General features: G+C 37.8%; 4 protein-coding genes and 1 long non-coding RNA gene across 6 annotated transcripts; 3 read left to right on the top strand and 2 right to left on the bottom strand.

Annotated features, from left to right (window-relative positions):
• The first annotated feature begins 26,693 nt into the window (after positions 1-26,693).
• On the top strand, positions 26,694-28,531 carry LOC145245631 (uncharacterized). Its single transcript, XM_080107197.1, has 2 exons — positions 26,694-26,759; positions 28,274-28,531. Exons 1-2 carry the CDS (start codon positions 26,694-26,696, stop codon positions 28,529-28,531), a joined length of 324 nt encoding a protein of 107 aa, XP_079963323.1.
• A 12-nt stretch (positions 28,532-28,543) lies between these two features.
• On the top strand, positions 28,544-29,212 carry LOC145245630 (uncharacterized). Its single transcript, XM_080107196.1, has one exon. It carries the CDS (start codon positions 28,544-28,546, stop codon positions 29,210-29,212), a length of 669 nt encoding a protein of 222 aa, XP_079963322.1.
• A 476-nt stretch (positions 29,213-29,688) lies between these two features.
• On the top strand, positions 29,689-30,396 carry LOC145245629 (uncharacterized). The gene has a single exon (XM_080107195.1). It carries the CDS (start codon positions 29,689-29,691, stop codon positions 30,394-30,396), a length of 708 nt encoding a protein of 235 aa, XP_079963321.1.
• Positions 30,397-40,110: 9,714 nt separating this feature from the next.
• LOC145245993 (uncharacterized) lies at positions 40,111-119,338 on the bottom strand. Of its 2 annotated transcripts, none has more exons than XR_013863061.1 (4): positions 119,159-119,338; positions 46,451-46,551; positions 45,224-45,300; positions 40,111-42,157 (listed from the first exon to the last, which is right to left on the bottom strand). It is a non-coding gene; the product is annotated as an uncharacterized LOC145245993 (long non-coding RNA). The 2 variants fall into 2 exon arrangements; XR_013863062.1 differs by lacking the exon at positions 119,159-119,338 and adding an exon at positions 117,245-117,398.
• On the bottom strand, positions 52,048-52,503 carry LOC145245628 (ARL14 effector protein-like). The gene has a single exon (XM_080107194.1). It carries the CDS (start codon positions 52,501-52,503, stop codon positions 52,048-52,050), a length of 456 nt encoding a protein of 151 aa, XP_079963320.1.
• Positions 119,339-144,179: the final 24,841 nt, after the last annotated feature.

Genomic DNA, 144,179 nt, shown 5'->3' with positions numbered 1-144,179 from the left:
GAAAGTACACTGGCCAAAACGAAAACTGGCAGGAAAGTACACTGGCCAAAACGAAAACTGGCAGGAAAGTACACTGGCCAAAACGAAAACTGGCAGGAAAGTACACTGGCCAAAACGAAAACTGGCAGGAAAGTACACTGGCCAAAACGAAAACTGGCAGGAAAGTACACTGGCCAAAACGAAAACTGGCAGGAAAGTACACTGGCCAAAACGAAAACTGGCAGGAAAGTACACTGGCCAAAACGAAAACTGCCAGGAAAGTACACTGGCCAAAACGAAAACTGGCAGGAAAGTACACTGGCCAAAACGAAAACTGGCAGGAAAGTACACTGGCCAAAACGAAAACTGGCAGGAAAGTACACTGGCCAAAACGAAAACTGCCAGGAAAGTACACTGGCCAAAACGAAAACTGGCAGGAAAGTACACTGGCCAAAACGAAAACTGCCAGGAAAGTACACTGGCCAAAACGAAAACTGGCAGGAAAGTACACTGGCCAAAACGAAAACTGGCAGGAAAGTACACTGGCCAAAACGAAAACTGGCAGGAAAGTACACTGGCCAAAACAAAAACTGGCAGGAAAGTACACTGGCCAAAACAAAAACTGGCAGGAAAGTACACTGGCCAAAACAAAAACTGGCAGGAAAGTACACTGGCCAAAACGAAAACTGGCAGGAAAGTACACTGGCCAAAAGGAAAACTGGCAGGAAAGTACACTGGCCAAAACGAAAACTGGCAGGAAAGTACACTGGCCAAAACGAAAACTGGCAGGAAAGTACACTGGCCAAAACGAAAACTGGCAGGAAAGTACACTGGCCAAAACGAAAACTGCCAGGAAAGTACACTGGCCAAAACGAAAACTGGCAGGAAAGTACACTGGCCAAAACGAAAACTGGCAGGAAAGTACACTGGCCAAAACAAAAACTGGCAGGAAAGTACACTGGCCAAAACAAAAACTGGCAGGAAAGTACACTGGCCAAAACAAAAACTGGCAGGAAAGTACACTGGCCAAAACAAAAACTGGCAGGAAAGTACACTGGCCAAAACAAAAACTGGCAGGAAAGTACACTGGCCAAAACAAAAACTGGCAGGAAAGTACACTGGCCAAAACAAAAACTGGCAGGAAAGTACACTGGCCAAAACAAAAACTGGCAGGAAAGTACACTGGCCAAAACAAAAACTGGCAGGAAAGTACACTGGCCAAAACAAAAACTGGCAGGAAAGTACACTGGCCAAAACAAAAACTGGCAGGAAAGTACACTGGCCAAAACAAAAACTGGCAGGAAAGTACACTGGCCAAAACAAAAACTGGCAGGAAAGTACACTGGCCAAAACAAAAACTGGCAGGAAAGTACACTGGCCAAAACAAAAACTGGCAGGAAAGTACACTGGCCAAAACAAAAACTGGCAGGAAAGTACACTGGCCAAAACAAAAACTGGCAGGAAAGTACACTGGCCAAAACAAAAACTGGCAGGAAAGTACACTGGCCAAAACAAAAACTGGCAGGAAAGTACACTGGCCAAAACAAAAACTGGCAGGAAAGTACACTGGCCAAAACAAAAACTGGCAGGAAAGTACACTGGCCAAAACAAAAACTGGCAGGAAAGTACACTGGCCAAAACAAAAACTGGCAGGAAAGTACACTGGCCAAAACAAAAACTGGCAGGAAAGTACACTGGCCAAAACAAAAACTGGCAGGAAAGTACACTGGCCAAAACAAAAACTGGCAGGAAAGTACACTGGCCAAAACAAAAACTGGCAGGAAAGTACACTGGCCAAAACAAAAACTGGCAGGAAAGTACACTGGCCAAAACAAAAACTGGCAGGAAAGTACACTGGCCAAAACAAAAACTGGCAGGAAAGTACACTGGCCAAAACAAAAACTGGCAGGAAAGTACACTGGCCAAAACAAAAACTGGCAGGAAAGTACACTGGCCAAAACAAAAACTGGCAGGAAAGTACACTGGCCAAAACAAAAACTGGCAGGAAAGTACACTGGCCAAAACAAAAACTGGCAGGAAAGTACACTGGCCAAAACAAAAACTGGCAGGAAAGTACACTGGCCAAAACAAAAACTGGCAGGAAAGTACACTGGCCAAAACGAAAACTGGCAGGAAAGTACACTGGCCAAAACGAAAACTGGCAGGAAAGTACACTGGCCAAAACGAAAACTGGCAGGAAAGTACACTGGCCAAAACGAAAACTGGCAGGAAAGTACACTGGCCAAAACGAAAACTGGCAGGAAAGTACACTGGCCAAAACGAAAACTGGCAGGAAAGTACACTGGCCAAAACGAAAACTGGCAGGAAAGTACACTGGCCAAAACGAAAACTGGCAGGAAAGTACACTGGCCAAAACGAAAACTGGCAGGAAAGTACACTGGCCAAAACGAAAACTGGCAGGAAAGTACACTGGCCAAAACGAAAACTGGCAGGAAAGTACACTGGCCAAAACGAAAACTGGCAGGAAAGTACACTGGCCAAAACGAAAACTGGCAGGAAAGTACACTGGCCAAAACGAAAACTGGCAGGAAAGTACACTGGCCAAAACGAAAACTGGCAGGAAAGTACACTGGCCAAAACGAAAACTGGCAGGAAAGTACACTGGCCAAAACGAAAACTGGCAGGAAAGTACACTGGCCAAAACGAAAACTGGCAGGAAAGTACACTGGCCAAAACGAAAACTGGCAGGAAAGTACACTGGCCAAAACGAAAACTGGCAGGAAAGTACACTGGCCAAAACGAAAACTGCCAGGAAAGTACACTGGCCAAAACGAAAACTGGCAGGAAAGTACACTGGCCAAAACGAAAACTGGCAGGAAAGTACACTGGCCAAAACGAAAACTGGCAGGAAAGTACACTGGCCAAAACGAAAACTGCCAGGAAAGTACACTGGCCAAAACGAAAACTGGCAGGAAAGTACACTGGCCAAAACGAAAACTGCCAGGAAAGTACACTGGCCAAAACGAAAACTGGCAGGAAAGTACACTGGCCAAAACGAAAACTGGCAGGAAAGTACACTGGCCAAAACGAAAACTGGCAGGAAAGTACACTGGCCAAAACAAAAACTGGCAGGAAAGTACACTGGCCAAAACAAAAACTGGCAGGAAAGTACACTGGCCAAAACAAAAACTGGCAGGAAAGTACACTGGCCAAAACGAAAACTGGCAGGAAAGTACACTGGCCAAAAGGAAAACTGGCAGGAAAGTACACTGGCCAAAACGAAAACTGGCAGGAAAGTACACTGGCCAAAACGAAAACTGGCAGGAAAGTACACTGGCCAAAACGAAAACTGGCAGGAAAGTACACTGGCCAAAACGAAAACTGCCAGGAAAGTACACTGGCCAAAACGAAAACTGGCAGGAAAGTACACTGGCCAAAACGAAAACTGGCAGGAAAGTACACTGGCCAAAACAAAAACTGGCAGGAAAGTACACTGGCCAAAACAAAAACTGGCAGGAAAGTACACTGGCCAAAACAAAAACTGGCAGGAAAGTACACTGGCCAAAACAAAAACTGGCAGGAAAGTACACTGGCCAAAACAAAAACTGGCAGGAAAGTACACTGGCCAAAACAAAAACTGGCAGGAAAGTACACTGGCCAAAACAAAAACTGGCAGGAAAGTACACTGGCCAAAACAAAAACTGGCAGGAAAGTACACTGGCCAAAACAAAAACTGGCAGGAAAGTACACTGGCCAAAACAAAAACTGGCAGGAAAGTACACTGGCCAAAACAAAAACTGGCAGGAAAGTACACTGGCCAAAACAAAAACTGGCAGGAAAGTACACTGGCCAAAACAAAAACTGGCAGGAAAGTACACTGGCCAAAACAAAAACTGGCAGGAAAGTACACTGGCCAAAACAAAAACTGGCAGGAAAGTACACTGGCCAAAACAAAAACTGGCAGGAAAGTACACTGGCCAAAACAAAAACTGGCAGGAAAGTACACTGGCCAAAACAAAAACTGGCAGGAAAGTACACTGGCCAAAACAAAAACTGGCAGGAAAGTACACTGGCCAAAACAAAAACTGGCAGGAAAGTACACTGGCCAAAACAAAAACTGGCAGGAAAGTACACTGGCCAAAACAAAAACTGGCAGGAAAGTACACTGGCCAAAACAAAAACTGGCAGGAAAGTACACTGGCCAAAACAAAAACTGGCAGGAAAGTACACTGGCCAAAACAAAAACTGGCAGGAAAGTACACTGGCCAAAACAAAAACTGGCAGGAAAGTACACTGGCCAAAACAAAAACTGGCAGGAAAGTACACTGGCCAAAACAAAAACTGGCAGGAAAGTACACTGGCCAAAACAAAAACTGGCAGGAAAGTACACTGGCCAAAACAAAAACTGGCAGGAAAGTACACTGGCCAAAACAAAAACTGGCAGGAAAGTACACTGGCCAAAACAAAAACTGGCAGGAAAGTACACTGGCCAAAACAAAAACTGGCAGGAAAGTACACTGGCCAAAACAAAAACTGGCAGGAAAGTACACTGGCCAAAACAAAAACTGGCAGGAAAGTACACTGGCCAAAACAAAAACTGGCAGGAAAGTACACTGGCCAAAACAAAAACTGGCAGGAAAGTACACTGGCCAAAACAAAAACTGGCAGGAAAGTACACTGGCCAAAACAAAAACTGGCAGGAAAGTACACTGGCCAAAACAAAAACTGGCAGGAAAGTACACTGGCCAAAACAAAAACTGGCAGGAAAGTACACTGGCCAAAACAAAAACTGGCAGGAAAGTACACTGGCCAAAACAAAAACTGGCAGGAAAGTACACTGGCCAAAACAAAAACTGGCAGGAAAGTACACTGGCCAAAACAAAAACTGGCAGGAAAGTACACTGGCCAAAACAAAAACTGGCAGGAAAGTACACTGGCCAAAACAAAAACTGGCAGGAAAGTACACTGGCCAAAACAAAAACTGGCAGGAAAGTACACTGGCCAAAACAAAAACTGGCAGGAAAGTACACTGGCCAAAACAAAAACTGGCAGGAAAGTACACTGGCCAAAACAAAAACTGGCAGGAAAGTACACTGGCCAAAACAAAAACTGGCAGGAAAGTACACTGGCCAAAACAAAAACTGGCAGGAAAGTACACTGGCCAAAACAAAAACTGGCAGGAAAGTACACTGGCCAAAACAAAAACTGGCAGGAAAGTACACTGGCCAAAACAAAAACTGGCAGGAAAGTACACTGGCCAAAACAAAAACTGGCAGGAAAGTACACTGGCCAAAACAAAAACTGGCAGGAAAGTACACTGGCCAAAACAAAAACTGGCAGGAAAGTACACTGGCCAAAACAAAAACTGGCAGGAAAGTACACTGGCCAAAACAAAAACTGGCAGGAAAGTACACTGGCCAAAACAAAAACTGGCAGGAAAGTACACTGGCCAAAACAAAAACTGGCAGGAAAGTACACTGGCCAAAACAAAAACTGGCAGGAAAGTACACTGGCCAAAACAAAAACTGGCAGGAAAGTACACTGGCCAAAACAAAAACTGGCAGGAAAGTACACTGGCCAAAACAAAAACTGGCAGGAAAGTACACTGGCCAAAACAAAAACTGGCAGGAAAGTACACTGGCCAAAACAAAAACTGGCAGGAAAGTACACTGGCCAAAACAAAAACTGGCAGGAAAGTACACTGGCCAAAACAAAAACTGGCAGGAAAGTACACTGGCCAAAACAAAAACTGGCAGGAAAGTACACTGGCCAAAACAAAAACTGGCAGGAAAGTACACTGGCCAAAACAAAAACTGGCAGGAAAGTACACTGGCCAAAACAAAAACTGGCAGGAAAGTACACTGGCCAAAACAAAAACTGGCAGGAAAGTACACTGGCCAAAACAAAAACTGGCAGGAAAGTACACTGGCCAAAACAAAAACTGGCAGGAAAGTACACTGGCCAAAACAAAAACTGGCAGGAAAGTACACTGGCCAAAACAAAAACTGGCAGGAAAGTACACTGGCCAAAACAAAAACTGGCAGGAAAGTACACTGGCCAAAACAAAAACTGGCAGGAAAGTACACTGGCCAAAACAAAAACTGGCAGGAAAGTACACTGGCCAAAACAAAAACTGGCAGGAAAGTACACTGGCCAAAACAAAAACTGGCAGGAAAGTACACTGGCCAAAACAAAAACTGGCAGGAAAGTACACTGGCCAAAACAAAAACTGGCAGGAAAGTACACTGGCCAAAACAAAAACTGGCAGGAAAGTACACTGGCCAAAACAAAAACTGGCAGGAAAGTACACTGGCCAAAACAAAAACTGGCAGGAAAGTACACTGGCCAAAACAAAAACTGCCAGGAAAGTACACTGGCCAAAACAAAAACTGCCAGGAAAGTACACTGGCCAAAACAAAAACTGGCAGGAAAGTACACTGGCCAAAACAAAAACTGGCAGGAAAGTACACTGGCCAAAACAAAAACTGGCAGGAAAGTACACTGGCCAAAACAAAAACTGGCCAAAACGTTTTAAGGAGCATGTTACATATTGAAAAAACAGAGAAAAACAGTTTTATATTTTTTTTTCAATCTGGGAGGAGTATTTGTGCATTCACTCTCACACACACACACACGCTCGTGCACAAATAAACAAAGCTTTATTCATTTCAATTTTTCCCACGCATTTTGCATAAAAAATAGGTTTTGTCAGCAACGGCACAATTTCAAATACGCCCACACACTTTTCTCAAAGCAGCAAAAGTAAAATGAACATATTTCTGGCAGATGTAGTTGAAGACAGCATCATGTGACACAAGTAACCAATGAAAAAATTAAGAAGATTCTCTTTTTAACGCTTTTCCAAAAGCCAAAATATCAGCAGGAGCAATCGTGTTCTAGAGCCGGCCAAAAATGTATAAAACGCATCAAACAGTCTTCTACGGGGAAAGTTCAGTTTTGTTTCCTTTCTTCTCACTGACATCACAACGAGAACATGCGTGTCGTGTTCACAACATCGTCGCTAAGAACACCGCCAACACCATGATACACATGCCACATGGACACTCAAAAATCACTTATGCACACACGCATTCATTCCGCACATTTTCTAAATTAATAACAACAAATCACTTTCCTCTCAAATTACTTTCCTCGTGAAACTTTTTAACTAAGGCAAACTTCGCCAGATAAACCCAAACTTTAAAATAATCTCATTATTTTCACACGGGACTTTAACCTTCTAAACTCATTAATTCCACAAAGAACTTTCACCTAACATTTTAATCATAATAACTTCGAAAGAACTTTCACCAATTGGAATTTTATTTATTCACATTATTGTGTTTGTTAAAAAATCAATGTGATGCATTTAAATCAGAAGGAGTTGTTGTTTTGTTTCATTCTTTTTTTTTTATTATTTGTTTGGGGCAAAGAAATTTAATTTTACTTAAACTTCTGTACCCCTACAAAGGTATTTGTTGATTTTTGTTATTGTTTACAATTTATCGACTGTTAACTAATCTACACTTTAACGAATGACTGTGTTGTTCCTACTACTTGCCTCCACAAAAGCTAACATTCATGATTTTACTTATTTTTACTAATTTTTTCAATGTTTATTATTACATTTAATTATGAGCATGAACCACCTTTTCTTAGATGCAGCATATGTTAACACGTCAGCAAAGCTTATTGCATTTATTTTTACGCTAACACTAAAAGCAGAAAGTTTTCCACATGTGAAAAAATATATATTTACTTGCCTTCCTATGATGGCAAAATTAGACACAAGGTTGGTTTTTAATGTAGTGGAAACCTCACAACTATTAAAAAGAGGCACTCTGGATTGGGACAACCTTTTTTTAATCCTCAACCTTATGGATTTCTCCTTTGTTGACCAAGAACAGAAAAGATAAAGTATAGTATCAGAATAGATACTATACTTTATACATTAATTTTGTTTGGAAAAATAAAAAAAATATTACAAATAAACCGAAAATAAAAAGATTGTAAAATTGGCAAATATTTAAATCCTAAATTTTTTGTTCATTTTTTAAATATTCAGAGCAGATGAAAATATATTCAATTGTGAATGGTGGTAGACATGAAAAGTGCTGCCCAATTAAGGTAATATAACACCTTTATTTCCAGGGCTTTCAACAGTTTAGAACTCAAGACTGTTAAGCATTTTCTTTTCTTTTTTTTTTTTTTTGCTGTGGGAAATAAATTCTGCATGTTTTACGTTTTAAAGTGATTTCATGTTGTTTTACGACATTGTGAGTAAGACTTACGGTCAGACAGATATTAATATATTGGTCAAAAAAGTTAGAATGTCCTAGAAATGAGGAATCATTTTAATAAGAATTTATATGAAAACTTGACCCCCACTTTAAATTCTAAAATATTTTTTTCAGAATATTCACACCTAATCGTCTAAAAAAGCGGAATCTTATTCTTTGGAGGGGATAGCTAAGGGTCCTCATCTGCTTTTAAATATGTTTAAATGTGTTTCCGCTAGTCTTTTACGCATGTGTGGATTTCCTTTGAAAGGGGAAGTGACGTTGTCCTTGTGTGCGTACGTGTGAGTACATGTGTGTACGTTAGCATGTGTGTATATACACGTGAATGTGAGTGTATGTACGCGAACGTGATTATATGTATGTGTGTGGACGTGGGCGCGTATGTTTGTGTGCGCATATGTATATGACAAGTAATATAGCTTTAAATGTGAACGCATGTTTTTGTGTGAGACTAGAAAAGGCTCGTGCAAGTTGAAGACAGCATCATGTGAAACAAGTAACCAATGAAAAAATTAAGAAGATTCTCTTTTTAACGCTTTTCCAAAAGCCAAAATATCAGCAGGAGCAATCGTGTTCTAGAGCCGGCCAGAAATGTATAAAACGCATCAAACAGGAGAGAGTTCAGCTTTTTTCCTTTCTTCTCGCTTCGACGACACAACGAGAACATGCCTCTCGTGTTCACAACATCGTCGCTGCCAACACCGCCAACACCATGATATACACGCCACGCGGACACTCCAAAATCACTTATGCACACATGCATTCATTTCGCAGATTTTCTAAATTAAAAACAACAAATCACTTTACTCTAAGGCTAATTACACAACATTTCGTGTGGCTGAATATGAACACAGATATTAGAAATTGGAGTAAGATGTGCATACCTTGTCAAAAGAACAAGATTCACAGACACACGAAATCACCACTGGGTTCTTTTAGCACACTAGATTCACCAACATCCATATCGATTTAGTAGGACCATTACCCACTTAAAAGAGACACACCCACATCCTGACTATCGTTGATAGATTCAGCAGATAGCCTACCGCCATAGCTGTTAAGGATACTTCAGCTGAAACAATAGTCAGAGCAATACTTCAGGATTGGATAGGCATTTTTACGACAGACAGAGGTTTGCAGTTCCAATCGACACTTTTGCAGAATTTAATCACATCAAGACTACGGCATATCACCCCTTCTCGAATGGGTTGATCACAGGCAGTTAAAAACCTCCTTCCCTCCTATCCTAACAAACAACTTAAGTCAAACTAACTAAATAAAATTAAACACATAAATAAAAACCAAAATAAAATAAAACAAATTATTAAATTATCTATATAAAGGCAACAGAAAAAAGCCTCTTTAAAAAGAAAAAAAATTACTCCTGACAACAATCATTAATGAAAAGCCTCTGTCCCATGGTGCAGTGGATAGATGCATTGAGTGTCTACAGTTCCAGGTGAGCTTTGTCTGAAGATAGCAGTTTCAAATTTACCAGACCAGAGGATTAGTTGGCCAAAACATGGCAAGACAACAACAACTATGGAAGGCAGTAATTACTGGGGATACATTTACAAGACTCAACATTCTTATCCCATCGTGGTTAACCATCTGAAGAAGGCCAGAGGAATAGTTGACCAAAGCATGATGAGGCAATAACAACTAGAAAAATGAGGATAACAGTCCACAAAAAATTCATACACAAATTATGAAGCCTCCTCTCAAAGAATTGCCAAAAATAAAGTACGATATTCCTTTAATAATTACAACCTTCTCAACCACTGATAGCCATGGCTAATGATACACTACCTGAGAACTCTCCATTCAAACTCCTTGGCTCAATGTTCACAAGAAATTGAAATATATTGAGGGAATTGCCAAGGTTGCTGTGAAGAAGGTGAACTCTCTTTACCGTGCTAGAAAGTTACTTATGCCTGAGAGTATCTTGTGCCTCTACAAGGCCACCATTAACCCATGCATGGAATTTGTTGCCACATTTGGGCTGGTTCAACGGCTACTAGTCAATCACTCTTAGATAGGGTTCAAAAAAGAGTGGGCAACCTAATAGGTCGTGCACTGTCAACCAAACACCAACCTCTGTCCCATCAACGAAATGTTGCATCTCTGTGCCTATTTCACAAGTATTTTAATGAAAGGTGCTCAAACAAAATCCAAGCCCTTGTACTCTCTTGACGTAAATACTTGTAGCAGAAACAAATAGAACTCTGACTGTGCGATATGGCACATACTGACCAATCAGAGGCATAGCGCAGGGATCTTCCTTACCCCCTTAAGGAACTATAACTGCTTCTGTCCCGGACAAGAAAAACTCTTTCCTTTTCCAGCAAGACGTCAAAGAGAGTGGACCTGTTTCCTCACTCTCTCTCTCTCTCTGCCTACATCGGTATCGACGGTCCCCACTTGGGAATAACTACCGGGCAAAGGCAGACGAGCTCTATCCCAGCTATATCTAAATGGCATCTTGCCTTACTTCAATAAACCTTTTCCTTGCAAGTTTTACGAAGTCATTTGTTTGTTTATTCAGTAGCTTGTGTTGAAATATTTATTTTATTAGGGAGTGCCCGAAAAGCATTAACTCAACTCCCTAAAATCGTGACCTGACGTGTACACAAATTTACTGAATGGCGAGCCGGACTTCTACCCCGTCTAAGCAAGGAAAGGGACGACGAGCAGAAATTCCTGAAATACTTTCCTCAAGAAAAGTAATACTACGGATAAACTTCACACCCCTGAGAAGGATATATATAAAAAAAAAAAACAATTCCTCACGGGAACATTTTTTTCTTTGTCACCGTATAAAAAAAACGAAAAAAGAAGACATTATTTCCTGCACCAGACTCTTTTGGTCCGCGTGGTGGATTCCTAGGAAAAAGAACGCGAGAGACATGGATAGCAGTTCGTTGTAAATGACTTGAAAACCAAAGTGACTAAAAGTTTTTCTTTCACCGCCTCCTGGGGAAAACGACGCTAGAACGCACACACATGCGAACAGGAGACAAGTAATATTTTTCTTATTTTTGCCTCCGTTTAAATATTTCCCCTTTTTCCCCCACGTTGTCCTATCTATATTTTGGATAGTTAATTTTTTTGGTCTGTTGTCGTTTTCTTTATACGAGTATATAAAATAGTTGCCGCGAGCCTTCGCAATGATGTCACAACCTAACAACATCGTAGATATGGCTATTTTAAAAGCCATTGAGATACTCACTCACGAGGTAAAAAAATTTAGCAAGCTGAAGCCGCAGTTGCGCAAGCACCATCTGCAGACTAACTCCTTACATACAGGCCACTACCGTCGGCACCGCCGCCACTCAAACAAGCCGAAACTGTGCTTTTATCACAGTCGTTTTGGTACGGAGGTGCGGAAATGCAAAAACCCCTGTTCATACATGAACCAGGGAAACTAAGGTCTGGGGAGCTGAGCATGGCAGGCTCTCCATGGGATATTCACAACAACCGTGCCTATTTCTTTATGGACTCTCGATCCCAAGCACGTTGTTTGGTAGATACAGGGCAGCTTGTAGTAATTGGCTACTTAAACTTCTCACAGAGAAGCCTCCAGTGTCGTCCATCACACTGCAAGCGGTAAATCATTCTCCCATTCCCACGTACGGTCAAATTTCTCGTGCTCTGGACTTGGAATTACAGAAAGACTTTACCTGGGTCTTCACTATAGAAGATTTACCCTACCCCATACTAGGCGCAGACTTTCTGCACCACTTCAACCTGATAGTGGATATGCGCAGACGCCGGCTGATAGACACAAATACTGAACTTTCTGTCCCTGGTGTAAAAACAAACACCCCCTCTATCAGCCCAGTATTCTTCATTGCCGCTTCAGATAGCCGTATCAGACCGCCTTAGAATCCTACCCGGAGTTAACCAACTTAAATTTCGTGGTGAGCAAACCCACGCACACAAAACATTACATTGAGACCACAGGTGCTCCTGTTTTCTCACGCCCTCGCCACCTCCCTGCAGATAAACTTAAGGCAGCGAAGGCAGAATTTAACCATATGCTGCAGCTAGGATAATATGCCCCTCGTCCAGTCCATGGGCTTCCCCTTTGCATATGGTCCCGAAACGAGATGGAGGTTGGCGTCCGACTGGGGACTACCGACGACTCAATGCCATGATGGTACCTGATCATTACCCAATCCCACATATACAAGACTTTGCTTCCTCTCTGCATGGTTGTAAGACCTTCTCCAAACTAGACCTAGTTAAGGCTTACCATCAGATTCCAGTGAATCCAGCCGACATACCTAAGACTACGGTAACAACTCCATTTGGAGCGTTTGAATTCTTAACTCTGCTCTTTGGTTTATGAAATGCGGTTAGCACATTTCAGCGCTTCAGTGACGAAGTAGTGCGTGACTTGGACTTCATCTATAACTACATAGACAACATCCTCGTGGCAAGTGCCTCACCTGAGGAACATGCCACTCACCTCTGCCTACTATTCGAACGGTTTCAGCAATACCAGGTGAGGATTAACCCTGGTAAATGCGTTTTCAGTGTTTCGTCACTAGTTTTCCTGGGCCACATTATCAGCCCAGACGGTATATCTCCGTTACCGGAAAAGGTGAAGGCTTCAACCACCCACTTCACTTCACCAACTAAGGCACTTCCTCGGTCTGTTGAACTACTACAGACGCTTTATCCCACACTGTGCGAATCTTCTAGCTCCTCTTTCCGACCTGTTACGTAACAGGAAGAAGAAAAATGAACAAATCTCACTTAATGAGGCCCAGCTAAAAGCTTTCAATGAAGTGAAAACAAAACTAGCGACAACATCTCTACTTGCACATCCTGTACCCGATGCCCAGTTTTCACTGGTCGTTGACACATCAGGCACAACTGTAGGTGCAGTGTTGCAACAGCAGCACCAACAACAGTTACAACCTCTCACATACTTTTCACGACAGTTGAAACCGGCAGAACAACGTTACAGCACGTTTGGCTGTGAACTCCTGGCAATGTACCTCGCACTAAAACATTTCCAACATTCACTCGAGGGCCATCAATTTGTGATCTACACTGATCACCGTCCGCTTACATATGCACTTCGTTCTAAGCCGGACAAATATTCTCCTCGTGAAACACGCCACTTGGATTTTGTTTCGCAATTTACCAGCGATATCCGACATATCTCAGGTGAGCAGAATGCTGCGGCAGATGCTTTGTCCCGCCTTCCCATTAATTCTCTGTCCTCACCATCGGATATCGACTTACAGCAGATGGCCTTAGACCAGCCAAGTCTGGACAGATTATTTGTGACACCTCAACGGATTCACCTCGACCATTCATTCCATTGATTCATCGTAGAGTTGTTTTTGACACCCTACACAATTTGGCACACCCCGGATGCAGAGCCACAGTGAAGCTGATTACAGCTAGATTTTTCTGGCCAAATATGAGGCGTGATATCACTGTCTGGACATGTTCCTGTGTATCCTGCCAAAAGTCAAAGGTGCACAAGCATATCCGTGCACCCCTTGGAACATTCACCACCCCAGACGCTCGGTTTAGCCATGTGCACATGACATGCAGACGTTCAAATGCTCAACTCCCTACATAGTATTCTTACAAATTTTCCCTCAAATAGTAGCCTCTTACATCGAAATAGCACTGTGTCTTGTTTGGGATGAAAAAGCAATAAAAAAAAAATTGTCATATTTAACTAAAACAACAACCTTCAGAGAATCATCAAACTCCAAAGAAATTCGACTGGAGAATTCTGCCATTAAATATGCTGTACAGCAACGTATGCTTGATGCAATCAGCAACAAAGGACATTTCATAAGAGTGAGGATGTTGAAGAGAAATTAAAGTTTATTGATACAAATTACTGGAGCATTATTAGGCATATTCATGTTGACACACCAGTTCCCGTTAGATCGCTGAAGTTAAGCAACATTGAGCCAGTATTAAAATAGGTGATTATTTGAGAATTTCAGGTGCTATATGTGTTCTCTGCTTATCTCAGCATTGTTTGCAGCCATCTAGCACTTCTCCTTGTCACTGGACTCAAATAGTGCCGATTTAGGAGAGGTGTGGTGAGAAACTGCGCAATCATTGCCATGCAATTACATGTGCAGCTACCCTTACAGGGGGTATCCATTGTCTCTTGAGACTGGATGGAGGTGTCATCTATTATTAGGCAGCAAGATACACTTATTATGTACCATATCAAATCTCCATGTCCAAAACTCAGTCCGTCTCTTGCAATTGAATCTGATTTATCAGTCCATGTATTCTGAAGTGATGTGAAAATGAAAACTATAGAGGAGTATAGGATTCCTAATCATGTAGCTGATGAAAATGTTCTACATATTTTTATTTTTAAAATTATTTATTGTTTCTTTTCACCTTTAAAATTGTTCATCGTTTATGGTTAATTTGTTTCTTTAACAATTTGTTTCTTTAACAATTTGTTTCTTTAACAATTTGTTTCTTTAACAATTTGTTTCTTTAACAGTTTGTTTCTTTAACAGTTTGTTTCTTTAACAATTTGTTTCTTTAACAATTTGTTTCTTTAACAATTTGTTTCTTTAACAGTTTGTTTCTTTAACAATTTGTTTCTTTAACAGTTTGTTTCTTTAACAATTTGTTTCTTTAACAATTTGTTTCTTTAACAATTTGTTTCTTTAACAATTTGTTTCTTTAACAATTTGTTTCTTTAACAATTTGTTTCTTTAACAATTTGTTTCTTTAACAGTTTGTTTCTTTAACAATTTGTTTCTTTAACAATTTGTTTCTTTAACAATTTGTTTCTTTAACAGTTTGTTTCTTTAACAATTTGTTTCTTTAACAGTTTGTTTCTTTAACAATTTGTTTCTTTAACAGTTTGTTTCTTTAACAATTTGTTTCTTTAACAATTTGTTTCTTTAACAATTTGTTTCTTTAACAATTTGTTTCTTTAACAATTTGTTTCTTTAACAATTTGTTTCTTTAACAATTTGTTTCTTTAACAGTTTGTTTCTTTAACAATTTGTTTCTTTAACAGTTTGTTTCTTTAACAATTTGTTTCTTTAACAGTTTGTTTCTTTAACAATTTGTTTCTTTAACAGTTTGTTTCTTTAACAATTTGTTTCTTTAACAATTTGTTTCTTTAACAATTTGTTTCTTTAACAGTTTGTTTCTTCCCTAAATTCATAGTTCAGTTTTATCAGTTGTATCCTGCTTTAAAATTATGTAATTTTACATAGATAATTTTTATATTTTATTTTTAACGAGCGGGTGTGGAGATATGGTGTGGTAAGGAACCCCAGTAGGTAGCCCAGGTGGAGAAAGATGTGGAAAAAAAGTGGTAGTAGCGGGGGGGGGGGCGTCAAAACTTCTGTTGGCAGCTCAGATGGAGAGAGGTGTTAAAAGAAAGTGGTAGTAGGTAGGCAGGCTTGAACCCATAATGCGAAAGAGGAAAAGAAGGTGAAAAAAAAACTAACGTCTAAGCTGATGCGGCCATTGTGAAACTGGAAGTCGTAAACATTGGAATTAAGGGTAGTCATCAAAAAAGGACGATGACTTGCGAAAATGTCGGCGAAAACAGCATGAAAAACGGTCGAGTGGAGGGTTAAGGAATTAATGTTTTTGGCCAATTTTTTGATATTTGTCATTCGAGAGGCAGAGTTTCAAAATGATACCAATTTTGTCACGTTCCGATGCGTCTGTCAGAAGTTTTTGCGAGACATACAAACACACACAAACACATTTTGCATTTTATATATTAGACTAGTGGGGGGTACCCAGCATTGCCCAGGTGTTTGGAGATGTGTGTGCTCGGGTGGGGGTGGGGGGTGTTAGTCAAAATAAGCTAAGTAAAAAAAACTAACATAAGGCAAACGAACGATAAAGAAAACACGAAACAGAAAAACGAACGTGAAAAAAGAAAAAGACAACGTGAAAAATGGCTTAAATAAGCCTGTTTCGATATTAAAATTTAAAAAATCGGTGGGTACCCGGGTGTTTTTGGGTGTGTGGTCGGGGGTGGATAAGCGAAGTAAAAAAAAACAGAAAAATGAATGTTATGTGAAAAATGGCTTAAATAACACTGGTTCAATATTTAAATTAAAAAAATTGAAAAAAAAAAAAAGAAGACATCTCACACCACGATTCGAACCCAAAACATTTAGATAATGGACCAACGCATTAACAAACTGACCTAAAGCGACGTACATGAAATTTGTTCAGTTTTTCAACTATTTAAAGTAAATCAGGTCATGACGTCATCTGACGCATGCGTAGAACCGGTCGTCGTCGCAAGAGGACCGTTTTTGTTGATTCCCCCATCAAAAATTGTCGATTTTGGGGTGAAAAAATGAACGTTTTTGGCCAATTTTTCGATATTTGGAGGTTGGAGCTTCGATATGATACAGAGTTTGTGAATTTTCGCCGTGTCTGTCGAAAGTTTTTAGCGGACACACAAACACACATACATACACACATTTTCGCTTTTATATTTATAGATAGAAGATAAAATCCAGTTTTAGTATTAATCGAATTGTGTGCCTTTCTTTTCTTTTTTAAATGTTCTAATGCTCTTTTTTAAAAAAACTCTGATTCATTATTGAGCATCTGATTGTTTGACAGATATTGCCTACAATGCATGATGTCATTTTTCAGTTAATAGGCTATGTCTTTCAGTAGCGTTGGTCATGCACATATGCAGCCACATTGATGGCCTTAGTAATGTGGATTTTAAATCTATTTCCTCAAAGTATTCTATGTATACATTGACCAGTAATGAGGACAATGGTATTTCCATAGCTAGATACTGTGAAACTCATCACTTGTATTTTGTTTTGGTATCGGACATATCTTCACTCAACAGAATGCAGTTGCAGACACCTTGTCACCAACTCAGTTCATAATAATGGCTTATATATCCAATGGTAAGGCATAATACAACAGTTAAAAAAAAATCATAAAGTACAAAATTACAAAGTAATTCATTTTTATTAACAACTTATGACAATAAAAGAAAAGAATTTGTAGAAGACAAAAGTTCAGATACTCTCAAATACGTTGTGATGAAAGAAAAGCTTTTTTGTCTGCAAGGATAAACTGAATTCACATTTTTATTTTGGCTGGTGCAATGTGCTTTTACATGGGTGTAAATAGGAATGGCATGAATATGTGTACCTGTTTTGCTAGTGAAAAGGTGTATATATGAACTGTGTATATGTTTTGGTGAGCAGCACATGTGCTTGTTGGATGTACAATAGTTCATGAATGTTTCTTGTTGTACTTGTTGGAAGCTGTTGACTAGGAATTGAGGTTAGTTTTTAGGGATGTGTACACATGCGTTGTCTGTGGAAGAAAAATATCTGTAAAAAGAAAAAAAGTGCTATGTTTCAGTTTTTATAGTATGCGTAAGATATGGGGATGGAATATTTCTTGTGCTGTGATTGGTTGAAAGACATTGATGATTTCAGCTTTTGTATAGTCAAGAGTTGATATGTAAAAACTACATTATCTGCTGCTGCTACTTTGAACAATACAACCCAAATTGATTCAATGGTCAATAAATTTACATTATAAGTGATTAAAAGAAATAAAAAAAAATATTTTATTATGTTAAAATTAATCTTGATCCTCTAAATCATTACATTAAAAAGGTGTATCTATAGACAGAAATTTTCTGTTGCAATATTTTTGAGTTATAATGGGAGTATGGTCCCTCACAGTTGGAAGATTCTATTTATAAACGATGCTGCTAGGAACTGACGAATCAGATTTATTCATGTTCTGCTACCAACCAATCAGAAACCAGAATTGCTCCATAAAAATTAAATCTTTTTCTTTCGCAACTTCATATGTTTTCTTCGTGTCAACACGGGAAGAATCTTTTGCTCTGTGGCTTCCAACTCAAGAACTGTCTACTGAGAACCGGTCACCTCCAGGACTTGTATAGAACAACTAACCATCGGAAACTATTCTGTCTACTAAGAACCAGTCACCTCCAGGACTTGTATAGAACAACTAACCATTGGAAACTGTTCAGTCCACTGAAACTAAACATGGCTTTCAACTCAAGATTTTCCTTAAGAATGAAAATCTTGTCCATCGAGACAAAAATTTGAGTCTTTAGAAATCAACATCATATTTGTATCTGAGATAAAATATATTTTACTTATTGTCTACCGATATTACATTTTTAGATTGTCACATGACTTAAATTAACCAATCAAATAATGACATGAAAAGGAAACATTTGATAAAGAATTATAAAACATCTGCTTTTGAATATTGTAAGAGTGTTTTTGTTTTTAATTAAAATCTGTTAAAAATTCAAAGATGCAATGTTGTTTAAAGTTAGCAGAAGGAAAGAAGAAAAAGAAAGGGAAAAACAGATCAAACAAACAGGCCTTACCGCATGTGTGTTGGGCGAGGCTGGGCGAAAGAGAGAGAGAAATCAAGATGGCGCCCATAGTTTTAAAAGATATGCTCTGATAGAAGTCATGCAAAATCACGTAAAATCATGCGGGGGACATGTATAAAAGGAGTTGACAGGTTAGGTCGGTGAGAGGCAAACAGACGAAGGTTGGTGTCAGTGGTGATCTCAAACCCGGCGGTTGTTCGCTTGCAAAGACGAATTCTTTATTTTTTTTTTATTTCTTTAATTTTCTTGTCCTTGGAACACTTCAAGCTATTTTGGCGATGGCTACCAGCCTGAAAAATATGATAAAGCCATTCAGTGGCGAAGGCGATGTGGTGACTTGGTTAAAGAAAGTCGACCTAGTGGCAAAGCTCCAAAAGATAGGTAATGTTGCCACAGTGATACTGTTGTTCCTGGAGGGTAACGTGTTGGCCCTGTATTTGGAGCTGAGCTCCCGTGACACTGAGACGATCATAGCCAGATTGATCCAGGCATTTGCGGAAGGGCTATTTGAGGCATAAAACAAATTAAAAGAGAAAAGGTGGATGAGAGAATCCATCGATGTGTATGCAAATGAAGTCAAAAGATTGGTGGAACTAGCAGAAATTCGGAGACAGGTCACGAATCACGTAGCAAAGATGTCATTCGCTACCGGGTTCCCAGAGGAGATTTCCAAGAGGCTACAGCAGGTCCCAGGTATCGAGATTCTGGAGGTAAGTGATCTGCTCCAACTGCAAGAATATTAGTAAGCACCTAACCCTCTGCGGCCGTAAGAACGGTGGCAACAGTACGGAAGGAAGAGAGCAAAAGCCACCTGAGACCGCAAGGCACATGTTTTGAATGTGGGGGCCCGCACCTGTGGAGAGACTGCAGGAAGTTCTTGGAAAGTACTGTGTGCTACAGGTGTAATCAGGTCACATGGCAGTTAACTGCAAGAGTCTGGGAAACTGTCAAGGGGGAGCCAAAGCACCAGCAGTTGCCCCGACTTGGGAATAATGGCGCGCTCGCAGCAGATGCCCAAGCGTGAAATTGTGGCGGAAGGACAAGAAGCCGTGGCCCTGATCGATACTGACTGTAACACTACCATGGTGCACACTAGCCTTGTCAGAGGATGGAAAGGGAAGGGTGAAGTAGAGGCATTCGACGGGTCACGAGTGAAATGTCAAGGGAGGAGGAATGTCACAATTGAAATCGAGGATCACTGGATGAGAGTCCATACAGTTGTCACTGATCATCTGGTGCTTGGCATCCAAGTGATTGTCGGAATGGATGCAATATGACGATTGGAGGTATCACAGTCAGCAGCAATGGCGTGAGGTTCAGACCAGCTGGATGCGTGGTAACAGAGCAGATCAATGAATGAATTAAACAGGTTGGAGAAAAGAAATGAATATCAATCAGTGATCCGGATTTTAGAGCAGAATTCAATGGGAATCAGTGGACAGTGGAGTGGGCATGGAAGGATGACATAACTACGTTAACAAACAGAGTGGCATATTACGATAACTCACTCAAAGGAAGAGCAAAGAAGGCTTTTAAATGAGAAGTGGATAGATGGATCGAGGAGGGAATACTGTTGCCATGGACAAATGTTTGTTTGTTTGTTTGTTTGTTCTGTTTTACGGCATATCAACCACTTTGGGGTCATTTAATGCCGAAAGGTTCGTTATGTTGTGTTAAATATTGGTTTGTTCTTAAGGTTTTTTTTGGGGGGGGGGTCTTTCCTTATATTTTTGAGTATATTTTAGTCTCTTTCAGAAAATTAATAATTTTTTGGGGATCAATCTTGTTTAATATTGTTTTCAGATTTTTTTCTTGGTAATACTTTGTTCGGATTTGTTCAAGGTCAATGCAGTTTGTCAGTATATGGTGTATTGTGTAGGGTTCTTGACACGTTATACAGTTTGGTGTCTCCTCCCCTTTTAGTAGATGTGAGTGAGTGATGTGAGTGTGACCTATTCGCAGTCTGGTCATTACTACCTCTTCCTTTCTTGTTAACTTTTTGGTGTCTCTCGTTCCAATATTTGGTGTTATTTGGAATAATTTGTTTTTGGTGCATGAGCTCCAGTTTTCTTGCCATTTTCTCTTCATATATATGTTTATTTTAGTCTTTAGGTCTGTATAGGGGATTTTTCCACTTATGTGGTTTTGTTGCAGAGTTTCCTTTGCTGCCTTATCTGCTTGTTCATTCATGTAGATGCCGATATGGCTTGGTATCCAGCAAAAGATAATGTTTTTTTCCATGGTTATGGCATCTATTTTGTTTAGCAATTTTGTAATAAGTGGGTTTGTCATTTTTTTTTCTTTTAGAGATACGAGTATTGAAAGTGAGTCAGTAAATATGATATATTTTTGATGGTCATCATTGGTTATTATATTTAGTGCCAAATCTATGGCTGTTGCTTCTGCGCTGAAAATAGAAGATTCGTTTGGGAGCCTTTTCTTTAGTTTTATTTTTTTGTGGATGGCTGCGCATCCTACTTTATCTCCATCTTTTGATCCGTCAGTGTAAATTTGTGTATATTCTTTGTATGTATTCTGGATGATAAGTAGTTCTTCATGGAAGGTTGATGGGTGGGTTTTCGTTTTGGGATATTTATTTAATTTTAATATTATGTGTGGTTGTTTGATCATCCAGGGTGGAGTTTTTGATTTGTTATATTTATGTATTTTTGTAATGTCCATTTGGGCTTCTGTGAGAAGGTTTTTTATCCGGAGGCTGTAGGGCTTGATGATATTTTCTTTCTTGTTGAAGAGATGTGTGTATTGTGGGTGGAGGGTACATTGGTATGCAGGATTTGTTGGACATGATACCAGCTTTAGGTAATATTGTAGCGCTAACTTCTGTCGTCTCAGAATCAGTGGAGGCTCATGGGCCTCTATATAGAGGCTTTCTACTGGAGAGGTTCTAAATGCTCCCAAGGCTAATCTTAATCCTTGATGATGGATTGTATTTAGTTCTTTTATGTAGGACTTCCTTGCTGCTCCATAGATGAAGCATCCATAGTCCATTTTAGATCTGATTAGAGTTTGGTATAATTTCAATAATGTGACTTTGTCTGCACCCCAATCGGTGTGTGCTAGGACTTTGATCAATTGCATTGTCTTTTGGCATTTTGCTTTTAAATATTTTATATGTGGTATGAAGTTCAATTTTTTATCGAATATAATACCTAAATATTTATGTTGGTCGGTGAGTGGGATGTTCTTGTTATCCAGTTTCAGGTTGGGGTCGTGGTGAAATTTTCGTAATTTGCAAAAGTGGATGCATTTAGTTTTTTCCTCTGAGAATGTAAATCCATTTTCTATGGCCCATTTGTTTATTTTATTCAGACAAAGTTGTAGTTTGCGTTCGGCTGTTTGTATGTATTTAGATTGGTAGTATATAAGTAGGTCGTCCACGTATAGGGCGTTTTCAATTCCTGGGTCTATGGTTTTTATGATATTGTTTATTTTAATGTTGAAGAGGGTGACAGACAGGATACTGCCTTGGGGGACCCCCATTTCTTGATCTTTTTGGACTGAATAAGTGTTGTCCATCCGTACTTGGAAGTTTCTATTTGTTAAGAAATTTCTGATAATTTCTGGCATTCTACCCCTAAGTCCTAGTTCATACAGGTCTTTTTGGATTCCATATTTCCAAGCGGTGTCATACGCCTTTTGCATGTCAAAAAAAATTGCTATTAGATGTTCTTTTTTTGCAAATGCTTCTCTTATGCGTGTTTCCAGTTTTATTAAGTGATCGGTGGGGCTTCTATTTTTCCTGAAACCCGACTGGCTTTCTGTAATTAGATTTTTGCTTTCCAAGTACCAATTTAACCTTTCGTTAATCATTCTTTCAAAAGTTTTGCACAAACAACTAGTTAGTGCAATGGGTCGGTAGTTTGTTGGGTTTGTATGATCTTTTTTTGGTTTGGGTATTGGGATTACTGTTGCCTGCTTCCAGTTTTTTGGAATGTTGTTAGTTATCCATATCTCATTGTAAATTTGTAATAAGTAGTCTAGTGATGGTTTTGGTAGTTTTTTGAGGAATTGATAATGAATCTCGTCGGGGCCGACTGCTGTATCGGGAGATTTGTTTATTGCCTCCTCTAGTTCTGCACTGTTGAATAATTGATTGTAGTTTTCTTCATTTTTTGATTTAAAGTTTATTTTTATTTTTTCTTCATTTTTCTTTATAGTTTGGAATTTTTTATTTTGGTTTTTTGATGATGAGTTCATTGAGAATTGTTCTGCTAATTTATTTGCGATATTTTGTTTGTCGGTAATCTTCGTGTTGTCGCATATAAGGTGTTTAATAGGGTTCTTTGTATTTTTTCCTGCTATTTTTCTGACCATCTCCCATACTTTTTTGGGTTTTGTGTTTTGATTAATTTTTGTTACATAGTCTTTCCACGTATTCCGTTTTGATTCTTTGATAGTTTTCCGTGCTTTGGCTTTGCTGTTTTTATAGGTGTCCAAATTTTCTTTCGTTGGACTGTTTTTGAATTTCCTTAGGTTTGCACGTCTGGCTCTTATAGCTTCTTTGCATTCTTTATTGTACCAGGGTTTGTTATATTTTGTAGTAGTGGAACTTTTTGGTACGTTCTCCTCGGCTATTGTGAGTAGGGTGTTGCTGAAATATGTGATGTGTTCTAAGTTAGGATTCGCTTCAGGTATTAATCTGTGTTGACATGTATTTTGGAAATTTTCCCAATTTGCCTTTTGTAAATTCCAGCGGGGTGTTTTGTCTTCTAGCTTGGGATTCTCGTTTTCTATTATGATTGGGAAGTGGTCACTTCCGCATGTATCCTTATGTGTTCTCCAGCTATAATCCATGTATATAGTTGGGTCACATAGTGTTATATCGATTGCTGATAGTGTTCCCGTTGGTGGGTGCATATATGTATTCTCTTTGTTGTTGAGTAGGCATAGATCATTTTGGTTAATTATTTTTTCTATGGTTTGGCCTCTTTTGTTGTTTTTTTTACTGCCCCACCATATATTGTGACTATTGAAGTCTCCCAAGAGTAGAAAAGGTTTAGGTAGTTGTTTGATTATATTGTTTAATTCTGTTTCGTTTATTGTTTCGTTTGGTGGTATATAGAGTGAACACAGGGTTACTGTTTTGTGTAGTGTTGCAGTTATTGCAACAGCTTGCATATTTGTTTTTAAGTTCACTGTGCTGTGTGGAATGTTTTCGTTTATCAGTATTGATGATCCACCGGTGGCTTTGCATGATAATTTGTTTATGTGGTTGTATATTGAGTAGTGTTTTATGTTGATTTTGTCATTTTCTTTTAAGTGTGTTTCCTGTAGGCAAATTATTGCAGGACATAAGGATTTGATAAGTATTTGTATTTCTTCGATATTAATTTTTAATCCTCTTATGTTCCACTGTAGGATTTTGTTAGTCATGGTTTATATTTTCTTTCTTTTGTTTTGGGTTGTTGGATTCCTCAATCTCCATGACTTCATGGCTTTCGAGGGTTTTTTCTTTTTTTTGTTTGGATCTGGATGTTGATCTGGGTCTTGCTTGGGATGTTGCTGTTTTGGGTTCTTGCTCATTTTTTCCCTCTTGATTGCTTGTGTTTGGTTTCTTTTTTTTTTCCAGGGTGTTTTCGGTTTCCATTTTTCCTAGAATTTGGAATCTATTTTGAATGTCTACTGTTTGGTTTTCTTCTTTTCTGGTTCCTTTGCGGAGGGTACTAGGCGAGTGTTCTTTTGATTTTGGGATGTTTTCGGTTTGTGTGGGTTTTTTGTTAGAGGATTGTGTTTGGTTTTTTGGATCTGGTGAGATTTTACTCTCAATTGTTTGATAGTTATTTCCATGTACAGCTGGAGTTGACGGCAGTTGCCGTAAGGTGGCCCTCAATGTCTCAACTAGTTCACAAAGTGATTTTATGAGGGTAGAGATTTCCTTTAGTTCAGTGTTTTCTATTGTTTTTAATTGATTTTTGGTTGCACCTGTGTATGATCTAGTTGGTTCTGTTGTGGTGGTCGTTTCAATAATTTTCCTGGCTTCAGGAAAACTTATGTTTTTGGTATATTTGAGTTCATTTATTTTTTTTTCTTTGATCCAGTTTTGGCAGAGCGATGAGTATGCTGGATGGTTCTCTCCACAGTTTGGGCATTTTATATTTCCTTGGCATTCTGTTTCCTGGTGTTCGTTACTGCTACACTTTGGACATACTGCTTTCCTGGTGCAGTATTCTTTGAAGTGGCCAAATTTTTGGCAGTTTAGGCAGCGAAGTGGTCTGGGGATATATGTTTCTACTTTAATGTTAATATATCCAATCTTGAGTTCAGTTGGTGGAGTAGGAGTATTAAAAGTTAATATGTATGTGTTGGTATTAATTGTTTGTCCGTTTCTTTTTATTGTAATTCTTTTAGTATCTATAACTTTTTGATTTTTTAGGTTTGTTTTTATTTCATCTAGAGAGCAGGTGTTTAGTTCTGGACATCTGATGACTCCCTTTGAGGTGTTAAGGGTTTTGTGAGGGTAGGCATTGATGTTTATATCATGGAACTTTGTCCATGTTAAAATTTCTTCGGCACTACTTTTAGTAGTTACTTGTATAAGTAAAGTTCCATTTTTTTATTTTTTTATTTGTTTTGTGTTCAGATTTTTGTTGATAATTCTTTCGATTTTGAATGGGGACATTTTTGTTATTTGTGTGTTATCTTGCGATTCCAAGATTATATACTCCGGAAAGTGTGTGTTTTCATCTTCATCGCTTTCTGGATGGGGCCTTTTAATTTTTTTGGAAGCCATAGAATATTTTTTGTTTTTTCATCATCCTTGCTCCCCACCCTCCTCGGAGCCCTAAATTGGGAGATGGTTGGGGGGAAACCCATTCGCCCAAGCATCTCAGGGATACAATGATGATATACTCAAACAGTGAGTATAGCTGCTTATGACGATTTTTTTTCATTTCCTTGGACCCAGCAAGGTGTAGAAAGAGGTAGTTGTCAATAGCATCAGTTTCCACCATCTGATTGGCCCTTGCCATCGCCTTCTAATGATAGTATGTGTGTGTGTTTTTTTTTTTTTTATATGAGTATGTGTTTGTGTTTCTCTTTATGGGGGTTTACTATTATTAGGGACTGTCATGACTAGCCGGTTGGTCGGGTCGAGCCTGCCCGACCGCCCGTCTAGCCGAAGTAAGGGCCAAAGTGGAGTGTTGCTAAATCACGGCCATTTGGTTCCAAGGTCGTGAGTTGCTCAGCCACCAGGATCCCGTTCTAAGGCATTACGGGTCGCCACCTACGGCCAACAGGTGGCCCCATTGAGGGACTTTTACTCTCTGCAGGGGGGCAGTCGGTGTATTCTGATACTCCACCAACAGGGTCTGGGAGGGGGGGGGGGAGATAAAAAAAGGGGGGGAAGGGAGGGGGGCTGTTGTTTTTGTTTTTGGTTTTGCAGAACAAAATTAAGTTTTACAAAAAAGGTCAGAAAACAAAAAAACATCAATGTAGGTGCATTTCGTCTCAGGAAGCCAAAAGACAGCCTGATCTGGTAGCACCAGGCCATGGACAAATGATGTTGAATCGGGCATTTTGCCATTAATGGCCATTCTGCAACCAACAAAAGGAAAGGTCAGACCAGTACTAGATTTCCGAGAATTGAACCAACACATACTGGGGGTGATGCCATAGAAAAAATGGGGAAGGGAGATGGCACCGTGATCTCATATATCAACAACATCCTTGTGAATGAAACTCTTGTGACTGTAGGGAGGTCATAGTTCACTTAAAGAAGTTTGGGTTGGTTGCCAAGGTACTGAAAGAATTGGATGGGGGAGCTGCTTTGGGACTAAAGTTGAAACGAAATGCATCAAATGGCCTGGAATTTCGAAGGGAAAACGAGATCCTCCAAATGAAAGAAGAGCTCAACAAGCAAGAGCTTTTTTCGATATGCGGCAGGCTGATTGAGACCAGCATGCGGCTACATCAAGAGACATGCCGAAGGTAGAGGATGGGATGATAGAGTGGGAGGAAGAACGACCGCCTTGATTGAAGAGGTCCTGAAAGAAGTGGAAAAGCAAGACCCAGTTCGGGGAACGTAGAACATGCCACGAACACTGGATGGAGTCGTGTGGTGTGATGCAAGCAGTATTGCAGGGGTTGTCTTGGAAGTGAGTGAAAACAGATCAAATGAACAGGTCTTACTGCATGTGTGTCGGGCGAGGTTGGGCGAAAGAGAGAGAGAGAGAGAAATCAAGATGGCGCCCATAGTTTTAAAAAGTGTGCTCTGGTGGAAGTCACCCAAAAGCATGTGAAATCACGCGGGAGACATGTATAAAAGGAGTTGACAGGTTAGGTTGGTGAGAGGCAGACAGAAGAAGGCTGGTGTCAGTGGTGATCTCAAACCCGGCGGTTGTTGGCTTGCAAAGACGAATTATTTATTTTTTTATTTCTTTAATTTTCTTGTCCTAAACTAGGAACACTTCATGCAATCATCTTTTTACTGAACATTTTTTAATGCAATATGGCCATAAAAAAAACTAACTGTTAAGTATTGTCTTCAAGAAAATCACGATTTTGATACAAAATAGAATGTTTATATTAATAGCCATTTCATTGTAATTAAATAATGACTTATATTTGGAATGGTGTCTTGTCACATAAACTTGTAGGTCATCAGCTCAATCAGTTTTAACGTCTTTCTCTTCTTCTGACAGTCATTATCAGTTATACTGAAGTTATAGCTACAGAAGTTTTTCTCTCTTTCTCTTTCTTTAGTTTGTAATAGGGTAGCAATAAAAAAAAACTCTTGCCTTATGCCATCATGATATGGTATTGTTTTATTTAATTTTACAGCACTGTAGTTTCTCTTCACCCTGAGTAATGGAAGATAGAGCTTCAGAAAAGATATCCCCTCAGCCAAATGGAAAGATTTTTTTCTATTTTCTTTAGTCAGTGTAACTTTGAACTTCCTATTCATGGTATCATATCCTGACACATATCTCTAATTCTAATTTTAACTTCTAATGAAATTTTCCACTTTTATGCTTGCATTAACTTTATGTGGAAAATTCCATTTTTAATACAGTCACAACCAAATATAGTTACATAAATTTTGAACATTAAAATATCTTGGATTTGCATAAAATTTGATTAGACAAAATTAAGTAAGTTTCTCCAAATGCCAAGTTCAAAAACTTCTGGAATACACAAAAGAGAGACGAGGGACCGTAATCTATAAAATGTTAACACACTCCCACACCTTTAAAATTCACATATTTCGCATTTGCGTGGTTATAAACTATAGATATTTAATACCAATTAATGTATCTCTTAGTTTTGTCCCTTAAACAGTTATCTCCCTTGCCCGGACATTTTTCTTATAGAGTTTCCCCTGACTTGACACCAGCAGTTTGACCGGCGTTTTGTTCCCTAATTTTAGCTACCTTTCTAGCCCCACATGGATCGTTTTTTTATCTTCTATTATCCTTCACCGTTTTAAGCCATCTCCAGTAAGAAACATTATTTATCCCCTTCTTAAAGACACTTTTTAATACCTTAATGTTATCTTTTTATATTATTTCATTTTAACTTCAAACTTTGTTTATTTTCTTTATTCACGTGTCCAGCCTCCTTATTTCTAGCTGTGATGTTGATTTCCTTAAACATACGACTCCCCATTCAGCCCTTTTATAACTTGAGAGAGCTGACCAATGAAAACAGCGACTGGGACTCCCATCTTCCTCAAGAAATGCACAGAACCTGGGCTTCATGGAGAGACTCATTGGAGGCATTAAATGAAATCCAAATCCCCAGAGTCTTCACAACCAGACCACCCTCAAAAGCAGTATGTAAAGAGTTGCACATCTTTTCCGATGCAACAACCAAGGCTATCATCATAGTGGCCTACCTCAAGGTCACCGACAATGACAGAAGTTACTAAGTTGGCTTTGTCATGGGAAAGGTTAAACTTGTCCCACAACCCGAACATTCAGTTCCCAGACTAGAACTCTGTGCCGCCCTCCTGGCAATCAAACAGAGTGAGCTAATTTTGTCAGAGATAGACCTGCAGCTCCAATCCACCACCTTTTACACGGACAGCAAGGTAGTCCTAGGTTACATTCACAATGAAACCAGGCATTTTTACGTGTATGTTAGCAATCGTGTGTTACGTATACGTAGATCCTCTCACCCTAATCAGTGGAGATACATACACACTGATCAGAATCCAGCTGATCTCGGCACCCGCTCCATACCTGCATCTCACCTCCAGAGAACCACTTGGCTTAATGGGCCCGATTTTCCTCTATCTGGATGGGAGAACAACCCAGAAAAAGTCAACTATGATTTAATTAACCCTGGCACAGACACAGAGATCCGTCCACAATTGCTCACCCTAACCATATCTTCTGCAAACATGGGGCTGGGATCCCTATGCTTCGAGAGATTTTCTACTTGGTCGTCAATAACCAGGGTCCTAGCCAATCTCATACACATCGCCCACACCTTTTGCAAAGCCCGAGTCACTGCTAACAGTGATTGTAGAGGATGGCACCACTGTCCAAATGCACGGATTATGTCGAAGAACTCACACATGCGAAAAACGTCATCATTTAAATCATAAAAGAAGAAACCTATACCAAAGAACTCTTGCAAATAGCGAAATAGAGAAAGGCTCCCCAAAAGGCAGTCCACTCAAGGGCCTCAACCCATTCATAGACAGTGATGGCTTACTGAGATTGAAACCGAAGAAAAATATCCAATTATGATCCCCAGCAAACACCACATTGGGTCATTGCTTGTGGGCCACTACCACTACCACTACAAACCAGGCATTAGGGATGCCTATTCACCAAAGGAACTGTCCGTGCCTCAGGATTTTGGATAGTCGGTGGGAAGAGGTGTGTGAGCCGATACATCTATCATTGCGTCACCAGTCAACAACTCCGTAGTCCCACATAGACACAAAAAATAGCTGACCTCCCTACCGACTACCTCATCACCAGTCCTCCTTTCACCAACATTGGCCCAGACATATTTGGTCCTTGGCTCATCTCCTTATGTCGAACAAGAGGCGGTCTTGCCAAGTGGTGAGCGGTAATGTTCACGTACATGAGCACCAAAGGTATCCACATCGAAGTAATTGAATCAATGAACACCTCCAGTTTTATTAACGCACCCAAGCATTTCTTTGCCATTCGCGGCCAGGCTAAACATATACGTTCCGATCGTGGGATCAATTTTGTGGGCGCCTGCAAGAAGTTGTGCATTGAATCCAATACAGGTACGAACTCTATCACTAAGTATTTAACAAAGCAAGACTGTACCTGGTCATTCAACCCTTCCCATGCCCCTCATATGGGAGAAACTTGGGAAAGAATGATTGCCATGACCAAAAAGATATTGGACGCTATGTTCCTGCAGTATAAACAGAGGTTGACCCATGAGATACTTACCAACTTCTTGGCAGAGGTCACCTCCATAATCAATGCTTGGTCTCTTGTCCCGGTATCAACAGACCCAGATGAACCCGGCATACTTACACCTGCTACCCTCCTCACTCAGAAAGTGAGCATATCCTTCACACACGAACACAATTATGGACCCAAAGATATCCCCAAAAGTCAATGGAAATTCATCCAACATCTGAAACTTTCTGGAACAGATGGAGAAGAGAATACTTGTCTTCGATCCAAACACGCACAAAGAGGAGATCAGATAAACACAACTTTCAACCAGGGAACATGGTGTTGCTCAAAGACAACCAGGCTGCAAGAAACGAGTGATCACACGCGTGTTCCCCAGTGAAGACAACCTACTGAGGAAAGTGGAAGTCAAGCTCTTCCTACGACCCATTACCGAGACTGTCCTTCTTTGTACCGAGAACTAGAAAACTTAGGACATCTAAGACGACAGGCGAGGAATATTATGTCTCTTAGTTTTGTCTCTTAAACAGTTATCTCTCTTGGCCGGACATTTTTCTTATAGAGTTTCCCCTGACTTGACAGGTTGACCGGCGTTTTGTTCCCTAATTTTAGCTGCCTTTCTAGCCCCACAGGGATCATATTTTTATCTTCTATTATCCTTCATCGTATTAAGCCATCTCCAGAAAGAAACATTATTTATCCCCTTCTTAAAAACACTTAATGTTATTATTTTATATTATTTCATTTTAACTTCAAACTTTGTTTATTTTCTTTATTCACGTGTCCGGCCTCCTTATTTCTAGCTGTGATGTTGATTTCCTTAAACATATGACTCCTCATTCAGCCCTTTTATAACTTTTCCTTTCTGGACTTTTTTCTCTTTGTATTCTGAACAATGCTTTTTTGTTTCTTTCAGTTTTTTACCGTATCTACCTTCAATAAACCTGTTTGTAGGATTTCCTGTCTTCAGAGTTTTGATTGTTAGTACGCGTTTAATGCTAACTGTTCAAGGATCGTATGTTTCTAATCAAACACATCCTGGAAACATTAAATATTTTCAAGATTTCTGAGTATTTCAAATGGTTATTAGAACATGAAAGGACCCCTCACCCCATTTGAATATTCAAATATTTTTGACATGTATTAAATTTGGAGCAAAAGCATTAGTTACCAATTAATAAAATTTTAGTTTTTTTTAAGTATTTTAAAGAGTAATGAGTTACAGTTATTAACATGTAGTCATAACCAAGGAATTTCTGGGCATTTTTTGTGTTAACTTTTTAACTTTAAATTCAAATATTACTGCAAATTTAGAAAAAATTTTTTTAATTTAAACAATTGAATATTTATCATTTTACTAAAGCCATTTTTGTAAATTATTGTTGGCAGAAATTTAAAAAAATTTGAATGTTAAAGGGGGGAGAAGAGTTAAATTAAGTGTTAAGCTCCCCTCCCCCCCCCACACACAGTCCAAATCTCTTAAAATTTTAATAAATTGGAATTTTGAGAATCAATAAATTGTTGTTCAAATGGGAAATTGAAAGTATAAAATTTTCAAATATGTTCATGTTATGTCTCTAAAACCTCTTTAAAAAATTTCAATAAAACTGAAATTTTTGGTAATATTGATTAAATGGTGGTTACATTTTCATGAAAATCAGAAATTTTTGAATTTTAAAAGGTGAGTGTATATTAAAATCTAGGGATTAGTGCTTGATTCCTGTTTTTGAAAATCATCCCTCACCCCAATCAAATTCTGAGAATCTTGATAAATTATTTGAAAATCAGAAATATTTATTTTCATTTTAAAGGTAACAGTTTTATACATAAAACCGTCACCTTTAAAATTAAAAAGAAATTCCTTGTTTATGACTACATGTTAATTTTTCAGGACCAATAAACGGACAACATTAGCTAATATTGGTTGATGCTTACAGTAAGTGATAAACCATACTAACTCAAAGGAAACTGTAAAGAAATTTTCAGCAAGTTGGGCATCCTTGATATCTTAGCAGAATTTTCCAACATCTGTAAACAAAATCGTATTCAGCACCTCAGACCTCCACCCTTTCATCCACAATCAAGCAAACAAGCTGAATGTTTTGTCAACACATTTAAGAGAGCACTCGTGAAGTTAAAAGGGGGAAGGAACTGTATAAGAGATCATGGAGATATTTCTATGTTGCTGCAGAGCAAACCCAAATACAAGTTGCCTAAATGGAAAATCCCCTGCTGAAGTACGGACAAACAGAAAAATATATTTGCCAACAGATGTTATTTGTCCATTATCAAATAATCTTCACAAGAGAAATAGAATGCTGAAAAGCCCGTTCAATTGCCATCATGGAGTAAGGTCACATCAATTCCTACTTTGACAACCTATATTGGCAAAAGACTACCGCAATAATAAAGAAAAATGGACACAAGGTTACATTGTTCTGGTAATGTAATCGCTAATGTGAATGTATAATCAGCTATTTGGATCAGATATGCAAATCAGCTTCGTCACTCATACCTTCTGAAGAGACAATCAAATGACAATCATTTTCTTAAAGTGTTTAAGTAAACAAAGTCCCATAAGAAAGTTCAACCAAAAAGTGCAAACCAACTTCAACACCACAAGTAAATCCACATCAAACATCCTACAAGTATGATATTTCAAAGGAGGCATAAGAAAAAACAAAGGGAAATAACTCTAAAAAAAATGTAGATTATCTCCTCAGGCAAAGATCAACAACAAAGCAAGATGGCAGACTGACCTTAAAAATAATATCATTTCTTGTAAAATTATCATTTTTTCTATCGTTAATAAATAGTTTTCATGCATATACAAAGCGTTCTTGCAAATTCTTATAACCAGCACCAAATGATATCATTCTCACAAACAAATGCCTTCGTGAGAAGCGATTATTTTCTTTTCTTCCTGTTAGTGTCCATTGTGGGATTGGCAGGGACGTTTGCTTTTTCCCCACATGCTGCTGGATTCTTGCTTGTTGTTCTTGACTGCTTCGTCTTTCTCCCTTTTTTGCATATTTAATCTCCCAAGAACCCTTTTTTCCATAGCAAAAAGCTTTCTGCGATTTGATTGTCTTGAGTGATCTGATTTCATGAAATGTCAGTATCTTTGCTAGGTGATTTTTCAAATAAAATGTCATCTGTTTTTTGATAGAGCATTTTTAAAAAGTCCATGTCTGTTGAGAATGTTGATCTGCCTGGATGACTGTCCTCTTTTAATGGATTATGTCTGCTTCTGATGGCTCACTCCAGTTTATATCCTGTTATCTGCTCTGGGTGGTAGAGTATCATAATGCAGGTGGACCAGTTATGGGCTTGATGCACAGTTCCCGATTTCGGTGTCATCCTGTTTCGACTTCATGTCAAACATCCCAATTCAAAGTAAATGAGAATTATGTGCTATTGTAGACTTTGTCCAATGTAACAAAATTTTATTGTTAGCCTGAAGTTTTTTGGGTTTTTTAACATGGGAGTCACCACTTATCAATCGATTCAAGAATAAGGGTTGATAAGAGTACGGCAGACACTGAGATAACATAGTGGTGGAAATAGATTATTTAAGGGGGCAGCTCAACAAAAACTTGTTTACATTGAACTTGAAGACAACCATATTGCAATCAGTTGGAAAGCAGGCAGGCAGAACAGAGTTCCACAGATGGGGAATTCTAGAAAAGAAGCATTATTTATGGAATCTGTGTTTAGATTTAGGCACAAATAGAGAATGGAGGAAACTGTTGATGGATGCTGTAGCTAGGCAAGTGTTTTTGTAAAAGTTTCGCAGGGTGGGGGAACCACAGATTGAAGCTCAGTTGAGCACTTGTTATGAAAATAATGATAGAGCAGAGACAGGTTCTCAACATCACTTTTGTGGGAGATGTAAGTCTATTTCATGTGAGGAGTATAGATCACACCCAGAAGTTTGCTGGAACAGGGAGTCTCTTTTAGACGAGAGCCATTCATATCAATTGAGGTCAAGTGGCGATCAGAGTATTTATGGTGAAAAGATAAAAGCTTGGTTTTGGATGCATTAAAATTAACCACATTGCACCACATTCTCAAGGTCTGCGAAGAGAGACTCAGAGATCTTGGTCATTGTTGGCCTTTGAAGGATTGCGATAGATCATATTATTATCTTCATATATGTCGACGAATGAACTTAGAATGTGATTTGGGAGATTATTGATAAAAATAAGGAAGAAAGTTGGGCTCAGAATGGATCCCTGAGGCACGCCAGCATTGATACTTTGAGCTTTAGACTTTTGCCCATTGATGACTACTTGCATAAACCTATTGGAGAGAAAAGATTTGATCATTGAAAAGATATTTCCAGATATTTCATAGCTGGAGATTATGTGAAGTAGAACTTTATGCCAAACTCTATCAAACGCCTTTGATATGTCCAGCACTATTGCTTGAGAGGAAACCCCTGTCGATAGATTCACTGATCCTATGTAAAATTACAGTCAGCACATCAGCTGTAGATCTCACTAGACAGAAACCACGTTGTTTGTTACTGAGTAGGCTGTTTTCACTGAGGTGGTTGACAATTTCTCTAACATGGAGTCAAGCAACTTACACACAGAAAACTAATTGGTTTGTAATGAGATGCAGAAGACCAATCTCCAGTATTTTTAAATGTTAGGAAAACTAATGAGATTTTCCAAGGTGTTGGGGAGCATTTCTCCTTTATACATTGATTGAGCAGCTTCACAAGAATGCTAGTTCCGGTTGTAGCTTTGAGTGCTATAACTTGAATATTGTCAGGACCAGTTGTTTTGCTGGCATAAAGGTTCTTGATGAGCGTTGCAACATCATGAACAGATATGTGGATATTACTCAGATTATTTTCAGTTTTGGGGAGAAAATTCAGGAGGTAGGAGACCCTGATCACTTTGACTTTGCTGCAAAGTTCTTGGCAATAAGCTTGGCTTTGTCAGATGCTGAAAAAATCACCTCAGGTTCATTGTTGATGGTCGGAATAGAGGACATGCATCTATTTCGGGCCTTATTTGTTATTTGCCAAAACTCATGGGAACTAAGCCCATTTTTCTACTTTGGACTTAACATATGGTTCATTGAAATGCGAATGATTTAGATAATTGTCACATTCGTGGTCAGCCTCATTACTTTACACTATCACTATTGTGTACTTATCTTAATAAGGCATTTACCTGCATTCCATAGGCCTTGAGGGTATCCCCGGTAATGTCTCTGTTTATTTATAGAATACCCATGTTTAGGTGTCTGCCTTAGATGATATGTGAAGAGCCTCCTATTGCACTGTAGAGCATTGCATTCCTTGAGTATATGACTGGTTCTCACATAACATGAGTAAGCATTCTTGAGGGTGTGATGCAGTGTACTTCCTGCTTGATTGAAATCAATTCACAGAATAATTTCTATGTTTCATGTGTCAGACAATATAATACTAGGAATCTCTGTATTGAAGGAAAAAGTTATATAAACCTCTTGCCACATTTAGTGCATGGTGTTGCTATTTAGTGGAAAATGAAGCTGTCTAGTATTATTTATGGTGTGCTTCCTTTATATGACAGCATTTGCACAATGTCTGTGAACATCATTTCAAAACACCTTACGTTCCTTTTACAGTTGTCAAGAGGAGTGTGATTCTGACGCTTCGTGCAGGTCATGTATGATTCAATCTATGCCTATATATTCCTGTTCTTGAACTCTTACAGAACACTTAAATGATCATGCATGTGCAATATTCCTGAAAAGTCATCATAGTCAGCAGTTGTCATAGCATTCTTTAATATATCAACCAGATATCAAGGAACACTAAATATCAATTTCTGTTTTTCCTTTTTCTTTCAACCACTTCCTAAAATCAACTGACACTGGACATTTGACTATTTGTCTCATAATCGAACATGTAAAAATTCATCCACTTTTCACTAAAATTCATTAAGATAATACACTTATTCAATTTTGACCCATTTTGACCCCTTAAAAACTATTTTAACTGGTTAAAGACTCAAAAGAACTGTCCATAAAAAATCCAATCATTTGAGGCCCCTAGCGCCACTTTGTGACTTTTAGTTTCAGAGGAGAGAGTTTGAAAATATGGAAACATAACTTTTTATATATTCGATAAATAAATTACCCAAACTAAATAAAATAACCATTAAAGCATATAACAACATAGGTAAATGTCTTATTTCAATATTACATATAAAAGCTTAAAATATTGTAACAACTAAACTCAACAATGTTCATACACAACAGATCATCATATTTGGTTTAATGTCTATTTCACATGTTGGCATGTGTTTGAAAATCTGTAAAAATTAACTTATAAACTCTAACAAATCTTTAAATGTCCCTCTTTCTTTGAAATACACCCTCATCACTTCACATGTTTCTCTTAACCTTCCCCTGTGAACTGACCCTGTTATCTGAAATGTTCTATGTTTACTAACAAAAGAACCCTCATCCATTTTTCTTTAATGTGGCCATAACATCAAAGTATCCTATTCTGCACGCACGCACACACACACATCTTATATGGTCCAGATTTAATTTTCCTCTAAGGTCATCATATTTAAGTTTATCTTTAAGACTCACATTACACCTCCATCCTATCATTCTCTCCATGCAATGCATGTCCTCAATCATTACAGGCAAGCTTTCACTTCCTTACATCAAACTTTATACACATAACTGACAGACTGTTAAAAGAAGTTTTTGATGCACACTTTAAGTAACAATGATAGAAGCAATCCAATAATCCTTTACTGCTTGTTTTTGATATTGAAATTGGAAGAAATTTTGTTAAAAAAGTTTTTGATTCATGACTTGATAAAGTAGTAATTTGAGGATTTTAATGCCCCTGTTCAGTCTCAAGGGTAAGGGTAGCTGTGCGAGTAATTGTGAGGCAAGGGTTGCACAATCTCCAACCACAACTCTCCTGAATTCGCACTGCTTGGGTCCAGTGGCCAGAAGTCCAGGATAACTATAACCAATGCCAAGATAAGCAGAGAGCACATCCAACACAAATGGTTACTCATTTTAGTACTGACCAGGCTCAATGTTGCTTAACTTTGGTGATCTAACACGAACTGTTGTGTCTATGAGATTATGTCGTACATAGTGACTTATTAGTGATTTCAGGCCGTTCAAAATTTATATATAAATGCTTCAGCTAACTACTTGTCTATACAGATCACAATCCACTAATCTATAAATAAAACAGATATATTTCACCAATAAACACTTAAACTACTGGTCACATAACATTGACAGGAAATAGTAATCATATACCAAGTATGGTTTATAACAAGTAAAATTTTTGTTTGGATGAATAATGTGTACAGAAATATGTTGGCAAGTTGAAATGCAAAATGTTCATTTCAACTTGCTGCTAATTCATTCAGAGCTTGGAGCGGCTTAATTTTAAACCTTTCTTATCTGTTTGTCAGGTTAACTCAAACGGTAGTTGCTGGCACGATAAATGAGGACATACGGCTGGCGTGGTAAATGCTTTAGTTTCAATTCTAGCTGATGGCACCCAAATAATTTTTTTTTTTACTTTTTAAATCGGTGTTGTTATATATTTTTAGTTCTACCGATCGACCCACGGGAGCGGGGCCCGTAAATAATCTTGCTAAATGTCTATTTAAACAAACATCCGTCCACCACTTGTACAGTGCTCTAGCCACTTTGTTTATGTCTATATATATATATATATATATATATATATCTATATATCTATAAAAGTGAACGTGTCTGTCTGTCTGTGTGTCTGTCTGTCTGTGTACATTTCCCTACGCAATAACTCTGTCAATTTTTAGTCTATAGACTCGAAATTTGAAATACCGGGTACTGAGATTTGGGAAAATCGATGTGACGGGTGTCAGCCAGAAATTTGGCTGTTAAGGGGTCAAATTTCAACGATTTGACCTTTAAGAACTCTACCAAACTCCTCCGACAATTTTGGGTCTAGACACTTGAAATTTTAGATATAGGTTCCTTGAACCTGGATCTAACTTAATAAAGTGATTTGAGCCCGAAACTATAAATTTTAAGGGGTCATAATAGGGGTCAAAGTTTTAAAAAATTAACCATTTTTTTTTGTTTTTTTGCACAGCATACACCTCCAAACACCCGAGCAACGCCGGGCACCCCTGCTAGTATATATATATATATATATATATATATATATAATATTCAATAGAGAATTGGATCTGTAATAATAAATATGAACTCTGCATAAATTAAAATATATTTAAGTGTATTTTACGAATAGCAAGGCCGGGCGACCCCCGTCTAGTGGAAAATAAGATAAACAATTGCTATTTTGGATTTGCTCCAATAGGACTTTAATTTGAACATCAATAATGTTGTGAGCATCTCAGGACATTGTGTGAGTATAGGTAATGCAACCATCAAATGAATCCTGAACATGAACAGAGGAAAGAGAAGTAAATCTATACATATTGCAGCCGGCATCTTGTTTTTCTTCTTTCTCTGACTAGCTGAACACAAAAACACATGTAGTAGCAACAAAAACTCAGGGTAAGTTAAAAAGATGCAGACCTAGAAATATCTTGAAGCCAATGGATAAGATTAAAAAAAAAAGTCAATATTTAAGTGTATTTAGTTAGAGAGAGATTACTTGAGCGATGAACTCGCATTTCTTACCTAAAATATTACAGCAGAATGTATATCAGATACTATCGACTTGGTATATGATTACTATTTCCTGTTTATGAACCTTGGATTATGTGAACACTTTAATGTATCATGAGATTGTGAGGAAACACTAATTCATTAAAAAGGTTTATTATTAAGAAGAGAACAGATGGAGTTACTGAAATGAGATTACCTAGAATACATATTCCATAATTTATAAGTTCAATAGTTTAAGATTTTACCAAGTCCATACATATTGATACTATGGGTGTGAACCAATCCTTGTAAAAATGTATTACTTATTATAAATTAAAATTTAATGTAGAGCAATTCTTTTCTCTTATTTTTTTGTATCTGATTTATAAGTTTTGTGGACAAGTGTGAGTTCGAGTAGAACTTTTATCGGATATTAATTACAATGAAAATATAACAACCTACCATGAGTTTCATGAATAATTTTCTTTTTTTTTTTTAAATCGAAGCATATTTGGGTTTTTTTTTTTTTTTAAAGAAAAATGTGTTTTTGTAAGTTTTTACAGTTTATTGTTAAGAAAACTTGAATTTTTTTTGTTCCCCCCCCCCCCCAGAAAAGTAAGAATTTTTAGGAAAACTGTTGACATTTTTTTATGGTAAGGGTAGGGCTAGGGTTTGATTAAATTTGTGATTAAAAACTAAATTTATCTTCCAATTTACTAAAAATCGTTTGTTTCGTTTTTTCTTAGCTAAGCGCATTTGTTATCACTTTTTCATTGGCTGATCAACTTGATCAGCAGTTTACATTAGCTGCCTAACATTTAAGGAAATCTTGGTTGTCATATGCAAAAGCACCAAAGAGTCTATACCTTATAAAATTCAAAAATTTGTTTTTACTATAAAAATATCTTGGGTGTAATTTTGGCAGTCTCGTAACTCTTGCTTCCTTTATTTTGTGTCCTTTTGTCCTCACACTCAATGAGCGATGTTTCTGACAAACAAGAAAGAATTGCTGTTTCCTGGATCGGAATTTCTATTTCATACTTACCATTCGTTGTTTTTTGACCTTGAAGTAATAAATTTTTTTAGCTTCTTACATCAAGTGGTGTCATGCCTTCTCTGGAGCAATTTTGGTAAAAAAGGGCATTTCTACCCAATGATAAACTAAACTTGTTTTAACTTTTAAAACATTTCTATTCTTTGTTGCAATTGCTGTTTAATGCTCATAACTGAAATACTGATATTTGTTTTTCCAGTTCAGTTGAGAAATTTTAGCTTCCACTTTCTAGCAGTATGACTATGAACGTTAATGCTAAAATGAACAAAATATTGACAGTATTTGTAGGAATAGCAAAAATGGAAATAGAAAATGACAATGGTATTAATATGCAGAGCAATTTTCAGCAGCAAACAAAAAACAAAAATACATTTTTTGAAATAATAATAATTGCAAATGTTTTGATTTAATTCTTTTATTTTTTGTGACAATAAAAATATAATTTGTCCAACAAAAGTGAAGTATGGTTAAATTTTTAACTGGGGAGAGTACATTAAATAACTTCCAGAAATAACCCAATATAATTTTGGTTAATTCCTTCATGATAAAAGTTCTCCAACTTCAGTTACAAATCCAAAAATACCTTTTCTCTTGCAATGATCATCTGTCTCTTTAAGAAGAAAAAATAAATTAAAAATCTTTTTTTCAGAAGAAAAATTATTATAAAATCTCATTTTTTTTCAAAATATCAAGGAAAGTTTGTTTTTTTTTTTTTTTTAAATACTATTAAAGCTAATTTTTGATTAATAATTCTGTTGAAAATTTTACAAATCTGCAAATAGAGTTGAAAGAAATCAAATTACTTAAGTATTTTCATAATTGGATAATATTTATAGATACTACTAGATATATTTATTGAAGCATTAATATAAAAGTGGGTGTTCCAAGTCTCCAGTTTTGAATTGAATTTTTTGTGAGTTACTTCCCCTTTTCTGTAAGCAAATAAACATTTTAGTAACTTTACTATAATTTTGTATTCTTATCAGATTACAATCTCAGTCTAAATTAAACAAGGTGCATTGTGAAATCTAAAATTATCCTAATTAAAGCAAAAATTAAATTTAAAAAAAAAAAAGAAAAAAAAGTTAATTCATTTTTGATCAAAAAGGCTAAATTTTTATAAATGAAAAATTACAAAAGATGTATTGTTTTAAAATTAATTTTTCCTAATGCAATTTTGGGGAAAACTTTTCCTCTCAAACTGCACTGGAAAAGATTTATTTTAAAAACATAGTTTCATTGTGGCTTTAAAATTTATAGGAAATAAATAGAGAAAATATGTCATGCTAGCATTTGTAGTCATATTGTCAATCAAGATACCAAAAAGTTGTAAACATTCTAAGATCATCCACATCTCTGAACAGTATATTATAAGATTTGTTAATTGTTAGAAATTAGCAGTTTCATACATACAATGTTGACATTTCTAAATGATTTTTAAATTGTTTGAAAAACATATTCAGTCTAAAGAATGGAGTTTATTCATTAAAAAGGTTAAGATGTACAAATTAATACAAGTAAAAGAAATTTAAATATTAACTCTTTCATGGCTTATAGAAATAAGTAGAAGTGCCTAACTAGATGGATTTCATTACAATATTAAATATATATCAATTTGTTTTAAATTGACTATATTGCATCCCAATTAAAATAATTGGTCCTTGTCCAGAATTCCTACTATATTAAAAAACAAAAATAAAAGTCTGTATGTTATAAGTACTTGTGACAAAATGAAAATATATTCCAAAAATCACAAATTCATTGCGTAATTTTATTTTTGTAAAAATCACTTTTACGGGAATTCATAGGCATTATAATATAAATCTTGCAAGTTTGAATTATTGTCGAGTTATCTCTCTTTGTTTGAGATTGTTTTTCAAATGAGGGGCAAAACAGTTGCTCCTTAAATATGAATAAAATTTTATTTTTTAATTTAAAAATAAAACTACTTGCTCAATTTATGTGATTTTTGGAATATGGTATTTTTTTTCCATCATTAATGCATACATCATACAGATTTTTATTTATTTTTCAATATACAGTGAATTCTGGACAAAAACTGAATAAATTCTTATTATACTTTGATAGATTTTGTGATTTCCCTGGATTAAAAAGTTTAAAAAATGTCAACAGAAACACATTTACATTTAAATCCTCCTTATTTTTAAGGAGCAACACAAGATGCAAAAAGGTTCAAAACAGAAGTTTTAATCTCCAACAATCCATCAAAAATTGTCATTGTAAATAAAAAAAAAAACTTAAAAAAATAACAGAAAGCCTCCTTTTCAGACAGATGATTTCAAAGATAATTCTTACAGGCAAAAAGGCCAGCATTATAGCAAAAACGATGAATATGTTTCTTTTAAATAATCACACATGAAGATTCGGCAGGTTGGATGACAGGAATTTCTTTACCTTCCTGGACATCATGCAATAATGCAACAATCTAAAAAAGAAACCAAATCATGAAAAAATGTTATGCATGTACATATGATCATAGCATGTAAATAAATACATATCCTTTTTTTTTTTTTCATCAATACAGAAAATTTGGGATCTTTGTATCAAAAAGAAGTACACAAAATTTTCCATGTTATCTAGTTCCATGTTATCTTTGTTTCAGGAGTTGAAGTGCATGTGACATTTAGACTATTTCCAATGCAGATGAAATTTACTTGCTTAAAAACTGTTACTTAGCTTTCACTTTCTGTATACTTATTCTTTCCAATCCAGATTAAAGTTTTTTTTATTCTCACTAAAATTGAACTCTTACTAAAACTTGAACCAAATTAGCTCATCATTCAAGCTGTTTGGTTGAGTTTAAAATATAGGTTTGGTCAAAAGGAAATTCCTGATTTCTTGCTTTTCATGTCTAGCAAAAATTACTTGTCATGGTTATGAAAGCATCAATTATAATATTCATGTGATCACTCTTTCGAATGGATCAATTGCATCAGAAAATAAAATTCCTCCCAATAATTCAATAAAAATAACACAATTGTGTCATTCATACCAAACAAAAATAATGTGCAGTTATTTAAGGAGAAATATTTTATGAAAACAAAAAATAAAATTTTGCAAATAATTTAGTTTCAACAATAATGTTGTATAAATGAGTTGATGTAGTCATTAATATCAAATAAGTGACAAAAATTGAAAACACTATTAAAATATATTTTTTTTTATTCATGTAATGTCAATTTTACCTTGTTCAGGGGTCAGACATTGTCTGATATTATGCAAACCTACTCTCCAATTCTCATGGGTCAATAGGTTAACTCTCTCTAAATTCCATTCTACTCTTTTGTTCAATCACTTGTTTTTCGAGTTTTCCTTGGCAGACCAACCTTCCTATGATTAAAGACAGGTTTCTGCAGCAGTTAATCCAGGAGGATCATTCCACATGACCATACCAGATTAATCGATTCATCCTAAGGATAATCTCTAAGTTGGGCAAATACAGTATTTTGAGCTAATCTTGATTTGATGCGTTTGATTTGGTCAGATTTCACATAGCAGATTCATCTAACCATGCATGTATCATTGCACTGCCATCAGGCGAGAGATGAGTGAGGGCTCAGCATTCACTGCCATATGTCATCATGACACTCCAGACACAGCTGCTATACAACTTACTCGAGATATAGAGAGAGATAAAGTCAACAATTCATTGTACATAATGGTATAAGCTTCTTATCAATACTTTATTATTCTCTGGGCAAATCAATTTAGTTATTTATAATGTCCCCACAAAGAGATGGTACTAGATGACAATACTGTGGAGGTAATAGACTTTCTTCCATCTAAGAAATATGCTGAATGTAGATGGTAGATGTGAACTCATTACATCCATAAGGGTGAAGGCAGTGAAATTAATCTCCCACTCTAGATTCTTCTTAAATATATTTTTTTTCAAGGTCTTTACAAAAATATAGAATCTCTTTTTTGGGGGGAGGGAGATAACAGTGACCAAACAAAAAATCCACCAAAATAATATAAACATAGACATCAGTAAAAGTTAATTTATTCAAATTTATAGATTTATTTTTTTTTTTATAATTATGCTTACCAATAATTTTCTTGTTCTTGATAAAACTTATTTTATTTTTAAACATTTTTCAGGTACTTTGTAAGAACAGCACTGGTATTTGTTTTCTTTTTTGTTTCCATAATTTGCAAGTATAACTTTTTATTGTAAAAGAAAATAAGGTATTATTTGAGCTCTGCTAATTTACCCTAAAAGAAAAATGTGATTCTCTATTTTTTAGGTGATTACATGCAAACAATTAAAAAAAGTAGTGGGTATTGTATTTTACTTTTGTCAGCCACATAACTCTTGCCATCATTATTTTGACTTTTAGTCTTCACATTCATTGAGTGATGTTTATGACAAAGAGGGAAGAATTGCTGTTTTATGAGCCAGAATCTATCCATCTAACATGTATCATTGGCAAGTTTTTGATCTTGAACTAGTATTTTTTTTTTTTTTAGCTATTTACATCAATGCCTTGTTTGGAGCGATTTCCATAAAAAAACAGGGAAAACTTTATGGTAAAAACAGATAAAAAAAAATCAGTTTTGCATATAAATTTGACCTAAACTTAGCAGGCCTTTTGGACCAGACAGTGTTTTAAGGATTTGTAACCCATTTTGATGGTTTTAAATCTTGGTCATGTTAAACTGTAATATAACATATGTAATATAACATATGTCATTGTTAAAAATCATTAAAAAACATGCTCCCTTCCTACTACTAACATTAAATCTGGGGGTGATAATTAAGGCGATTACAATTTATGATTTTGCTTAAAATTAATGATAAAAACTTTAACTGCCCTAAAATGTTAAAATAGCCCAGAAAGAGGGATGGTTTTATGTAAAATTTATATGCCCCCTCCCCCCAAACTTCTAAATTCTAAAATAATTGTTTTTTTCAGTGTGTTCAAATGTCAAACAGAATTTCATTTTGGAGGTTGGCGAGAGAGACTTTTAAATGTAGATATTTCTTTTTTTAATGTTTTGTAGCCAAGATTTTGATAAACTGAAATTTTCATCTATATTTTTCACTTGTACCATTTTTCCCCTATTTATCACCTTCTGTGATTATTACTGGTGCCATTTTCACCTAAATTCAGTGAAAATAACTATTTTAACAAAATGTATCAAACAAATAATTGTGACAATTACAGAAATTAACAAAAAAAAACAAACTTGAAAGATGGTGAAAACATACTTTAATTTAAAGAAATTCAAAACCAAATACTATTATTTTGCACAGTTGTAGACAAGATAACAAAATGTGTTATATACTTTTATAGAATAAATTTAATCTTCAAATAATTATTCTAATCAAAATTTTTTTTTTTTTAATTCCAAGTAGGTCTTGATTTTTCACATTTTAATTTATGGTGTCTAAAATTATCTTTTGTGGGCCCCCAAGGAAGTAGCCAAAAAAGAGAAAACTATTTTAAAAAGTAATATAGAAAATTTAAAGAAAACACTTGTTACTGACCGTCTCAGCTTCCGGATAAGTAAATGATTGTAGACGAGAAAAGACCAATTTCTCATTGATACTGATCTCAAAAGCAGCTGCAAAAGAAAGGATATATTTTGTATAGAAAATAGAAAATGGTAAAAACAAAATGTCTTCTTTGATAAATCAAATAGAATATTTATTTCAATTTATTCTTGCTTCAGTTGAAGAATGATAATTTATGCTACAAGAAAACACAGGCAGTTCTAATCTGCTAGTATACTTGTATCAATCAAGAGGTGCACTACTGACTTGCATCTCCGAAGTGTACCACCAACAAATATTTTAGTAGGAACTGCTGCAACTTGCATCCAGCAATTTTACTAAGTATTATAAATGAACAAAAAAGTTAGATTGATTCTCATTCTTTCCACTTTCCACAGTAGAAATTTTTCATAATAGTTGTTCTGTTCTATGTTAAATAGAATCTCAATAGTGCATACGATTCTTACTTATTCTGTATAGTTGCCAGGTCTGTCAGTTCACACATTTCTTTATGTAAATGTCTTGAAGTGATAAATATAGTTCAGTCTGTCAATTGCTTCTGATTCTATGTGTTTTTTTTTTTTTTGTTTTTTTTACATGTGACTTGTTGGGCTGGCCACAAAATCCTTTCTATCAGCGTGCAATATTTACTTTTTGTAATTCAACAAGTTATGGCAAAGTTTGTTCAACTACAGCTCATATCATTCAAAGTTGTGAATTTCAAATGTTAGAAAATTTTCATAATTTTATACATAATGTCTTATTGTTGCCTCTATATAAAGTATCAGAGTGACAGGTTTCTCAGATGGTGAGTTATTGTTTTATGGAGGATGATCTAATTACCTGCTGTATAAAGTATCAACCCTAGAAAGATAATCTCCTTTATAATACAACCAGTGCATTACTCTACATAAAAAATAGAATAATCATAGTAGTAGATTGTGTTTTAGACATAAAAATATATCTCAACAAGGGGCGTTCAAATAAAGTGAAAATTACTTTTAAAAAATTTTGTTTCTTATTTCAAGTAGCTATCATTATGAAATTTTCCAAATGCTGGGATGAAGAATAGGCAATACCAAGCAGTAAAATATGAAACCAAACTCAGGCTGAACCTCAATATAGTTTAGAATGCAAAAATTCACCATCATTAAAACTATGAATGATTTCATGCAGGTACTTATAATACAGTTTAAAAGTAAGAAATTTGTAATTACTTACCCGTTCTTTCACTAATTTCATCTGTTACACTGGCTTCAGGTACCTCAACATGAATTTTCTCACGGAGCTTCTGAACCAGGTTCTGGTATCCTCAGGAATTGCTGGAAGGAAAAAAATGGCAAAAAACAATTTTAGTAACAATATAAGAACATCTAACAACTTTGAAATATTTTATTCAAATAAAAAAATGTTCTGTTTAATTATTTGTAAGACAAGAATAGTAATGGAAGTTTATAATGAAAATATTGATATTAACAGGTTTTTTGTACAAGAAACAAAAGAGAAGACAACTAGATTTTCTTGGCAAAACTTAGTTATAGGAATCGATATAATTGAATTTTAGGAAGGATCGTGAATTTTATTAACAATTCCATGGGTGATATTTTTTTAGGGAGGGGAAAACAATGTAGTGCCAACTTTTCAACGTTAAAGATAAAATCAGCTTTTAAAATTATTTGGAACAGGAAGAGTTGTGATAAGATCACATGTTACCCTTGCTTGATTGTTTCCAGGATTTTCTTTTCCTTTATATCCGACTGTCGTTGTCATCTCTCACACTGATGACTGCTAAGGGAGGCACACACGAGTCCCCAATAAAAAGAATCCCCACCCCCAAACCCCCACACAGACTCATTCTGCAAATATCAGTTGTACCGTGTGTGTGTGACACCATTGACATGCTAAGATCCATATCTACATTTTATCGCAGATATGTTAGCTGATATCAGCTCATCTCAATCTCCTAAAGCTCTCTTGATCTAGTCCAAGCTACGACCTGCCTTCAGATGTCTCAAGCTCGCAACTGCCGTCATTCATTGCAAGCCAAAAACTGTTGTAAACTTTCATAAAACTCATTGTTATTCCTAAAATTAACTAAAATATATTGACCAATGTCCTGTCTTTTATCCACCACAACAATCCTATTCAATTTCCTTTGTGTATCTTAGTGAATAACTTCCTCTCCGTTGTTACTGATAAACTTAATTCCTCTTTTTTGCTATATTTTTTCCTCTTTTTTTCTTTTTTTTTACTCGAGGGGGAGGGGGCGTCAATAGTATCACTGAGTTATCAGTTTCTTAAAAAAATCATTCTAAATTATATGAAATGTGTGCATTAGCACAAATTTGTTTGACCTTTCATTACACTATGCTGCAGTTACAGATTATAAAAATAAAACGTGCTGAAAAAAAAATTACTTTCAGTTTTTCAGTTTGCTATGTAAACTTCACATGCTTGGAGCGAGATCTAAAGGAATTACAGTTGGATGGAAAATTAGCTTAAGAAAATTATTTCGATTTACTTACTCATTTGAAACCTATTTGGTACATTATATATGTATATGGAAAAAATTATTAATATATTTTATTAAAAACTAGCAGGACCTGTTAACCGGTGTTGCCTGGTGTTAGTATGCCCGCCACCCCTGCGTAAAAAATTAAAGTACTTCTGTTGTTGTAGCCCCACTAGTAATCTCCTCACGTTTAGAACGACTTTCAAAATGGACACCACGAACCTCCCTATGTTAAGAACGGCTTTTGGAATAAATACCCTATTTTGTGAGTGGGGGAGTGGTTGGTGATAAGCAACCTCCTATGGAAAAGTGCAAATAGCATCTAGTACCGTGTCAAGCAAACAAAAAAAGGAAAAAAATACAAAATAAGTTACCGGCAGTACCAAGGCTCGAATGCGGAATGCCGAGTAAGGCGAAGAAAAAGTAAACACTTCTATCGAATTGGTCATGGTAAACGTGTCACTTTACTGGGCTTCAAAGTCACCCTTATAAATTAGTAACCCAAATAAAAGTGTAACATGGCTGATTTCTCTTTTTCTATTTGTCTCTCCCTCCTTCCTTGGTATTTTGCTCACTGGTTGGGGAAATGCCTTGTCATTTATGCTACAATGAAAGTGGTTGGTAAAGCAATGTAGTAAATGAAATATTATAATTAAGAAAAGGGAAATAAACAATCGTTGTGTTCTGTGTTCTAACTAATAAATAACTTGATAAATAAATAGAAATATGTAGAAATAACAGAGACAGGAGTGTAAGAAGAAGCTGGTTCACATAGCTGTGTATTGTCTCAGGTGTCCTTAGATGAATAAATATAAGAGCATTATCAATGATAATGGAAAAATCCAGAAATGTAAAGTTAATGTAGCTAATGTAAATATAATAAATCTAGAGCAAACGGTTTGGAAAGAAACGAATGGATATGTAAAAAAATGGCGGTGTGTTTATAAGTATTGAACCATTCGTTTAATGGTGGAAGATGCGAATATTAGAATATGAGAATGTTTACCAAGCAGCCAATCAGCTATACCGGATTTTAGTAAGGGAGAAATTATTACCTATAAGTAGGAATGTGTAAAAGTTATGGCATGTATAAGTGCCAAATAACCAGTTAAGAGCGGTTATAACCCAGCAGAGTAGAAATATGTAGAAATGGTACAAGTGTAAAATGAGAGCGATGGAAGTACAGAATAAGTAGAGAGAAAAATAGGAACTGGGTCATTCCATGTCAAAACACTAGCAAAAAGTTGAAATCTGCACCCACCAACACCGAATTACTTGAAATTTAGCACAAATATTACCCTTCATGAGTTAGGAAAATTTGCCAAATTATTTAGTCCAAAACTTTACCGTTCAGATTTTACGGGAGGTGTAAAATTTGCATATTTCGCTTCTAAATTTATGCCGTGAAACGTCACAAAATTTCAGTGTTTTATACAATTAAAAAAAAAAAAAAAATACTTCCATACATTCAATATTTCTGAAATTTGGTAGGAAGGGTATTTAAGGACTGTAGAATCTGAATATTTAATTATTTTAACCCCATACCTGATAGAAAATAAAATTTTGCTCACCCAAAGGCATGTCCCCCAAATCATAAATTTTTTACCTATGTAGCTTACGGTCAGTCTAGAGAAAATATATCCTCTTCAATTTTCATATTTTTTTTTATAGCATCTACTATGACTGCTTAAGTTCTCAAAAAAAAATTGTGAGAGTTTCTAGCTTACTTTAGAAGATATGGCCCTGTGAAGTTTATCTTTTTTTTTCTATGTACGCGCAGTAATTCAGTGAAAGATTTATAAAGACAATCATCCTAATGCTCCAAAATTCCTCAAATTTTCATATTGTGTTAAGTAATTTCTTAAACTATTCAATAAGATAATCTTTGTTAATTTAAAAAGAAAATAATTTAAATATATTTTGCAGATATTGCATTTTGTATGGTATGGATAAATTGTCTTTAACAAGTGATAAACATTGACTCATGCATTAGGATCAACATTTAGAGTTTTTGTAGATAGCATTAAACATTAATTTAAAAAAAATTATTTCTGATTGAATTAAAAAAAAAAATTAATTTCATTATTTTCACGAAACAAAAAAAATGATTTTCTTGTTTTAAATGCATGTGAGTTTTTAAAACTTAGAATATTTGTAATTGGTACTAAACATTTTTTTTATTCATAAGAAATACTTTCAATTTCATCACTTTAAAAATTATTTATATTTTTTTTTACAAGTTTTCAAAAAGTTATTTTCATTAATCTAAAACTTTTTTTTAAAATTTAGAAGAAAGTAATAATAATATGCAAATTTTAAACTATGCTGTGCACCAAATTTTGTTCTGTACACAATTTTTTGCACAGATAATTTATCCACTTTGGACAAATGATAAACTCTACGATTTGGTGTTGTAGGGACATCAATAGTGCACAGAATATCTGTTAATGGCACAAAACATATCCTTAAAATCCTCTTTCCAATAAAATGAATGTGATGGAAGAGCTGGATGCACGAACTTAATCAGCAAGTCCTTATTTTCCATATTAATTTCTAGGACCATGCCAGTCCAAACGTTACTGTGATACCTGCAACAAACATATTCTGAAACAACAAATTCCATTGGTTTTTCTTCAACCCCAATAGAGAAGTCATATATCAATTCATAGTTTTCATCTTCACATTGTTTCATGGCTACTTATCTTTGTCAAGTGGAATAAACTGATGAAAACTTCTTGTCCATGGAACTGTGGATGCATTTTCAAATCTAATAGTGAGACTTCTCCTTGCTTCCTCAACTTTCTTTTTAATCAAAATGAATTTGATTCCTTCAATCGCAGATTTGCAGTATACAAACATAGTTTCTGTGGAAAGGATTTGTTTGGAATTTGGTCTTCGTAGACTTTCTTTTGCTACTTTTCACTGTCCCACCTATGCCATCACATGGTTGTTTACCATGACGAGTTGCAAAAAAGCAACATTTTGCATCAAGTCCAAAATCTTTTTGATGATTGCACCACAACCATCTGTAAAATATTCAATACTTTTCACATTTGGCAAATTAGCCTTGATCACCTCGATAATGTTTTTCTGTACCATATAAACAAATGCCACATCATGGAAATTGTCACTCGATATAATACAAAAACATTAACTTTGCATTGTATTTTCAAGCTTAAAATAGAGTACAACTGGGTGTAAAGTACATTGAGAGGTACTCCAATGAAAACTCTGGATCTCATCTTGAACAACAAATTTGTAATTTTCAGCAAAATCCCCAAGAAATAAAACTTCGCTATCACTGATATCTTTTTTTTTTTTTTTGCTTTAAATATCTGGATTGTGATTTAGGAATGAGATGCAAATTTAATTGCAAAATAACTAAATCCACAAAAGCTTGACAGGATTCCTTGTGAATTATTAAAGTTGATCTGTCACTTGTTGTTCATTGGGAGAACCCAATAGTTTTCATTACCAATACATTCTTCAAGGGTGTCGTAAAGAAATTTTTCCAGCAATTGTGATGATTTAGGACAATTTGGGCACCTATAAATCATACACTGTCTATTACTTGTATTGCAGACAATATATTTCAGAGATCCTGATACAGTACATTTAGTGGTTTCACTAATAGTTTGATGTTTTGGTGGATAGTGCATACACATAAGCATGTGTACCTGCACTACCAGCAAGGACACACCATTTTGGTCTAAGACTACAAAATTTTGAAAACCCTTAAGATACTTTCGGGTTCTGTTCCTTGAATGCTCTGAAGAGCTCATTTAGGTTGCACAATCAATATGAGTCTCTTCTGCTGATGTAAATTACGTTTAATACTAACAGTCTTTCCTTCCTGGCATCAATCGAGTGTACTCATCATCTTGATAAAATGCTTGCACTAACTGTGCAATATCAACAAGCAAAGATTTGCCTCTTTTTGTTCATGCACAGCTAAAATACCACTTTCCAAACACAATTTGCAAGCACTACGTACAATGTGTTCTGAAACACCAAATACATTTTTGTGTGATCAATCGGTAGGGGAAAGTGTCAAGATTTGTATTTTCATTTTAGTGGATTCCACAATCTTTACTTTTGCTGCAAGAACCTTTATCATTTTATCAAAGCACTTAGCTTTACCTAAAATCTCATTTTTTTAATTTTAAAGATTCATCACATAACAGCTCAGTCAATGTTTAATGACCTACTGATTGCAGAACAAAGTTTTCTCTTATCTAAACGAGCCTTTCCAGAGTCATGAAGCCCTTTTGTTTTCATTGGAGAAATTCCAATAGCAGAGAAACATTCACTGATATTTGTCTTCTGTTTCTATTGAAGTACTTGCATCAAGTTCTTGTATTTCCTCATCCGATACACACTTTTGTTTTCCATCATCAAGAAGTTTGCCGATTCGTATTTGACAATTAGGACAGAGTTTCTTGCCTGGAATAAGTAACAACTTAGCCTTTGCTTTCTCTGCCAACTTCAAAGAAATTGCTTTCAAACTGCCTTTAATTTGCTTCTTATGATTTTTAAATGGATTGCAACAACTCTTTTCAAGCCACTCATACTTAGTTAACAAGGTCTGATTGTGATGGTTACAGATAGTCAGTATTTTATCCTTATCAAGTCCTGTCCTATAGGCAATAAGCTTTACATCCATTGCATCCAAATGATCCACTGAAATTAATCCAAACTGTTTATCATGGAATAAATTAGTACTTGTTTCAACTGTTAGTTCAGTACAAATAGAACAATTCATCTTTATCTGAAAAAAAAAAAAAAAAACTACTTCAATTATTCTGTGTGCAAGTAAAAAATCCAAGTTGGAAAATGCCACCTTTCTCTTTGAATACTAGATGAAAAAGGACCAATAAATATTTTAGGTGCCACAGACATGTTCCAGTCTGGGTCAAAGGAGTGTCATTCAGAGTTCACGGTTGGCCTAATTCTAAATTTATTACAATTATTACCTATCAGAGATCTTATGTCTTCAACAAATTTAGTGTAGCTTCATACTTAGTGTTTCAAACTATTGAAAAATACATTTTATTATAAATTTCTTCAAAATGAAAAAAAAAAAGGTTTTAGTTTAATGAAAATAACTTTTTGAAAAAAAAAAAAAAAAAAAAAAAAAAAAAAATGCTTAATGCTATCTACAAAAACTCGAAGTGTTTTTGTAAAGAAGTGAGTCAATGTTTATCACTTAAAGACAATCTGTCCGTACCATACAAAATGCAATATCTGCAAAATATATTTAAATTATTTTCTTTTCAAATTAACAAAGATTATCTTATTGAATAGTTTAAGAAATTACTTAACACAATATGAAGATTTGAGGAATTTTGGAGCATTAGGATGATTGTCTTTATCAATCTTTCACTGAATTACTGCACGTACATAGAAAAAAAAAGATAAACTTCACAGGGCTATATCTTCTAAAGTAGGCTAGAAACCCTCACAATTTTTTTTGAGAACTAAGCAGTCATAGTAGATGTTATAAAAAAAAATATGATGAAAATTGAAGAGGACATATTTTCTCTAGACTGACCGTAAGCTACATAGGTAAAAAATTTATGATTTGGGGGACATGCCTTTGGGTGAGCAAAATTTTATTTTCTATCAGGTATGGGGTTAAAATAATTAAATATTCGGATTCTACAGTCCTTAAATGCCCTTCCTACCAAATTTCACTATTATTGAATGTAAGTATTTTCTTTTAAATTTTATAAAACACTGAAATTTTGTGACGTTTCGCGGCATAAATTTAGAAGCAAAATATGCAATTTTTACACCCCCCCTAAAATCTGAACGGTAAAGTTTTGGACCAAAGAATTTGGCAAATTTTCCTAACTCATGAAGGGTAATATTTGTGCCAAATTTCAAGTAATTCGGTGTCGGTGGGTGTAATGGCCTGGTGAATTGACATGGAATGACCCAACTACTTCTTCTAAAGATGGTTAGATTGTGACCATGTCGCTCCTCAGAACTAACGTAAGATTTTATCATAACATCTAAATGTGTATATAATGTAGTTTTAAAGTTACATAAGATAGTGGCTAATAGTGTAGACATAAAAAAATTGTATGTGCCATCTATTGTTGTAAACTTACAGTATTTTGATCCAGAGGAAAAAACTGCGAGAATTTATTATACATAGAGATAAAATAATTTTGAAAAAGAAGTATTTCAAGCCAAAGACTAGTTTTTATGTAAAGTTTTAAAATAAACTGAAATTATCTAAACATTAATCAGAAGGAACTTTTCCTTGGTATACACTGACAAGACTTGGCAAGATTTCCATTAAACAGAAAGTGGAAGTCAAAAATAAAGTTTTATTTAACAATCAAATGTAAATTTAAAATTCACTTCTTGTTTGCATTTTTGTGTTTTGTTGAATTACAATCAAAATTAAATTGTTTTTTTTTTGTTCAATATTGCAACTGCCCCCCCCCCTCTAATCTCTTAAATGAATACAAAAAACGAACCCATAAAAGTACACAAAGTTTTGGTCATTTTATCGGTTTACATTGGCTAAAATAATATCACAATCTTTTTCATGGCAGGAATTTTGTAGGTTACCAAACAAATAAACCAGCACCAAGTTTAGTATCTGTTCTAATACTATACTTATTTTTCAGCTGTCAGTGAAAGAGAAATCCTTCTAGACTGCAGCGACTTTTATTTTGTCTCAATCCAGAGTGCCCTCTTTATGGAGATGGCTTATCTCTCACATTAAAAATTGTGTCTAACTCCGTCATCATGGGGAGACAAGTAAATAAGAACTAAATATTTAACACTCGAGAAATCATAAAAAGTAAATGCCTTTTATCAATCAGCTAAGATTTAAATCGAGAGCAAAGTTAGCTTTTAATGTGAGGAGAATCCCCCCCCCCCCAAAAAAAGGAGCACTTTGGATTGAGACAAAAATAAAAATTGTTGCTGTATAAAAGGATTTCTTTTTCACTAACCAAGAAAAGATTAAAAATATACAGTGGGTAGCAAAAGTATTTGATACATTAGTTGTTTTTTCATATTTCTCCAGAAATATCAATTTAATTTGAATGAAATTTACACTCAATCATTGAACAGATATTATCTAAAAATAAAACAGAAATGAAGATATACTTAGTTGAAAAATATTTATTAACGAAAATATTAAATTACCCATTTGCAAATTCCATTCTTAAGCGGTCATTTTATTTGCCTACAATATTTCAACCAATCAGAAATTTCATTCTGAAGAAGTCGTTTAATCTTACAATATTTTAACCAATTAAAAAGCACCTCATGGTTCCGGCTCCTTAAGGTCAATTGATATCAGCTCTCAGACACCGCACAGGTGGCCCCTTTATTACTTAAAGAAAAAAAAAAAAAGGAATTGACTAATTATATGCAAAGGATAAATATCGAAAAAGGTACAGGAAAATAGCTTCAAAACTAAATTTGGTGGTGAGTACAGTTAGGGCTGTAGTGAGAAAGGAGAAAATAACAAGTGGTAATACTAAACATCTAACAAGTGGTCAGCCACGTAAAGTAAATGTTATTACTCCTTACATTGCTTGTAACGTGAAGAAAGAATCATTTCTAACTCATTCAGAAATTTAGGATTTGCAGGAAGCAGGTATTGAAGTAAGCAAAGACCCAATCAAGAGATCATTGAATCATATCATAGGCCTGTATTCTAAATCACCATGAAAGACTCCATTGTTGAATTAAGATCGTTTGAAATTAGTTTATAAATATAATTGTGAATCGGATGACTTCTGAACGAACTTATTTGGTCAGATGAAAAAAAATTGAGCTTTTCAGAAGAAACATGCGCATCCGTGTATGGAGGAAAAAGTGCAAAGAATTTAAATAATCTAATACCATTCCCATCATAAAATTTGGTGTCAGAAGTTTGATGATTTTGGGCTGCTTTTCTACAAATGGAGTTGGAGGAATGGAAATCATAGAAGGGGAAATGAATGCAGCAAAATACGCAAAGATTTTGCAACACATCTGTTCAAGAGTGCCACAGATTTAGGATTGTGCCATGACTATCTTGCAGCAAGACAATAATCTCAAGCACAAAGCTAAAATAACTATGAAATGGTTTAAGGATAGTTAGATTAGTGTTCTGCAGTGGTCTAGCAAGCCACCTAACCAAATCTCATCGAAAATCTGTGGAAAACTTTTGAAGTTAAGGATGCATGCAAAAAATCCCAAAAATATCAAGAAATTGAAGAAAGTTTGCGAAGAAGAATGACTGAAGCTACCAGCAAGTGCTTGTAAGAAACTAGTAGGCAGTTATGGAAAGCGTTTGGAGGCTGTAAGGCAGAAGAGAGGATATAATATTAGTAAATGTGTTAAATACTTTTGCATACGAGTTATTTGATTTTTCATCTTTAAATATTTGTAAACTAAGTATATCTTCATTTCCCTTTTATGTTTTTGATAAATAATATCTGTTTAAAGATTAAGTGTAAGCTTCATTCAAATTAATTTGATATTTTTGGAGGAATACAAAAAAAACTAATATATCAAATGCTTTTGCTACCCATTGTAGCACCAGGATGAATACTACCCTTTTATGTTAATTCTATCTTAAAAAGTAGATTAAAAATAAACCAAAAAGACAAAAAAATTAAGTTGGGCAATACTTAGAGCTAATATATAAATATGCACTGTTTAGTATTATTATTTCTAATATTTTCTATTTTTAAATGGTTGCAACTGATTGGTTAATTTAAATCACGTGAGATAAATCCTTAATTGTAATTGATGGCAAACACTGGCGGTCAGTGCTATCGGAACTTTTTAATCAATTGTTTTTTATTTATATATATTTTTGGTGATTATCAAGATTGTCTGATCTTTTTGCCATTCATATTTCTGGATAATTAGACATGGTCAAGCAGACAAAAAAGCCATTTTTAAAACAGAGAGGGGGGGGGACGTTTTTCATGTTATCTTCGAGGAAGATAACACTGGTCAACAGGCAAAAAATTGCTGAAAATATTTTGACTAATTTTTAGACAATTTGGATGCACTAAATCCAAAAATAACATTTTACTCACTCAGGTAAAATTTGTGTTTAAATATTGATTTTTATAGTTATTACAGTCACCTGCAATATTTATGATAAAATTCTTTGCTTATAATATGCTAGCACGATCGTAAAATACGCTTGAATATAATATTTTAATTTGTCCAGATTTTGTGTATATAGAGTCGTGATTTCAAAAGTAAAAAAAAAAAGTATTTGGGTGCCATTAGCTAGAATCAAAATCGAAAGCAAAACTGTAGCTAAAAACCCATAAAAGAACGGTCCGTAAAAAAATCCAATCATTTGAGGCCCTAGCACCGCTCTACAACTTTTAGTTTTGGAAGAGATGGAGTTTGAAACTATAAAGCCAGACAGACAGACATAGTGAGTTTTATATATACAATGATTACACAATGAACAAAACTTGTAAACCTATGAATAATATTAGAAAGTTACTTGATAGTAAGCGATCCTGAGTTTTTCAAACAAAAACCTTTTCTGTAGAATTGTCCTAATTTATAGATTAATAGGATAGCTTGTGTGTTGTTTTGTGTGTCATGCTTACATTTGAATGGCTGTCGGTTAATTGTTACTAGCCTGGGTGCCCAGCATTGCCATGGTGTTCAGAGGTGTGTGTTGAGCAAAAAAAAAAAAAAAAAAAGTGGTAGGTAGGCAGGCAGACTCGAACCCGTACCGCGAAGGAGAAAAAAAAAAAGAGGATAGTGAATTCAATGAGTTGGTAATTAACTTTTGCCAGGGTGGAGGATAGTGGTACAATGACAAAATAAAAAAAATTAAAAAAAGATAGAGAGAGAGGTGGGATTGAACTCGAAAATGTAGGATAATTAGTTTTTCTCGCTAACCATTAGGCCAAAGAGGATAGTAAATTCAATAAGTTGGTAATTAACTTAAATAGGAATCGCCACGTATCTTTTAAACTGGCTGGGGGCCAGGTTAGCTTCCTGCTTTCTATTCTTTTATTTATTTGCTTACCATGAAAGCAAATTAGATACAATGTCGTTTTTAATGTGGAGAAAAAGCAGGTCCCCCAGAAAGGGGGCACTCTGGCAGTATCCAAATAATTAGTAATTGTCTCAGTATGAAGGGTTTCCCCTACATTGACCAAGGACCAATTACAGAACAGATATTACCCGGGCAAAGACCAGGTGTTGATGTTTTATTTCTTTGCTTCTCCACGAAAGCAAATTAGACACAAGGTTGTTTTTTAATGTTGGGGAAAAAAACCAACGATTTTTTATTATTCTTTTGTTTTGATTTACCCAAAAGCACACACACTTCTAAACACCCAGACAATTCCGAGTACCCCCGCTAGTTTATATGAAAAAGACAAACAAACACTTGAAACGACGGCATAGTGGAAATTTTTTAAAATTCGATCAAAAAAGATAGAGATGATGTCCATTTGCGAATCTGAGATATTACGATCTGGGAAGTATGCGAAAACTTCTCCCAGAATCTAACCGACGCAAAACCCCCCAGCCAAAAAGCCTTTTGTGGACATACACAAACGCTCTTGCCCATTTTGCCCTTTATATAATAGACTAGCGGGGGTACCCGGCATTACCCAGGTGTTTGGAGGTATAAAAGGAAAAAAGTGTTAGTAGGGAGGGAGGCTTGAACCTGTGATGAACCTGAAGGCAGAAAAGAAAGTGAAAGAAAACATGATATCTTACTGCTATGCTACGAAACCACAGGAAGTGAAAAGCGTTCAAATTTAGTGATGTCAATCAAAAAGTTGACTTGCTAGCAGGTGTTGAATTGTGTAGTGGACTTTCGGTCCGCGTTCAAGTTGTGGATAACTTGACAAAGACTAAAGTTAATATTTATTTTATTTGATAAAATAAAATTACACAAATAAAAATGTGGCACAAGGCCGAAAAAGGGGGGTGGGGGTTAATGTTGACCTAACTAACATAACGTTAACTTAACTAGACTCTTTCACCAAAATACCAGAATCACTCTGTGGACATCCTACTTAAACCCCGAAAGTTACAAATATATATACATGATGTGGGGGGGTTGGGGATAAAAATCTTATTTACAAAATTGGATGAAAAATATACAATGCGAAAAGGTGGTTAGTAAAAAGAACCCACTCACTACTAATTGTGGCGGATAAAAAGTTTTGCCAGTCGAAAAGATGTGGGTCCCACGAAAACTGACTTTATTCAAACACAACAAAAATGGCCCACATCTCTGGCAAAACAGTTTATCCGTCACCTAAGGGGCCGGGATTGGGGGTTATCGAACCAAAAGTGGGAAAAAAAAAAAAAAAAAAAAAAAAAAAAAAAAAGGGGGGGGGACGCTGGGACAGGGAAAAACCAAAAAAGGGGATTGGGGCGATGATAGCATGCATACTCTAGCTAAGTTAAAAATCGAACAAAAATGCCTAACTAGCCTACTCTAGGAGGTCCGATGCATGTCTATGTTTGATCAAGTCACCCAAAATCCTTAAAAAAACCTAAGCCACTCAAAAAAGAAATTCAAGATTAGCTCCATTCACTTTACACAGTCGCGAAACTTTCACCCACCTGTCGTTGAAATTCACAGGAGTGAGTTTCACCTTCTCCAGCTTAATTCGCATTTTCAATCGATATTTGAAAATGAGGACAAGCTGGGGAGCAGTGAAGGTCTCACCTCCGTAAACCTCCTTCTGTCGCGTCGTCCAAATCACGCCTCTCATAACTGCTAGTAAACACAGAAAAACATAGCGTTCTTCTTTCTTCATGGTCGGTGCCCAGTTGCAGCACGGGGAAACCGACTCCAGCACAAAAAACCGCTCGCTCAGCATGCGAACCGTGAAGCCTTCAACTAACTCACACAACGGTCGAACAATGGCGCAGTGGAAGAAAGCATGATCAAGGTCTTCCTCCCATTCTCCGCATCGGACACAATTGGGTGTCTCCGTAAAACCCGCTGCGTAAAGTCTTTTGCCGACCCAGAGGGCATTTCGTATTACCAGCCAGGTGAGTGATGCCTCGTAATTATCGAAGCAGCTCGACCCAGGCGCCCAAGGCCATATTAAGCGGCGCTCCTCCTTCGTAAAACCGAACTCCTCAATCTTTTCGTCTCGAACGGATCCCCTCACTAAGGCCCGATATAGCGCCTTGCGAGACAACAGCTGGGTGTCAGAGAGGCTTTCTTGGACCCGTAGAAGAAATCTCAAGGCCTGCCGACACTCGCGATAGAAAGGGCACTCGTTTCGGAACAACTTGTGTGCCTCCCCTCTAGCCGAATGCACACTCTCCAAAGCCTGAAAGGCTTTCTTAGTGTCTTCTATCCAGAAGACACCGTTTCCCTCACTTGGTGTACACATTCGATCCAGGTATATCAGCCTAAGAGTGTGTCTACGTATTTGCACACTAGGCATACCCAGACCGCCTTCAGACGGATGCAGGTAACAGACCTCCCGAGTAACCATGGCTTGCTTTCCGCGCCATAAGAATGCAAAAAGAGCACGCACCAGATCAACTAGTGTGGTCTCCGGGAGTGGAAGTACTGATAGACGGTAAAGGATCAGGGGGTAGATATGAGAATTGCATACCTCCGCCCGACCCTTCAAAAACAGATTTCTCAAGGCCCACAAATGAGATGCGACCTTGACCGCTTCCAATACCTCCGACCAATTTTTCTCCAGCTGGAGACCGGGGCCAAACCAGACGCCGAGTAGCTTGCATGGCCCATCAGCCCAACCAAAGGGTCCCTGAAGGGGCATACCCCTCCAGGCACCGATACGTAAGCCAATAGACTTAACGTAGTTAATTATGGCCCCTGTGACCTTGGCATACCGACTTGTTTCTATGTCAACGACTCTAATCTCGGCACTGCTCGTTACAAGCACAGTCACGTCGTCAGCATAGGCGGTATACTTTACCGGGGTAGAGCCACCTGGCAAAGTAATCCCGCGAAGGACCAGATTCACCCGAAGCTGGCGCAAATATGGCTCAAGCGCCAGCACATATAACATTGGGGATAACGGACAACCTTGACGGATCGATCTTGTTAACATGAAGGGTTTCGACCTCACCCCATTCACTTCTACCATAGCACCAGGGTTGGCATACAAGAGGCAAATCCAAGAGCGAAACTGGGGACCAAACCCAGCCGAGCGAAGAACAGCCTCTAGGTAACGATGGTCTACTCTGTCGAATGCTTTGGACTGATCTAAGTTGATCAGCGCGGCTTCTGTGTCGACTTTTTCTACGATCAAGCGTATCGTGTGCAAATTGTCTTGAATCGTCCGGCCCTTAACAGAACAAGTCTGTTCGGGACTTATTAGACGGTGTAAGACAATCTGCAGACGATTTGCTAAGATCTTGGCCAAAATCTTTAACTCTGTGTTTAACATCGTTAAGGGCCGGAAATTACCTATCCCATCCCCTCCATTTTTATCTTTGCGTAACAATTTAATGATCCCCCTGGTAAAGTACTGAGGTATGCATCCATTCCTAAACCAGGAGTTAAAAAGTACGGTCAGCAAAGGGATAAAAATGGGCGACAGCCTCAAATACACCTCGTAGGGCAGACCATCTATCCCAGGGGTCCTGTCTAGCCCGACCTGTTTCAAGGCCTCAATGACTTCTTCCTCTTTTATGCTACCTTCACACCTAGCTGCTTCGGTCGCCTCCAGGCGAGAAAAGTCGGCTAAATAGGTGTCAAACTGTTCAATAGTCAGACTGGGCTCCTTGGTAAAAAGTTCCTGAAAATGAGTCCGAAAACCCTCCAAGATTCCGTCGTTTGAAGTTACGGTTCGTCCGTCCGGCAATGTGACACTGGCGATGTGTCGATCTGCAGAACGTCGAAACTCCTCCGCACGCAATGACGCGGCCATGTTTGTTGCCTCGTTTGGCGCTCTTTTTAATCTAGCCCTAACTAATACTCCGTGGTCCTCCCTGTTATCCAAGGAGTCCAGTTCAGCCTTAACTACAGTATAGCTAGCACTATCCCCCTCCTCCACCGCCCTTTCTAATCTATCTTCTAGCGCCGCTTTCGCTGCTCTAGAACTACGTTTGAGCCGGCGACTAAAATCAGCAGCGAAGGACCTAATGACTTTTTTAAGGTTGCCCCACCACTTATTCCCGATGATAGCCCCCGTCAATTCCCTCTGTATTGTTAGTAGAAGCTGTTCCCGGAAGTCCTTCACATCGAACAACGACGTGTTGAACTTCCAGTAACTAGCCATCCTAGGTTTAACACTATCTAAGTTTACTCGAACCCGGACAAGCCTGTGGTCCGAATAAACTATACTATGAAAACTTGGACAGTCTAAAAGCCCTAAGTCGACTCTCCTAACTAAGAACCGATCGATGTAACTCGAAAGTTGCACCGAATCGGAGCCGCGTCTACCTGTCCAAGTCCATGCTAAATCCCCGGGTTTTTCGTTCCGAAATTTATCGACAAGATCAAACTTGTCGACAAAGTCTCGAAACGCTTTAGCATCCCGGTTCTGATTAGTATCCCTTCTGGTATTAACCCGGCGATCTAACTCGGGATCCAGGACCGCGTTCCAGTCTCCCGCTAAAACTAACCGTCGAGACGAATTCATGAAAGGCTCGATTCGCCGAAAAAAGGAAACTAGCTCAGCATGGTTATTGGGCGCATAAACCCCAATAAAACGAAATGCCACATCCTTTACGGTAACATCTAGAACGAGCAATCTTCCCTCTGGATCTGCATAAATAGGGTCACACGACGCATCAAGAGTGCGCTTAACTAGCCAGGTAACCCCCCTTGCATGGGTATCATAATGTGCTGAATAGAGCTGAAAGTCTCTAAGGAGCACACCCTGATAATCACTAGGAATGAAGTGAGTTTCCTGTATACAACAAATATCCACACCAAGGCGTTGAAGGTCGCGTGCAACTCGAAGTTTACGAGAGGCGTCCCTCAACCCTCGGACATTTAAACTAGCTAATCTTAAGGAAGCCATCTTGAGTTACTTAGGGTTGAGAAACCTAATCAAACATAGACGGTGTCAAGACACCGACAGCTGTCCCCAATGATCCAGTGGTCATCTCAGTGGTGATAGACCCGTCAGGGGACAGACCGCCGATGTCTAGGGGGAAGGTTAGTTTAACTGCCCTATAAAGTGAAGGATGGAGTTTGATGGGGACCCGTCCAACACATCGTTTTCTAATTTCGATTAAATCGTTGTCGTTGAAATAGGCTGCTGAAGGATAAAGGTTGAAAGCAGAGTTTGCTTCCTCCAGCATAGTCCATAGTCTTTTGGCCTCCTCGCGTTTCCTGACAACTGTTAGTATATGGTTTGTTTTAAAATTTTCAGGGTTAGTAATGTCTTTTTTTTGGTATGATTTGAAAGCGAGGAGGTTTCTGTATTCTTTCCTGCTATGGGACTTCATTATGTTCTCTACTTCCGCCGTGATCTTGCACACATCCTTCCCATTAAAGAAGGGTTGTTTTTTTTTTCTTGATTCAGTCTCTACAGAGGGGCTTCTATGTCTTTTCTTATCTGAGGGGGGAGGAGGGGGCATGTCTGTTTTCATTGGAGAAGGGGGAGGGGTGTTCTTGGGCGTGTTGTTTGGCGAGCAGAATGGTGACGGTTTGGGGGTCTTTTTGGAGGGGGACCCTAGAGATGTCATTTTGGTGTCTCTATGGGGCAGAGAAGCTTTAGTAAGGGAGGGGGCTTTGCGAGGGATTTGCTTTTCTTTTGAGGTCGGTTTTTCAGGGAAAAGGGATTCAGGGAACTCTTTCTCAGATTTTCTCCTTTTCTCATCAAGAGTCTCTTTTAGTTTAAGTAGGGTTTTGAATTTATTGCCCCCTGGGTCTTTACTTGTTCTAATTTCAATTTTCTCTTCTTTAGAGAGGGACTTAGCATAAGTCTTGGGTGGGGATTTTTTTGAAAGAGGGATGAGTGTCCAGTTGTCCTTTTTGGGGGATTGTTTCTCTGAATTAAAAGTCTTTTCAAACTCCTCAGGTGTGATTTCTTTTTTCTCTTCTGCTGGTGTCTGGGAATTGTCCTTAGGTTCTACATAACCTATTTTCCGGTCATTTGTAGGGATAACTTTTACAGCTGGCTTCCTTTTGGGGCATGTGTAAGTGAGATGGCCGACTTCCCCACATATCCAACATGCTGGTCTTCTGCCTGCGACCACGATTGGCAGCTTCTCTACACCAGCCTCCAGGTAGTATGGTATACGTAAAAATGCTTCTGCGTTAAGCAGAATGTCAAAAGTCCATACTCCATTATAATGGTCCTCCTCTATTCCGGTTATGTCCCCAAACTTAAGTAAGAAAGCGGCTAGGTATTCCCCGGGGACAGCACCAGGAACTTCAAAAATGGACACTGTAGTTCTTCGCCTTCCTAAGTATTCCATCCTCAGAACGTACTCATTGGTAATGATTTCTTTTTTTGTCATAGCTATGCATTCGTCTTCCGTCTTAAAAAGAGCTGCCCATGTGTTGTATCCTTTACATTTTGTAATTCGCTCAGCTCTTAAACCTGCCGATGCAATTAATTTGGTGACAACATCTTTCGTTGATCTTATTAATTTTTTTGTTTTGCGGTCTATTACAAATAGAGAAATAGTCCTCTTAGCAAACTCCTGTAACCGCGGTTGTTCCAACTTAATACCAGTTTCTGTCGTAAATTCAATGCATTTCTTTGCGTCTTCGACAAATTTTACCACGTCAATTTTTACTTTTGGTGGTTTTGTCCATCCACCTGATGCCTCATCTTCCTTCACCTCAACCGTCGGCACACAGCTGGCAGATGCCATGGCCGGCGTATAACAAGAGGAGAGAAAGATAACAGTCCAAAAAAAAAAAAAAAAAAAAAAAAAAAAAAGAGTCCGGTAATTGAAAAAGTGGTGCCGGGGGAAGAAGAAGATAAGCAATAACAAATTTAACAAGGTGATAACAAAATATTAACAATATAACGTGCAGAATAACAATATACGAACCAACAAATTTTTAACCATGTAACTCGAACGATGAAGTCGTAGTCAGACGAAGACTTAAGTTAATATTTATTTTATTGTATAAAATAAAATTACACAAATAAAAATGTGGCACAAGGCCGAAAAAGGGGGGTGGGGGTTAATGTTGACCTAACTAACATAACGTTAACTTAACTAGACTCTTTCACCAAAATACCAGAATCACTCTGTGGACATCCTACTTAAACCCCGAAAGTTACAAATATATATACATGATGTGGGGGGGTTGGGGATAAAAATCTTATTTACAAAATTGGATGAAAAATATACAATGCTAAAAGGTGGTTAGTAAAAAGAACCCCCTCACTACTGATTGTGGCGGATAAAAAGTTTTGCCAGTCGAAAAGATGTGGGTCCCACGAAAACTGACTTTATTCAAACACAACAAAAATGGCCCACATCTCTGGCAAAACAGTTTATCCATCACCTAAGGGGCCGGGATTGGGGGTTATCAAACCAAAAGTGGGGGAAAAAAAAAAAAAAAAAAAAAAAAGGGGGGACGCTGGGACAGGGAAAACCAAAAAAGGGGATTGGGGCGATGATAGCATGCATACTCTAGCTAAGTTAAAAATCGAACAAAAATGCCTAACTAGCCTACTCTAGGAGGTCCGATGCATGTCTATGTTTGATCAAGTCACCCAAAATCCTTAAAAAAACCTAAGCCACTCAAAAAGGAAATTCAAGATTAGCTCCATTCACTTTACACAGTCGCGAAACTTTCACCCACCTGTCGTTGAAATTCACAGAAGTGAGTTTCACCTTCTCCAGCTTAATTCGCATTTTCAATCGATATTTGAAAATGAGGACAAGCTGGGGAGCAGTGAAGGTCTCACCTCCGTAAACCTCCTTCTGTCGCGTCGTCCAAATCACGCCTCTCATAACTGCTAGTAAACACAGAAAAACATAGCGTTCTTCTTTCTTCATGGTCGGTGCCCAGTTGCAGCACGGGGAAACCGACTCCAGCACAAAAAACCGCCCGCTCAGCATGCGAACCGTGAAGCCTTCAACTAACTCACACAACGGTCGAACAATGGCGCAGTGGAAGAAAGCATGATCAAGGTCTTCCTCCCATTCTCCGCATCGGACACAATTGGGTGTCTCCGTAAAACCCGCTGCGTAAAGTCTTTTGCCGACCCAGAGGGCATTTCGTATTACCAGCCAGGTGAGTGATGCCTCGTAATTATCGAAGCAGCTCGACCCAGGCGCCCAAGGCCATATTAAGCGGCGCTCCTCCTTCGTAAAACCGAACTCCTCAATCTTTTCGTCTCGAACGGATCCCCTCACTAAGGCCCGATATAGCGCCTTGCGAGACAACAGCTGGGTGTCAGAGAGGCTTTCTTGGACCCGTAGAAGAAATCTCAAGGCCTGCCGACACTCGCGATAGAAAGGGCACTCGTTTCGGAACAACTTGTGTGCCTCTCCTCTAGCCGAATGCACACTCTCCAAAGCCGGAAAGGCTTTCTTAGTGTCTTCTATCCAGAAGACACCGTTTCCCTCACTTGGTGTACACATTCGATCCAGGTATATCAGCCTAAGAGTGTGTCTACGTATTAGCACACTAGGCATACCCAGACCGCCTTCAGACGGATGCAGGTAACAGACCTCCCGAGTAACCATGGCTTGCTTTCCGCGCCATAAGAATGCAAAAAGAGCACGCACCAGATCAACTAGTGTGGTTTCCGGGAGTGGAAGTACTGATAGACGGTAAAGGATCAGGGGGTAGATATGAGAATTGCATACCTCCGCCCGACCCTTCAAAGACAGATTTCTCAAGGCCCACAAATGAGATGCGACCTTGACCGCTTCCAATACCTCCGACCAATTTTTCTCCAGCTGGAGACCGGGGCCAAACCAGACGCCGAGTAGCTTGCATGGCCCATCAGTCCAACCAAAGGGTCCCTGAAGGGGCATACCCCTCCAGGCACCGATACGTAAGCCAATAGACTTAACGTAGTTAATTATGGCCCCTGTGACCTTGGCATACCGACTTGTTTCTATGTCAACGACTCTAATCTCGGCACTGCTCGTTACAAGCACAGTCACGTCGTCAGCATAGGCGGTATACTTTACCATGGTAGAGCCACCTGGCAAAGTAATCCCGCGAAGGACCAGATTCACCCGAAGCTGGCGCAAATATGGCTCAAGCGCCAGCACATATAACATTGGGGATAACGGACAACCTTGACGGATCGATCTTGTTAACATGAAGGGTTTCGACCTCACCCCATTCACTTCTACCATAGCACCAGGGTTGGCATACAAGAGGCAAATCCAAGAGCGAAACTGGGGACCAAACCCAGCCGAGCGAAGAACAGCCTCTAGGTAACGATGGTCTTCTCTGTCGAATGCTTTGGACTGATCTAAGTTGATCAGCGCGGCTTCTGTGTCGACTTTTTCTACGATCAAGCGTATCGTGTGCAAATTGTCTTGAATCGTCCGACCCTTAACAGAACAAGTCTGTTCGGGACTTATTAGACGGTGTAAGACAATCTGCAGACGATTTGCTAAGATCTTGGCCAAAATCTTTAACTCTGTGTTTAACATCGTTAAGGGCCGGAAATTACCTATCCCATCCCCTCCATTTTTATCTTTGCGTAACAATTTAATGATCCCCCTGGTAAAGTACTGAGGTATGCACCCGTTCCTAAACCAGGAGTTAAAAAGTACGGTCAGCAAAGGGATAAAAATGGGCGACAGCCTCAAATACACCTCGTAGGGCAGACCATCTATCCCAGGGGTCCTGTCTAGCCCGACCTGTTTCAAGGCCTAAATGACTTCTTCCTCTTTTATGCTACCTTCACACCTAGCTGCTTCGGTCGCCTCCAGGCGAGAAAAGTCGGCTAAATAGGTGTCAAACTGTTCAATAGTCAGACCGGGCTCCTTGGTAAAAAGTTCCTGAAAATGAGTCCGAAAACCCTCCAAGATTCCGTCGTTTGAAGTTACGGTTCGTCCGTCCGGCAATGTGACACTGGCGATGTGTCGATCTGCAGAACGTCAAAACTCCTCCGCACGCAATGACGCGGCCATGTTTGTTGCCTCGTTTGGCGCTCTTTTTAATCTAGCCCTAACTAATACTCCGTGGTCCTCCCTGTTATCCAAGGAGTCCAGTTCAGCCTTAACTACAGTATAGCTAGCACTATCCCCCTCCTCCACCGCCCTTTCTAATCTATCTTCTAGCGCCGCTTTCGCTGCTCTAGAACTACGTTTGAGCCGGCGACTAAAATCAGCAGCGAAGGACCTAATGACTTTTTTAAGGTTGCCCCACCACTTATTCCCGATGATAGCCCCCGTCAATTCCCTCTGTATTGTTAGTAGAAGCTGTTCCCGGAAGTCCTTCATATCGAACAACGACGTGTTGAACTTCCAGTAACTAGCCATCCTAGGTTTAACACTATCTAAGTTTACTCGAACCCGGACAAGCCTGTGGTCCGAATAAACTATACTATGAAAACTTGGACAGTCTAAAAGCCCTAAGTCGACTCTCCTAACTAAGAACCGATCGATGTAACTCGAAAGTTGCACCGAATCGGAGCCGCGTCTACCTGTCCAAGTCCATGCTAAATCCCCGGGTTTTTCGTTCCGAAATTTATCGACAAGATCAAACTTGTCGACAAAGTCTCGAAACGCTTTAGCATCCCGGTTCTGATTAGTATCCCTTCTGGTATTAACCCCGCGATCTAATTCGGGATCCAGGACCGCGTTCCAGTCTCCCGCTAAAACTAACCGTCGAGACGAATTCATGAAAGGCTCGATTCGCCGAAAAAAGGAAACTAGCTCAGCATGGTTATTGGGCGCATAAACCCCAATAAAACGAAATGCCACATCCTTTACGGTAACATCTAGAACGAGCAATCTTCCCTCTGGATCTGCATAAATAGGGTCACACGACGCATCAAGAGTGCGCTTAACTAGCCAAGTAACCCCCCTTGCATGGGTATCATAATGTGCTGAATAGAGCTGAAAGTTTCTAAGGAGCACACCCTGATAATCACTAGGAATGAAGTGAGTTTCCTGTATACAACAAATATCCACACCAAGGCGTTGAAGGTCGCGTGCAACTCGAAGTTTACGAGAGGCGTCCCTCAACCCTCGGACATTTAAACTAGCTAATCTTAAGGAAGCCATCTTGAGTTACTTAGGGTTGAGAAACCTAATCAAACATAGACGGTGTCAAGACACCGACAGCTGTCCCCAATGATCCAGTGGTCATCTCAGTGGTGATAGACCCGTCAGGGGACAGACCGCCGATGTCTAGGGGGAAGGTTAGTTTAACTGCCCTATAAAGTGAAGGATGGAGTTTGATGGGGACCCGTCCAACACATCGTTTTCTAATTTCGATTAATTCGTTGTCGTTGAAATAGGCTGCTGGAGGATAAAGGTTGAAAGCAGAGTTTGCTTCCTCCAGCATAGTCCATAGTCCTTTGGCCTCCTCGCGTTTCCTGACAACTGTTAGTATGTGGTTTGTTTTAAAATTTTCAGGGTTAGTAATGTCTTTTTTTGGTATGATTTGAAAGCGAGGAGGTTTCTGTATTCTTTCCTGCTATGGGACTTCATTATGGTCTCTACTTCTGCCGTGATTTTGCACACATCCTTCCCATTAAAGAAGGGTTGTTGTTTTTTTTTCCTTGATTCAGTCTCTACAGAGGGGCTTCTATGTCTTTTCTTATCTGAGGGGGGAGGAGGGGGCATGTCTGTTTTCATTGGAGAAGGGGGAGGGGTGTTCTTGGGCGTGTTGTTTGGCGAGCAGAATGGTGACGGTTTGGGGGTCTTTTTGGAGGGAGAACCTAGAGATGTCATTTTGGTGTCTCTATGGGGCAGAGAAGCTTTAGTAAGAGGGGGGGCTTTGCGAGGGATTTGCTTTTCTTTTGAGGTCGGTTTTTCAGGGAAAAGGGATTCAGGGAACTCTTTCTCCTCAGATTTTCTCCTTTTCTCATCAAGAGTTTCTTTTAGTTTCAGTAGGGTTTTGAATTTATTGCCCCCTGGGTCTTTACTTGTCCTAATTTCAATTTTCTCTTCTTTAGAGAGGGACTTAGCATAAGTCTTGGGTGGGGATTTTTTTGAAAGAGGGATGAGTGTCCAGTTGTCCTTCTTTTTGGGGGATTGTTTCTCTGAATTAAAAGTCTTTTAAAACTCCTCAGGTGTGATTTCATTTTTCTCTTCTGCTGGTGTCTGGGAATTGTCCTTAGGTTCTACATAACCTATTTTCCGTTCATTTGTAGGGATAACTTTTACGGCTGGCTTCCTTTTGGGGCATGTGTAAGTGAGATGGCCGACTTCCCCACATATCCAACATGCTGGTCTTCTGCCTGCGACCACGATTGGCAGCTTCTCTACTCCAGCCTCCAGGTAGTAAGGTATACGTAAAAATGCTTCTGCATTAAGCAGAATGTCAAAAGTCCATACTCCATTATAATGGTCTTCTTCTATTCCGGTTATGTCCCCAAACTTAAGTAAGAAAGCGGCTAGGTATTCCCCGGGGACAGCACCAGGAACTTCAAAAATGGACACTGTAGTTCGTCGCCTTCCTAAGTATTCCATCCTCAGAACGTACTCGTTGGTAATAATTTCTTTTTTTGTCATAGCTACGCATTCGTCTTCCGTCTTAAACAGAGCTGCCCATGTGTTGTATCCTTTACATTATTTAATCCGCTCAGCTCTTAAACCTGCTGATGCAATTAATTTGGTGACAACATCTTTCGTTGACCTTATTAGTTTTTTTGTTTTGCGGTCTATTACAAATAGAGAAATAGTCCTCTTAGCAAATTCCTGTAACCGCGGTTGTTCCAACTTTATACCAGTTTCTGTCGTAAATTCCACACATTTCTTTGCGTCTTCGACAAATTTAACTACATCAATTTTTACTTTTGGTGGCTTTGTCCATCCACCTAATGCCTCATCTTCCTTCACCTCAACCGTCGGCACACAGCTGGCAGATGCCATGGCCGGCGTATAACAAGAGGAGAGAAAGATAACAGTCCAAAAAAAAAAATAAAAAAAAAATTAAAAAAAAAAGAATCCGGTAATTGAAAAAGTGGTGCCGGGGGAAGAAGAAGATAAGCAATAACAAATTTAACAAGGTGATAACAAAATATTAACAATATAACGCGCAGAATAACAATATACGAACCAACAAATTTTGAGCGATAAAGTCGTAGTCAGACGAAGAGTAAAGTTAATATTTATTTTATTGTATAAAATAAAATTACACAAATAAAAATGTGGCACAAGGCCGAAAAAGGGGGGTGGGGGTTAATGTTGACCTAACTAACATAACGTTAACTTTACTAGACTCTTTCACCAAAATACCAGAATCACTCTGTGGACATCCTACTTAAAACCCGAAAGTTACAAATATATATACATGATGTGGGGGGGTTGGGGATAAAAATCTTATTTACAAAATTGGATGAAAAATATACAATGGTAAAAGGTGGTTAGTAAAAAGAACCCCCTCACTACTAATTGTGGCGGATAAAAAGTTTTGCCAGTCGAAAAGATGTGGGTCCCACGAAAACTGACTTTATTCAAACACAACAAAAATGGCCCACATCTCTGGCAAAACAGTTTATCCATCACCTAAGGGGCCGGGATTGGGGGTTATCGAACCAAAAGTGGGGAAAAAAAAAAAAAAAAAAAAAAAAAAGGGGGGGGACGCTGGGACAGGGAAAACCAAAAAAGGGGATTGGGGCGATGATAGCATGCATACTCTAGCTAAGTTAAAAATCGAACAAAAATGCCTAACTAGCCTACTCTAGGAGGTCCGATGCATGTCTATGTTTGATCAAGTCACCCAAAATCCTTAAAAAAACCTAAGCCACTCAAAAAAGAAATTCAAGATTAGCTCCATTCACTTTACACAATCGCGAAACTTTCACCCACCTGTCGTTGAAATTCACAGGAGTGAGTTTCACCTTCTCCAGCTTAATTCGCATTTTCAATCGATATTTGAAAATGAGGACAAGCTGGGGAGCAGTGAAGGTCTCACCTCCGTAAACTTCCTTCTGTCGCGTCGTCCAAATCACGCCTCTCATAACTGCTAATAAACACAGAAAAACATAACGTTCTTCTTTCTTCATGGTCGGTGCCCAGTTGCAGCACGGGGAAACCGACTCCAGCACAAAAAACCGCTCGCTCAGCATGCGAACCGTGAAGCCTTCAACTAACTCACACAACGGTCGAACAATGGCGCAGTGGAAGAAAGCATGATCAAGGTCTTCCTCCCATTCTCCGCATCGGACACAATTGGGTGTCTCCGTGAAACCCGCTGCGTAAAGTCTTTTGCCGACCCAGAGGGCATTTCGTATTACCAGCCAGGTGAGTGATGCCTCGTAATTATCGAAGCAGCTCGACCCAGGCGCCCAAGGCCATATTAAGCGGCGCTCCTCCTTCGTAAAACCGAACTCCTCAATCTTTTCGTCTCGAACGGATCCCCTCACTAAGGCCCGATATAGCGCCTTGCGAGACAACAGCTGGGTGTCAGAGAGGCTTTCTTGGACCCGTAGAAGAAATCTCAAGGCCTGCCGACACTCGCGATAGAAAGGGCACTCGTTTCGGAACAACTTGTGTGCCTCCCCTCTAGCCGAATGCACACTCTCCAAAGCCTGAAAGGCTTTCTTAGTGTCTTCTATCCAGAAGACACCGTTTCCCTCACTTGGTGTACACATTCGATCCAGGTATATCAGCCTAAGAGTGTGTCTACGTATTTGCACACTAGGCATACCCAGACCGCCTTCAGACGGATGCAGGTAACAGACCTCCCGAGTAACCATGGCTTGCTTTCCGCGCCATAAGAATGCAAAAAGAGCACGCACCAGATCAACTAGTGTGGTCTCCGGGAGTGGAAGTACTGATAGACGGTAAAGGATCAGGGGGTAGATATGAGAATTGCATACCTCCGCCCGACCCTTCAAAAACAGATTTCTCAAGGCCCACAAATGAGATGCGACCTTGACCGCTTCCAATACCTCCGACCAATTTTTCTCCAGCTGGAGACCGGGGCCAAACCAGACGCCGAGTAGCTTGCATGGCCCATCAGTCCAACCAAAGGGTCCCTGAAGGGGCATACCCCTCCAGGCACCGATACGTAAGCCAATAGACTTAACGTAGTTAATTATGGCCCCTGTGACCTTGGCATACCGACTTGTTTCTATGTCAACGACTCTAATCTCGGCACTGCTCGTTACAAGCACAGTCACGTCGTCAGCATAGGCGGTATACTTTACCGGGGTAGAGCCACCTGGCAAAGTAATCCCGCGAAGGACCGGATTCACCCGAAGCTGGCGCAAATATGGCTCAAGCGCCAGCACATATAACATTGGGGATAACGGACAACCTTGACGGATCGATCTTGTTAACATGAAGGGTTTCGACCTCACCCCATTCACTTCTACCATAGCACCAGGGTTGGCATACAAGAGGCAAATCCAAGAGCGAAACTGGGGACCAAACCCAGCCGAGCGAAGAACAGCCTCTAGGTAACGATGGTCTTCTCTGTCGAATGCTTTGGACTGATCTAAGTTGATCAGCGCGGCTTCTGTGTCGACTTTTTCTACGATCAAGCGTATCGTGTGCAAATTGTCTTGAATCGTCCGACCCTTAACAGAACAAGTCTGTTCGGGACTTATTAGACGGTGTAAGACAATCTGCAGACGATTTGCTAAGATCTTGGCCAAAATCTTTAACTCTGTGTTTAACATCGTTAAGGGCCGGAAATTACCTATCCCATCCCCTCCATTTTTATCTTTGCGTAACAATTTAATGATCCCCCTGGTAAAGTACTGAGGTATGCACCCGTTCCTAAACCAGGAGTTAAAAAGTACGGTCAGCAAAGGGATAAAAATGGGCGACAGCCTCAAATACACCTCGTAGGGCAGACCATCTATCCCAGGGGTCCTGTCTAGCCCGACCTGTTTCAAGGCCTAAATGACTTCTTCCTCTTTTATGCTACCTTCACACCTAGCTGCTTCGGTCGCCTCCAGGCGAGAAAAGTCGGCTAAATAGGTGTCAAACTGTTCAATAGTCAGACCGGGCTCCTTGGTAAAAAGTTCCTGAAAATGAGTCCGAAAACCCTCCAAGATTCCGTCGTTTGAAGTTACGGTTCGTCCGTCCGGCAATGTGACACTGGCGATGTGTCGATCTGCAGAACGTCAAAACTCCTCCGCACGCAATGACGCGGCCATGTTTGTTGCCTCGTTTGGCGCTCTTTTTAATCTAGCCCTAACTAATACTCCGTGGTCCTCCTTGTTATCCAAGGAGTCCAGTTCAGCCTTAACTACAGTATAGCTAGCACTATCCCCCTCCTCCACCGCCCTTTCTAATCTATCTTCTAGCGCCGCTTTCGCTGCTCTAGAACTACGTTTGAGCCGGCGACTAAAATCAGCAGCGAAGGACCTAATGACTTTTTTAAGGTTGCCCCACCACTTATTCCCGATGATAGCCCCCGTCAATTCCCTCTGTATTGTTAGTAGAAGCTGTTCCCGGAAGTCCTTCATATCGAACAACGACGTGTTGAACTTCCAGTAACTAGCCATCCTAGGTTTAACACTATCTAAGTTTACTCGAACCCGGACAAGCCTGTGGTCCGAATAAACTATACTATGAAAACTTGGACAGTCTAAAAGCCCTAAGTCGACTCTCCTAACTAAGAACCGATCGATGTAACTCGAAAGTTGCACCGAATCGGAGCCGCGTCTACCTGTCCAAGTCCATGCTAAATCCCCGGGTTTTTCGTTCCGAAATTTATCGACAAGATCAGACTTGTCGACAAAGTCTCGAAACGCTTTAGCATCCCGGTTCTGATTAGTATCCCTTCTGGTATTAACCCCGCGATCTAATTCGGGATCCAGGACCGCGTTCCAGTCTCCCGCTAAAACTAACCGTCGAGACGAATTCATGAAAGGCTCGATTCGCCGAAAAAAGGAAACTAGCTCAGCATGGTTATTGGGCGCATAAACCCCAATAAAACGAAATGCCACATCCTTTACGGTAACATCTAGAACGAGCAATCTTCCCTCTGGATCTGCATAAATAGGGTCACACGACGCATCAAGAGTGCGCTTAACTAGCCAAGTAACCCCCCTTGCATGGGTATCATAATGTGCTGAATAGAGCTGAAAGTTTCTAAGGAGCACACCCTGATAATCACTAGGAATGAAGTGAGTTTCCTGTATACAACAAATATCCACACCAAGGCGTTGAAGGTCGCGTGCAACTCGAAGTTTACGAGAGGCGTCCCTCAACCCTCGGACATTTAAACTAGCTAATCTTAAGGAAGCCATCTTGAGTTACTTAGGGTTGAGAAACCTAATCAAACATAGACGGTGTCAAGACACCGACAGCTGTCCCCAATGATCCAGTGGTCATCTCAGTGGTGATAGACCCGTCAGGGGACAGACCGCCGATGTCTAGGGGGAAGGTTAGTTTAACTGCCCTATAAAGTGAAGGATGGAGTTTGATGGGGACCCGTCCAACACATCGTTTTCTAATTTCGATTAATTCGTTGTCGTTGAAATAGGCTGCTGGAGGATAAAGGTTGAAAGCAGAGTTTGCTTCCTCCAGCATAGTCCATAGTCCTTTGGCCTCCTCGCGTTTCCTGACAACTGTTAGTATGTGGTTTGTTTTAAAATTTTCAGGGTTAGTAATGTCTTTTTTTGGTATGATTTGAAAGCGAGGAGGTTTCTGTATTCTTTCCTGCTATGGGACTTCATTATGGTCTCTACTTCTGCCGTGATTTTGCACACATCCTTCCCATTAAAGAAGGGTTGTTGTTTTTTTTTCCTTGATTCAGTCTCTACAGAGGGGCTTCTATGTCTTTTCTTATCTGAGGGGGGAGGAGGGGGCATGTCTGTTTTCATTGGAGAAGGGGGAGGGGTGTTCTTGGGCGTGTTGTTTGGCGAGCAGAATGGTGACGGTTTGGGGGTCTTTTTGGAGGGAGAACCTAGAGATGTCATTTTGGTGTCTCTATGGGGCAGAGAAGCTTTAGTAAGAGGGGGGGCTTTGCGAGGGATTTGCTTTTCTTTTGAGGTCGGTTTTTCAGGGAAAAGGGATTCAGGGAACTCTTTCTCCTCAGATTTTCTCCTTTTCTCATCAAGAGTTTCTTTTAGTTTCAGTAGGGTTTTGAATTTATTGCCCCCTGGGTCTTTACTTGTCCTAATTTCAATTTTCTCTTCTTTAGAGAGGGACTTAGCATAAGTCTTGGGTGGGGATTTTTTTGAAAGAGGGATGAGTGTCCAGTTGTCCTTCTTTTTGGGGGATTGTTTCTCTGAATTAAAAGTCTTTTAAAACTCCTCAGGTGTGATTTCATTTTTCTCTTCTGCTGGTGTCTGGGAATTGTCCTTAGGTTCTACATAACCTATTTTCCGTTCATTTGTAGGGATAACTTTTACGGCTGGCTTCCTTTTGGGGCATGTGTAAGTGAGATGGCCGACTTCCCCACATATCCAACATGCTGGTCTTCTGCCTGCGACCACGATTGGCAGCTTCTCTACTCCAGCCTCCAGGTAGTAAGGTATACGTAAAAATGCTTCTGCATTAAGCAGAATGTCAAAAGTCCATACTCCATTATAATGGTCTTCTTCTATTCCGGTTATGTCCCCAAACTTAAGTAAGAAAGCGGCTAGGTATTCCCCGGGGACAGCACCAGGAACTTCAAAAATGGACACTGTAGTTCGTCGCCTTCCTAAGTATTCCATCCTCAGAACGTACTCGTTGGTAATAATTTCTTTTTTTGTCATAGCTACGCATTCGTCTTCCGTCTTAAACAGAGCTGCCCATGTGTTGTATCCTTTACATTATTTAATCCGCTCAGCTCTTAAACCTGCTGATGCAATTAATTTGGTGACAACATCTTTCGTTGACCTTATTAGTTTTTTTGTTTTGCGGTCTATTACAAATAGAGAAATAGTCCTCTTAGCAAATTCCTGTAACCGCGGTTGTTCCAACTTTATACCAGTTTCTGTCGTAAATTCCACACATTTCTTTGCGTCTTCGACAAATTTAACTACATCAATTTTTACTTTTGGTGGCTTTGTCCATCCACCTAATGCCTCATCTTCCTTCACCTCAACCGTCGGCACACAGCTGGCAGATGCCATGGCCGGCGTATAACAAGAGGAGAGAAAGATAACAGTCCAAAAAAAAAAATAAAAAAAAAATTAAAAAAAAAAGAATCCGGTAATTGAAAAAGTGGTGCCGGGGGAAGAAGAAGATAAGCAATAACAAATTTAACAAGGTGATAACAAAATATTAACAATATAACGCGCAGAATAACAATATACGAACCAACAAATTTTGAGCGATAAAGTCGTAGTCAGACGAAGAGTAAAGTTACTTCTCATGAAAGAGGAGAACTATTTATGGCACAATGGGAGATTCCATTGTGCACACATGAGCCAGTCTATTCCTTGGATTGTGATTGGCTGAATCACCTGATTGGATATGCTTGTACATAAATACAAGCCCTCAGTCCAGCTCAATCTGATGTCTGTCTTGTGCATGAGCTGAACCCTTGGTAAGTGTTGCTGCTATTATTGTTGTTGTGTGTTATTGACTAACAGTTCTTTTGATTATTCTACATCTCCCCCCCCCCCACGAGTAGGCTGGGTTGTGTGAGAGGTGTATCTCTCTTTTAGGCCTAGTTTGTTGTGTGGTAGTAACCTAGAAAGAGCTCGGGGAATCCTTGATCGAAAGCGTGGGGATATATGTGTGGTTTGTTGTTGGGGTTTGGTTGCTGTGTATGTGCTATTACAGGGAGATAGTGGGATATGCCAGAATGTAGTATCGCTTGAGGGAATTGTTGGTTCTAGTGCTGCACTTGGTATTGGGGTTGGTGTAGGCTTAAGTTCGCATTTTCTGAGGAAACGGCGGTTCCTAAGTGTGATCCTTCCGGATCCGTTAACCCTGATTCGGTATTGTCGATCTGGTAGGGAACTGATGATTTTGCCCGTTGTGTTCCATCTGCGATTGACTGGATTTTGGATGGCTACAGTGTCACCAGCTTGTAATGGTGGAAGGTTGTGGGTATATTTATTGTATCTTTCTACTATTTTTGCATTGCGGTGGTGGAGCATTTCCTCGCGATGTTGTGCCGCTGACACCCATTCAGGATGAGGCTTGTAGAGGATTGGCTGTGATGGGATGGAGTCACGTAGTCGACGGTGAAGTAATAATTGGGCCGGTGATAGGCCAATGCTTTGGATTGGGGTATTCCGATACTGCAAGATGGCCCGGGCAACACTGTCATTGTCCAAGGAACCCTGGGGGCCTGTGTTTCCTTTCACAATCCTCTTTGCAGTTTTTACTGCGAGCTCTGCCCTGCCATTGGATTGGGGATACGCAACAGAAGATAATCTGTGCCTAACACACCATGTTTTCAGGAATTCTTGGAACGTGCTGGAAGTGAAAGGTGGGCCGCCATCGGTGCTGAGTTCTTCTGGGGCACCATATGTTTGGAACAGTTGTCGGCATATGGACATCAATTTGGTTGTAGTAGTGTGACCTGATTCTAGGCGGTATAAAATTAGCCAACCAGTTAGCCTATCTGCGCAGGCAAGGTATGTGTGATCTCCAATATAAAAAATATCCATGACGATTTGTTGGAATGGCCACTCTGGGGACCGTGTTAGAATGATAGGTTCCCTTGGTTGACTAGGTGCGATGGTTGAGCATACCATGCAATTCGCTCTAATACTGCGGATTGATGCATCCATTCCTGGCCAGTACACCGATTCGTTGGCACGTGCTTTCATGCCGACTACTCCTTGGTGTGCAGAATGCAGGCAGTGTAGGACCTTTTTTCGTTGTGTTTTGGGGATGACGATCCTTCGATCCAACAATACTAGACCATTGTCAGTGCTAAGGCGGTGCCTCACCTCCCAATACTCACGGATTTCGGGCGCAGTGAGATTACGTGTTTTTGGGAAGCCGTGCTGTATTGTGTCTATTAATTTGTTATATTGTTGATCGCCACAACCTGCTGAACGAATTAGGTCTGGTGATATCATGGCTATATTACTGCTGTCCGCAAATGTTGCTATTAAGGCTGTTGACTCTGTTATGTTGCTTATGTTGTTCGACTCCAGTATATCCATTTGAGAGGGTTTTGTTGGAAATACATCGAGGAGGGCTTGCACCATCGCCACTGGGTGGCGGGAAACTGCATCAGGGCCTCTGTGCCACTTCCCGGGGCAGTGCTGTATGGTAAATCTGTATCTCAGGGTCTTTTCCTTTAGTCTAAAGAGCCAGGGGTTTTGGATCTTGCTCAGATCACGATCGCCAAATATCCCCTTCAGCGGTTCATGGTCTGTGACCACTATGATGTTTGGAGAACCCATGACGAACATACGGCATTTCTCCAATGCCCATGCTATTGCTGCTGCCTCACCCTCTATTGGTGCGTATCTGCGCTCAGCATCCGTGCAAAATCTGCTGCCGGCATATATCAGATGCCAACCTTCGGAACAGCAGATTGGGGCTTTTTCCATGGTACATTGGCAATGTTTTTGTAGGAGTAGGAAGCAAGGCAAGTTGCTCTGTCTTTGTCAAATGTTGCTACCCCCTTCTGGACTAGGTGAATTATAACTCGCTTGGAATCTTTGAATGCGTCTTCAAGGTTTTGATTCCAAGCAAATTTGGAGTTTTGTTTGACGAGGTCCCGAAAAGGCACCATAACTGGACCCAGTGAATATGCCCAGGCTACTTGGTTTACAAGCCCAAACCATGATCTGGCATCAGTAATTGTCCTTGGGACTGGAAAATCCTGTATCGCTTGTATCATGGACTCAGAAGGGGTCACTCCTAAAGAAGTTATCTGGAGGCCTCCAAATTGTACGACATCCTGACAGAATTGGAATTTGTCAGTGTTGAGCACAATTCCATTCTTAGCACATTGGAGCAGAAAATCGAAGGTATGATAAAAGGCTCCCTCAATGCTAGAGTCATATAGCAGGGTATCGTCTACTATCTTCACCTTGCGTGGGATATCTTTTATTATTTCATCGTATCTGCGAGTGTAAGCATCCCCAGATGCGACATATCCTTGAGGCATCCTAAGATACATGTATCTTCTCCACTCAGTTATGAAGGTGGTTAATGGTTGAGATTCTTTGTCTAAGAGAATCGAGTGGTATCCATCAACAGCGTCTAGGACTGTTTTCTTTGTTCTAGGTGGCACTTGCAGTGCCAACTAGAATGGCGACCCAGTATGGTGGGTTTCTCGCTTGCATTGAGAGTTAAGGTGTTGGTAATCTATTGTTCTCCTTGGATTACCATTCTTTTTGGCAGTTATTACCATAGTACTGCACCAATCAGTAGGCATACCCACGGGTACTGGAGCTATGATACCTTTTTCTACATCCTTCCAAAGGGCTTGTCTTACTGGTTCCTTGAAGTGGAAGGGTACAGGAATTGGGTTATGCCTGGCTTTAGGGATTGCTCCCTCTCTGAGGTGAATGTGGGCAGCTGGGCCGGACATGGCTGGAAATATCCCATCTTTGTTGAATGTCGTTTTGGCAAACTTTTCTAGGAGCCAGCTCTTAAGTTTGCCTATGTTATCTTCTGTTGCAGGAAAAGGGAGGTTTTTGGGGCGATTTGGCAATTGATCTACACACTTTTTAGACTCGGTGTCTACCTCTTCATGTACGTCTGCTAAAGGGTTTGGAAAATGTTTGTGCAATATTCCCACATCGATGCAGGCTGCTCTGCTGAGATAAAGCCGTTGTATGCCCTTGCATATGTAGAGGGCTTGTTTAGTTGTTTTCCCTCTGACCACAAACTCAACTGGTAGCCAACCCTGACACATGAGTGTGAAACCTCCAACTGTTCGTATGATCTTTCTTGATTGGATAAGACTAATCTCTGTGAGGCCCATTTTGATTAAATGCTTTGGTCCCCCAAGACAAATGGCGGCACCACTGTCGGGAAAAACCTTTAGCGTTGTACTACAACTCCTAGGGATATTAACAGCTCGTCTGGGATCTGGTTTTGGTGAGAATGGGATTACTGATGCATTTATTTCAGTTAACAGATCACCTTCTGTAGTCATAATGGTGCCCCTCATTTGATCGAATGTGATATGGGCCATGAGTGTATTCATGGGAGCTTCTTGGTCTTCAAAACACTTTATCACTGCCGGGCGATATTTCTTTGTCCGGCACACTGCTGAGAAATGGTTACGTTTCCCACAAGTGTTGCACATTTGATTCCATGCCGGACATGTTAAATGGCGGGCACTTGTCCTTGGAGTACCGTGTTGGTGACTACCGCAGTCTATGCAGGTTTGACGGGGTTCTTTATCAGCAATGTTATCGTTGTGAGTAGCAGTAGAGCTAGTGCGAATATTGCCTCTGCTAGTCCGTACAGCACTTTGTTTTTTTTTTTTGCGATACATTGACATCCGGACTGTAGCTATGTCTGAGGTATCAGTAATTGCGGTTTGGTCCCGTAGTGCAGACTCAAATGCCTCAGCATGACAAATATTTTGGTTGAGAGTTTTTAGCAACCCGGCTTTTGCCAGTAGATCGGTCTGAAGCGTATCATTCGATATCCCTTTGATAAATTGGTCCTTGATGTAAATGTCGGACAGGTTGTGATCGCAGTTGGGGTATGAAAAATTACAGTCTATGGCCGTGGACCTAAGACGAACAAGGTATTGTTGGATGAGTTCATCTTCATGCTGTGATATAGCTGCAAATGTCATCCGATGGACCATGGGATTTGATTTTTGAGTCACCAATGCTGCTGTCATCTCTAGCAGCTTGTCTGGGTTGGTGGTGAAGAACTTAGGGTACGTATTTACGATTGCGTTTTGAACGGATTCATCAGCGCAACTGTATAACTGGGTATTGGCCTGAGAAGTTGGCATGTCCGTTATTCTGGTGAATACTTCCCAGTCAATCCGAAATTTTCTGAATTGTTGAGGGGTCATTTCGAGATGAAGTTGGGGAGGCCTGGCAGCTGGTGCCTTAGCATAGGTGGTCTGGGTAGCGGGCTCCTTGGCTTGTCGAAGGATAGACAGAGCTTCTCCCATTGTTGTGATTCCCAATTCTCTTAGCATGGCTCGATCCATTACTTGAAGGTTTTCTTTCCTCAGTTTTTCCTTCACAAAAGTTGCAGCGTAGCTCTTGGCGGAATCGGCAGCAATGCCTGCTTTGAGGAAATAGTCTTCCCAATCTTCTGTCTCGAATCCTGTTCGTAGCGCCATGTTGAATTGTGTAGTGGACTTTCGGTCAGCGTTCAAGTTGTGGATAACTTGACAAAGACTAAAGTTACTTCTCATGAAAGAGGAGAACTATTTATGGCACAATGGGAGATTCCATTGTGCACACATGGGCCAGTCTATTCCTTGGATTGTGATTGGCTGAATCACCTGATTGGATATGCTTGTACATAAATACAAGCCCTCAGTCCAGCTCAATCTGATGTCTGTCTTGTGCATGAGCTGAACTCTTGGTAAGTGTTGCTGCTATTATTGTTGTTGTGTGTTATTGACTAACACAGTTCTTTTGATTATTCTACAGCAGGTACAGAAATGAACGTTGGCTGAAGGCCAGTTCAGTGTTCTACCATTTCATTTATTCGTTTCCCCACGATGTTGAGAAAACTAACTCCCCACAAAAAGGGAGTGTCCAAATGAATAGCAATTGTCTGATATGAGGGGTTCCCACACAATTGCTTTCTGGACATCCCGGCACGAAAAGCTAGGAAGCTGCCTTCGCTTTCGATTAGTTTCGCTTTCATACAAAAAAGCCGAACAAACACGCAAGAGGAAGGAATAACATGAATTTTATAAAAGTCGATGTAAATAAATGTAGATACGACTTGCGTTTACAAATCTTAGATATTATAATCTAGGGAGTATATAAAAAGTTCTAAAATATTGTAACCTTCGAGAAAAAAAAAAAAAAACTTTCTTGGACATACAAAAACGCGCTCGCCACTTTTGCCTTTTATATATACTTAACTTTTGCCTGCAACCCAGTTTCTGCATATTTGTTTGTTTCCCCCCAAGATGTTGGGGAAAACCAGCTCCCCATAAAAAGGGGAGTGCCCAACTAAATAGCAATTGTCTGATATGACGGGTTTTGTCTGCACTGATCAAAGCTCATTGCTTTCTGGACATCCCGGCACAAGTGCCAGGGAGCTGCCTTTGTTACGGATTCAGTTTCACTTATATATGGAAAAGCCAAACAAACACGCAAAGAGTAAAAAATATTGCGAAAATAGTGTAAAAATTGCCCAAATAAAAAGATACACGCGACCTTGTTTCGTAAATCGTAGATATTATAATCTAGGTAGTATATAAAAAGTTCTAAGAAACAGTGACCGCCCCGAGTGCCCACCCTCCCAAAGCCTTTGCTGGACATACAAAAAATGTGCACACACTAACACACATTTTGCCGTTTTATATATAGACTAGCGAGGGGTACCCGGCGTTGCCCGGGTGTTTGTAGGTGTGTGTGAAAAAAAAAACAAACAGGGGCCCGTGAAAAAAAAAACAAAGCCTTCACGACGCGCAGTTGGAAAATAGTAAAGTGTGAAAAAAAAAACATGTGCGCATTTTTGATTGACGTGACGGCGATAGCTATTCAGCAGTTAGCATTTTGTGCGGGACAGTTTTTAATGAGGTCAATAAATCGATTTGTTTGTTTTTAAAAACCCGCTCCCTCGTCTCGAAATGAAAGCTACCGTCTGATATGACAAACTCGACATTGACCAAACGTTACTTAGCTCACTAGAGACCACTGGCTCTGGGCCTGTGGGTATTTATTTGCTCCCCCACCGAACAAATTAGGCACAAGGCCGATTTTTAATGTGAGGAGTAAGGGGAGGGGGAAGGGAAAAAGGGGACCAGCTCCCGAGAGGTGGGAAATGGGAGCTGGTTAAAGGTCAGGTATGTGGGGTTGCTCCCACATCTGGTCTTTGCTTGCAGTATCTGTCGGAACAGATACTACACTTTTATCTTGTCGCCCGGGCCCCGGAGGGCTCTGGGCCTGTGATTAGAGTCGAGTTTTGCTTTTTGTTTATACCAAAAACCGAATGTAACGCGTGCCGATGCGGGAAATGTGGAATAATTAACGTTTGAAAGTCAATAAAATTAAATAGACAGGCGAGCTCCGTGGTTAACTGTGAGATATTACAATTTATAGATGATATAAAAAGTTTTAAGTTGTGAAGTGAGCGAGCGCTTCTCTGAAAGAAGCCTTTTGTGGACATCGAGAAAAAGCGTACATACATACATTTTCGCTTTTATATTTATAGATACTGGACTTACAAGCACTGATTTTTTACTGACATTTTTTTTCCATTTTCAGATAAAGGATATGGATACTGCCAGAAGATCTTGCAGAGAAACAAAAACATGTTTTCTGCTACATCTTAAAAGGAAACTAGTCACAAGTTTCGTAAAGCATGTTTATCATATTTTAGCATGAAACTTGGTAATCAGGATAAAGCTTGGGTGCCTCTCATGGTCTGCAAGATATGCACAAAATATTTCTATCACTGGATTCATAGAAAGATTGATGTTTGGAATTCCTAGGGTTTGGAGAGAGACAAAAGACCATGTTACTGTTACTTCTGTGCTATTAATTTGCCTGAGATCAACAGAAAGAATCAGAGCAGCTTCAAGTATCCTGATCTTGAATCAGCTCCACATCCAGAAGTAGCTAAATGATCTTATCCATGATCCCAACATGCCAGACATCATCCACCAAACTGTTGGGATCAAGACGGAAAGAAAAAAAACTCCTTTATAACAGTGCTCACATCACTTTCTACTGCAACAGACATCAAGAATGCCTTTGTCCCCCCCCCCCCGGAGAAAAAAAAGACTTGATGTATCGTACAGATGTTGCATAACTTCTGCTCAATCCTAAATTGCCACAATACCAATGTGAAGATTGGAGACTGACAGCAGCAAGAGATGCTGAAAGCTGTTTTGGTGCATAACAGCAATCAATTTGCCTCTATACTCCTGGCTCACTCAACTACACTGAAGGAAAAGTATACAACAGTGAAATATCTGCTGGAGAAAATTTGTAGCATGAGTGAATGATCTGTGTTGACCTGAAGATGGCGAACTGTTTGTTGGGGCAGAAGTCCAGTTTCACTAAGTACCTATGCTTTCTGTGCATGTGGGATAGTAGGGACCAAGCTCAACATTACACGAAGAAAGAAGGGTCTGTGTGGCAAGAATTGGAGCCGAGCAGATGAAAGAACATCAACAACATGCCTCTGATGGACAGAGATAAAATAGTCTTCCCGCACCTGCACATTAAAATTGGCATGAAGCAGTTCACCAAAGCTCTGGACAAGGATGGCGACTGCTTCACTTACCTATGCCATGCTTTTCCAGGAGTGACCATAGAGAAGTTGAAAACGGATATATTTCATGGACCTCAACTACATCAGCTCACCAAAGATCTAGAATCTGAAAAATCAATGAACGAAGTCAAACTGGAAGACATTTGTTCTGGTTGTGAAGAACTTCCTTGGCAATAACAAATCCAACAACTACGCAAAACTTGTCGCCAAAATGTTGGATACCTCCAAAAACCTGGGATCCAATATGAGCACCAAAATGCATTACTTATTCCCACATATGGATTGGTTTCCTCCAAGAATCTGAGTCAATGAGTGACAAGCAGAGCAGAGGAAGAGATTTAGACCAGGTTTCATCCTTGCTGCTGAGCATTCTGGGAGATCAATGGTGGAGGTTTCAGACCTGAATGATCGATGATGATTAAACATCTCATTTTCATGCATCTGGCTTCAGTGTTCTGTCTACTGATCAATGTTCAAGATTGATCAGTAGATATTGTAATAGTTACCATTATAATGCAATGTTAACGTCAATATTAATACTAACCAATGTTCGCAAAATATCAATATAATAAATTGGGCGAGAAAGTCTTTTCTTTAAAAAAAACACTTTTACCGGATATAAAAGTAACAGAAATCAAATAAAAATGCTGCTCTAATGTTTTTCCCTAAAAAAACAATCAAATTTTACAGAAAATGTAATGTTCTGGTATTTTATTTAATTTTTTGAGGATCAAAATAGATCAAACGAAATCGTCATTTTCGTTCATTCTAACTCAACAGACTTGACTCTACTTTTGTTTCAAAGTAAATAAACACTTTAAGTTAAAACACAAAAATTTATACTGGTAGGTAGAAAAATAAGTTTTTTTACCTTTACTTGTATATTTATTTTTCAGCCAATTTTTTGTTTTGGCTATTATAAAAAAAAAAAAAAAATTATTTAAAGGTACTTTTGCATTTAGTGCATAGGATTTCCGTAAATGTTGGCTTGGGCTTAACTGGCAGTTGACAAACCGCCAGAATATGCTGAATGCCAATCAAATTTTAAAATGGTAGGAAACAAAAATATATCATTTATCGGATACTAATTACAATGAAAAAAAAATGTAACTACAATAAAATATAAACAACAATCTACTGTAAGTTTTAATTTTTTTTTTGTCTTGTTTTAAATAAATAGTAACTTTATTTTTAGGCTAGGTTTTTAGCATTTCCTCTTTCCAGATTCTTGACACCCCCACCCCCCAACCTCCTGAGTAAAAGGCATCGCTGAACTGTTTTTCTTCAAGTTTCCCCAGTTTGGCAAAATTTCTGAAAAGAAAAACCCCAAAGGAAATATTTTCAATAGATTTTCCAACAAATTTCAAGAAGAAAAGAAAATAAGAACTCTTATAAAAAAAATTGTTTGCATCCTTCTTTGTAAAGTTTTTCAAAGACAAAAAAGAAAGCTTTATGCTATAAGAAAATGTTGTCTGCTTAAAAAAAAAAGAAAAAAAATGAAAATACACTAACACTCAAAGCATTGATCCATAATTGTTTCTGTAAAAAACTCAAAACTGTGAGTAATTTTTTGTGTTAAATATTTCTTTTTCTCAATCGCATTCAGACCTGTATGCATTGTCTTTTTTATTATGTCTTTTTTTTTTTTTAAATAAATTTCTTGTTCAATTAATGCACAAGTTGTATAATAATTCAAACAATCGTTTTTTTTTTTTTTTTAATTTTTTTCTAATTCAGAGAACAATAAACAGGTTTGTTTATTGCAATATATTTAAGATTAAGAAACTTTTCTTGATTTCAAAATTTTAAATATATTTTTATCATCTTTTGACTTTCTGTAGAATCCACGCTTGCACGACTTTGTTTACACTTAAATGAAAGTAGAATTTCTTGCTTTTGGAGGTTAATTAAGCCATTTTCTATACAAACAAGGTGTTTTTTATTGAATTTAATATCTTAGGACTTTATAAGTGTCGCCGTAAAAACATTTTTCATTATAACTTTTTTTTTTTCATGTGTACAAATATTTTTTTCTTTTGGAAATTAATTTTAGGCTTTAATCTTTCAAATACAATGAAAAGTAGTCAGAAACCTAGAGAAAAAAAAAAAAAAAAATGATAAACCAACTTTCCAAACTATGTCCCCCCTATCTTTTTCCCATAATTATTGCCCATACCTAAGAAAAATTGTTTACAATTTTTTAGGGTTAGACTGATTACATTTGTGTATGATTAAAAACTAATTTTTTTCTTACAATTTATTAAAAGTTATCTGCTTCGATTTCTATAGGCTACACGCATTTGTTATCGCTTTTTCATTGGTTAATCAACTTAAATTTTACCGTATATTCTAGCAGTTACGTCAACTGCCAGTAGAGCCCAAGCCAACATTTATGGAAATCTGGTGCACTAACTGCAGAAGTAACTTTCTTAATTTCATTATAAATCTAAGGGCTTTTACGGTAACAGGTGGGAATGTCTGTTAAATATAATACCAAATTGCTGCAATGGTTAAGTTTGACAGTTCAATTTTATAAATGTTAAAAAATAAATTAAAGAAAAACAGACTGTATCAATTCAAACCAATAATTAATTTTGTTCAACGCTGTGGCGAAAAATCCTATATTTTTTTTTATGGACATGGTCTCTCCCACTGCAACAAAACTAGACAAGTCAGTTTATAATAAGTCAGCATGGGGTCTCAGACAACAAACTGATTTCCATTTCAAAGGAGGAATTTATGTCTGGGAGGTTGACCACTTAAGACATAACAGGACAGATTTTATTATAACTTTATCCAAGAATGAAAGTCTATGTGTTAGGTAACAGTAGTAGTAAACTTATCGGCGATTTATAGACGACAAAAATTGGTACTCATGCAAAATATGGACCGTTATTTTCTTTTTAAGGATTTTTTGGTACTTTTATAATGTCTTGATTAAACTAAACAATGAAAATATTGGAAAAAAAATTATATTGTACATACTCGTTATGGAATAAAGTTTTCAAAAAAAAAAAAAAAAAAGAATCACTTAATTTGATCAAATAGTTTTTTATTTTACAGAGGAAACTCAAATTTTAATGAGATTGATCGTATTGCAGTCATCTTGCTTACTTCGCGGATGAGGAGGGGGTGCCTTTAAACAAAAAGTGATTAACAAAGGACAAAATGAGAAAGGACAATCTTGATTAAAGTCGTATGCAAGATGGCAGCTGCGAACGGATGTAAAAAATGTGATAGAACACAAATTAGCGAGTCAACTGTACAGCCTAGCAAGAAAAAAAAAACTTGACTGCTGATAACAACTAATAAGCATGTTTTAATTTAAACTACTCTGTAGTTGTTATGAATATGTTAATAACGAAATGAAATAACTAAGAAATACTTTTTTTTTGTTTCAATGAGATTGTAGTTTCACATAACATTTTAATAAACAAAAGATACCATAAAAATTGAATTTCATTATCTTTTCTCTGCATAATTACCAAAACAATGAAATGAAAAAAACTAAGAAACTTTCTTTTTCATTTTTTTTTCCAAATAAGACTGTAGTTTCACAAACAAGACTAGTTTCACATAACAATTTTGTAAAAAAAGATACGGTAAAAGTTGAATTTCACTGTCTTTCTCTGCATAATTACCAAAACAAAACAATGAAATAACTAAAAACTAATGTAATCTTGTAGAATATCAAGCAAAGCAATTTTAATGTCTTTTTAGTGAAGCAAAGATAAGTAGGTCCAGCAGACAAGCCTCGTTCTGAAAAATCTGAACAGTTAGGTCACATGACATTAGGGCAAGTCGATTTTGGAACCTCGATGAGGCAATGGTGATGATAGTTGGGGTTTGACATGGGGTTTGACATAGAAAACCTACACGAAATTTTTTTCTCAAAATCGTTATCTTTGCTTGAGGAAATGACTTTAAAGTGATTAAAAGTTTTTCGGTGAATTGTCAAGAACGTCCAGTCATCAAAACAATCCGTACTGTTAAGAAAATAGAATCATTATTTAGAATAATTTTTAAACTACATTTTTAAATAAAATGAGTGAGGATAATGTATTAATAAAATAAATATTAAGTGTAAAGGCAAAATTATGTTTTTTAATAATAACGACCAAAGTTCGCTTTTTCATTTCAGGAACTTTTTTTGGGTGGAAACATTTTAGATTTCACCGTCGCAAAACACGCTCGTTATTGATATTGAAAATTAACGTTTGTTTATTATTTAATTTGAAAACATTATGATTTAGGCTTAATTATTTCGAAAGGAAAAACGAAAAAGACTTGTTTAAAATATATATTATTATATTTCAAGTGTCTGCAGTGAATTTAAACATATTTGTTTCATCTTTTTTTAATTAGGTTGACACAAAAGCAATGTCATTTTTTGACGTTCAAATGAACGTCAAAAGCATTATTTTTCCACCAACCTAATATTTCACATCAAATTCTATTTGAAATTTTTATTAAAATATGGTAATACTCCAGTTTTATATTAAAACAACAACAAAAATATAGTCCACACAATTTTATTCTACACATTCTTTACGAAACATAACCACGTAAATTTTCAAGTTTTTCTACTTTATAAAAAATACTTAGCAGAAAATTAGTGTCAAATCTTAATTTTTTTTATTTTTATGGAGTAATTGTTTTTAAGCAGTGTTTTTCTTCTAAAATTATAGTTTTAAAATCAGATAACCCACAAAGATTAATACAAGTAAATAAGGAAACTCCTTTAAAGGTTTTTCGTTATGTGTGCATCTATGTTATTGTACTAAAATAACTTATTTAGAAAGCCATTCTTAATATGAGAAGGAGGTTGTATTGTAACTATTCTGTACTTTCACCTAAAAATTTAATAAACAAAAACTTCATGAAAATTAAACTTGAAAATACTATTAAAAATAGCATAGTAACAGATGCACAAACACTGATTTTTCAAACTCTAAACACTCGTTTCAAATGGCACAGCTAAGAATGAATCTCTTTATAGATAAATTCATGTTATCGAAGGCGGAGCTAAAAATGTCTAAACTAAACACTATGCCTCTGATTTGGTTTGGTCCTCTCTCTTCAATACATCTAATTCAACCCTACAAAGTTTTTCATTAACTAGCACTTATTTTATTTACGTATGAAACTGGAAGATAGTCTAATACAGTTTCCTTCAGTTATAATCCATTTATTTATTTTACTTTTCAGATTAGAATATCAGTAAAAGCACAACGTTCAGTTTTAACCCGTGGTTCACAAAATTTGCTGGTCCAGTGGTCCACCTTGTCATTTGGATGAAACAGCACCCCCAACTTCACAACAAGTCATCCAGTTTAGTTAGTTCCTCGAAAACAGTTATCCCCACTTAAAAAATAGTGAGATTTCTAAGTTAATTGCCAAGGAAATAATTAGTATTTGGCAAGCAGTCAATACACAATTGCCCCTGTTAAGGGAACGTTACATAGGACAGAAGGTCAATATATTTTGCTATAAAAGGGCCAAACAAATTGACAGGAAATCTCTTGCAGCAATCAAAGTGAAAAGAATGAAGGAACAGCTAGACAAACTATTTGATATATTTTCTTGTAGCTGTAAACTTTCTGTCTTGAGATGTGATGACTTTGCAGTAAAGTGCAAGACAGAAAATTGTCAAACAAGGCACATAATCTGCACTTGACCTTCTAACAAGGAGGTAAAATTAATTCTATAGATTCACCTGCAATTATGTTTCTTTTTTGTGGAAAATGAAATAATATTTATTATGCATTATTTATTATGCAATCTGGCTCTATTATTAAACATGAAATTTTTCCAATTTTCAGGTTCCACTAGAAGAACTAATATTTACAATTTTTAAATTAATTGATGGAACAACAAAAAGCCCGACAACATTTACTGGTCCTTTGGGGAAACTTTGTATCAATAATTATCAAGATTTGCCTCAAGTAGAATTCTAAAAAATTAGTGTCCCTCCCGATCATCATTATCTGACAGCAGAAGAAAAATAATTTAAGTGTGAAGACCAGAGGCTACTTTTTGAGTATGCTGTTGGCATTTCTTGTGGAGAAATTAACTTAGAAAATTGGGCCCTTGAATCAAGGAAGATGGCTAACATAAGCCACAAGATTAATGTGTTTATGGACTAGAGTTATCTATACTTAAACACTATGATAAATTAAACATTTTGATCAAATTTATCATCCAAGTGTATGCAGTTAGTTGGTTTGAGATCAAAACCGACAATATTTTTTTTTAACCAACAACAGTATATTTTAATATGATTTAGAGAACAAAACAGTTAACTGAAATCCAAATTACTGTTTTAAGCAGTTCAAAATATAGTGCTTTTGCACGGAAAATATAATATCGATGATAAACTCAGGTCAATTGGATGTCAGAGAAGAGGGCATTCAAATGATTACGTCCATTAGGTAAATAAATATTTATCCATTAAATTTTATTAGTTTTCTTAATTTACCCAAACAATAGTTAGTTTCATTCATATTACATCACAAAAATATTAAAAAAAATAAGTGTTTTCAAATAATTTTTTTTTTGTGTTGGTTTTTTCAGAAATAGTGAATAACTAAAAAAAAAAAAAAAAGATACTGCTATCAATTTTTCAGCCACACATTGGTCAAATTTGATTGATTTTTCTCAAAAAGTTGTATATGGGCAGGAAGCAAGACATAGACACATTATTACAAAGTCATCGTGCCAGCAAATAAGACCTTCATTTTCCTCAAAAGGAAATTACACAGAACAATTTAGTTCTATTATAACAGCTTATATTATTGCATTCAATAAAAAATTAAAATACATGGTTCTGTAACTTGTATCAAGTTGTTATATAGTGTAATACATCTCCACATATCTTTTTGAATTGTGAAATTTAAAAGACTTAGTTGCTAATTAGCTTTTTTTACAATTTTTGTTTAATCAATGCAGTAAAAGTTGAGATATTTTGCTAGGTGTGATTCATAATTAAAATTATAATTCATGTATATACTTTTCTTTCAATGTATTTCATATAAATATACCAATTTTAATAGTTGATAAAAATAGTGAAATTTCAAAGTCAGTGTTGTTAATGTAGACATTGGTTACCTCCCTTGCTTCAGTTACATGGTTACCTCCCTTGCTTGTGGTGATATAAATAGGAGTCGGCCATCTTGGTTTAGTCAGTTCGTTCGTACAGTTTAGACAGACTACAAGTGTCTCAACAAATGGTAGCAGAGATATCCCTCTGTGTGCGACAAAACGAAAAAAAAAAAAAATTGTACAGCTTGTCTGTAGCACTAGACAGATCGGATATCGGATATGGCAACTTCGAACAAACAACCTCCATTGTTGGAGGGGGAGGATGTTTACGAGAACTGGAAACAAGACGTTGAAATGTGGTCGTTGTTCACGGATCTTTCTGAGGAAAAAAAAGGGCCAGCAGTGTTTTTGACGCTACCACCGAATATTAGAGAATGTGTCCGTGAATTGCCAACAAGTGACATCGGCGGACGAGATGGCTTGAAGATCTTAATAAAGAAACTGGATGACATATATTTAAAGGATGAACACACGCGCGCTTACATGACTTTTAAGGAATTTTACACTTATAAAAGATCGTCAGGTACCAGTATAAATGACTTTCTTGTTCGTTATGAGTTTTTGTACCAAAGATTAAAAAAATTCTACATTATTCTACCGGAAGGAGTGCAAGCTTTTCTTGTTTTGAACGCGGTTAACATATCGGAAGAGAACGAAAAATTAGCGCGGACAACGTGTTCTGTTTTGACGTATCAAAACATGAAGGAATCGATAAAGAAAGTATTTGGTGACATTTATCGTGATGAAAATGTACCGGCAGTGAAATCAGAGCCCGAAATCGTCAACTATAATTATTCTAAACCGGGTAACAACAAAAGGCGTTTTCGTCGAGGACAATCTAATCCATGTGACCAAAGTGGAAACGTGTTGTTGTGTTACAAATGTCAGTCTCCGAACCATCTAATTAGAGAGTGTCCTAGAAATACGCCCAGGTTTACGGAAGCGACAGAACAAATACACATTACGTTGTTCATTCAAGAAAATATTTATTTGAACAGTACAAATGAAAAAATCTCAAATCTTGTAAAGGAAACATTTGGAATGGCAGTCTTGGATTCTGCTTGTACTCGCACACTGGCTGGTGAAGTGTGGCTTGATGTTTATTTAGATACTTTAAATGAAAGTGACCTGCAACTAGTGAAGTATACGAACTCAGACCGGAGTTTTTGTTTTGGTGATGGAGTGGCTGTCACAGCAATTAAAGTTGCTAAATTTCCGGTTACACTCGGAGGTATAAGAGTTTATATCGAAGCAGATATTGTGAAAAACGACTTGCCTCTTCTATTAAGTCACAAATCAATGAAGACAGCAGGAATAGTGCTAGATTTCCGGAAAGATATGTGCTGGATTTTTGATAAATGTATTGAACTAAAGACCACAACTTCAGGGCACTATTGTTTCCCCTTAACAAATAAGTTGTTGGATCATAGTGGTACTAAGAACATTGTATTACATGTTCAGAATTTTGGTCAGTGTTCTTTCACAGAAAAAAAAAAAAAAGCAGAAAAACTTCGACAGTTTGCTCATGCCTCGAAGGAAAAACTTGTTTACTTGGTTAAAAAAAGTGGCAAATTCAATGACAAGGAATTTATAAAGGCGATTGAGGAGGTTTGTGAAAACTGTCAAATTTGCCTTAGATTTAAAAAAGCTCCACTGCGACCGGTTGTGGGATTGCCTCTTGGCAATAGATTTAATCACACAGTTTGCATGGATTTGAAAGAGTTCATCCACAATGAGGTGTGGATACTACATCTCATTGATGCCGCTACCAGGTATTCAGCGGCAACATTGATCAAAACAAAGAAGAAGGAGGAGATCATCAAAAACATCTTTATGATGTGGATTACCTATTTCGGATCTCCTGTTCGTTTTCTGAGTGATAATGGGGGTGAATTCAACAACGAACATTATAGACAGATGAATGAAAAACTCAACATAGAGACCTGTACTACTGCCGCAGAAAGTCCATTCAGCAACGGTACTGTAGAACGTCATAATTTGATAGTTGCTGAGGCAATGAAAAAAACAATTGACGATGAGAAGTGTGAACCTGAAATTGCCTTGGCATGGGCTATTTGTGCAAAAAATGCCCTCCTCAATTACTCTGGACACAGTCCAAATGAACTTGTATTCGGTTTCAATGTAAATACACCCTCAATTCTGACAGACCAGTTACCTGCTATGGAGTCCTCTACTACAAGTGACATGGTGAGAAAAAATTTAAATGCTCTCCATAGTGCAAGGAGAAACTTTTTGGAAGCTGAGTCCAGTGAGAGAATTAGGAGAGCTCTCAGGTCTAATGTCAGAACTTATGCTGATGAAGATTATGCTACCGGAGACCAAATCTATTATCGGAGGCAGGGGTTTAAAGGATGGCGTGGTCCAGCAAAAGTGTTAGGCAGAGAAGGCCAGTTTGTCTTAATCAGACATGGCGGAGCATTTTATAGGATGCATCCGTGCCAATTGATGAAAGTGAATAAAAACAACGAAAAAAGAACAAAAAAAGCTGAAATGCTGGGAAACACTACAGAAGGGAAGAATGAATACCTTTCAGTTGAGGAGGAGGAGTTGCAGAATCAAGTGGTAGAAAGTGAAGATATAGACAGAGAAGAAGTTGTTGATAGTTCTACCAGTTTAAGAGATAAGACTGAAAAACCTGGCCGAAATAAGACCATAACTTATAAAATAAATGGAAGTGGGGAGTGGAAGAAAGGAAAGGTTATGTCAGTACAGCCTAAATCAACTGGCAAATATAGTCATTGGATCAATATAGAACCTGAGGATGAAAACGAGGATCAAGTTTGTATCAACTGGAATCATATTGATCATTGGAGAGAAGTGCCCCAATATACTGAACAGGAAAATGTAGTCCTGCTCACCGCTGAACAAGAGCAGTCGAAAGCTGTAATGGATGCCAAGCATAAAGAAATAAAAAACACGAACACCTATGAAGTATTTGAATGTGTGCCATACACAGGTCAAAAAACAATATCCACAAGATGGGTGATTACTGAAAAATTCAAGGATAATCAGAAAACAATGAAAGCTCGCCTTGTAGCACGAGGCTATGAAGAAAATAGTAATCTGAAAACGGACTCCCCAACATGTAGCCGTGAAGCTATGCGAATGGTCATGCTAACCGCATCAATAAAGAATTGGATGCTGCAGACCATAGATTTTACCTCAGCCTTTTTGCAAGGTGGTATTTTAGAGAGAGATGTGTACCTGAGGCCACCATCTGATGTTTGTCCTAAATCTCAAGTGTGGAAATTAAAAAGATGCATCTATGGATTGTGAATGATGCTCCACGGGCATGGTACAAGAGAGTTACTCAGGCTTTGATTGAATTAAAAGGAGTAGCAAGTGCTTATGATAATGCATTGTTTTTGTGGCATGATATTAAAGGAAATTTGACTGGAATTCTTGCTATGCACGTGGATGATTTTGTTTTCTGTGGAAACACAGAGTTTGAAAGGGATGTGATTGCAACATTGAAAGAAAAATTTAAGGTGGGATCTCATGAAAGTGGAACATTCAAATATGTTGGACTGAATGTTAATCAACAGGAAAATGGGATCACTGTAGAACAAGATCTATATGTATCTTCCATATTTCCAATAGAAATAAGCAAAGGGAGGATACTGAGGAAAAATGATGAACTGAATGAAGAAGAAAAGCATGAGTTGAAGAGACTTGCAGGTCAGATGATGTGGGTTTCAACTCAAACACGCCCTGATATAGCTTTTGATGTGTGTAAAATGAGCAACACTGGAAAGCATCCCAAAGTAAAAGCCTTATTTGAGGCGAATAAAGCCTTATCAAAATTGAAATCCAAGAAGGGTTCTATAACATTTCCAAAATTGGGAAAGCCCTCAGATTTACACATTTTGTGTTATACTGATGCCTCTTATGCCAGTCTGGAAGATGGATCTTCACAGGGTGGTTTTGTTGTCTTTATTGGAGGAAGTACTGACAAAATGGCCCCCATGTGTTGGGCGTCAAAGAAATTGGACAGAGTGACAAAAAGCCCATTGGCCTCAGAGACTCTTGCTCTGAATGAGGGAGCTGATGCTGGTGTTTTGACTGCGGTTATGATACAAGAGGTATTTCAGTTATCTAAATTGCCAGACGTTCTCTGCAAGACAGATAATGCATCACTTGTGGAGACATTGAATTCCAACAATCTGGTAAGCGATCGACGATTGAGAATAGATGTAGCAAGGCTGAAGGAAATGAAGAGTAGAGGAGAGATACAGATAGAATGGATCAACGGTTGTGATCAGGTCTTTGATTGTTTGACCAAGGCAGGAGCTTCGTCTGAGCTTCTAAGGGACTTGTTAAATCAGAAATAAATTATTCACTTGAGGACAGCAGCAATGTTAATGTAGACATTGGTTACCTCCCTTGCTTCAGTTACATGGTTACCTCCCTTGCTTGTGGTGATATAAATAGGAGTCGGCCATCTTGGTTTAGTCAGTTCGTTCGTACAGTTTAGACAGACTACAAGTCTCTCAACAAGTGTTGTGAAAAATGCTATAAAAATGAAGGATTTTTCAGCATTTTCCTACATGATTTTTAAAATTAAATGCTCAATTTTCTGTTCAAGATGGGAATCTAATTTTTGGTATATGTTCTTATCACATCAAATTCCAACTATCATCACCAGTGCCATGTTGATTTTCTGAAAAAAGTTGCAAATCGACCTGCCCTAACGTGACACCAGTGCTTCTACCATTATTGACTCTTTGAATGATGGATATAGAAAGCCTGAGCCAATTTTGGAAAAATTATGAGGAAGCGTTTCTAAGAGAAAAAATATTTTGCAAGCAGAAGGTCTGGCCTGCCTCATTTTGTTTGTTTTATTTACAAAAATATTTCTTAAAAAAAATTCGTAGAAATGCTTTATGCAAACAAACATTTGAACTTTGCTGCTTAAAAAAATCTGTTTTCCATTTTACGTTGACTTATCTTGCTTTTGGTTGCAATTATTTATCTTTTTTTATTTGCACTTGTTCATTATGTTTATAGTAATAAATATTCAAAATTCCTTTGAATATTTTCTTTAATTCTTTGAATTTAAACAAAAATAAAAAAAATTTACTTTTAGCTTAACTTTATATTTCACCATTTCGTTTTTTAGTAATAAATGCTTCTCTACATTAAATACCAACCTTGTGTCTAACTCTGTCCTCGTGGGGAGGCAAGTAAATAGGAAGCAATATGATGGCTGAAAAACGTTTTTCAACCCCAATAAAAGCATTACAATACATTTAAACCCTGAAGAATTTCCACCATGCGCCCTTGTTGTTCTAAGTTAACTAGCCACTATTTGTGTTTCAAACTTTAAAAAAAAAAGAAAAAAAGAAAAAAAAAAGAAAAAAAAAAACGGTTTAAAATAGTAAAAATACTAAAGCTTTTTTCGTTTTGTAAGGGAGGTTTCAGGTGCCCCTATTATCCCAAAGAACCAGCTATGTAAACACTTTGCAATATTTTTCAATAATTATTTAAAAAAAGAAAAAAAAAAAAAAAATCCTTTACAATCAATTTTTATTTAAAATTAAGAAATTAATATTAATATTTTGTTTATATATGTTTACATTTTGTTTTTAAGTAAAATTAAGAAATTAATTTTAAAAATATTATTTGTATCCATCTTCATTTCATTCAAAAGGGTTACTTTTCAGTAGCTTCACCGGTTGTTAACCTAAATTTTCCGAATGTCAGAATGAGGCTTGTCTGCTGGACCTACTTATCTTTGCTTCACCGTCTTTTTTTTTTAGTTAAGAATAATAATGTGAAAAAAATGTAAATAAATCAATTAAAACATAAAAAAAAACTTTTAAAAAAAAAAAAGTAACTTAGCTTGCCTTTGGTAACATTTGTATTTATTTTATTGTTTCACTCATTTTTTTTTTTTTTCTTACTAGGCTGTACAGTCGACTCGCTAATTGGGTTATTCCGTGTCAAATCATCCAGGGCTTGATACCAATATCTATAGATTTGGCTATAGTTTGCACTGCAGATAGATAATATAGGAACTAAGAAATCCTGAAAATTTGAGCACATAACTCCAAGCAGTTCCCAATTTAGAACATTTTTTGTTTTGACGTTAGTCACATAATGTGACGCCCAGGCAACAATTTTGTGATGTCATTTCTTTGAATATTTTCTGATTGAAAGATCGCATGGCTCTAAAAATTCACACAGGTAAATTTTTTGACCCAAGGAATCCAAAAATGGCAATTAGATTTTCTCAAAAATGAAGCCTTATAGAGATATTAAGGGTTTGAGGATTTTTTCACATGTGCTCCAAAATCGAATAAAAAAAGGGTGTGGATGGCATAGTAACGCATTACTTTTTTCATATATTTTTGTTTAAACAATAAATTGTCTTTGGCCCAAAAATGGTTAAAAGTTCTTGTTTCATTCACTCACAGTTTCTATTGAAAATCGGTTATATTTTTGATGATAATGAAAAATATCCCCCTCCTCCCCATTGGATGTGATAATCAATTTAGACATGTGTTAAACTTATGTCACACCTTAATTTTGGAATAAATTTTGGAGTAAGCCAGATGCTAAAAGTAAACAGGCTGAATTCCATAAGATATTTACAATAAAAGTAGTTCTAACAAAGGCTTTCTCCATATATTTATCTCGCATATTTAATTGTGTCTCCACCAAAAATGGTTAAAAGTTCTTGTTTTGTTCACTCACATTGTCTGTTGAAAGTAAAGACTTTTGAAAAAGTTTTGAGACATTCAAAAACTATGTACACTCATTTTCTGCCTTTTTGACTCCTCTCCTTGTTCCTTTTCCTTATACAAAACATGGAAATTTTGATAAGGACTGTTTGTTTTAGCTAGGCCCCTCTTTGAGTGAACGTACTATTTCATACACAAAAACAAATTGAACTATTCTGAGAAGCAACCAGTTTTGATCTGTATGGGTTCAGGGGAGTGATCATTTGTGTCAAATTCCATAAATTTTATCTTCAAACTGGCGTCCATTAAAAAAGTTGAATATAAAGATAAAACAGTTGCAGTGAAATGGTCTTCAGGAAATAGTGGATTTCACAACCAAAGTCAGCATTCAACATTTACATGCTGCTGTTCTTTATGCCACTGAGATGCAGAAATGCTTTTTTCATAATCTTGGTCAGTTATTGTGTATGTCCTTCCAATACATGTTGGGGATACAACACAAAGAATTTTCTTCATGTATCATCAATCTGCGGCCAACTAAATGTCTTGTGTGGTCCATAGGGATGCATGAACTTGACAGTTGCATCACCTTCCTCTGCATTTATTTCATTCACGATACCAACCCACCAGAAGGAATTATAAACATAGGTCACATATTGGATTAGTGTGATGTCAGAAACATAAAGAATTGATGGCAAATTAGTCATGAATATCAATATATAGTTCATACACACTGGACAACTTATGGCCAATTTGTGATGTTGACAATGGTACAAAAAAGTGACTAGCTCTGGTTGCTGGCACTGGAAAACCTTACTTGAAGCGACTCTCTCCTTCTCCATGGTTTCTTTACTGATCGCAAAGAAACAGATGGCAGACATCTGGCAGATAGCAAGCATGGCTTTATAATCAAAGATTTGATTATTAAGAGAGCATTGGAGTGACCACTTAACCACATTGTGTTTTACTGAACCATCAATTTCATCATAAGGGGATTTTCCATGACTGGTGGTGAAGAAAACCCACTCACCTTCAATACCAAAGTCCTCCTTATGCAAACATAAATTGATGAAATTCTTAAGTTTTTATATTGAGCCTTGCAGCCATCATTTGTTCACATGCGATAAGGTTTGGATTAAGTGAACAGTCAGTGTCTGAGTTTGATACACGAATGCAGTGTCATGAGTTTTGTCATTGGAAATAAAACATAATGAAATGTGCTTTAGCTGCTGATCAGAATCTCAGTAGTAAATCACCACTGAGTGCAAGGTGCAATATTCCTTGCTCCAATGATAACTTTGAATTTTGTCTTGTATTAAAAATTGAAAGTTTTCTGCAAAATCTCCCAGACTTCCTCATTGGAATAAAGATTCTATTTCTTTTGATTCAAGTATCTGGCTTGGCATTTTGTTAGATATGAGTGTCTAGCAAGATTATCAAAAGTGTCAATCAACAAATCTTTATATTCTGCATACGTTAATGTTGCATGACCAGTTGTGTCCCATTGACTAAAATGAAACTCGTCATCAGTGTACATATCATACAGCTCCTCATCCAAAATTTCTGCAATGCTTCTCTACCAGTGCGATTTTCACAGCGATGCATCATACACTCTTTATTAGAAGAATCACAAACTAACTTTGAAATCAAATCTTTGTGATGTTCCACTTCATGGCATCAACAAGAAGTTTGACATTCTGATGTACGTCACAAAACAAAATGTGTACCTGTAGATCCAGCTAAAACACACCACTTACAACATCCAGTTGTTCGTGCAAATTACACACTATCAAGCGAACACCTTTTGCTAAACTAACAAAATTTTTTTTTGCATTTTGTATTTGGTGGCCGTATTCATCATTCTCATACATTTGTATTATCGTGTCGACTGTCTCCGGGAAAAATTGAGTTGGGTTTGACAAAATACTATTTGTCAGTTCTCTGGCAGTTTGAACATACTCAGACACCTTGAAGAATTTGGAGTTGTACTCATGAGACCAGAATTCAGGAGTAAGTGTCATGATTTGGATTTGATTAGGAGTTGAAGCGCTCTTTAACTTCTCTTTCATCAGATAATGTAATCGATCCAGTTCTGCTGTTTTTTCTTTGATGTCTATTTCACTGGGCATTAATTCTGCACAGTCAGTTCACCAACGCCAACTTTATCATGATAGACATGTCACTTTTGAATGTTTCAACAGTTTGTTCTAACTTCCTTTTGATGCTATGAACACGGCTATGAGAAGCAACACTGTGCAGAACTACAGGGAAAACATCCATGGATACCAGTCTCGCATTCAAGGTTTTTCGTGAAGTTTTCACAGAACTCTACTGGTTTGTAGTCTGGATTCATTATGTTATCAAGACTCATATTTCTTTGTGCACTGACAACAAAGAAAGTGACCTGGTGTTACATTATACCCTCTTGCCTCCAGATCTTTTGCCATCTGCAAAGATACTGGTCGTTTACCTTTGACTTTTTATGTTGTAAAAATCCACCACAACACTTCTTTGTGGTCTTTGCTCCATCACAAACAATATTTTGGAAATATTGTTTGTGGTGGAAACAAATGGTTGATAATTCACCTTTATTTTCCTTCAGTACAACTCTCTACAAAAATGTCTCAACAATTCTTTGCTCCAAGTCTGATAGATTCTCAAGTTCCTTGGACCGATTACAGTCAAACTTGTGACACTCAAATTTAAAAATGTGTGTATAAACCCCCAAAACACAAGAAACTGAAACAATTTTGCATTCTTAACCTTCTTAGATTACATATCAACAAAAATTAGTAGTGCTGTGCATTTTTTTTGCTGTGCAGTGACTTCAAGAAGTATGGTCAAGTCAAGAAATCTTGTGATTTTAAGAAAAATGCTGATTTTCGGAAAAACGTTTTTTTTGTCAAGTTTTGCTACTATAATCAACATTTTTATATTTTCAGATAGATTTCAGATAGTTTTAAGTATCCCTTCATGAAAAGCAATAAAATTTTGTATTTTGATCATTTTAGGTCACTTTTATTATTTTGGAATTTCTGAAAAATTTGATAGGAGTTACTCTCAAGGACACCCTTGGAGAAAAATTATTTTGTAAATTTGATTTTTTGACACTTTCTGATAGGTTAGAAATATTCAGGAAGCTATATAGAAAATCAGAGCAAAAAAAAAAATCACGTTTTCAGGAAAATATAAACAAAAGTTTAAAAAGTTGGGTTAAAATGACTGCCCATAGTCTTTTGAGGGTTAACAAGTTTCTTAAGACGTTTCTTAATCAAAATTCTTGGCTTGAGATAGTACTAGAAGTTCCTGAAGATTTTTACCATCCTATTACTAGTTTCTTATAAAAAAAAAAAAAAAAAAAAAGAAGCATACTTTTATCCGGCTTGGTGTTTCCAACCCTCATCAACTAATCTTGAAAATGGCTAGGTCATTGAAATTGTTACCAGAACTTAACTGTTTTAGTATCTGGCTTACTTCCAAATTTATTCCAAAATTAAGGTGTGACATAAGTCTGACACGGATGTCTAAATTGATCATCACATCCAATAAAGAGAGAGAATATTTTTCATTATCATCAAAACTATGCCAGACTTTCAACAGAAACTGTGAGTGAACGAAATGAAAATTTTTAACCATTTTTGGTCTAGAGACAATTTATTGCGTCTAAAAAAAAAAAAAATATATATATATATATATATATATATATATATATGAAAAAATTAATGCGTTACTATGCCATCTACACTCTTTTTTTTATTCTATTTTGGAGCACATGTGAAAAAATCCTCAAACCCTTAATATCTCTATAAGGCTTCATTTTTGAGAAAATCTGATGCACTTTTAGACTTACTCGTGTGAATTTTTAGAGCCATACGATCTTTCAATCAGAAAATATTCAAAGAAATGACATCACAAAATTGTCGTCCAGGTGTCACTATGTGACTAGTTCTAAAACAAAAAATGCTCTAAATTGGGAACCGCTTGGAGTTATGTGCTCAAATTTTCAGGATTTCTTAGTTCCTATATTGTCTATCTGCAGTGCAAACTACAGCCAGATCTGGAGATATAGGTTTTAAAATTCCATATTTCTGGATAAATTGACATGGAATGACCCAATTTCGTTTGGCTAAAATTTGCTTTCCTTTCCATTTTTTACATCCATTTGTGGCTATCATCTTGCGTATGACTTTAGTCAAGATTGCCTGAAGAAGGGATTAAAAAAGGTCAGAAAAACTTTGTAAAATAAGTGAAAAAAAAACTAAAATATTTATCTAGGTATTTTTTCTGCCAATTTTGACAAACTTTAGGCGGTGATTGGAGTTATCTCCCCTGGCGCCCCCTTCCTCATCCACAAACTAGGCAAAATGATTGCAACAAGATCGATCTCATTAACATTTGATGTTCATCTGTAAAAAAAATATATACTTGATCAAATTAAGTGATTTTTTTTTTATAAAAACTTTATTCCATAACACATACGTAAAATATAATTTTTTTTTCAATATTTTTATTTTTTGGTGTCTTGATTAAACTAAACAAGTACCGAATTTTCAAATTAAATTAAATTTTTACAGTATCTTTTGGAGTATTTAGCAGAGAAACCAACAAATGAAAACAAAGGTAAAAAATTCAAATTTTCAACAAATAAATGTCATCACAGTTATCACAAGCTAAGTTACTCTTCTACCTACTGGTATAAGTTTTGTGTATTTTAGCAATTTTTTTTTTTTTAGCTTTTATTCGGTTCAAAAAACAAATAGTGACGAGTTGGTGTAATGTTGCTACATAGGAAAAATAAGGCATTAAAATGAGAAAAATAAGGCATTAAAATGAGAAAAATAAGGCATTAAAATGAGAAAAATAAGGCATTAAAAATGTTTCTGATCTCAAACATTATTACATTTTGAGTAAAAAGTAAATCTATTTAACCCATCGAATCAATTTTGATTTTCTGATTCCAAGGTCAAGGCTGCTTATTGGCTGCTTGGCAACAGGACTGCTATGTCGATTTCTTATTCATTGAATGTTTACACACTTTAACCATGAATTTTTCAAGTTTTGATGGGTAAAATAAATTAACTTTTTACACAAAATGTAATAATGCTTAAGAAACATTTTTGATACCTTATTTTTCTTATATCACCTGCAAATCCTATATAGCAATATTAACTGAGTTTGTAAGTCAAAGTAATAACCACATGGCTGACAAGAATATGCCTCGTAGGTTCTCCTGGTCCTTTTTTCATCTGTTAAAATTTTAATCACATGATTAGCGACAATAAAATAAACAGTTCATTCCAATGCCACTTGTTATGGATTTAGCTGAATACGATATTAAAAATCACTTTCTTAGTACTTATGCACTTATCTTATCGGGTTGGCGGGTGTTCGTAACTATTCTGTACTTTAGGCACCTCCGCAGCAATGTCATCATTTTGTGTGTTTACTATTTTCTGTGTCAATTTCTATGGATGGACATTGGCGCTATAATGGCTAATGGAAGTAACGTTTTTTTGCTATTGCATTTTCATATTTACATGGTTAAAAAATCTTTTCTTTTTTTTTTACAAACTACACAGACAATAATAAAATTAATTTTAACAGACAATAATAAAATTAATTTTAACGTCTTTTGTAGACACTTATGTATATAAAGATAATGTTGCTTAAAGGCCTTTATACTTTTTTGGAAAAAGCGCAAAAAAATAAAGTTCATTCCCTAAAATCAAAACTTTTTTTAGGCCGATTTTGGAATATCAATTTTTATTATATCAAGACTTATATATTCTATTATATGAATATATTGTTTTAATATTGGAAACCTATTAGTCAAAAAATTGTTAAAACTACATATCGCGGAATATTGGAATTTAATATCATTTAAAGTTTTTTAAAAATAATTATTTTTTAGAATTGTTTTTTTTTGTTGTAAAAAAAAAAAAAAAAAAAAAAAATTATCAAGAAAAAGCGTTTATTTTTTTTAACATAATATTGATTTCATGTCTAATTTTATTTACAACTTTAAGGTAAGTAAGATAAATGAGATTTTATATATACATAAAAATAACTATTTTTTTATTATTTGATCTTTTCAGCTTTAAGAAAAATGTTGAAATTTTTATGGACTTACATTTATTTAGTTATTTTTTATTCCACTTTTGCCCCAAACAAGGCACAGTTGCTATTTTAATGTAGGAGGATACTATCAGGGACACAAGTTGCAGGGATACATGTAAGGAGTTGAGCAGCAAAATGTCTGTTCACATTACTCTTGAACTTCTGCATGTCAGTACAGTTGAGAAAGCAGAATCCCGGAAGGGAGTTCCAAAGTCTAGCAGCTCTGGGGAAGAAACTATTGGAGTAGAAGGCTTTCTTACATCTAGGGATCTCTATTGTGTAGGGGTGAGATTTTGCTGCTTGTCAGGTTTGTTGGGGGTATTTATGTTGAAGGTGTACAAGGGCTTGTAGTTCGGAGCATTCACCACTAAAATACTTAGGCAGAGGGATGCAACATTTCGTCGATTAGACAGAGGTTGAAGCCTAGATGACAGTTTAGAATCTATCAGGTTGGCTACTCTCTTTTGAACCCTGTCCAGAAGTGAGAGACAAGTAGCAGATGCACCAGCTCAAATGTGACAACAGTACTCCATACATGGGCGAATGGTGGCCTTAAAAAGGTACAGGATACTTTCAGGTGTAAGTAGCTTTCTAGCTCGATAGAGAAAGCCCACCTTCCTTGCAGCGGTTCTGGCAATGCCTTCAATGTATCTGTTCCAACTCGTGTTCCCTGTGAATGTTAGGCCGAGGAGTTTAAAAGAAGTACTTTCAGGTAATGTATCTTTAGCCATTGCTATTGGCCGTTGAGAAGGTTTCTTGTAATTATTGAAGTAAACAAGTTTAGTCTTGGCAGCATTGAATGTGATCATCCATTTATGTCCTCATTCCACTACAGATTGGAGGTCTTCCGCTAATGTCTCTGCCATTTTCTTAGATCAGAACAACTAAAAAAATGTTTCCTCTAATATATTTAACGAAACCTACTTTTATTATGTAAGTTTATTTAATAATGAATAAATATCGAAAATTATAGGAAAAATATGATTACTATTTGATTTTTACTAGATTTTTAAAACATTGGTATGGTTATGGCTTCAAAAACGTCACTACATAGGAACGTTGTTTTAAAGCGTCGATAATGTAAACATGATTTTTATCTCGCATTTTCTTTATTTTTGTATACTGTAAAAAAATATTTTTTAAATATGAGCAATTCATTTGAAGCTTCTTTTTTTAAATGGTAAAAAAAGTTAGAATGATAATTTTTGTGTCGTGGAACAAGAGTGAAAATAAGAATAATCAAGTCGAGGTTCGGTTAAGGAACAAGTGTATTAACAATAATGTACAAAGATAGGGAAGCGTGTATATCTGCTGGGCACACGGCTAGCAGTTGAAGTGCAGTCGCATCTCTCTCACCGGTGTTGGAATTACTAACGCTATTTATAGTGCTAATCGGTGTAAATTCCTCTGTTCAAGGAAGGCCGAATTTCTTTGCTTGTCCATTACTTCTTGGGTGGTATGGCGGCATGGTTATATGCTCGATTAGATGATCCTCGCAAAAATGTTTAAATTCAGTAGACGGAAATTGCGTTCCACTGTCTGTAACAATGCAGTCTACTACTCCAAACCTAGTGAATAGTTCATACAGGAAGTTGATAGTTACTTCGGATGTGGGATTCTTACATTTTAATACTTCCGGCCATTTAGATAGGCTGTCTACAACAATGAGATAGTAGAACCCATCTAGCGGTCCTGCAAAATCTAAATGAATCCTAGACCAAGGTCGGTCCGGTTTTGCCCACGATCCGAATTGAGTCGGAGGAGCTTTCATAGCTAATGCACATCTTCTACACTCTCTGATTTTTCCTTCTACATCCTTATCTATGTTTGGCCAATAAACGAAAGAGTGCATAAGGCTTTTCATTCTTGATATACCTGGATGTCCTACATGGAATTCCTTGAGCATTCTTTTCTGTAATGTCGCAAGAATTAAGACCCTACCACTATTTAACAGGACATTATCGCAAATTGAATAAATTTCTTCATCCAGTTCGTTATTGTTGATCCTTTCTTTCGTGCGTATAGTAAATTTGTCCACCTCTGCCTTACTCTTAATCTCATCACCCATTACTGGAAGTTCTCTTATTGTGTCACATAACATATTTTTTACTTCAACTTCCGCTTGAATGGCTGCTATTACCATATCCTCTAATGGTAATGTCTGCTTAGGTATTAACCTCGATAACCCGTCTGCATGTCCAAATGTTTTAGATGGTACATACTCCATTTGAAAATTGTAATTCAGAAGTATGGTACCCCATCTTTGGAGTCTATTCGCCATATGTTGTGGTAGTCCCTTTTTTGATCTGAAAATCGTTAATAATGGTTTGTGGTCTGTTTGTAACAGAAATTGCCTACCGTGCAGGAAAAGATGAAATTTCTTTGCCGCAAACATAATGCTTAGCGCCTCTTTTTCAATTTGTGAGTAGTTTTTTTCGGCTGGCAAAAGTGATCGGGATGAATGTGCAATGATTTTCACTTTTCCATCCATTTTGTGTAAAAGGCATGCTCCTATGCCATAGGAGCTGGCATCACTTGCAACTATAATTTCATGCTTGGGATTATAATGTGCCAGAAACAAGTCAGACATTAAAGTCTCTTTAATTTCCCGAAATGCTTCTTCGCACTCTTGCGTCCAGACCCATTTTGGTCTTTCCTTAACAGTTCATTTAAAAGCAACCTTAGTTTATGCATATTTGGCACAAATACATTGTAGTAATTTGCCAAACCTAAGAAACTTCCAGGCGTACAGAAGCTTTGTTCGTGGAATCTACGTTTTGATTTAGGCACAGATAAGAGTGGGGAAAATTATTGACGGTGGTTTCAGCTAGTCGGGTGTTTTTTGAAAAAGATTGACGAGGGGGGACCAGAGAATGGAGCTCAGACGAGCACTTGCCATGGAAATAACAATAGAACAAAGACAGGCTCGCTACGTCTCTTCTGTGGGAAAGAGATTGCGGGGAAAAGAAAAGGGCATCCCCCAACAAGCCACGAAGTCTATTTTGTACTCTATCAAGGCAGGATAGGCTGTTTTTAGCAGCTCCTGCCCAGATGTGGCAGCAGTACTCCATCTTTGGATGTACTTGGCTCTTATATAGATAGAGAAGTGAGATATCTTCTGGAGCGGTAGAAGGATCCCACCATTTTCCCCAGCGACCTTGGCAACAGACTTAATGTATGTGTTCCATTTAAGAACAGGAGTAAAGGTCAAACCCAGAAGCTTATCAAAACATGGGGCCTCCCCTAGACGAGAGCCATCCATTTCAATTGATGCCAGATGGGGATCAGAGTGTTTATGATGTAGACATAGGAGCTTGGTCTTAGATGCATTAAAGGTAACCAGCCACCTCTTTCCCCACTGTACTAGATCAGAGGAGAGAGAATCAGAGAGAACATCATCATTTACGGCCTTTGATGTGTTGCCATAGATGGTCGTGTCATCAGCATAGATGTCAACGAAGGATTTTAGTATGTGTTTTGGGAGATCATTGATGTAGATCAGGAAGAGAGTTGGGCCCAGTATGGACCCCTGAGGGACACCAGCATTAATACTGTGGGCTTCTGATTTCTGCCCATCAAACATTACTCTTATGAGCCTATCAGAGAGAAACAATTTAATGATCGAGAAAACATTTCTAGTTATACCGTAGCTGGAAATCTTGTGTAGTAGGCCTTTATGGCAAACCTTGTCGAGAGCAATTGCCCTAGAAATGAAGCCTTTGTTGAGAGATTCACTAATCCTATGAGATATAACCGTTAGCACATCTGCTGTAGATCTAGCAGAACGGAAACCATATTGTATGTCGCTAAGAAGGTTATTTCTGCTGAGGTGGTTGACTACTTCTCTATTTATTGTGGATTTCAGCAACTTACTCATGACACACAGGAGACTTATTGGTCTGTACTGAGAGGGGGATGACTTATCACCTGAATTCTTAAATACAGGGCATACTGATGAGGTTTTTCAGGGTGTTGGGAAGCACTTCTCCTTAAGGCAACGCTTAAACAGTTTGGTAAGTATGGGGGCAAGTTCTGGTTGTAATTTTTTTTAACACTATAATTGGAATACTGTCTTGATTAGCTTGGTGACCAGTAAAATAACATTTGTTTAACATTTTTTTTATTTGCACGCGTTTTTACATAGCAAAAATAAAATCTATCGCTTTAAATATCCAATGAATTCGTATGGGAAACTTTTTTTTTTTTTACCCTCTTTGCCTTTTGCAAAAAATGACTTGACTCTTTACATGTTTGCTAAACACAAATGACGTATGCGAATAATTATTTTTCACGGTCTGTCTCTTTTTCTCTTGACAAAGTAAAGCGTGTTTTTTTATTTTTCAAATCCCAGATGTTATTGAAATAACAATAAGCTTACACGGTATTTGCTAGTTCGTGTTGGACATTTAACTTTGCAAAAAAAAATTCTTACTGTAGGAAAAATGACTTCTGGTGAAGAAAAAAATTAACCCTTTTCCCTTACTAAAACACAGGTTAAGTGTGTTCAATTATTAAATAATTGACAACATTCGCGTTTTTCGCTGTAGATTTTGGTAGCAAGTTTTTTCCCGTCGCCAAATTACTATTGTAGTAATTAATTTGCTGTTAATCCTTGCGTATCCAAATATCTGTTGAAATGACAAAGGTGTTCTGCCGTAAAGATTTTACAAATCTTTATTTCAATCACTTTTGGTGATTCTCTGCAGTGATGGTCGTTTCGATTACTTATCGCCAATCTGTTGTGTCGTGGAACAATAGTGAAAATAAGAACAATCAAGTCGAGATTCGGTTAAGGAACAAGTGTATTAACAATAATGTACAAAGATAGGAAAGCGTGTATATCTGCTGAGCACTCGGCGAGCAGTGGAAGTGCAGTCGCATCTCTCTCACAGGTGATGGAATTACTAGTGCTATTTTATAGTGCTAATCAGTGTAAATTCCTCTGTTCAAGAAAGGCCAGTATAACAATAATATTAAATTACAGTAACATTGTGTTACATATGGGGGGGGGTCAAACTGTGGCGTGCGTTGGAAGTACCTACTGTACTTTCATCTAACAATTTAATAAACAAAAAAGATATTGTATAACTTGAAAATACTATTTTAAATAACACTTTTTACTTACTATTTAAACACCACTTTATTTTACATATATATATATGCATATATATATATTATTTATTTATTTATTTATTTAAATGTAGTTGCAGTGCGCACTATGTTGGGCGAACATCGCAAAGATTAGATTTCTGTTTGAAACAACATGTACCAGCAAAGATTTGTTATGTAAATTTTTCCCCCTTGGATGTTCTGAATAATACGTATGGTTCTGCGATTTGCGATCACCTTATAAATAACCATGCATGTGCCACAAATTTCAGTGCTGACATGTTTACGATCTTGAGTAAGTCGCTTCGCCCTTTTATTTCAAAATTCTAGAGACTATTTTTATTAAGTCTTTGAGACCTTCTCTTTGTGAGCAAAAAGAAAATCTTTTAGAACTTAATTTAGTCTATGTAATTCCCCCCCCCCCGTTTATTTTTTGCTTCTCCCCCTCGCCATATTCATGACCTTTTTTTATTCTTTTTTATCACAATTTCCTCGATTTAGCTCTGTTGAGCGAGGAACGAAACCTGGTTAGCTAACCTTTATTTTCATTTTTTAAAATCATTATGTTGATTGGTCTGTATTTAGCCATTATTAAATTCTGTACTCCCCCGAAAATTTTTCAAATATTTTAAGACCATGTACGCACCTGATTTAATCAATAGATTAATTGCATTAATAAAAATTAAAAGTAAAATCAGGACTGCCCAGACAAATCAGACCTTAAATTCGTGCTTGAGTTTGTCCTGCTTTTATTTTATTTAAAATAAAGCGAGTTAGAGTTACATCCTGGACAAAAAATTGAAAGTGATTTTATCTCCAATTTTTTGTCCAAGCTTTCTTGTAAGCTGGCACATTTAAACAAAAAATATCACAAAATGTGGAGAGATTTGGTTGGCAGTTTGTCATTTTTCGACAAAATTAGGTTTTCTAAATATGTTGCAATAATTCACGAACCTAGCCTTTCTAGGTTATCGTTAAAAAAAAAAAAAATCAAAAGAATTTGCAACATTTGATCTTCAAATAAATATGGCTGTCTGACGAACCCTGGTGTTACTCAGAACGTCCTAAATCTCTCTTCCGCGCAGTTGTTCGAGCTTGAATTTAATATTCTTTCGCATGGCTTGGACTCTTCTACCCCCAAAGCGTGAAGAGATATATGCTGAATTTGAAGTTTTTTTTGCTCAATTAGAAAGACTTTCTCCTGTTTCCGACTCTATGGTGTTGGATTGTGTAGTGGACTTTTGGTCAGCGTTCAAGTTGTGGATAACTTGACCAAGACTAAAGTTACCTCTCATGAAAGAGGAGAACTATTTATGGCACAATGGGAGATTCCATTGTGCACACATGGGCCAGTCTATTCTTTGGATTGTGATTGGCTGAATCACCTGATTGGATATGCTTGTACATAAATACAAGCCCTCAGTCCAGCTCAATCTGGTGTCTGTCTTGTGCATAAGCTGGACCCTTGGTAAGTGTTGCTGCTATTATTATTATTATTATTATTATTGTTGTTGTGTGTTATTGACTACTACAGTTCTTTTGATTATTCTACATATGGTCAGTGATATTAAGGTGAAACTTAATGACGCCGCACGTTCTTATGCTGGCACGCCTATTTCGTTTTCTGAAGCAAAATAGCGAAGTGAACATTATCGTATAATCAAAGCACTTTGCCATAATAAATCTTTAGTCATCACAAAACCCGACAAAGGCTCTGGCGTTGTCATTATGGATCACCAGGATTATGTCAATAAAATGATGACTATCCTGGAGGACACCTCTAAATTTGTTAAATTAGGTCTGGTAGATACTCATGATTCTACTATCTCTATCGAGACCAAGTTCCAAAAACAACTTGTCAAATGGGTCAAAAGTGGTGTTCTTCCCACTTTCATTTCTAATTCGACCTACTGGTTCTATTTGCCCCCGTTTGTATGGTTTGCCTAAGACCCATAAAAAGGGGGTACCATTGAGACCTATATTATCTATGACAGGTTCTTGTCAACAAAAGTTAGCAAAATAGTTGACAAGTATTTTAGAACCCGTTTTGGAACGTTATAGTTCATTTTGCATTAAAGACTCTTTTAGCTTTGCTAACTTTATGCAAAATTATACTCATTCAGACAAATTTATGTGTTCGTTTGATATTTCTAGTCTTTTTACTTGTATCCCATTGTTAGAGACTATTTATTTGTGTTGACGCCTTATATCAGAGTAAACTTTCAACTCCCCCAATTTCCGCAAATATTTTTGTAGAATTGATGAAATTCGCCACCATGTTGGTAGAATTCAGTTTTAACGATATTATGTACAGACAGACAGATGGTTTGGCCATGGGTTCCCCATTGGGACCAGCATTATGGGTTTTCATGAACAGGATCTATTGTCTGGTTTGCATAAAGCAGACATTTATTTTCGTTATGTTGATGACACTTTTTGTTTATTTGACAACGAATGCGGATGCTTTTTTTTGTGCCCCTCAATAATGTTCATCCAGCCCTTAAGTTTACGGTAGATAAGGAAATGAATTCTACTCTTCCGTTTTCGGATGTTCTTGTGTCCAAGACATCATGTTTTCTTACTTCTGTTTAATGTAAACCAACCTTTACCGGTCTCTATACGTATTGAGACTCTTTTTGCCCTACAAATCAAAAATACAATTTAATTAAGACTTTAGCACATAGGGCCTTGATGAATTGTTCTAAAGTTAATATGGATGATGAGCTTAGATTTATTACCAAGACCCTTTGTAATAATGGTTACCCCTTAGATATTGTTGAAACTACTATTAATAAGAAAGTTTCCAATTTTTATAAGGAAATCATAGTTAATAGATTCCTGTTTACCTACGTCTACCTTGGCTAGGTAATATCAGCGACCCATTTGCTAAGCAAATTTCTTTGTCTGTGCAACAGTGTTATTTTGCATCGAATCCACATGTTGTTTTTTCAACTAGACCTATGTTGCCGTCCATTTGCAAAGATGTTCTCCCCGCACCATAATAATTCTACTATTTATTTATTTAAATGTAGTTGCAATGCGGACTATGTTGGGTGAACATCGCAAAGATTAGATTTCCGTTTGAAACAAAATGTACCAGCAAAGATTTGTTATGCAAATTTTTCCCCCTTGGATGTTCTGAATAATACGTATGGTTCTGCGATTTGTGACCACGAATTTCAGTGCTGACATGTTTACGATCTTGAGTAAGTCGCACTTGCCCTTTCATTTCAAAATTCTAAAGACTATTTTTATTAAGTCTTTGAAACCTTCTCTTTGCAAGCAAAAAGAAAATCTTTTAGGACTAAATTTAGTCTATGTAATTTTTCCCCCAGTTTATTTTTCGTTTTTTTTTTTTTCTCCTCCCCCACCATATTCATGACGTTTTTTTTTTCTTTTTAATCGTAATTTCCTCGATTTAGCTCTGTTGAGCAAGGAACGAAACCTGGTTAGCTAACCTTTATTTTCATTTTTCATTTTGGAGGAGGTTGACAATCCTGCCACTTTTCAAAAATCGCTAAAAAAACATGGCGGACGACCTACACGCATGACACTGAAAGTAATTAACGTTCCCTCTGACACGTGACCGGAAGTTAGGTGCATGTGTGTATTTGTTTTGATTTTACATACGTGAATGAATAGGTGTATCAGAATTTTTGTAGGAATTTTTTACACCCCTAACACGAAACTCTGAATAAAATATAAAAATCTCGTAATTTCTGTTAAAAGTGGGTTATTTATTTTCTTTATGGATTATACTTCCAAAATAAACTATTAAAGTTGTTTTAAAAGTAATAGAAATATTTTTTATTTTTTTTAAAAAACAGTAATGAATTTTCCGAACTCAATATTTTTCAATTTTTAAACTTTAAAAATCTATCAAAATTTTTCTATTGACTCTATTTTTACGATATTTTCAGGGTCAATGTTAAATTTTATGTTCTTTCCAATAAACCGAATATAATATTTTAGACAAACGTTTTTTTTAAATTCACGCCTCTCCCCCATTTTCAAGTTTCTATTAAAAAGTAAATAATTAATTTACTCAAAAATTGAAGAGAAAAGTTCAATAAATAATATATTCAAATTTAAAACAAACAAAAAAGTAGTGTTTTTTTAGACTTTTAACTGTAAAGTTTGAAGATTAAAACCTTTTTTTTTTTAAACCACGTTATTTGTTTTTTCTTTTTAATGGAACCTTGGTCCTTGCTCCTTTAATTGAAAAAAACAAATTAGGACTTGAATTATATTTTTCGAGGAGTTATAAGCTTGGAAAGACAAGGGGTCGAATAATTCACGCCCCCTATTTTGAAATGTCTATTAAAAAATAAATAATTTATGTACCAAAGTCTTATATCACAAATTGAAGAGAAAAGGTCAATAAATAATATATTCAAATTTAAAACAAAACAAAAAAAAAGAACTGTTTTTTAGAAATTTACCTGTAAAGTCCGAAGTTTAAAACCTTTTAAAAAAAAAAAAACTTTTTTTTTTTTTTTAAATGAAACCTTGGTTCTTGCTCCTTTAATTGAAAAAAAAAAAATTAGGGCTTCTTGAATTACATTTTTCGAGGAGTTATAAGCTTAGAAATATGGGGTGGAATTATTCACTATTTTCACGAAATTTCTGACACACCTAGTGAATGAATGAACGAATTGTTACTAAAACATTTTTAATGGTCTTTTCTTAAATATGACAAATTAGAACAAAAACATAACGTTCCGCTACTTATGTAGTTTTGGCACGAGTGTACTAACCATTCTTTCACCTACCAATTTAATAAAAAATATTTTGTTTCTTTGGGTTTTCTTTTTTTAAGTTCGTATTTCTCGCGTTGGCGAAATTGCACTAATACCAACCATTCTTTCACCTAACAATTTAATGAAATATATATATACATATTTTTTTTTTTTTTTTTTTTAAGTTCGTATTTCTCGCGTTAGCTAAACATCAGTGATGTTTAACATCACTAGTACCAAATGTCTTTTTGGTGTTAGAAATTTCAGAATGCAAGGGCGATAACCGCGTGATTTACAATCACGCGATTAATTTGACCAATGGTATTGCGTTGATTCAGTTGCTGCGGAGGATGCAGAAGTGGCGGGAATTTTGTGTTTCAAAAAACAGATTTCATCAGGACGTCGGAGAAGACGGACGCACGTAATCTCGCTCCGTGCTTATTGAACTAAGGCATGGTTCTAAAACAAGATTCAACTCGGCGCCGAATAAAACGGACGCACATAATCTCGCTCCGTGCCTATTGAACTAAGGCATGGTTCTAAAACAAGATTTCAAGATGACGTCGTGCCAAGCAGACGCGTGTAATCTCGATCTATGCCTAATGAACTAAGACATGGTTCTACCCCATTTATTTCTCCGCTCATTTAAATGCGGACATTACCCGGAGGCTAAATGTTCTACGGATTAACTACTTCATCATCCCTGCCCGCAAGAGGGCATATTATTTTATGATCATCGATCGCAAAGTGCGTTGATCGTATCGACAGTCTGGAAGGATTTCGCGAACCCTCAACCAATTCTACGAGCGGCCGAGTCTACCAGCATCTTCACAAGAAGAAAACTACCTACGCCTTTCAAGGCATGAACTACAACTACCATCACCTTTCTAGGCAAGAACTACCCGCCATTTGGCAGAAGCTAAAGAGAGCACTCTTTTGCAATATGGACTCCTTTTTTACCCTTTTGTAAATAAAATTATTCTTGGATTTAAGGTGAGCCTTTGTTGCTTTTCTGTGTCTCATTCTGCCATAGGCAAAAACGGGTAAGATAATTTCTTACATTGGTTAAGAATAAAAGTATGGTGAGGTGAAAAATTGTTAGATGGAAAAAACAAAACTTTGGTACTAGTGCAGTTTCGCCCACACGAGAAATACGAATTAAAAAACATTTTTTTCATTAAATTGTTAGGTGAAAGAATGGTTAGTACTAGTGCAGTTCACCAACGCCAGAAATACGAACTTAACAAATATATATATATATATATATATATATATATATATATATATATATATATATATATATATGTGTGTGTGTTATTAGAGTTATTATTGTTATTAAATGTTTTTGTTCTAATTTGTCATAAGAAAGAAACATTAAAAATGTTTTGGTAACAATTCGTTTATTCATTCAGTGAATGAATCAAAATCAAAACAAATACAGATATGCCCCTAACTTCCGGTCACGTGTCAGAGGGAGCGTTAATTATTTTCGGTGTCCGTGTAGGTCGTCCGCCATGTTTTTTTAGTGACTTTTAAAAAGTGGCAGGATTGTCAACCTCCGCCTCATATATATATATATATATATATATATATATATATATATATATATATATATGGGTGGGGTGGGGTGGGGGTGTACTGTACCACTTGTTATGGAGTCAGTACGGTACTGGTCGCGATTTGAGTTCCCTGCCGAACACCATAAAAAAACACTGACTTCTCCCTACGCATGAGCAAAGGACATTTATGAATATTGACATAAATGAAATTACACATTTATTAATCATAATTTTATCGACATTTTAAAAATTACTAAACATTTATTAATAAAAAAAAATGGTAAAACTATACAAACACCGTGACAGCGAATTAACCCTAACCCTAACACTAACCCTAACGCTGTCACGGTGTTTGTATAATAATACCAAAAAAATGGGTGCTAGTGCACTTTTCGTGCTATATATATATATATATATATATATATATATATATATATATATATATAGAAAATGCTATTAAAAAAAAGTCGATAAATTATTACTAATAAATGTGTAGTAATTTCATTTATTTCAATATTCATAAACAGTAAAACTTATAAAAAAAGTCGATAAAAATTCATGATCGTTTAGTTACTATGGCAACTAAAACATGTCCTTTGCTCATGCGTAGGGAGAAGTCAGTGTTTTTTTATGGTGTTCGGCAGGGAACTCAAATCGCGACCAATACCGAAAATACATAATGTTGGAAAAAAAAGTCATATAACTAAGAGTAGCTAACCTGAAGTGAGGTTGCGAAAAAAATACAATCTTCTTCGCGACCTTCTTCTCAGGTCTTGTAACCACAGTAACATTAAAAAAAAATAATGAGTGACTCTTCACAAAGGCGGAAGGTTTTTATAACAATTTACCTTACTCTATTAGTACAAATAACCACAAGGCTATTGTTCTTCTTGATTGTTGGAAGACCATCCTTACCTCCGGCAGCTACACTCAGGTAATTACAAAACACCCGCCAGCCCGGTAAGTTAAGTGTATAAGTACCAAAGTGATTTTGGTGCTTCTACACTTTATTGCCGAAATTGGAGACGCCATTTTATTTCACGCACCTGCTCTCCAAATCCAGGGGAGACTATGGCCGAAGCAAAGCAATAAGCATGAAATAAATAAAAAATTAAACTGGAGAACGATTGAAGTTAAAACAAAAAATAAATAAAGAAAAAAAAAAACACTTCCCCGTTAAAAAAACAAAACAAAAACAATAATTTAATTTAATTTGTTGTTGACTTTTCAAAGTTGCTTTAATTAAAAAAAAAAATTTGTTAAAAAAAAAAAATTTTTTTATAAATGTTGCTTTCATTACAAAATTGGGGTTTGTATTACTATTACTGTACACATACATTCGAAAAAGTTGTCAAAAAACAAATACATAACAAATAAATGTTACCAAAAGCAAGATAAGTTACTTTTCTACCAAACTGGATATATTTTTCGTGTTTTTATTCAATGTAACATGGTTATTCAGCTCGAAAAGCATACATTGTTTACCGATGTATTGGAAAATTCAAAATGGCGCCCGACTCTCTCTTTAACACAGTAAGTTCGGGAAAAGGTGTTATAAATAACTAGACAAAATACTATTAAAAAACCACCGAATATATGTCAACCTATGTCACGGTAATATATATTGAGCGAGTTTCTAACAGTATTTTGTCTAGTTTTATCTTTATAGCACCTTTTCCCAAACTTACCATGTTAAAGAGAGAGTCGGGCGCCATTTTGATTTTTCCAATACATCGGTAAACACAGTATGTTTTTCGAGCTGAATAAACATGTTACATTAAATAAAAACACTGAAAACATATGCAGTTAGGTAGAAAAGTAACTTATCTTGCCTTTGATAACATTTATTTGTTATATATTTGTTTTTTGACAACTTTTTCGAATCTGTGTACAGTAATACAAACCCCATTTTCTGTTTTTAATAATAATAAAAAAATGTTCCATGAAAAAGTTCCCCGTTCTCATTAATTAAATCGAAACATTTCCAATTAAACAATTTCAGATATATGTTCTCTTTCACTTTACTTACTTTTTTCATAGTTCTTTCCGGAAGTTTAATTTTTTTGTTATTTATTTCATGCTTCGGACATAGTTTAATATGTTCTCCCCTAAATTTGGAGAGTAGGTGCGTGAAATAAAATGGCGTCTCCAATTTCGGCAATAAAGTGTAGAAAGCACCGTGATTTTTAATATCGTAAGAGGCACTTGAATGAATGGGTTTTTACTTTTTTTTTTCTCGCTACACACGTGATTAAAATTTTAGCAGACGAAAAATTAGGAGACAAAAAAACCAAGAGAAGCAGGCCGAGTATCATTAACGGCTCAAAATTGGTTCCACCTAATGTGTCACCGTGGAGACATTTATTGGGTAAATTTCTGTCAAAATTTTGTATTGTTTTCATGATTTAAGGGATTATCGAGACTTCCCAGTTAAACGACAGTATGTCAGCCATGCCATTACTGGTGTTTCGAATTAAATAGACGCTTTAAAATATGTTAAACTCCACAAAACTAGATAAGTAGAATAGTTATTTAGCTTTCCTTTGGTAACATTTATTTGAATTTTTAACCACCTTTTTTTGTTTTTTGGCTTCCCTCCTAAATTCCCAATACGTTTCTAAATAATAATATTATTCCAGCCAGCACGGTCTGTATTCATCATACGCAACCAAAAAATGGAAAGCCAAAAATCGTAAAAATCATTTCTTAAAAAAAATGAAGAAAAAATATTTTAAGTTGTTCAAGCAATTTGTGATATTTACCAGTATTCAATGTGAACATTGAGCCCCGTGGAAGATCCACATGTACCACTTTCAACAGACATAATTTAAAACAAAAACGAAAAACGGTTATTATCTCAGTAAAATAATATCCACACTACTGGATTCGTGCAAATAGTACTAACGATGAAATTAGCGCCCTCTTTGGTTTGTGACAGGAATTAAATGCTCACAAAGGCAGATAACTCAACTAAACATGACTACAATAATGATACGTCGAGTCAGGAAATGTAATGACATATCCGATTACAAAAAATATATATAAAGGAATGACAAATGCTATTACAAAATATTAAATTAAGCGATACTTTGTAGCAGTCAGCATTCGTGTAAAAATGAGTAAAAGTGCACAATATGGCCGTCGTAAAATAAACAGAAAAAAGCCTGAGTTCCAAGCAAGATCTGTCAAGTAGTCAAACTGTCAATAGTAAATGAAAATTTTTTACAAAAAGCATGAGAAAACTTTATAAAATTGCATTGAAAAAGAGAAAAATAAGGAACACGATTTATACTGAAACTGAACTTATTTAATATTAATCAAAAAAAGAAAAGAAAACAAGAATTAATTCAAAAAGAAAAAGTTGTGTGTTGGTTTTGCAAAACAACATTCTGTAAATAAACATTTCGTTGTTTCATGTGTTTTTAAATTCTAAAATTCGTTTATTAGTTACTTAAATATTGCATTAAAAAAGAAAAGAATACGATTTGATTTTATATATATATGTATATATATATATATACTAGCATTTCAGCCCGGCGTTGCCCGGGTGTTTAGAAGTGTATGTTGAGCAAAAAAAAAAAAAAAAAAAAAGTGGTAGTAGAAAGGCAGGCTCGAACCTGTACCGTGAAGGGGGGGGGGGAAACGTGATGTCTTTGCTGTTATGACCACCGTCAAACCGGGATTGACGTAGGTTTTAATTAAGGTTAGATATTCGAAAATATCGGCGAAAAAAGCGACTCCTCCCTGTAGAAAAGTGCCCCGTTGAAGTTGAAGATACTTTTGCACCGATTTTCCAAGCTAAAACCCAAATATAAAGTTTTGCATGAATTCAAATACCTTATATATGAAGTTTCATGTCTGTAGATCAAAAATTCTAGGAGGAGTTTGGTAGGCAAAATTTGTTAAACAAAAATATATACGTATACATAAATATATATGGAAACAATTTTGTGTTTACTATAAACTTTTTACGCAAATATTATGCAAGTATAAATCATGTAGAATATCTGCATGAATATAATTACACGTAATAGTTAACTAAAGAGGATCATCCCATTAGAAAACCAAAGCAACTAATAGGGAATTAATTAAAGTGAATGTTTAAAAGAATATGCAAATTAGGTAGATGCAAATTAGCTAGTGAATGCAATTCCACAACCCATATATAACAATATTGTATTTTCTTTGTAAATAAATAGAAAAAATTTATTTTAGTCCAAACCCGTTCCAATGGTATATTTCTTGAAGGTCACCGAACATCCCCTTGTCCCCCCCCCTTTTATTTTGTCCGTAGTTGTGCCCATCCCCTCTTAAGAAGTGCTCACTTGTTTTCGGCTTATACCAGAAAACAGGAAGCATTTCAAATTAAATAGGTAAGGGAAGGTCCTCGCTAACACATTCATCGCTTAACGTTTTATTTGGTTCAGTTATTTTTCATTACTGTTATGTTTCTTTATTTTGTGTTTACTATAAACTTATAGTTTTAAAGCTCTCATCACCCCGCCCATCACCCGCATATATCATACGCATCACAACTCCATCCTTCATATATCATACGCATCACCTTCATTGTTTCATTGTAAGTGAAATCATTATTAAAAAAAAAAAAAGAAAAAAAAAAAAAGCTTGTAAATATTGTTCATGTCATCTGGGGCTTTTAAGTAGATCCAACCCCTAGAGTGAATGCGGTATTTTGGTGACTGCAACTAGTTATAGGGAATAGACAAAGTGGACGACCCCCGAACCTCATTTCCCCCACACCCTTTTTGGCCAGATGCCACATTTAAAAAGAATCATTTACATATTTTATATAATTTTCATTCAAATATTTTGTAAAGTCTGTAATTTTTCTTTCTGAATAATATTAAAATAAATAGAAAAGACCGGACTCCTGTCTTTTCTGTTTAGAACTTTGGCTGTCCCCAACATCCAAAGACCAGTTTAAAGCTTTGTTCTATTGCTTGTTTTCGCCTCCTGTTGAGGCCACTAACTGTTTTTCCTTTTCAATCTTTTTCAGGTTGTCTCTCTTCCAAGGCTCGACTTAAGCAGCTGGCTGGTCTGCGTCTGAGGTGGTTGGAGTCAAATCCAATAGAATCCTCAGCCAGGCCAAATTGGCGGGTCTGAGCCGGGGAGAAGACGCAGAGGGGGAGGGTAGCTGGTCCGGGCTCCAGTGCAGAAATGCCTAGCCTGGAGTCCAGTTCCCAGAGGGGGCTTTGGCCCAATCTGGGGGCGGGATCAGGCCCTGAGAAAGTCCCATCACCAACAACACCACGCGGTCCAGGCTCCGCTCCTTTGCCTAGCCTGGGTTCTGGTGGCTATGTCCACGGCCACTGGTTCAGGCCCAGTTGACCTGGTGCTGGCCCCCGCACCGTATCTGTAGAGGAGTTTATTGCACTAGGTGGCGGCGGCTTCTGGACTATTAATGACACTGCTGTCCCCGGCAGTGGTAGGTTTAGGTCAGCTGGGAGAGGTGATCTGGCTCGGTGGAATTGACAGAGGAGAAGGGTTTTAACTGTTAGCCCTCTCGCGCAGAGGAAGACTGAACTCCTAGGGTCGGGAATGAAACCATCCACCTCTGCCGATTTCTCCACTTTGAGAACCACCGACCCGGATCAGATGTCTAAGAACGCAGTGCCAGACGACCAGGAAGGGGCCATTAACATGCTCTCGTTTCTGGACTCCCAGCTGAACATGACATCTGGCCAGGATCTGCAACGATTCTGCCGAGGCAGAGAACACCACCCTCGCTGAAATCGCCGATGCCAGCAACACTGATGCCCTTGGCAGCAGAGAAGGTGTGGGGACCCCAGTTCCAACTTACTCCCAAAGATTACCGTCAGTTATTTAACCCAAAATATAAGGAGTATACTGACGGTAACATTATCAAACCCCTGCCAGGAGTTGTGGAAAGACTATCCACAAGGATAATATCCTTGGTTACCACAGATTGAAAAAAGAAAAGTCTGGCAGGGGTTTCTAAGGACATCATGGCGGAGATGCTGGGGGATCTCCAAATACTTGCGACGTACATTTGTCGTCGCAGCTACGCCATGTGGGACCTGCTGCTGCCGACCGTCGATGACGTGGTCAAACTGTCCAAGTGCGACCTGAAGTGGAAGCATCTGCGCTTCAAGCCGGTATAGCAGGAGTCAAACGACTGTTTATATTTTAGGTGTCCCCTGGTTCCTTGACTCTGTGCAAATAGGTGCAATAATGAGCCAATATGGGGACGTCGAAGCTGTCCTCCCAGCCCGTGGCTCCCGTAGCCTTATGGTAAGGGACTACTTAGTCAGAATGCGTTATGACCGGGAGTGTTTCGAGAAAATCCCGGCCCTGCTCAGAATTGACGTTTGGACTATGAGCGTCATTGTCGAGGGGCGAAAACCTCACTGTTGGCATTGCCAACTGATAGGCCATATGGCGAGAGATTGCCCTAAACGGATCCCTCAAGTAAAAGCCGCAGAAAAAGCCGGAGGGGGCATAGAAAAAACACCAACTGCAACACCTTCAACAACATCGGACGGCTCGACCAAGGTGGTTAAGAAGAATGGAAGAACCACAAAGACCCCCTCCACAAGAGAGCAGCCCCTGAGGTACAAGGTCGGCCAGTTCCCACAGGGTCGTCTGCGAGTTCTTCCACCAATGTGACCACTAAGGAAGTTGCTAGCAGCCAGAAAAGAAACCATCCAGTCTCCTTATCCGACTCAGAAGGGGAGCAAGACAAAGGAGAGGCTACTGTGGTAGAGTGCCAAGTGCCGAGAAAGGAAAATAAAAAGAAGGCAAGAAAGAATAAGAAGGTTGGGTTCTGTTCCCCATCCCTATGAACGTAGAGAATACTGTCTCTACGGTTTAGCCACCCAAAACCCCAACCCAAACCCCTTCGGCTGGACCAAAATCCCCACCCCTTTTTGATACCCCCCAGCCAGTGCCCGATCATTGTCCTGGGAAAGGCCGGTTACACAAAACAACAGAAGCAGAAGAGCCGTATCAGCATCTCCTATAAGGAGAGAGAAGATGAAAAAGCTCCCCTACCTTCCTGGAGACCGGATCTGCGATGTAGACCCTCTTCACGCTGACACTTACATAACTCAGCATCATAGGGGTCTAATTAAGCCGCTGAAGGAGATGGAAAATATTGAAGTGAAGAGGGTTAAAATCCCAAAAACTTCTCAGACGTCCCCTTAGTCATAACCTTTGTACGTCAAACAAGAACAGGACGCACGAAGGCCATGTGGAATATGATCAAGGAAGCGAAGGGGGCGATTGCAGTTGGTGGAAGAGGAGCATGACTCCCTCAATCAGCTGGCACCTAGATGCGAAGGGAGGGTCCCTATTTACGACCACCCTTGTTTTTATAGGGCCCTAAAGTTAACTTTCCCGTTGGATGTCGGAGGTATTGCGCGGGACGGACGAGTAACATCCGCGTTGCTTTCAGGCAACCTCGCCCAATCCTGCGGCACCCTAATTTCCAAAGACTTTAGGCAGGTGGTTGCAGATATCTAGGCACAATGGTCACGTCCTTGAGCCTGTGTAGTTTGAACGTTAGAGGCATGAGGTGCCGAAGCAAAGCCGCTAGGGTACTGAGGGACCTCATGTCCATGAACATAAATGTGGCTACGTCACAGGAGATTCACTACAATTCTGTTGGTGATCATCGGGTGCTGGAGGGACATTACGATGTCTTTTCCTTTGGCTAGCGAGCAATATCAGGGCCAGGTAGTAAGGACTAGAATTAAAAAGATGCCCCACGAAGCTGTGAATGTTGACAAATCAGAACGAGTCTATTCGATTGGGCGCAAATCGGATAGGTATATTCATAAGATTCAGAGCCTAGAAGGACACTCCTTAGTGTCGCCTCGGGAGCTTTGCGAGCGGTTTGAGTGCACTTTGAAGATCGTTTCACGCAGCTGTCTAGACTCCGCGTCCAGGAGTTTGGCAACTATTTGGTTGGCTCACCTCGCCTGGAGGCGGCCTGAGCAGCTAGTTGTGATGGTTGGGTTACAGAGTTTGAGGTCGTTGCTGCTATGAAGCAGGTCGCCTATAATAGATCACCAGGACTCGATGGACTGCCCTACAAGCTGTTCTTGAGGTTGTCGCGCATGTTTGTTCTGATTCTGACGGGTGTGTTTAACCACTGGTTTGACATGGGATCAATCCCAAGTCAGGTTACCAAAGGCATGGTCACACTTCTGAAGAAGAAGGACACAGATGTTGGGTGGGTTGGACGATTTTAGGCCCATCTCGTTGTTGAATACGGATTTGAAAATCCTGGCCTGAATTCTTGTGAATCGTTTGCAGGTTGTTATCACTGACTTGATCAAAACTACGCTGTGAAGGGGAGATCAATTCAAAACAATTTGCATTTGATTCGTAAAGTCCTAGAAAACCTAGCAGACGACACTGAAGTTGCGCTGATCAATTTAGATCAGTTCAAGACGTTTGATATTTCCTAATAGCTGTTTTAGAGACTGCCGGCTTTGGGTCCGGCTTCTGTAGATGAATCTCCATTTCGTATGCTCGGCTGACGGCAGTTATGCAGGTCAACGGGGCGCGGTCGGTGCCGTTCGCGGTTTCTCGGTTGGTGCGACAGGGGTATCCGTTGTCGCCCATTCTATATGTCCTCACGTTGGAACCATTCCTTAGGAACGTGAGGTCTAGGGTGGCTGGACCAGCCCTGCACGGTATTGCTCTCCCTGGCAGTGCCCGAGCCAGGGTTTTCGCGTTTGCCAATGATGTCACCGTATTTGTTTCAAGCGTCGTTGATATTATTACGGTGATTAAGGCTCTCAAGTGTTATGAAAAAGTTACAGGGGCCGTAGTCAATCTCAGCAAATCCGTTGGCCTGAGGTTGGCCACTTGGCAGGGATCGAATGCACTGCCTGGCGCATTTGTCTGGACGGATGGCCCGGTCCGGATCCTTGGTGTTTGGTTTGGACCCAGTCTCTGTCTTGATAAAAACTGGTCAGAGGTACAGACCAAGGTCGAAGCGTCTGTGAGGGTTTGGCTTCGAAGGGGATTGTCCCTTAAAGGTAGAGCGGAGGCATGTGCTACTTACGTGTTTCCGCTGATCCTTTACTGGCTGGCTGTACTTCCTCTGTCTGCGGTCCATATGGCGGCATTAACGCGTGCGCTCTTTTCACTGTTGTAAAATGAGCGACGGCCGCTTGTCCATAGACAGGTCTGTACTTAACGTCTTGTAGATGGGGCCTGGGGATGCCTGACCTGGCTAGTCATAAAAATGCCAAAAGGTTGGCATTCCTGGGTAGAACTCTGATGGAGGAATCTGATTGGGGTCACACGGTTGGTGTAGTATTTCCCAACCTTATCCCCAATCACTTAATTGAATGCCAGAGAAGACCGAGAGGGCAGTCACAATTCCTCAACGAATGCCAAAATGCGCTTAGAGAGATGCGAGTGTCCCTTGACCTTGCACAGCCTAGAAGGGCATTGTATTGGGGTTTAGTGGTGGGGACCGCTTTGGACCCGCTTGGGGAGTGGCTGCAGCTGTCGGAGGAGGAAGTCTGCTCTTTATGGAATTGGGCACCAAGCCGGGGATATCTTAACAATTCCGAATTTTCCCTAACCTGGCGATTGGTTAGAAACGTTCTACCCCTCAATGACATACTATTCAGAATTGGTAGGGCATTTAGTCCTTTTTGTCCACGGTGCGAGGAAGATAGCTTATAAACTGCAGATCATGCATTTTTTACTTGTTCCAAACTCCGTGAATTCTGTGAGGTCACGGCTCGCATCTTTCCCGATCGGGTGACGATCCTGGATTTAGCATCCGTAGTCTATAACGCAGATCCCTTGTAGCCTAGGTAGGAACGAATGATGTTCCTAGCAACCTTGGCCATAGCTAGACTGGTAGTGTGGATTTCCCACATAGAGATAGGGCGTGGGGAGGAGCCACCTTCTCATCGAGATCTGATCTATTCTTAAAGTCAAAATCAGATGCGATAGAAGGAGGTTATCTCGCTCACAGTTTAGTAGGAGGTGGATTCACACCGCTAGTTTATGTGCATTTGTGCGAAACAGGCTTGAGTATGTGTTCCCTCCCTAGGCAAAGCATACACCGACCAGAAAAGCAATCTCCAGTCCAGATTAAAACTATCCCATAGTGGATCAGTCCCTTAGCTAGTTGGTATAAATAAGCTCCATGTCCCCAATCTTTATTTTAGGTGTTAGAATACCTCCAAAGAAGCCCAGTCCTGATCAATTTATTTTAGTCTAAACCCGTGGTATTTTTCTTGGAGGACACTGAATATCCCCATGCCCCCCCCTTTTATTTTGTCCGTAGTTGTGCCCACACCCTCTTAGGAAGTGCTCACTTGTTTTCGGCTTATACCAGAAAATAGGAAGCATTTCAAAATTAAATAGGTAAGGGTGGGTCCTCATTAACACATTCATCGCTTAACATTTTATTTGGTTCATTTGTTTTTTATTACTGTTATTTTTCTTTATTTTAGGGTGGTTTAAGAATCTCATTACCCCCGTCCATCACCCGCATATATCATACGCACCCCATCCATCTTTCATATATCATACGCATAACTTTGTTTCATTGTAAATAAAAATCATTATAAAAAAAAAGAAAAGCTTGTAAATATTATTCATGTCATCTGGGGCTTTTAAGTAGATCCAACCCCTAGAGTGAATGCGGTATTGTGGTGACTGCGACTAGTTATAGGGAATAGACCAAGTGGACGACCCCCGACCCCCATTCCCCCTCACGCCCTTTTTGGCCTCATTTAAAAAGAATCATTTACATATTTTATATAATTTTCATTCCAAAATTTTCTAAAGTCTGATTTTTCTTTCCGAATAAATAGTTAAATAAATAGAAAAGAGGCTTGCCTTTTTTCTGTTGTTCTTGGTCTTCGGGTCAGGATGAAAATGTAGTATCTGTTCCGGCAGATACTGTAAGCAAAGACCATATGTGGGGGCAACCCCACATACAAGACCTTGGTCAATGTAGGGGCAATGCTTCATACCAATTGTCACTATCCAGCTCCCCTACTCCCCGGGAAGTTGGTCCCCATTTCCCCTTCACTCCTCACTTTAAAAATCGGTCTTGTGCCTAATTTTCTCGGTGAGGGAGCAAATAAATACCTTGTCTTTTTTCTGCTGTTCTTGGCCTTCGGGCCAAGATCAAAGTGTAGCATCTGTTTTCCCAGCTACGTCATTTTTGATTTTTTTTCGCCACTTGACCCACCAGTCAAGTTTAAGGCTGTCACTTTTGTCACTTTTGTTACTTTACTAACCTTTGTTAGTGAGACCGACCCCCTATTTGGGGAGTCTGGACCCTTTTCGCTCCCCCAGGACCGATGCCATTGTGTGGTAATCTGGACCCAAAAACTGATCCCTTCTTTGGGAGTTTGCTGTTCTCGGGACCGACAAAACTTTCTTTAATTGACGCAATCTGGTCGGGTTAGCTTAGAAATTTATCTTTTGGGTACTTCGTTTCCACCTCCCCTCTGAGGTTGAAATGGTCTACTTTCTCCCCTCTTAATTGCCTGTGCAGCACTCTGACCTGCCAGGCCCAATCTTTGTCTTCTTTCGCTGCTCTCCCAGTGGATTGAGCAGACCGGGTTCTCTTTTTCGCTTCCTTGGGGTTGTTTGCGGGCAAGGTGACGTGGGTAGGGCGGGTGTTTTGTTTCTGCTCCCCTCTCTGGGCAGAGATGTCTATCCCCTCTCTCTCTTAATTGCGACGTGGCACTCTGACCCGCTAGCACCCACTGCGTCTTCCTGCGCTGCTCTCCTCCTCACGTGGGGATTCGAGCTGCTAACCCGACGTCCCCGCAAGGGAGGGTCAAACCTCTGTTCTCTTCTGATCCCGCTCCATCCCCTTCACCCCCCCCCCATTTTTCCTATTTTTTCTTTTCTCCCTGCTACACTTTGGTTCGCGTCAGCAACCAGTGAAACCATTCCACGATGCCGGGCAGAGGGGACATACCACCCCAGATGCACCACATTGCTCCCCTAGAAAGCTCCTTGATGGAGGAAGCAACTCCCAGCTACCCAGAAGAAGAGGAGAAAGGCAGGGTAGGGCCGCAGCCCGTGGCAACCCTGGAGAAGCCACCAACTGGTGAAAAACCAAGTCTGGATCCTGCTCCCCAAGAGGGTCCCCCCCCCAGCTAAGAGAGCAAGGCAGGGCGGACGAGGGTAGGAAGAACGTTTCAGGTGGACCACAGCAGGTGGCACCTCCTGCACCTTAATCCTCGTCAGCCAAATACAACCCCTCCATTCCTGCTCCTCATGAGCAAAAGAGGAAGAGAAATCAAGAGACGAGGAGACAATGAACGTCACGGGCAGACCACAGCCAGTGGCACCCCCGGCTCCTCAGCCCACCACACCATCACCCAAATGTAGCACTCCAGCTCCCTAAGAGGACGACCCCCTCACGGAAAAAGGGGAAAATGATGAGGATGGAGTAGCTAGAAGGACTAAAGCGCTAATCAATGAAGTGGTAGTGTCTTTAAAGATCCTCGGCGGAGTGACCAAATATCCAACCTGCTTAAACGCCCCCCAAGGGACTAAGCCCCAACCAGCCACCCCTCCAGAAAGGGAAAAACCAAGTTTGAAACCCAGCAACAGTTGGGTAACAAAAACTGCAGCAGAGGCAACCTCCGTCAGTGATGGACCACAGCAGATGGCACCCAGGAGTCAACAACCCTCTCTCAGGAAGACGAAGAAAGAGACCAAGGAGGAAGGGACCGGCAGATTGGCAACACCTCACACCGATTGGCCTGCTCTCATCCCACTAGGCAAACCACAACCCCCAGGTTAGCAGAAGTAGCAACAGCAACAGCAACATCCAAGCCAGACGACAGTGTCCTGGACCCGCATTGCCAGTAAGGAAGACACTGAATGGGGTCCACAAACCCAAATGTCCCATCAGGAATACCAGGACCTCTTCGAGTCCACTTACAAGGACCTCACGAAAGGGAACGTCATCAAACCTCTTCCAGGAGCTGCAGAGGACCTTAAAAAGAGGATAGTATCTTTCATCACCTCGGACACAAAAACAAGAGGCCTCACAGGAGTAGACAAGGACAACATGGTGGACCTCCTCCTGGATCTGAAGATCCCAGCCAAATACATATGCTGGAGGAGCTACTCAATGTGGGACATCCTGCTCCCAAACCAAAGAGAGCTAATAGGACTAATCTGCGCTAGAAAAACATCAAACTCCAGCCAGAATACCTTAGTCAAATGGTCACCAATGTTGCCATATTGAACGTCCCCTGTCTCCTGGGAGCAAAACAACTAGGAGCGGTCTTCAGCCAGTATGGGGATGTGGTGTCTGTGGCCCCAACAAGCAAGAAGAGGGACGTCCTAACTGGGGACTACAGACTCCAGATGCGCCTCAACAAAGCTGGCTTCAACCAAATACCAGCGACACTGAGGTGCGAGGAGGATACAATGTCCGTCATAGTAGAGGGACGGAGACCGCACTGCTGGCACTGTCAGCAGAAAGGAAACATGGCCAAGGATTGCCCCAAAAGAAATCCAACCAAAGCCCCTACAGCTGCCGACAAGCCTTGTGCCCCAGAGATGACAACCAAGTCAGTGGACCCTTCCCCCAGCATTGGATGAATCACAGTGACTCGAAAGAGGAAAACAAAATCCCCCAATTTCAGCCAACAAGCGGACGGAAAACAAGCGCCGCAGCAACAGCAACAGCCGCTGCAGCCAATACCGCCCAAGTGACTAGCACACAATGACCAGCAACCGCCGCAGCCAAAGATGTCACAACCGAAACAGCAACAGCAACCGCAGCAGAAGCAGTAGCAGAAGCACCATCAACAACAGCAAGAGGAGAAGAAAAAAAACACTCCAGGAACAACGACTGGCCATCGGACGAACTGAATCGGGGACCAAGAGAAGGAAGGACTGCTCCTCAGAAGATGAGTCTGCCAATGAGAGGGAGGGAAAACAAACCCTCGTCCCTCACTCCCCGGTCTATTTGAGGAACAGAAAGAAAGAAAAAAAGAGTTAAATAGATGGAAGGGGAAGAAAAGGTGGCCCCCACCCCCTGTGAGCATACACCATCCCAAACAACAACAACAAAATCCACCCCCACCCCCAAACCCTGATGAACTGACTAAGAGATAACAAAGGGTTTTGAGCACTTTCCATTGACTTGCACGACAGCTGTGGGCTGTCGATACATTACGGAGATCCACTTACAGAAGTCTGGTTTAAAACCGGCGACCTCTAAGACAGATGCCAGGAAATGATGGTCGACCCTATCGAACGCTTTGGACTATCTAAGTTGATCAGTGCGGCTTCGGTGTCGTCATCTATTTCCCCCTCTAGGATTGTGCGGATCAGACGCCGCACCAACACCAAACACCGCACCAACCACCACACCAACACCCAACACAGCACCAACACTAGACACCACACACACCACAACAACACCGTACACCACACCAACATCTGACCCCCCCCCACACACACACACCAATGCAAACCGAACCACCAGCCCAAAGAGAAAAAGAAATGAATGGACCGACCCGGGAGAAGGAGGGATCACTCTGCCTCTCACGGACCAACTAAAAAACAAGAACTTTGTAAAATTGACCCTCTGACGATGGCAACGACCCTCTCACATCGTCAGAGGAAGACTTTAAAGCCACTACTGGATTGCCAACAGATAGAGGGAAATGATGTTAACATACCCTCCAATTTCCCAAACGCCCCGCTCCTAATAACTTTAGTTAGAACTCCAGAGGCTTGTGGTCACTTCTGGAGGCAGCTGAAGGGGCCTCTCCGGGAATGGAACTTTTTAAAAAAAAGCAACTCCTCCCTTGACGAACTGTCAAAATAATGCAAGGGAAGGGTCCCAGTGTGGGTCCATTCGTCGCTCTATAGGGCCCTAAAATTGACCTTTCTCCTAGACATTGGAGGCATTGTGAGAGCAGGCCAGGACCTGAAAAACCTGAGCTCCTTGAGCATTGCATACAATTATTAATTGAAAGGCCCTAGTGGGGGCGGTTACCGAGGGTGTAGGTCTAAAAGCCAACATTAGAAGCTTCTCCGTCAAGTATGCCCAGCGCCTCGCACTAGATAAGGCCAAGACGAAGAAGCAGATAGAGCAGAAACTAGCCCGGGCTACGGGAGAGGGTGATAGCGTTAATCAGGAACTAGCTAGGCAGGCCCTTCTGCGTGAGACTAGCGAGCGCTACGAAGGTCAAGTAGTCAGAGCTAGGCTAGAAAGATAGGCAATGAAGCAGTCAACTCTGACGCTGTCCCGCGTCGTGAGATTTCTAGGTGTGGCTCGGACAAATACATTGCAAAAAGTAGACATCTGGATGGACGCATCCTTGAAGCGACTCGGGAGATCTGCAAGGGGTTTCGAGAACATTTTGAGGAGTGTTTTACGCAGCAGCCTGATCTTCCGGTCCTTGAGTTTAGTGACTATTTGGCCGACTCTCCCTATCTTGACACGGCTAGAGCGGCTAGTTGCGAGGGCCAGGTGATGGAGCGGGAGGTCTTTACTGCGCTGAAGCAGGTCAGCTGTGATAGATCGCAAGGTCTCGATGGTCTGCCATACGCACTGTATTTGAGGCTGTCGCCCATGTTTTTGCCTCTTCTGACGAATGCGTTCAACCATTGATTTGCTCAGGGATCCATCCCAGGGTAGGTAACCAAGGAAGTGATCACATTGCTGAGGAAAGGTGACGGGCATGGTGGGGAAGAGTTAGATGACTACAGGCCCATAACTCTGCTTAACACAGAGTTGAAGATTTTGGCCAAGGTCCTGTCGAATCGGCTGCAGGTTGTTATCGAAGAGTTGGTTGAACCGGAATAGAACTATGCTGTGAAGGGGAGATCGATTCAGAACATCTTGCACCTGATACGCACAATCCTAGCAGGGGGAATAGATGACGACACAGAGGCCGCACTGATCAACTTAGATCAGTACAAAGCGTTTGATAGGGTCGACCATTGTTTCCTGGCATCTGTCTTAGAGGTCGCCGGTTTTAAACCGGACTTCTGCAAGTGGATCTCCGTGATGTATCGACAGTCCATGGCTGTCGTGTAAGTCAACGGAAAGCGCTCAAAACCCTTTGTTATCTCTTGGTTCTTGGTCGGTTCGTCAGAGTTGTCCGCTGTCGCCCCTGCTTTACGTCCTGGCCTTGGAGCCTCTGCTCTGCAAGCTGAGACGTGGGGAGGCAAATTCAGCCCTGTGCGGAATGGCTTTGCCTGGCGGCTCAGCTGCCAAGGAATCCATGTTTGCTGATGATGTCACGGTCTTTGTGTCGGGCTTCAGAGACATCGAGATCGTGTCGGAGGTGCTTGCACAGTACGAAAGAATCACAGGGGCCAAGATAAACCGCAGTAAGTCGGTCGGATTGCGGATGGGCGCCTGGAGTGGCAACGTAAACCTCCCGGCGCCTTTCAGCTGGATGGATGGCACAGTTGATCCTCGGTGTGTGGTTTAGACCGGGTCTCCAGCTTGATAAGAATTGGTCAGAGGTACGGTCAAAGGTGGCATCTGCGGTCAATGCCTGACTTCCTAGGAAACTTTCCTTAAAGGGTAGAGCTGAGGCGTGGGCCACATATATCTTCCCTCTCATCCTTTACCGACTGACCGTACTTCCTCTGCCTGCACAACAACTAAAGGCTCTTGTCGAACTCTTGTCCTCGCTCCTTTGGGATAGACGAAGACACTGGGTGAGCAGACAGGTCTGTATTTAACGTCCGTATGAGGAAGGTTTGCTAATGCCGGACTTGAGGTGTCATAGAGAGACAGAGAGGCTGGCCTTCCTTAGCCACTACCTTCAAGACGATCAACCGTGGCACTCAGTGATCACTGCCGTCTTTCCTGACCTCATTCTCGACCCCGCTATCGAGAGTTGTCGCAAGCCATGGGGAGATTCAGCCTTCCTGAAAGAGTGCCGAGCCGCACTAAAACGACTACCAGGGTCCAGCGACCTTGTGACTGCCACCCGTAGGGAACTCCACAGGGATCTAGTGAGGGAGGCTGCCGACGACTCGCTATGCGCGCGTTTGGGTTGGCAGCAGAGTGAGATCCATTTCGTGTGGAGCTGGGCGCCAGGTTCGAGTCATCTGAACAATTCAGAGTTCTCTCTGACCTGGCGATTGGCCCGAAACGCGCTTCCCCTCAACAATATACAATGCAGTTCTGGTTTCCTGGAGTCGCCGGCCTGTCCCTGTTGCAGGACGACGGCCGCAGAAACAACTGATCACGCATTTTTTGATTGCCACGAATTCCGCCAGTAGTGGTCGTATGTTGGCGAGGTGACGGCTCACATAGACCACAAGCATCCTTGCCCAATTACTGTATCCAATGTAGTGGACAATGTGAGACCGCTGTGGGACCGGGAGAGACAAATGGTCTACATTGCAATCCTGGCCGTGGCGAGAATGGTGATTTGGACGTCAAGACAGCAAGATGGCCGGGGGGATGCTGCCTTTTTCTGGTCAGGATCTGATCGCTTTCTTTAAACACCAACTACGGGTAAAGATCAGATGCGACAGAAGAAGGCTGCATCGCGTGGCTTTTGAAAGAAGATGGATACAGTTAGCAAGTCTGTGTGTACGAAGAGGGGCCAAATTTGAATACGTGTTCCCCGTCTAGGTGTGGAGTGCTCGTTTCTAGGGTTTCTGTCGGACCGCCGCCCCTTTCCAATTCTACTTCCTTCAGCCTCTCAGCCAGCCAATAAATCTTGTTTCCCTTATTAGAAATCCTCCAAAACCCCCAACCTCCAAAAACAATTTTTTTCTTTTGCCCCCACTCTTCTCGAAATTCAACCCAGCTTGGAGGAAATCAAACCAAACACTATCCCCCCCCGGCTCTCACCTTCCATATTTTCTTTTCTTCCCTACTTAGGACACAACTCCTCCCCCCTCCACTTAGAGGCTGCCTGCGAAACCCTGGTTCCTTTATAAACCAGAGTGAAATGGGGTGGTCTAGCATTTCAGATAGGGTTGGGAGGGCCTTACTAACCGGGGGGGGGGGGTCCCCCATGTCCCTCGACACAAATGGAATTTTATTAATATTGTTATCTTTTCTGTAATTTTTGATATTAAAAAAAAAAGAAAGGAAAAAAAAAGAAATTTAAAATTGTGTTTAAGTAGGAAGACTCCCCCCTCTCACTACACACACATAAATACAAACTCACCATCCCCCCTTCTTTTTGAGTTGGCCTTGTGCCTAAGTTTTTTGTTCATTTTCTCTAATGTATTTTTTTTTCCTGTGAATAAAAAATTTTATATCTCAAAGTGTAGTATCTGTTCTGCAGATGCTGCACTTAAGATAATTTGTACCAGTCAATGGTGGGGAAACCCTCTATACTGGGACAATTATTATTTTTGGTAACCAGAGTGCCCCCTTTTTTGCCTACTTTTAGGGGAGCTGGTTTTTACCCCACATTAAAAACGGCCTTGTGCCTAATTTGCTTTGGTGGGGAAGCAAATAAATACAAATAAATAGAAAAGAGGGGTTTTAATAAGAATATCAATACACATAAAAGAAAAACGGATTTATATGAGTATATATATATATATATATATATATATATATATATATATACTAGCAAAAGTACCCGTCGTTGAATGGGTTCAAAAACAGCCTACAGAAAATGGACTCTGATTTATGAAAGTATGATAGGTTATGAAAACAGATAGCTTCGAATTTGGAGGTATCAAAACCAAAGCAAAATATGATGAAAGTAAAAATAAAATAGATACACCCATAATTTATTATACCATACCTGTTCATATTGAAACACTTATCACAATATTCTGTGGATCTATATTAAAAAACCTTGTTAAACTTTGTGACATATTTCCATTCTATGGAGGTCAGGTGCGAACAAACACCCCATAATTTTATTATACCATATTTCTTCTAACTGAAACATAATTATCATAGTATACTTACGCAGATAGATATGAAAAGTCTTTATTAAAGTTTGTCCCTATTTCCATTCCATGGAGGCCAGGCGCGAACGCAGATCCCACAATTTTATTATACCATCCCTATTTAAGTTAAAACATACTTATCAAAGTATTCTTATGTACATCTTTATCAAAAACACTTGTAAACATTTTTTTTTAATTTTTAAATTTTTTATTTCCATACTTTGTGGACCAGGTGCGAATGCAGACCCCAAAATTTTAATGGACCACCATTCTGCCAGATCAAACATACCCATTCCTGTGTCTCGATACATCTTCTATCATTATATGCAATTACTTTTTTAAAATAGTCAACCGTATAGGAGCCTATTCGTGACCACACACACACACACACACACACACACACACACACATTCAGCTTTATATTATATATATATATATATATATATATATATATATATATATATATATATATATATCTTTATATATGTCTCGGCAGTCGTGTGAAAAGCATATCTTATTCTTCTTTTATTAATATTATTGGAATTTCTTTTCTTTGTACATATTTGTGCATTATTCCATGGATTTCGGCCTTTTGAATTATTTTGGACCATCTTCCAATTACGTGATTTCCTTGAATTTTATTTGTGCAAATGGAAACTAAATTAACTTTCTTGGAGTTATATTTTTGGATTTTGCCGTCATTGGATTATTTACCTTTCACCAGACTATCCATTCACGTGTAATCACCTTTTTCTTCACCATATTCCCTCTGCTTCACTTTTTGTTATCAAATAAGATCTTTGAATTACTTGTAGTTTCATCAAATACTTTTGTATGCAAAATCCGATCCCGCATTTTGCTAATTCCTACCCTCTGATGAGAAGGAAAGTATTTCTTCGAAACTCCGCGGATTAAGGACTATCCACTTATCAAGTGTTTCCTTTTCAGATTAAATGTTTTTAACTCTTTTTCAAAGTGTTTTTTAACATGTTTTATTAACTGTTTGCTCTTATATATATATATATATATATATATATATATATATATATATATATATATATATATATTTGTGTGTTTTTGGAAGCCTTTCAGATGAGGTTTCAAAATTTGCGTATTCATTTTTTTTTTGTGCACTGTTGTCCCCATCTTCATAGATGTTTGCTCACATTTAAGTCAACTCATCTTCTGGCCTCTTTCAGGTGTGGTTAATCACCTGAAAGAGGCCAGAAGATGAGTTGGTCAAAATATGATGAAACAACAACCATGAAAGTCCACAAAAAAGAATGAATGCACAAATTATGAAGCCTCATCTCCAAGGATTAAAAAAAAAAGAAAAAAAAAATACAACACCATTCGGTACAGACCCGATAATGGAAGATCAAATAAGAACACAAAATGGAATTTATAAGATAATAAAATCCAACTTTGATCGCCCACGGTGCAGTGGATAGAGGTGTTAAGTCTCTATCATTCTAAATGAGCATTGTCTGAAGATAGCGGTTTAAATTCTACCCAAGCATGCCAGAAGATTAGTTGGCGAAAACGCAGTGAGACAACAATTATGGAAGGCAGTAATTACTGGAGATACAGTTACAAAACTCAGCATACCTATTCGATCATGGTTAATCACTTGAAGATGATGAGTTAGCCAAAATTAGGTGATACAACAGCTATGAAGATGGGGACAAAAGTTCACAAAAAATAAATACACAAACTGAACTTTATTCAATATGAATTTCAAAAACAAGAACAAGAACTATGTATATAAAATTATGTAAATGAAAACAATTTAAATTCAAAGAAATAATTTAAATATGAAGTTACTAGTGCAGAAGTATTTCTTTTTAAATCAAACTTACAGAATTATAGAAAAACCTGTTGGATAATTTTGAGAATAATAACGTTATTTTAACATGGTCCATATTTTGTATGAACACCAAAAACTCATGAATTCTATAAGTAATCAGCCTAATCTGCCAGTTCGTCGATTAATCGGCCACTTTGCCAATTAATTGGCTGATTAATTACTTTTCTCTTTCTTATTAAATTTAAATTATTTCATCACTGCCAAGTGACTCATTTGATAGTTTAGACACATTAACATAGTAACTGCTAATTTAACTTGACATTTAATTAAGTGTCTGGTCAATAATAGGGCTTTTTGCCTTTATTAAATAAAACTACAAAGTACAATTTCCACTTCTTAAATGAATATAATTAAACAATTAAATAAGAAAAAAGAAATTACAAATCAACTACAAAGAGCAAATTGTAATTCTTTAAGTGAATAACTATAATCTGAAGTTCTTCACTTGCTGCTGCTTTACCCCCTCTTCTATTCTTGCTGCCTGTCTCCTCTGCTTTCATAATCTCATCAGTATTTAAAGTTGAATACTTTTAAGTTGTAATGTAGAAACAATAAAGTTTCTGTATACTCAGGACATATCCTGTTCCTCATAGGTTCACACACATTAGCACCTGCATTAAAGAGGTTCTTACTCTTCACTCTTCATCTCACAGATGAAGGTGGTGCGCTTAAATATTTTGAAGCCATTTTACTCAGCAGTGGTAAGGCCTCCTTCCACCACTGAAATAGATCATCACCTCTTGTGAGTAGTTGTAAAGCTACATAATGCTCAAGTTCTTTTGTGCACTTAAGCATAAGGGATTTAATCCTTTTGAGTTTAGATTGTGATTCTTGTATTTCTGTTGTAGTTGCAGTCTCCAGGTTTCACTCGGCTTCTACCTGCTCTAAATTTTGATTTGTTACTGTAGGCTTATTTGAAGCTAATTCATCAAACAGGCTTGAAAGAGATACAGTTTTACTTTCACTTTGATCTTCTTGACTCTAAATGAAAAACACTCATCTGGCTGAAATCACTATCAATAATTTCCCTTACTCTTTATCTGTGCCTAACCCTAAACGTAGATTCCATGAACAAAGCTTCTTTCTAAGAACTGCATGCCAGCTGATTATAATATGGTCGTCTTCAAATCCAACGTAAACAAGTTCTTAATGAGCCGCCCCCTTAATTTACTAAATTTTCACTACTAATGATTACTATGATATTGTCCCATTGACTACTGTAAACTCGTTGAGTAGCCTCCGGATAAGTGGTGACTTCTTTGTAAAAAAAAAAAAAAAAAAACAGTTTGAAGAAGTGTATCCTGCTGATTCTGCTTCATTATCATCAGTAGAATCCAATTTTTAATAGTGCTTTCCATGTCATTCTTTTGAAATTTAAATTTGAATCTTGGATCTAGGAAAATAAACACAAGTTTTTATCATGTAGATAGGATGAAAATCTTGTTTCCATTGATTCATTGAATTATTCAACAGTGGTAAGGATTTCACTAAAGTCAGAAACATCAGAATTAGATTTGACAGCTTTTGAAAGAAATAACTTCAAAGGTAAAATTATAGGTATTACCATTAATATGGTTGGAGTTCTGTGACTTGTTTTTGTGATTTCTTCAAATGGACTTAGTAACTGGACAATTATTTGAACAAGTCTCCATTAGTAAGTTGTTAAGATAGAAATCTTATTATCAACAACATACATGACAAGAGCTTTTCGTTTTTAAAATATATATGTTGAATTCATCTGTATAGTCACATCTTGAATGAGATTTTGTTTTTTCCAAATTAAGCTGATCCTGTATTTCAGTTAATTTGCTAATTGCTAATGGAGAGTGATTAAAATGAGAGGCTATATTTCTGTTAGTTGTAATGATTGTCTGTTGGGAAAATAATGAGTCACTTTTTGAGAGTCGTATGGATGAAGCATGATAGTGATTCTAAATCACATTCCCTAACACCAGCAATCATATTTGTTACTGAATCCCACAAGATTAAAAAAACTTTGTTGAAAATTTTTACTCATCCAGAACATTGTGCAATTCTTCACTTATTCTTACACCTGTGTGTACACCAAGGAATGGAAAAATTCTACGCACAGCTCTGTAGTGTTCAAAGTCATTTGAAAGCCAATGACCTATCAAACTCAGAAAGGGAGCATTATTTGTAGCAGTTGTTCAAATGTCTGTAGTTAAAGAAATGTGCTAATTTCATCAAGAGAAGATTGAACTTTTGTTTTTATTTTTGTAAATATATTGGGAATTATTTTTTCAGTGAAGTACTCTTTTGATGGATTACTGTAATTTATAATTTAAATCCAATATCAAATGTTACAAAACATGGTTGAATATCAACAGCAATTATTTCTCCTATCAAATAATAAATCTCTTATGACCTATCGTCATTAATATCCCAAACATTTTTTGGCCAATATTGATTCTATAGTAGTCTGGTGTTTTGCTAGAGGCTTGTATTTGCTACCACTTGTTCTTGAAATGTCTGTTCCTGAATATTCATTGTGCTTCCTTTTCTTATTTGCAACTTTTGCTTCTTTTGGATGAACCTTTCTAAGATGGTTTAAAATAATAGTCATTGTAAAAGTTTTGCTGATTTGCCACCCTTTAATGTGATGTTTGACATAATTTGTAGGCAGCTGTATTCTTATTATTGGGACTGACATCAAAATACTTCTAGCAAAAACTGGTTGCCATAATGGTTGACGATTGTTACTAATTTAAGATTGTTGTTGTTTAGTCAATTTTTTATGTATCTAAATTACTTATGCCTGATATATAATCAGGAATTTATTTCAATAAAATATACATAATCTGAACCATAAAAATATAAAAATATATATGAGATGTTTTCATAAGTTTCCAGACTTGTTTTGTAATTTGTCATTTAAGTTTCGTAGACTCTTGAAAATTAAGTTATGAGATGACTGACCAGTTTTTATGATTTTAAATTCAAATGAATAGCTACAGCAGAAATTGGAATACACTCTAGTAAAGCCTGATTGTCACAGCTGGTAAATTTTAAAGATGCAATCTGGATGTGAGGACATTTTAGAAGAACTGTATGCAATAAAAATAATGTTTAAAAAAAATGCCACAGAATGCTTCAGACTGCCTTTGGAATATCTTGTATGAATTGCGCATCAGTTTTTGAGTGGCATAAAAGATTCAAGGAAGTTTGTGAGGGATGGTGAGAGGTATGGGAGGAGTAAGGAAGCCAAAACACGAGAGTTCATTTGCCAAATAAAAAATTTCATGGATAAGGACCATCATGTGTCTATAGAGACAATAACTGCACAGTTTGATGTCAATATGGGAACTGTACACACAATTATTCGTGAGATGTGGAAATTTTGCATGAAGTTTGTCTCAAGGGTGCACAGAGAAGATCAGAAAGAAAGTCATGACAACATGGAGATGGTTGAGCTGACCAATTCAGATCCTGTAGTTCTTGATGCTCTGGTGACCTGCAATGAAATCTGGATCTACTACTATGACCCAGAGACCAAGAGACTGAGTTCCCAGTAGAAGCATGATGGCTCTCCCAGACCCAAGAAGGTTAGATAGAGCAAATCTACCCAGAAACTTATGATGATCCCTTTTTTTGACAGCACAGGCATGATCTACATGCACTGGTTTCTCACTGGACAGTCAACAAGGAATACTCTGTTGAGGTTTGAAGGAAGTTCAGGAAGAGATTCAGTCGGAAGAGACCAGCACCAGTCCACAACTCCATCCTTGTCACAGATTATTTGACTGATGGGCATCAAGACAGTTCCTCACCCTCCCTATAGTCCAGACATTGCTATCTGTGACTTTTGGTTATTCTCTAAGCTCAAGGAAAACCTTAGAGGCTGTTGTTATGAGACAATTGAGGAGATGAAAGACGCTATGATAAGGGTCATTGATATGCTCACACAAGAGGACTTCTGTGGGGCCTTCCAGAAGTTATTGGAATGGTAAAACAAGTGCATTACTGTCAAAGGAGATTACGTTGAGTAGAATTTCATGTGTGTACTATCAATAAAAATACCTATGCAAAAAGTCTGGAAACTTATTGAAGACATTATATATGTAATGGTAGCAAATGTCCAAAAATGAGGAACAAGAGTATGACTGATGAAGAATACTTTATTTTTAGTTCACACATCATCGCAATTTACTGTACAATTCCTCAACATGAAAATTGAAAGATGAAGTAATAATTTTCTTTGACAAATGATTTAAATGGTTTTAGTTCGATAGGAAGAGAAAGGAGGCAAATTTTTCATATGCTTACATTTATTTGCCTCAAAGAGTTTACATATTATCAGCATATTATGCCTGCTATTTGATAATATGGTGTAGACGATGCATGTCTCGTCGGTAAATTTTCACTGGCAAGCAAAAAAGCGAGTTAAATTGTCTTTGTTTACAATATAATTAATATTAGTATAATTTATAACAACAAAATTTGCTGATGAATCGGCATTAGAAATCCTATTAATTGGCCGAGGCAGAAAACGAAGATACTTTTTCTACAATAATTTTTTGTGAACTCATAAAAAAACAGCCTTTTTCCACAATAATTTTTATTGTGAACACATGAAAAAAAACAAAAAAACAAGAAAATTTTGTGCGCAAACAAAAAGAAAAATATCGGCATTATTTACATCATGGATCCGAAATTATTGAAAAGTTTATTGCAAAACCAACAAGAAAAATTTTTTAGAATTAAATTTTAATTGAAATTTTGATGGCACAATTTCACAAACAAACAAACACTAAAATCAATTTCTCTGGACATCATAGCAAGCACAATAATGGATTTTTCGTTCAATCTGGATTCCAAACAAATTTTTACTGCTTGGTATTGATAATGGAAGGATACATTTCAACATGAGTTTGCATCCATAAACAACGCATGGAGAGTACATTTACTACTTCGCAAGCTGGACACAGCAGAACATGAAAGACATTCAAACTTCATCCTTCCAAAAAATCAGGAGATTCCACATTTGATAAAACGATAGCACAGTTATCAGACATTTTTGGTGAGTCAGCATCTTTATTTAATATTTGTTACAATTGTTTGAAATTAAAGAAAATTGTTACAGACGATTTTGTTAAATATGCTGGAATAATTAATCTACAATGCATACATTTTTGGCTGAAATCACTGACAATGGATCATTTCAAATGCCTAATTTTCATCACAGGATTACAATATACAGAAGATGTAGACATACACACAAGTCTACTGTCTGTGATTGAAAAAGATAGAGCAATTTGGACCACAGAATGTTGACAACTAATAAATCTAAAAAAAATGTTGACAACTAATAAATCTAAAATAAAATGTTGACAACTAATAAATCTAATATAAAATGTTGACAACTAATAAATCTAACATAAAATGGTGACAACATATAAATCTAAAATAAAATGTTGACAACTAATAAATCTAAAATAAAATGTTGACAACTAATAAATCTAAAATGTTGACAACTAATAAATCTAAAATAAAATGTTGACAACTAATAAATCTAAAATAAAATGTTCACAACTAATAAATCTAAAATGTTGACAACTAATAAATCTAAAATAAAATGTTGACAACTTATAAATCTAAAATAAAATGTTGACAACTAATAAATCTAAAATAAAATGTTGACAACTAACAAATCTAAAATGTTGACAACTAATAAATCTAAAATGTTGACAACTAATAAATCTAAAATAAAATGTTGACAACTAATACATCTAAAATGTTGACAACTAATAAATCTAAAATATAATGTTGACAACTAATAAATCTAAAATAAAATGTTGACAACTAATAAATCTTAAATAAAATGTTGACAACTAATAAATCTAAAATAAAATGTTGACAACTAATAAATCTAAAATAAAATGTTAACAACTAATAAATCTAAAATGTTGACAACTAATAAATCTAAAATGTTGACAACAAATAAATCTAAAATAAAATGTTGACAACTAATAAATCTAAAATGTTGACAACTAATAAATCTAAAATAAAATGTTGACAACTTATAAATCTAAAATAAAATGTTGACAACTAATAAATCTAAAACAAAATGTTGACAACTAATAAATCTTAAATGTTGACAACTCATAAATCTAAAATAAAATGTTGAAAACTAATAAATCTAAAATGTTGACAACTAATAAATCTAAAATACAATGTTGACAACTAATAAATCTAAAATAAAATGTTGACAATAAATCTTAAATGTTGACAACTAATAAATCTAAAACAAAATGTTGACAACTAACAAATCTAAAATGTTGACAACTAATAAATCTAAAATAAAATGTTGACAACTACTAAATCTACAATAAAATGTTACAACTAATAAACCTAAAATAAAATGTTAATAACTAATAAATCTAAAATAAAATGTTGACAACTAATAAATCTAAAGTAAAATGTTTACAACTAACAAATCTAAAATGTTGACAACTAATAAATCTAAAATGTTGACAACTAATAAATCTAATATAAAATGGTGACAACTAATGAATTTAAAAAAAAATGTTGACAACTATGACAACTAATAAATCTAAAATAAAATGGTGACAACATATAAATCTAAAATAAAATGTTGACAACTAATAAATCTAAAATAAAATGTTGACAACTAATAAATCTAAAATGTTGGCAACTAATAAATCTAAAATAAAATGTTTACAACTAATAAATCTAAAAAAAAGGTTGACAACTAATAAATCAAAAATGTTGACAACTAATAAATCTAAAATAAAATGTTGACAACTTAAAAATCTAAAATAAAATGTTGACAACTAATAAACCTAAAATAAAATGTTGACAACTAATAAATCTAACATGTTGACAACTAATAAATCTAAAATATAATGTTGACAACTAATAAATCTAAAATAAAATGTTGACAACTAATAAATCTAAAATAAAATGTTGACAACTAATAAATCTAAAATAAAATGTTAACAACTAATAAATCTAAAATGTTGACAACTAATAAATCG

The sequence above is a fragment of the Euprymna scolopes genome, chromosome 23, assembly GCF_053919585.1.
Source record: "Euprymna scolopes isolate OS-2025 chromosome 23, ASM5391958v1, whole genome shotgun sequence".
Lineage (NCBI taxonomy): Eukaryota > Metazoa > Mollusca > Cephalopoda > Sepiida > Sepiolidae > Euprymna > Euprymna scolopes.
The sequence above is the reverse complement of the archived record's forward strand: the minus strand, read 5'-3'. Positions and strand labels throughout refer to the sequence as shown.

Excerpts from the sequence above, each read along its gene's own strand:
- LOC145245631 (XM_080107197.1), top strand. The coding sequence starts at position 26,694 with ATGCCACGAACACTGGATGGAGTCGTGTGGTGTGATGCAAGCAGTATT. Across the intron at positions 26,760-28,273 it reads TTGCAGGGGTTGTCTTGGAA|CCCTTTTATAACTTGAGAGA; the intron begins GTGAGTGAAAAC and ends CTCCCCATTCAG.
- LOC145245630 (XM_080107196.1), top strand. The coding sequence starts at position 28,544 with ATGGGAAAGGTTAAACTTGTCCCACAACCCGAACATTCAGTTCCCAGA.
- LOC145245629 (XM_080107195.1), top strand. The coding sequence starts at position 29,689 with ATGTTCACGTACATGAGCACCAAAGGTATCCACATCGAAGTAATTGAA.
- LOC145245628 (XM_080107194.1), bottom strand. The coding sequence starts at position 52,503 with ATGAATTGTTCTATTTGTACTGAACTAACAGTTGAAACAAGTACTAAT.